General features: G+C 42.9%; 1 protein-coding gene across 1 annotated transcript; it reads right to left on the reverse strand.

Moving 5' to 3' along the window:
• Positions 1-133,361: 133,361 nt before the first annotated feature.
• On the reverse strand, positions 133,362-137,012 carry DSEL (dermatan sulfate epimerase like). Its single transcript, XM_077809074.1, has one exon. The coding sequence runs from the start codon at positions 137,010-137,012 to the stop codon at positions 133,362-133,364; it is 3,651 nt and encodes a 1,216-aa protein (XP_077665200.1).
• Between the last annotated feature and the right edge of the window lie 7,167 nt (positions 137,013-144,179).

The following is a 144,179-nucleotide window of genomic DNA, read 5'->3' on the forward strand; positions in this document are numbered from 1 at the left end:
TCTTCTAGACAACCACTAGATCCTTACACAGGGCTCTGTACACATACATATGAGTTTATTTCCTAGTTCTAGTGGGACAAAAAATAGGACAGGGCAGTGACCTAGAAAGAAAACAAGAAAAGAATGGTTCACTACCTTTCACACTCCTCTGCTACCAAATCCACACCTCACAAAACAGAAAATATACACGAGAATCAGAAGGCAAATGCAATTTAAGGGACAAAAAAAAAAAAAAAGGATCTCCAAATGACAGAATACACCATCACAGGATCTTGACAATATCTTACAGTCAGCAAGCAGATGAAGGATGGTATGCAAATTTCTCAAAATATAAAATGCCAGATGAACATGAAACAGTAACCAAAGGAGACATTAAAGTTCACCAACTTGCTTTTTCACATAGCCAGCTCCAGAGCTGCTGTTTAGATAAAGCCCTGTGCTATTCCATTAAAACAAACAAACAAAAAAACCCTCTCACAGTTCAGTTTCACCTCTTTACTAAGATAGCATAAGTGCCTACCTGTTATTTCTTCCTCTTTCATTAAGATTTTTTGTTGTTTTATGCACTTGTTTTGTGAGGCAGACTGTGTAACTTGATCTTTGCATTTTAGGGTTCATATAATTTTGTCACTGTAAATTTACTGGGAAGTACATAAGAGCTGTTGTAATCTTTCCTTTGAATAGTAGCATAATTTCTGATAATGCAACATATAACTGTTGTGAACACCACAGTATTTTGTTTGGTGTAACCACTTTTTAAGGAAGATGTTTGTGTACATGGTTAAACCCAAGAATATCAAGGAGAAAACTTACTGATCAGTAATATTCACTTTGTGCTGATTTTCTGGTGAGCTGGAGAAATGTGGCATCCCAGACTCCAGGTAGTAAGGTTTTCTTCCCTTCTTTCTTCCTGGAGAGGATACAGTACAGTATTTACCAACTCTTTTCTTTCTCCTTATTTTGCCTTCGGTGGGTGGTGTCTTCTTTCTTCAGCTAGGACTGTTTGAGAAGAGAATCCAAAATGAAGGACAATCCATTTATAGAGGAAGCTCCTCCCACAAGTAGTGTTTTGATAAATGGGGGGCAGGGAAATGCATATGGTAAAATTTACTACCCGGTCAGAGGGTCACCACAAAGTAATTAACATAGAAGCTACAGGACTTGTGCTGCCCCGCAACAGAGTAGTGAAGTTCATCTGGAGTGAAGGAATTCTGTTATTTCTAACAGCAATCAGTTGAGATTACTTCTGAAGGAGAGAGAAACCTGTAATGCTCCAGGTTACTTTTCTTAACCCTGTGGAAATTCATTGTCTCTTGTATTTATATACTCTGTCATTGTCACAGTAATTATTTTTATTCACACTCACATACATGCTGTAATCACATTTTGCAACAAATGTAAGTCACACAGGCACAAGTATGTTCCACCCAGATCTGAATACAGGACTGTACATTACCATCTTTTCATTCTGATATTAAAGAACCTCTTCCTGTCCAAAGTTGGAAGGTTTTCACATCTGTATTTTGGTACCTATACTTCTGTATATACAAACCAAAAATTACCAAATGCAGCATATCCAATTCTCAAACAAATTCCAAAGCTATAGCAATTTATTTTTTTCCTCTAAATTGCAGCATTTCAGTGTGACAGTAGTCAAATAGGGATCCAGCTAACCCTCAGAAGGGTACAACATCTCCAGCACCGTAATGTGAGAATCTGACTCTAAGCAAGACATGTATGAGCAACGATGTAACCACTTGTTCCTATGACTGTTAACATCATCCTTCCTCCTCTATTCAACCCCTGGTCGGTTTAGAATCTTTATAGAAATGTACTACTAACTTCTAGAGGACTTTCTACAAGAGGAAAGTCAAAATTTCTGTTCACATTGGGCTTTCTATAATGTTAGGTCCCATTCCTGCTTACTCTTATGCACATGCTTACCTTTACTACCATGAGATCAGTACTTTATTATTTTACCAACCGAAATTACAGTGTTTGCAGGATCAGGGACAGTTTTACTAAGCAAATCTACAGGGACAAGGAATCTAAACTACTTGATGCTGTCCCTGTAAAACCTACTACACACTCAGAGCAGTTATTTTCTACTGACAACTGTCTTCCTAGTGGCAAAATGTGTACTAGGAAAATAGAGATTTTAATTCCCTATTGCAAAATTATTTTAAAACAAATTATTTTGTTTGCAAACAGTTCAAACTTGTAACATTGTTTTAGATGTGCTAGGGTACAAAAAGCATCATTGTGTTTTAACTAAGAGGAAAGCTGTCATAAATATAAAGGGAAGGGTAAACCCCTTTAAAATCCCTCCTGGCCAGAGGAAAAATCCTCTCACCTGTAAAAGGTTAAGAAGCTAGGATAACCTCGCTGGTACCTGACCAAAATGACCAATGAGGAGACAAGATACATTCAAAAGCTGGGGGGAGGGAAAAAGAAAGAGTCTGTCTGTGTGATGCTGTTGCCAGGGACAGAACAGGAATGGAGTCTTAGAACTTAGTAAGTAATCTAGCTAGATATGTGTTGGATTATGATTTATTTAAATGGCTGAGAAAATAGCTGTGCTGAATAGAATGAATATTCCTGTCTGTGTGTCTTTTTGTAACCTAAGGTTTTGCCTAGAGGGATTCTCTATGTTTTGAATCTAATTACCCTGTAAGGTATTTACCATCCTGATGTTACAGATGTGATTCTTTTTTACTTGTATTAAAAGTCTTCTTGTAAGAAAACTGAATGCTTTTTCATTGTCCTTAAGATCCAAGGGTTTGGGTCTGTTTTCTCCTATGCAAATTAGTGAGGGTTTTTTTTTCCAAACCTTCCCCAGGAAGCGGGGGGCAAGGGTTGGGAGGATTTTGGGGGGAAAGACGTTTCCAAACCACGTTTTCCCAGTAACCCAGATAAACGTTTGGTGGTGGCAGTGGAAGTCCAAGGGCAAAGGGTAAAATAGTTTGTACCTTGGGGAAGTTTTAACCTAAGCTGGTAAAAGTAATCTTGGGGGGTTTTCATACAGGTCCCCACATCTGTACCCTAGAGCTCAGAGTGGGGAAGGAACCTTGACAAAAGCTATAACATTAATAGCCAAGACTTTTACAGGAAAATCCCTGCTTTGCTGGTGCAGATGCCAATGAAGAGATAGAGAGAAAACAATTTTCAACTCTGATATTCAGAGGATTGGGGCCAGAGATCACAAAAAGTACAACAATTAATAAGAACATAAGAATGGCCATACTGGGTCAGACCAAAGCCTAATATCCTGTCTTCCGACACTGGCCAATCCCAGGTGCCCCAGAGGGAATGAACAGAACAGGTAATCAAGTGATCCATCCACTGTCACCCATTACCAGCTTCTGGCAAACAGAGACTTGAGACACCATCCCTGCCCATCCTGGCTACTAGCCATTGATGGACCTATCATCCATGAATTTATCTAGTTCTTTTTTGAACTCTGTTATAGTCTTGGCCTTCACAACATCCTCTGGCAAGAATTTCCACAGGTTGACCGTGTGTTGTGTGAAAAAAATATTTGTGTTTGTTTGTTTTAAACCTGATGCCTATTAATTTCATTTAGTGGCCCCTAGGTCTTATGTTATGAAAAGGAGTAAATAAACTTTCTCCACACCAGTCATGATTTTATAGACCTCTATCATATCACCCCTTAGTCATCTCTTTTCCAAGCTGTGAAGTCCAAGTCTTATTAATGTCTCCTCATATGACAGCCGTTTCATACCCCTAAGCATTTTTGTTGCCATTTTCTGAACCTTTTCCAATCCTGTTCTATCTTTTTCGAGATGGGGTGACCACATCTGCATGCAGTATTCAAGGTGTGGGCATACCATGGATTTATATACAGGCAATATGATATTCCTGTTTTATAATCTATCCCTTTCTTAATGATTCCCAATATTCTGTTCACTTTTATGACTGAGTGGATGTTTTCAGGGAACTATCCGCAGTGACTCCAAGATCTCTTTCTTGAGTGGTAACAGCTAATTTAGACCCCATCATTTTATATGTATAGGTGGGATTATGTTTTCCAATGTATATTACTTTACATTTATCAATATTGAATTTAATCTGCCATTTCATCAGATCCTTTGTCCATATTAAACTAACAGGTCAAAATCAGGTCCTTTGTCCACATGAAACTATAAAGAAAACATTTCCCGCCCCACCCCAGGAAAGTTAAGGCAAAAGCATGAAAGCATGTAATTCCCATTATTAACAGGAATTATAACAACTGTGAAGTTAATCCTGTCAGGAGCTGAGCATTTAGCAGCTCTTATTGAATTCTTACTCAGAAATTGCTTTTAATGGAAGTGAGGCTTCTTCACAGAGGCCATTCAACTCCTTTCACGATCTTCTCCTTTAAGCAATTCTTCATAGAAAGAAAGCATACAGGGGGGGCAAGGGAGGGAGATATTGTTATTCAGACAGGTTTATACTGAATTTTAAAAATAGCACTGAGGGAAGATATCTAGTCTGAATATCTTCCCAGGGGTTCAGATCAAAAACATTTAACTTCAAATAATTGAAATTTTAAGATGCTTTTATAATTTTTCATAAACTGCAGATGAACTGGCCCCTTGGCAATGTCGTTGTCTCAGTAAGAATCTTAAAGCAGCTCCAGAAATAAGCATAATATAGGTATTTCTTTTTTTGCTTTTGTAAAATACGATTTTTTACATTTTCTTTACTTCCTTTTCTCCTTAGAGACAAAGGGAAATATATGGGTATGGTTTATTACCCACCTCTGCCATCGACCGCCCTATAGCAGTTGTATACTAGAGAATTACACTGTTATTTTGTTAGGTCTCATAACACCCTGGTGGAATAAGTAAACATTATTCTTATTTTAGCGATGAGGAAACTAAGGCTTCACAAATTCATGCCAGAACCAGAATTAGTACCCAGAGCCAGGAGTTTAAAAAATAATCAGGCTCAAGTCTATAGACACCTAAGCAGGTGGCCAGATTTCCAGCAGAAAATGATCACCCAGGAGATTGAATTATAGGAGCTGTTGTGTGCTCAGTGCTTTTGAAAATTAGGCTACTTACTCAGGTGCTTCATTATGGAGTTTGAAGTCTATCTTTAGGTGTCACTTTTTGAAAATTGTGTCCGAGGCTTCATATTTTGCAGATGCTTGCCTAATAAGCTGGACTACAACACCAGCTGGAGAAGCACAGCTTCTCTGTGTCTCAATTTGCCCATTCATAAAACCAAGATAATCAGATATACATCATTAAAATGAACAATTCTGAACCTCCAAAAATAGTTTAGGTTTGACTTTATGCTTATTTTAAATAAAGTGATTCACGCCTCCCTAGTTTTTGAAGATATTCTTCTACTGTAGCCGGTGATATATTGACTGCTACATGCTCTCTCAGATCTGAGCAGAATCTTCGATAAGGCTAGGGAAAAAGTAGAATTTATAGATGTAGAAGTTAGTGATTTAAACTATTAGTTCTCTTTAGGAAATCAATATCTCATAAATGCCACTGGGCTTTGAGTGAAATCAATGGGAGCTGAAGGTATTCAGCTCAGGAAACAGGTGCTGAATGCTTTATGGGATCAAACACAGAGGGCTAGATTCACAAGGGGATTTATGTGCCTAACTGCCACTTTAGGTATCTAAGTCTGATATTTAGGTACTCAAAATCCCTGCTCTGCTTCTACCAAACCCTATAGGTGCCTAACATTCCTACGTGCCTAAATTTCCACTGGTAAGCATGCACATAGCCACCTCAGTCCTGACTGCCACGCTACTCAATACCTAAGCCCTGGCAGGATCCGAAAACTAGGCATCCCCTAACCTATCTTGCCAGGAGTGGGGAGGAGGCAGATCTGGTAGACATTCTCATAGAACATCTAAGAGCACACCAGCTGGATCAGACCCTGCACAAGGCACAGCAGACAAGGAGGTAGTGCCCTCCTTGTACCCAATTGCCAAGTGGTTAGAACACTGATTCAGAGCAGGATTTAAGCTCAAGGTTCCTTCTTCTCAACTGAGTGCTCTAATCACTGGTCATTACACTCATTAGGACATGTTAAATTTTCCATATTTTTGGTACATTTAGCTCCACATGTTATATGCTTCTCAGAGACTTTAGGTTTTGGTGATTTGACTAGGATGTCATTTTTCATAGTTCTGATTTATTTACTTGGAAGGTAATCTTGCCATTAGTGACATCATCTTCATTTCAATTTCAGGTTTGAAATCTCCTTAACTAAGTTTTGCCACATTGGTTTAGTTCATGACAAAATCAACTCGACAGTTGAAATTCTACTTACTATGCTGGCATAATTTTATACAGAAATCAGGAAAATTGCACAAATAAGGAAAAACATAGCAAATGTAATCTGCTCCAGCTGCCAAAAACAAATAGAATCACCTTAATTTAATCATTCACAGTGCTAGGGATTTAGTGGCAATTATGTCATCAGAGTAACTAGTTTCGCAGTTAACAATTCTTTTCAGCCTTTGCAATCTTTCCACTGGATAGCACTGATATCTCAGCCTGTGCTAATTAAACTAAAGTTATGGAATTACATTAGGGTCAGAAACAAACATTTACTGAGAGCGAGGTCAGCAAATTAAACATACAAGGCAACAGTAATATGGGAGTAATAGTCAGGCATTAAGTCAAGGGGAGATATGGTAGAATTCTAACACAAGCAACAAATCTTTTAAGACTACAAACCTTGAAAAAGGGTGGGGAAAAAGGGGGAGTCAAGGTAAAAAAAATAACTAAATTATAAGGAGCAACCTTGCACTTATTAAAGGGAAACCAAACATATGTGTCATTGTCGATATAGCTGAAATGATTTTGGCAATAGCCTCCTTTCTAACAAAACAGACTATGTATTATGCACAAAACAAAACCTGTGGGAGGTTTACTCCACTGTGGATATACACAGCCATTTTTCTTAATTATCCCAGTCATTTTGCCCCGAATAAGTCTGCTTCTGCTCCAGTGAAGTTAATGAACACACTCATAGTGACTTCAATGGGCTTTGGATCAGATCCTGGGCTTTGGACTGGGGCAGGGAGACAGAAAGAGAGAGAGAGGGTGAGGTTGATTATTAAGTCATTTTCATCAAACTATCATTGATCATGATGAACCCTTTTCATTTTTAAGGCTGCTGTGATGCATAATTCCAGAAGAATCACACACAGCCTGGCTACTTTCTGAAGTGTTACCTACATACATAGCAATACTGTATGAACCCTGTGGGGTTCAGATATTGCACTGTGCTCTTATAGCACAGGAAGTTTAAGGCTTGATTTTCTAATCTTCATTTTATTTTAGATATGACAACAGAGAAACACAGGACATTTGTGACCTTGAAAATGAAATTCAGGGAAACAGATGTGGTGGAATGTTGCCAGGAAGCCTTAGTATAAGGGTTTTGTCTGAGGGCAAACACTTAGTTTGCAGCAAGGTGGGGTGTGAATTTTCCCCACACTAGTATGTCACACACTAACTGTCTATGGGGACCCTGCTGTCACACAACTGAAAATTTGCTAGTGCACTTTGATCTACTCCCATTTCAAAACAGAGTAGATCAAACTGCACTAGGAAACTTCTAGTGGGCAGCAGCAGGGTCCATACACGCACTTAGTGTGCACTTAGAACTGTGGCAGGCTAGTTCAGGGTAGATTTACACCCAAGCTTATTGCAAACTAAGTGTTTATTTAGACAGATCCTGAGTTTAGAGGATTCCCTTCATGTGATGAGGAAGTAGAAAGCATTTCCAATTATATCTTGACCAGTGCATACATTTTCCTCCACTACTAAACTGCAGTAAAATCAAGATCAGGAGGGTATTACTGGACACCAGCAGAGTATTACCAAGCTCTGTTGTTCAAACCTCAAAAGTCACCTCTCAGAAAAACATTGTAAGATGCTCATCACAATATGCTTAAGATTCAGATAGACAGCATGGGTAGATCTATGCTCCAATAAAAGATCCATAGAACAGCTATACCTGGCCTACACCTTCTGACTGGGGCTAGAAATTGCACTGTCAATGTTCAGGGTCAGACTGGTGTCCAGGCTCTGAGTTCCCATGATGTGGGAGGAGCTGAGAGCCCAGGCTTCAGCCCAACTCTCTACACTGAAATTTTTGGCCCTGCAGCCTGAGCCCAAGTTAATTGACCCGGACTCAGACTTGGTGTTGGGGTTTTATTTATTGCAGTATAGATGTACCCCCTGTTTCCAAGCAATTGGAATTTACTCTTTGGCCTTCAATTCTGTCATCTCTGATGTGATGCAACATGCTTGTGTGTGTTAAATGAAAAATAGTTCTTGCCTTTGGAAACAAATTTTCATAGAATCATAGAATCATAGAATATCAGGGTTGGAAGGGACCCCTGAAGGTCATCTAGTCCAACCCCCTGCTCGAAGCAGGACCAATTCCCAGTTAAATCATCCCAGCCAGGATGATTTTGTCAAGCCTGACCTTAAAAACTTCCAAGGAAGGAGATTCCACCACCTCCCTAGGCAACGCATTCCAGTGTTTCACCACCCTCTTAGTGAAAAAGTTTTTCCTAATATCCAATCTAAACCTCCCCCACTGCAACTTGAGACCATTACTCCTCGTTCTGTCATCTGCTACCATTGAGAACAGTCTAGAGCCATCCTCTTTGGAACCCCCTTTCAGGTAGTTGAAAGCAGCTATCAAATCCCCCCTCATTCTTCTCTTCTGCAGGCTAAACAATCCCAGCTCCCTCAGCCTCTCCTCATAAGTCATGTGTTCTAGACCCCTAATCATTTTTGTTGCCCTTCGCTGGACTCTCTCCAATTTATCCACATCCTTCTTGTAGTGTGGGGCCCAAAACTGGACACAGTACTCCAGATGAGGCCTCACCAATGTCGAATAGAGGGGGACGATCACGTCCCTCGATCTGCTCGCTATGCCCCTACTTAAACATCCCAAAATGCCATTGGCCTTCTTGGCAACAAGGGCACACTGCTGACTCATATCCAGCTTCTCGTCCACTGTCACCCCTGGGTCCTTTTCCGCAGAACTGCTGCCTAGCCATTCGGTCCCTAGTCTGTAGCGGTGCATTGGATTCTTCCGTCCTAAGTGCAGGACCCTGCACTTATCCTTATTGAACCTCATCAGATTTCTTTTGGCCCAATCCTCCAATTTGTCTAGGTCCTTCTGTATCCTATCCCTCCCCTCCAGCGTATCTACCACTCCTCCCAGTTTAGTATCGTCCGCAAATTTGCTGAGAGTGCAATCCACACCATCCTCCAGATCATTTATGAAGATATTGAACAAAACCGGCCCCAGGACCGACCCCTGGGGCACTCCACTTGACACCGGCTGCCAACTAGACATGGAGCCATTGATCACTACCTGTTGAGCCCAACAATCTAGCCAGCTTTCTACCCACCTTATAGTGCATTCATCCAGCCCATACTTCCTTAACTTGCTGACAAGAATACTGTGGGAGACCGTGTCAAAACCTTTGCTAAAGTCAAGAAACAATACATCCACTGCTTTCACATAGAGCCTGATCCAACTGGGCATATTTGGCCCAATTCTGTTAAAGTTTTTTACTGAAAATATACTCAAAACAAAAATTCTAAAATTTATTTAACTTTAAGAGCATGGCTGAGTTGTTGGTGTGCTGTGGCCACTACTAATTATAGTAGTCTCTGTTTCCTTGTCCCTTTAGCAATTTGTGTGTTATATCCAGGTATTTTCTATCATTACGCACTAGATAGTATCTGCCCCAAATCAGTTATATTGTTACATGTTGGTACAGCACCTACCAGAACGGGTATCTTATCTCTGATTAGGATCTCCAGACATTACCATGACAAAAACAATAACAATAGTATTTTTTTCATAACACAAAGAAAAACTCAACCATCGTAATAAACAATGTTTTTGTCCTTAATTAGTTTCAAGGTAAAATTGTTTGTCTTTGATTTGATATGGAGTGGGGAATGTTGCATTTCCTTTTTATTTTTATTTGGAGCACAGATAGAAGATGATCACAGGATCCACTATGTGGAGCAAGTGATTCTGTCTGATATCTGAATGCACAGACCTAGACAAAATTAATAAATCATTGGCTGAATGCAAGCCCTCATTTCTTCTGCTTTGTTTACCACATAACTTGTTCTCTAAATTACAATATTTCACAACGCTCAAACAAGGAGAACAGTTCTGGCTTAGATATCACTTTGTAGCTTCTCTCTCTCTCTCTCTCACACACACACACACACACACACACACACACACACACACACACATATTTCACTTGCTCGTGTGGTGAAAATGTGACTGTGAAGATTGTGAAGACAGTATCCATAATACATTACTCCCAGTAGGTCTCTGTGCATCTGATTAAAATAGTGGTGTTCAACCTCAAGGTATTCAAGCACTCAAAGAAGACAAGGCCATTTCAGAGAAGCTAAATCAATTCTTTGCATCAGTCTTCACTGCGGAAGTTGTAAGGGAGATTCCCACATTTGAGCCATTCTTTTTAGGTGACAAATATGAGGACCTATTCCAGACTGAGGTGTCAAAAAAGGAGTCTTTGGAACAAATTGATAAATTAAACAGTAATAAGTCACCAGGACCAGATGGTATTTATCCAAGGGTTCTGAAGGAATTCAAATATGAAATTGCAGAACTACCAATGGTGGTATATAACTTAACACTTAAATCAGCCTCTGTACCAGATGGCTGACAGATAGCTATTATAATGCCATTTTTTTAAAAAAAAAAAAAAAGCTACAAAAGCAACCAGGGCAATTACAGGCTGGTAAACCTAACTTCAGTACCAGGTATATTGATTAAAACTATAGACAAGAACAGAATTATCTGACACATTGATGAACACAATGTTGGGAAACAGTCAACACATCCTTGGTAAAGGGAAATCATGCCAAGCCAATCTATTTGAATTCTTAAGGGTGTCAACAAACATCTGGACAAGGGTGATCCAGTGGATATAATATACTTGGATTTTCAGAAAGCCTTTGACAAAGTCCCTCACCAAAGGCTCTTAAACAATGTAGGCAGTCATGGGATAAAAGGGAAGGTCCTCTCATGGATCGGTAACTGATTAAAAGATAGGAAACAAAGAGTAGGTGTAACAGGTTAGTTTTCACAGTGGAGAAAGCTAAATAGCAGGGTCCCCCAACAATCTGTACCAGGACCAGTACTGTTCAGCATATTTATAAATGATCTGGAAAAGGGGGTAAACAGTGAGGCGGCAAAGTTTTCAGATGATACAAAATTATTCAAGATGGTTAAGTCCAAAGCAGACTGTGAAGAGTTACAAAAAGATCTCAAAAAACTGGGTGACTGGGCAACAAAATAGCAGATGAAATTCAATGTTGATAAATGAAAGATAATGCACATTGGAAAAGTTAGTCCCAAATATACCTACAAAATGATGAGGGTCTAAATTAAATGTTACCACTCAAGGAAGGGATCTTGGAGTGATGGATAGTTCTCTGAAAACATCTGCTCAATGTGCAGTCAGAAAAGCTAACAGAATGTTAGGAACCATTGGGAAAGAGACCGATAATAAGACAGTAGATGATATAATACCACTATAGAAATCACTAGTACACCCACAACTTGAATACTGCATGCAGTTCTGGTTGCTCCATTTCTAAAAAATATATTAGAATTGGAGAAGGGGAGCAAAAATGATTAGGGGTATGAAATAGCTTCCACATGAGGAGAGATTAAAAAGACTAGGACTGTTCATCTTAGAAACACCACAAGTAAGGAGGGATATGGTAGAAGTCTATAAAATCATGAATGGTATGGCAAAAGTGAATAAGGCAGTGTTATTTATCCCTTTACATAACACAAGAATCAGATGACACCCTATGATATTAACAGGCAGCTGATTTACTTCTTCACAAACTGCAAAGTCAAACTATGGAACTTGCAGCAAAGGGATGTTGTGAAGGCCAAAAGTATAACTGGCTTCAAAAAAGAATTAGATACTTTAATGGAGGATAGGTCCATCAATGGCAATTAGCCAAGATAGTCAGGGATGCAATTCCATGCTGTGAGCATCCCTAAACCTCTGACTGGCAGAAGCTGGGCCTGGGTGACAGAGGAGGGATCTCTTGATGAATTGCCCTGTTCTGTTCATTCCCTCTGAGGCATTTGCCACTGGCCGCTATTGGAAGCGCAGGAAACTGAGCTATTTCAATCATTGGTCTGACCAAGTAGGATCATTATTACATTCTTAACCGAGATGAGCTGGAAAGCCACTTCATCCCTCAATGGAGGCAAAATTGGCCACCAAAAAGGAAGGCATAGCATTCAAATATTACACTCTGATGTGTGCATTGATATATGACAGTGTCATTTCATACACCACCACCTGTGTGTCTTTCCACCTCTTCACCCACAGTGGGTGGGATGGGAGTTTTTATTTCTCTCTCTCCTTGTCCTCTCCTCTGGCTTTTTTCAAGGGAAGGAGTGATCCCATTGGTTTGTCTTCACCCCTCCCCCACCCCCCATCCCACACTCCCTGGGGATGGAAGGCACCCGTTCATTTGCTCAGTGCTTCCTGCACTGCCTCATGCATATGAGACAGCATGTAGACCATTGTTGTGATCAACACAACCTGCCTTTTTCCTGAAACCAGGTAAAGGGCAAGGTGAGCTACCAAGACCTGTGGGCTAAATGAAAGTAGCATATGGAACCCTAGAAAACGGCATGCAGTTCTAGACCCAGAATATCTATTTTTAATTAAGATGCATTTCATTTCCTACGTTTTCATAGTAGCTTTAGTATGATGATCATTGACTGAAAGTTGAATATGAACTTACGAGATAACTTCAGAACTATGGAGAGATATTATTATTATTGGTAGTAAATCGCTGCTCCTGCTGCTGATATTGTCGCAGTTCTCGTATATGGCTACGCATATGACTCCTGTCAAGGTTCCTTCCCCACTCTGAACTCTAGGGTACAGATGTGGGGACCTACATGAAAGACCCCCTAAGCTTATTTTTACCAGCTTAGGTTAAAACTTCCCCAAGGTACAAACTGTTTTACCTTTTGCTGACACCACCAAAATGTCTAACAAAAACAATAGGGGAAGTGCCTACTTGGAAACATCTCCCCTGCAAAATATCCCCCAAAGCACTACACCCCCTTTTCCTGGGGAAGGCTTGATAAAAACCCTCATCAATTTGCATAGGTGAACAGAGACCCAAACCCTTGGATCTTAAGAACAAAGAAAAAGTAATCAGGTTCTTAAAAGAGAATTTTAATTAAAGAAAAAGTAAAAGAAAAACCTCTGTAAAATCGGGAAGGGAAATACCTTACAGAGTAGTCAGATTCAAAACATAGAGAATCCCTCGAGGCAAAACCGTAAGTTACAAAAAGACACAAAAACAGGAATCTATATCCCGTTCAGCACAACTTATTTTATCAGCCATTTAAACAAAACAGAATCTAACACATATCTAACTAGATTGCTTATTAACTCTTTACAGGAGTTCTGACCTGCATTCCTGCTCTGGTCCCAGCAAAAGCATCACACAGACAGAGAGGACCCTTTGTTTTCTCCCCCTCCAGCTTTGAAAGTGTCTTGTCTCCTCATTGGTCATTTTGGTCAGTGCCAGCGAGGTTATTTTAGCTTCTTAACCCTTTACAGGTGAAAGGGTTTTTCCTCTGGCCCGGAGGGATTTAAAGGTGTTTACCCTTCCCTTTATATTTATGACAACTCCACAGTCTGAATCCTGATGCACAGACTAGGTCGCACTGAGGGCATGGGAAGTCCGTATCTATGATGTTTGATGATGCAGCTCTGTGGCACCTTTTATGTGCAGCCTGGAGATAATTTCGTAGATCCCACTCAAACTTGTCATGTGCTGATCTTGTCAGAGGCCACCAGTGAGTCCTGTTCTGAGGTATGGAGAGGTATGTTTACCCTAAATAACAATGGAGGCCATTATATGAAGTATCTGAAAACACTGAGGCTTTAATAGCTATCCAGTTTCTCCCTCACACCTGAAATTAGGGCCTTATTGTAAGAGACAATCCCTGCCCCAGAGATCTTACAATCTAAATAATCAAGACAGAAAGAATTGCCCCCATTTCTATGCAGCTATTGAATCCATCAAGATGGCTGAACAACTGATATTTTACAAATTTTAAAATAAATTACTTACATTAAATAAAGAGCGTGAGTACATTTGGTGTAGATCACCACCCACAGAGAGGAATCCCACTCTTGTTGACCAGGGTATGACACCACGGCTGATCTCTGGATGCCCCTTTACTATGGCAGCTCATGAACTTTTGGACACTAGTGCTACTGGCCTTTACCATGCACAGACTCATAGACTCATAAACTTTAAAGCCAGAAGAGACCATCACAATCATTTAGTCCAGGGGTCCCCAAACTTTTCATGGTCACCACCCCCTATCTCTGTCCATGCCCCCAGGGGGCACTCAGACAGGGGTAAGGGGTCAGAGGCTGGGGCCACAGCTGGGGGTGGGTCTGGGGCTGGGAATGGAAGTGAAGCCAGGGGCTGATGGCTGGGGGCAGGAGTGGGGTTGGGGCCTGGAGCCATCTGGAGGCTGAGCCTGGAGAGGAATTTGGGTGCCAAGGCTGGGGCTGGGAGTGGAGCTGCAGCCGGAGCTGCGGCAGAGGTGGGAGTGGAACGGGGCTGGACAGTGTGGGAGCTGGCTTGGTCCCGAATGTTCTTCCACAACCCCCTTAGGGGGGGCATGCCCCACAATTTGGGGACCACTGATCTAGACTGATCTACTGCACATCATAGGCCCTAGAATTCCACACACCCATTCCAGTAGTAGGCTCATAGTCTCTGGCTGAGTTACTGAAGTCTTCAAATCTTGATTTAAAGACTTCAAGTTACAGACAATCAGGACTTTTAGGAAATGGAAAACTACATCTTACAGAGTGAAAGCATTGGTGGGAAAGACAGTCTAACACACTAAGTAAATTCATGAGTCCACTGCTGCACCTGCTTCCTTGTCTTCTTGATCACAGATTCTGAACTAGGTTCAAGGAAGGTACTCTCTGGCTCATCCAGACTTGCTGCAACTATGCATTGGCTTGGCCTGGTTTCCTCCCGATGCTGACTTGTGGTGGAAGAGTGCCCAACTTGATATCTGGTGGGCAGTTTACAACTCCTAGCCTCCCTTGATCCACAGGCTATCCTCTGGTTATGGAACCTGGACATCAAGCTCTGACTTCTGCATACAAGAGAAGAAAAATAGCTTTGTCTTAAGAGGTTTCTAAGGGAACAATGTAAAGCAATAAGCAGATGTAGACGTTTAGATTTTTGTGTGTGTAAATCTTTGATTTACTCATCCACATGCGCGACTTTAATTTTATCCACTTTTTTTTCCTGATATAGCCAAGGCTTGCCCCTTGACACTCAAAATATTTTTTCATGTCCCTGTCTCTACTGTGTACTTTCTTTCAGATTGAATCTGTCCATCTCATATCTCTCCTGGCAACAGGTCATGCCAATTATCTGTATCTCTGATCTTATACTTTCAATCATTAGTAACTTCCATCTCATTGTCTTTCACTGGTGTAAAGTAGTGTTGCTTCCATTTTTTAAAAAATTCTCTTTAATGACCAGCTCCTCCTACACTATGGGAAAAGGTGACCATCAATAAGTCTGTATAATTCACAAAATGGACTGGGAATATTTTTTTATTCCCTATCAGGGTGATTGCCTCCATACCAGCACAGTAGTGCATCAGTGCTTCTTCCTTTCCCTCTGAATGCATCCTGTTCTACTAAAAATAAGTTAATTGTCTTATCCACATCCATGAACAGAAATGAGGCACCCAGTGGCAAAAACTATTCTCACTCTTGTTTGGATTTTTTTTTCATTTGTCAGAATTTGATTCATTTTCCCCCAAACCTGAAAGGCCATTCAAATCCTCAAGCAATGAGAAAGATTTTAATTATCTGCCCTTCAGATGCATAAAGTATATTCACTGAAACATAATGATATGCCCAATAGTCATTCAAATAGCATTCTGAATACAATTTTGAATGAGGTTTCATTCACAATTCCTTTGAACCAGTTTTACGCCCGTGTATTTTCATATATGTTAATGGACTTACACTGATGTAATACTGAACATAATGAAGTGGAGAATTAGATACTTAATTTTGTTGTTTGAGTTTCTCGTATATATTACAGGTCCCAATTCAGCAAATCACTTAAACATATGCTTAACTTTAAGTCCCACTAAAGTCAGTAGGATTTATGGACATATTTTGCTGAATTAGGACCATGTTGTGACTTTCTGAGCAAGCAACATTTTAAACAAGCTTCTTAGTCTAAGTCTTTGAGCATTTGTATAAGCCATATTTGCAGTGAACGTCTCACACACAAACCTAAAGTTAAGCATGTGCTTGTGTACTTTGCTATACTGGGGTCTTAGTGGGAAGGAACAGTGTGGGCAGGGAGGAGCAGAGATTTTGGGGTCTGATTTTTGGAAGTGCTGAGCTCCCTCAGCTCCTATTGAAGTCAAAGGGAGCTGTAAACGGTCAAAGTAGAGCTGGCCAAAAAACGGCATTTCTGTCCCATAGGAAATTCCAAGATTTCAAAATATCATTTAATCTTAAATCAGTAAGAAACCTTGAACTCTTGGAATTTTTCATGAATTGAAATATTACAAAATGTATAATTTCAACCTTGCTGAAACATTTTGCTTTGACATTATTATTTCAACTATGTCAAAAATCTTAACTAAACATTTCTACCTTAAGACAAGATGTTTTGATGATTTGCCATAGTAACTGTTGACAAAATCGATGTGGTCTCAAAAACTGTTTCAATTTAGTTGAATCAGCATTTCAATGGAAAAAATATTCAGTCAGAAATATTTTGACAAACTAAGTAAATCACTTGAAAACCAGCTGTGACTGGTGCCTAGTATGGGCCACACTGAGAATGCTACATTCATGGCAGACTTCAAGAAACAGGACAGGCAATCCATCAACACTGGTGGTTTATTATATATTGTGACAGGGTCGGGCCAGATGGCTATAGGAGAATAATCCTATTGGGATTCGGGAAGTGCAAAAGGATCCTCCCCCAGCCCAAGAGGGGGATCCACAGGACCTGGACACCAAATAAATACGGGGGACAACTAATGAAACAACAGAGACAGGAGTGTGGTCAAAGGGTCAAACGAAGGGAACCAGATGGGGACACTGAGCAGAGAACACTGGATTGTGCCCACTGCTCCTCAAAGGCGTCAAGGGAGTCAGTGGATGCCGCCCAGAGGAACTCTGCCCGGATACGTGAACGGACCGAGGATCGGAAATAGGCCCCACAGTCCCAGGAGACTCCATCGGCCAACCTCCTCACTCTGGTTTTATAGATGGCCACTTTAGCTAGGGCCAGGAGGAGGTTGACCAGGAGATCCTATCCGCGCCCCACAAAGTCATGGGGAGTGTATAAATAAGAATGTGAGGGGAAAAGTGCAACCAAAAGCATAATAAAATATTCGTGAGGAACTGGAATAGGGGCTGCAGCCTGGCACACTCCAAATATGTGTGCGCCAGGGTTTCCCTCACGCCGCAAAAGGGGCAGGTGTCTAGGATAGAGGTGAACCGCGCCAAGTACATGCCCATGCTCATGGCTCCATGAAGGAGCTGCTAACTGATATCCCCGGCAGGCCTCAGGACCAAGGTGGAATATAGGCTGGCCCACCGGGGCACCTCACTCTCCAAAGGTGGCAGAAGGTCCCACCATTTTGTATCAGGGCAGGACAGGAGGGTGAGGGCATGAAGGGTGTGGAGCACGAGCATGTATAGATGTTTCCTTGGCACGGTCTGGAAGTGGACCGGCCGCAGCTCATGCAGCCAGCTCACAGTGAAGGTGTGGGGGGGACAGTTGGGTCCACGGGGCAGGGCCCAATGAAAAGGTCCGGCAAGCCTGGGGTGGAGGGTGGGCAGGACGTACCCTCATGCAGGACCAGGTTGAGGTAAACCCAAGCAACGGGTGGCAAAGCAGCCCTCACTTCCTAAAGTACGCGTCAGGAAGTACGAGGTCTGGAGAGCCCCAAGCACTGAGCGAGCATCAGGGGATCTAGCCAGTCTCCCCGGTCATAGTCCAGGAGGTCTCCGACTCTTGTGACTTCTGCCAGGACCAACCTCTGGTGCACCGAGGGGGACTCCTCCACCTGCACGTGAAGCTGGGGGTTGTGTAGCAGGGGCTCCACAAGGAGATCTGCCCCCTTGGTGGCCGCCATGGACCTGGTCGTTGAAAGCAGTTTCCAGGTCCGGAGGAGGTCCTGGTAGAAGACCGGCAACCCAGAGAGGTCTCGCGGAAGACCTCTCGGATGAAGATAAAGGAGCTGCCGGTCGTATCGGAGCCCTCAGAAGTGGCACATGAAGGCGTGTGCCAGTATGCTCCACGCCGGACTACTTGCACCATAAAGGAGCCTCTGCAGGGCCTGGAGGTGGAAGACATGGACTTGAGTGTGAAGACATTTCAGGCCTTGCCCTCGCTCCTCCAGTGGTAGATGGAGAACCCCTGCAGGGACCCAGTGCAGTCCTGACCAAAAGAACTCCAGAATCAATGTCCGGAGGTTAGCCAGGAAACCCAGGGCCGGGAACAGGGTGTTGAGCCAGTACCAGAGCATGGACAGGACGAGTTGATTGAGCACCAGCGCTCTCCCTCGAAGGGAGAGGCATCGGAGTAGTCCTGTCCATTTCCAGAGCCTCTCTATCACTCCGCTCTCTAAATTTTGCCAGTTCTCCAGCAGAGAGGGATGCATGGCAAAAAAGGTAAACGCTGAGATAGAGCAACGGACCCGCGCTCCACCAGATGGCCTGAAGCGCGGGTGGGAGGGAGCTTGCCTGCCAGCCGTCCCCGACCACCAGGCCAGAGCTCTTGACCCAGTTGACCCGGGTGGAGGAGGCTGCCAAATAGATGGCCTGGCAAGCCTCCACCCATGACAAGTTGCCCGGGTCCTGGACCACGAGGAGCACGTCATCAGCATACGCCGACAGGACCAGCCACAGCTCCAGCTCCCGCAGCACCAACCCTGTCAACCTCCTTCAGAGGAGACAGAGGAAGGGCTCGATCACCAGAGCGTACAGCTGGCCCGAGAGGGGGCACCCCTGCTGTACTCCTCGCCCGAAGCTGACTGGTTTGGTCAGGGTCCAGTTGAGCCTGACCAGACACTCTGTGGAGGCGTACAGCACCCAGAGAAAACCCACAAACTGGGCTCCGAAGCCAAGTGCCTGCAGAGTGTTCAGGAGATACCCGTGATCCATCCTGTCGAACGCCTTCTCCTGATCCAAGGACAGGAGGACGAATGACAGACCATCCCTACACCTGAGTTCCAAAAGGTCCCGGACCAGATATAGGTTGTCAAAGGTGCTGCGGCCCGGGATGGTGTAGGTCTGGTCTGGGTGGACCACGTCCGCCAGCACGGACCCTAGCCGCAGCAAGATTGCTTTTGCCATGACTTTGTAGTCCGTGCTGAGGAGCAAGATGGGATGCCAATTTCATAAATCGCGGATGTCCCCCTTCTTCGGCAATAAGGCGAGCACGGCTCGCCTGCACAAAAGAGGGAGGACCCCCCTCTGCAAAGACTCGGTGCAGACGGTGACTAGGTCTGGGCCGAGAACGTCCCAGAATATGCAGTAGAACTCCACGGTCAGCCCATCCATGCCCGGAGATTTGTTGGTGGGCATGCGATGGAGGGCTTCCAAGAACTTGGCCAGAGTGAGAGGCAGCTCTAGCTGGTCTCAGTCGCCCGCGCTGACCATAGGGAGCTCCTTCCAGACCACTCTGCAAGCATTAGGATCGGTTGGATCCGGGGAGAAAAGGCTTGCGTAGAAGACTCTCGCCCTCCCACACATCTCCACCGGATCTGTGAGGGGGGTGCCGTCTTCTGCCAGAAGGCAGGTGACGTGTTTCTTGGCCCCCCTCCTTTTCTCCAGGGCATAGAAGAAGGGGGAGCTGTGATCCATCTCCCGAAGGAGACAGATGCGAGATCGAACAAAGGCACCCCGGGCCCGATGGTCCTCGAGGGCTCGGAGCTCCTCCCGGCATGCTCCGCAGAGGGGCGGATTCTCGGGGGTGGCGGCCAGATGCCTCTCCAGCTCTAAGACCGCCCATTCCAACTGCTCTATCGCTGCATCCCTCCATCGGCTGGCTCCCCGGGCATAGTCACGGCAGAAGAGCTGGGTGCACACCTTCCCCAGGTCCCACCACCGCCGTGCTGAGGGAAAGGCACGCTGCTGCCCTCGCCAGGCCAGCCAGAACTCCCGGAAGGACATCATGAAGCCCACATCCTCCAACAGGCAGTTGTTAAAATGCCAATAGGCCGGCCCCGGCCTCTCTGCGCAGAGGGAGGCTGTCACGGTGGCTAAATGATGGTCAGAAAATGGGGCCGGCCGGATGCTGGAGGAGTGGGCTCGTGAAAGGTGGAAACGTGATAAATAAATGCGGTCCAACTGGGAGTGGTGCGACCGATGGATCTCCACCCGGACAAAGGTGAACGTGGAAATGTCATCCGGGTGGTGGTCACGCCAGAAGTCCACCAGGGAGTGGTGTTCGACTATATCCCGGAGGACATCCACTGTGGCTGGGCACTGCTCAGTCCCCGAGTGGTCCCACTCCTCGAGGGTGGTGTTAAAGTCCCCACCCAGGACCAGGCACTCATGAGGATCCAAGGTGCCGAAGAAGGCAGACACCTGTTGATAGAATTGCAGCCGCTCCGAGCCCAATGTTGGGGCATAGATGTTAACGAAGTTGACCACGAGCCCCTCCATATGGACCCGGAGGTGCAGCAGACGGCCTGGCACAGCCTCGGCGACAGCCTCGGGCCGTAGGTCAGGGGGAGAACAGGGTCGCCACTCCAGCCACACAAACAGTGATATGGCTAAAGTAGACCCTGTCCCCCCAGTCCAGCCGCCAGCTGTCTTCAGCTGTCAGATCCATATGGGTCTCCAGCAGGAAAACCACAGAGTACCCCCCTCCCCGAAGGAAGAAGAGCACCTGGGACCTGCGGAGACCCATCCTACAGCCCGGGTGTTCAATGTTGCGATGGTGAGAGATGCCATGAGGAGGACTGGGGGGAATCCTCACTGGCAGAGACGTTCGCGGCTCCCGACGGGCCGCACAACAGTCCGTGACCTACCCCGTAAGTGAGTAAGGAGTCACGGAAGACGCAGACCCACCAGTAGGCCGTGGTGCCTTGCTTCACGGTCCTTTTACCCTCCCCCATGAAGGCCCTCGCGGCCCAGAGGATTTGATGAATGTCCGCCCATCGCTGGAGAGTAAGCTGTACCTTGTTGCGGGAGCCACGGACGTCTTCTAAAAACTCCCGCAACTCCTCTCGCAGCACATGGGGGGGTGGGGTTATGGTCTCCTGCTTATCCCGACGGGGTCCTTGGTACAGCCCCGTGGCCCACCGAGAGGGGCAGACAGGGTGCAGACCCCCTACGGGGCGTCTGATGGGCTGGCGCCACTAGGCCCGCCTCGAATCTTGGGGCAGTAGGGGGTGGCGGAGGGAGGATAGCAGCCCCTAATGGGTCAGGACAGGGGAACACAAAGGCCGCTCCCTGGGGGTCATCTCCTGGAAAATGGAAGGAGACAGCCCCAGGGGCGGCAATAACATCACGGGAGGTGAACGGGATAGGGACAGGGTCAGGGTCAGAGACGAGATTCTGGGCTTTGGGAGCCAAGTAGCTGGATGGTGGCACCTCCCAATCAGGCTCAAGGGTTAAGGGGGTGGGGAGGGGGCTCTCAGCGATGCTGGGTGCAGGCTCTATGGTGGGTTTGGCAGCCACGGCATCAGGAGGTGGACTATCTTCTGTAGGGCCCCCGCCTGGGAAGAAAGTTGATTGCTCCACACCGAGGGGTGCCCCTGGTGGCTTGGGTCCTGGCCGCGTGGCCCTGGCTGTCACCTGAACAGGCTCAGTGGCCGCCAGTGGGGTGCCATCTGCGGCCGGGTTGATGGAGGAGTCCAGGGGCTCCTCGGAGGTGGGAGCGGAAGCAACGGTTAGGGGAAGGGAGCATGGGAAAAGGGGGGCTGGAGTGAGGTTGCCCAGATCGAGGCCCTCTGGCATAGGGTCGTCATCCCCTTGGGTGACCGGGGTCAGATCCAGGGCGTTGATCTCCTCATACATGGCGGGGAGATCGCTTTCTGCTACCCTGGGGTTCTCCCCGCTGGCACCCGACGTGACGGTCGCCTCACGGCTAATAGAGGCTTCAGATGGTACCAGGGCAGAAGGGTCTCCCTCGGGGGTCTCGGAAGGGAGGAACTCCCTTGGAGGGAAAATACTGCCTTCTGGTGCTGCCACGTCTTCCCCAGCCAGCACTGGTGGATGGAATACACCCGGGGACAAACAGAAGGCTCAGCATCAGTGCCCCCCTTCCTGGTCTTCCGGGGTGCCTCCACATCAGATGGGAGGAGCGGAGCTCGAGCCTTCCGCTTGCCCCGCTTCCCCTGCACTAAGGCCCAGCCCTCCATGGCATCATCTGGGGGCTGGCTAGCAGGGGTCATGTCAGGGGGCAGAGGCGATGGCTCAGGGACTCGTGGGGGGTAAAGGTGGGGCAGCATGAGGGAGAGAGGATTCCCCCTGGGGTGGGCCCTCTCCCATGCCTGGCGGTGTCCCTGCCGCACCCTTCTCCACAGGCCCCGCCAGATTGCAAGCAGCGGGGGCGGGGCTCTCCCGCTTGTCTGGGCATAGTAGGGGAGGTACCCCTTGGGCCTGAGCGGGAGCAGTGTAGACTGGGAAGGAGGAGGGGTGGCTTTAGGGGCCGAGCAGCTAAGGGCGCAGGCGATGATGGGGCCGGTGCCCTGCCGGGGCTCAGGGGTCGCGGATGCCCCTCCTTGCTGGGGAAAAGGGCAGCCCCTCCAGACGTGCCCCATCGCCCGGCAGAGGTAGCACCGGTCACCCCCGTAGAGTAATGCACCCGGTAATAGGCCCCCTGGTAGGGAACCAGGAAGGACCCCTCAAACGCCTCTCCGTCACATGCCGCTGGCGGCAGTTGAAGCTGCACTTGCCGGTGGAACGAGAGGACGTGATGGAGGGCGGGGTCTTTGCAGCCCAACAGGAGAGGGCTGATGACAGAGATGGGTTTCCCCAGGGTGGAGAGGGTGGGTAACAGGGCTGCACTGGGAAGAAAGGGAGGGACGGAGGTCAGAACCAGGCGGATACCCAGGTCCTCAGCGGCTTCAGGGGGACAAACACCCCCCCACACTGCCAGGCCCTTCTCCACCGCCTCCTGGGTGGCGGCCTCCGATGCTAAGAAGACGACGACCTTTCCGGACATTTTGGAGGCCACCACAATGGCCGTGGGCCCCACCACCCTTTGCCAATGCCCGCACGTAGGTCTCCACGTGGGGTGAGGCACCCACCAGGAGGCAACGGACACCGTGCTTCCTGGTCATGGTGGGAAAGAGGCCCCGGACACTATAGATGGTAGCAGAGGTGGTGGGCGGGAGAGATGACGTAGCGGCAGGCGGGGGGGCTGCCGCCACCTGGGCGTATGCTCGTGGTCTTCCACCCTCCTGAGTTACCTGGTGGCCTAGAGTGGGGGGGCTTCCTCGACACTCGTGGTCTTCCACCCCCTCAAGTTATCTAGTGCCGCGCCCAGTGTCACCGATCATCCCTCTCCTGAGAGTGCCCGGCAAGATGGGCACGGCTGTGGGGTGGGCGGTTTGGGGGTGGGGGGTAGACACCCATGTATTATAGGACCCCTCCTAGATTACAGTAATGATGGTATCCACAGCGGCAACGGCTGGGGCTGGCGTCTCTTGCTCTTCCCCTCAATCAAAGGGTCAGACAGAGGGAACCGGACGGGGTCACCGAGCAGAGAACCCCGGACAGCGCCCACCGCTCCTCGAAGGCGTCAAGGGAGTCGGTGGACACCGCCCAGAGGAACTCCGCCCGGATACATGAATGTACTGAGGATCGGAAAAAGGCCCTACAATCGCAGGACGCTTCATGGCTCAACCTCCCCTCTCTGGTTTTATAAATGGCTGTTTTAGCCAAGGCTAGGAGGAGGTTAACCAAGAGATCTCGCGATTTTGTGGGGCCAAGGATGGGGAGTGTATAGATAAAAAGGTGAGGGGAAAAATGAAGCCAAAAGCGCAATAGAATATTTGTGAGGAGCCGGAAAAGGGGCTGCAATCTGGCACACTCTAGATATACGTGCGCCAGGGTTTCCCTCACATTACAAAAAAGGGCAAGTATCCGGGATGGGGGTAAACCGTTTCAGAAACACGCCCGTGCTCACAGCTCCGTGAAGGAGCCGCCAACTGATGTCCCCTACGGGCCTCGGGACCAAGGTGGAATACAGGCTGGCCCACCGAGGTTGCTCACCCTCCAAAGGTGGCAGGAGGTCCCGCCACTTTGTATCAGGGCGTGGGTGTGAAGGGTGTGAAGTGTGAGTGTGTATAAATATTTCCGTGGTGCGATTTGAAAACTGACCGGCTGCAGTTCATGCAGCCGGCTTGCAGTGAAAGGGTGAGGGGTTTGTTGGGATCGGCAGGGTAGGGGCCCAATGGAAAGGTCCGGCGGGCCTGGGGTAGAGGATGGGCGGGGTGCGCCCTCGCGCAAGGCTCGGTTGACATAAGCAGCGGGGGTCAAGGTGGCCTTCACCTCCTGAAGTACACCCCAGGGGGTACGAGGGCTGGAGAGCCCCATGCGCCGAGCGAGCGTCAGGGGATCCAGCCAGTCTCTCCAGTCATAGTCCAGAAGTGTAGTCATGGCAGAAGAGCTTGGCGCGCACCTTCCCGAGATCCCACCATCACCGCACCGAGGGAAAGGCACGCCACTGCTCTCGCCAGGCCAGCCAAAACTCCTGGAAGGACGTCACAAAGCTCTCGTCCTCCAACAGGCTGTTGTTAAAGTGCCAATAGGCCGGCCCCGGTCTTTCTGCACGGAGGGAGACAGTTATGGTGACTAAGTGATGGTCGGAGAATGGGGCTGGCCGAATGGTGGAGGAGTGGGCCTGTGAAAGATGGAAACGGGGTAAGTAAATACGGTCCAACCGAGAGTGGTGTGACCGATGGGCCTCCACCCGGACAAAAGTAAACGTGGAAGTGTCATCTGGGTGATGGTCACGCCAGACGTCCACTAGGGAGTGATATTCAACTATCCCTCAGAGAATATTCGCAGCGGCCGGGCTCGGTTCGGCCCCTGAGCGGTCCCGTTCCTCGAGGGTGGTGTTAAAGTCCCCTCCCAGGACCAGGCACTCGTGCGAATCTAGGGTGCCGAGAAAGTCAGACACCCGCTGATAGAATTGTGGGCACCTGGAGCTCATTTGCGGGGCATAGATGTTAACAAGATTGAGCACGAGCCCCTCCATACGGACTCGAAGGTGCAGCAGGTGGCCCAGCACGGCCTCAGTGACCCCTAGCACCTTGGGCCGTAGGTTGGGGGAGAACAGGGTCGCCACTCCAGCTTGCCAGGTCACAAAGTGGCTAAAGTATACCCTGTCCCCCCACTCCAGCCGCCACCTGTCCTCGGCGGCCGGGTCCGTATGGGTCTCCTGCAGGAAAACTACAGAGTGCCCCCCTTCCCGAAGGTAAGAGAGCACCTGGGACCTGCGGAGAGCCATCCTACAGCCCCTGGTATTCAGGGTCGCAATAATAAGAGGCGTCATGCGGAGGGCTGCGGGGGTGGGGGTTTCTTGTTGGCGGGGGTGTTCAGGGCCCCCAGCGGGTTTCGCAGCAACCCGTGACCCATCCTGTGGATGAGTAGATCATGTCGGAAGCCACGGGCTCGCTCGTAGGCCGCAGCACCGCGCCTGCCTTGCCCCCTGCCCTCCTTTATGAGGGCCCTTGTGGCCTGGAGGATTTGGTCAAAGTCCCCCCATAGCTGAAGAGCCAGCTGTACCCTATTGCGGGCACCACGGGTGTGTTCTAGGAACTTCCGTAGCGCATGCCGCAGCTCGTGGGGGGGGTGGGGTCACAATTTCCGAGGTGTTCCCTGGTGGGACTCTTAATACAGCCTCATGGTCCACTAAGGCGGGTAGACACGGTGCGGACCACTGACGGGGCGTCTGACAGGCTGGGGTTATTAAATTCATTTCACGCCTTGGGGTGGAGGGGGATGTCAGGGAAAAAATTGCAACTCCTAATGGGTCGCGGCTAGAAAGTGCAAAGACTGCTCCCTGGGGGGAATCTGCAAAAGGCGGAAAGGAAATAACCCCAGGGGCGGCACTAGCATTGCAGGAGGAGGGGACTTGGGCAGGGACAGGGGTGGGGGCAGGGCAGGGGTAAGGCTCTGGGGTTCAGGAGGCAAGCAGCTAAAGGAAAGTGCCTCCTGAGCAGAGTCAAGGGTTAAGGGGTAAGGGAGGGGGCTCCCAATCATGCTAGGCACTGGCTCCATGGTGGTCTTAGCGGCCATGGCATCAGGTGGTGGACCACCTTCTGCAGGATGCTCGCCCGGGAAGGCAATTAGGGGGAGGGAGCATGGGGAAAGGGGGGCTGGGGTAAGGTTGCCCAGCTCGAGGCCGGCCGGCAGCAGATCATCCTCTCCCTGGGTGACCAGGGTCAAATCTAGGGCCTCAATCTCTGCATACACGGGGGAGAGGCCAGCTCCTGCCACCCTGGGGGCCTCTCCTCTAGGTCCTGCCTCAACGGTCGCCTCGGGGTCCGCTGCGGGTTCGGGTGGTATCCAGGCAGAAGGGGCGTCCTCAGGAATCTCGGAGGGGAGGGTCTCCCGTGGAGGGGGGATTCTGCCCTCCAATGCCAGTCCGTCTTCCCCTCCCGACACCAGCGGATGGATCTCACTCGTGGCCGTGGCGGGAGGCTCGATATCAGTGCCTCCTTTCCTGGTCTTCCGGGGGGCTTCCGCATCAGATGGATGCAGCGGAGCTCGAGCCTTCCACTTGCCTCGCTTCCCCTGGACTAGGGTCCAGCCCTCCATAGCGTCATCTGGGGGTTGGTTAGCAGGGGCCGTGTCAGGGGGCAGAGGCGATGGTTCAGGAGTTCGGGGGGGTAGTGGTGAGGCCGCATGAGGGGCGGGGGTTTCTCCTTGGGGCGGGCTCTCTCCTATACCCGGTAATATCCTTGCCACACCCTCCTCCATAGGCTCTGCTGGATTGGTAATAGCAAGGGTGGAACTCCCTTGCTCACCCGGGCGTTGTAAGGAAGGTATCTCTTGGGCCCAGATGGGAGCAGCGATGGGTCGAGTCAGAGGAGGGTTGGTTTCAGGTGCCGGGCAGCCAGGGGCATCGGCAATGACAGGGCCGATGTCCTGCCGGGTCTCGGGGGTTTCGGGTGCCCCTCCCCCCCGGGCCAAAAGGCAGTCTCTGCGGACATGCCCCGCTGAGCGGCAGAGGTAGCACCGGGCCTCTCCGGTGGAGTAAAAGACCCGATAGCGGGCTCCCTGGTAGGGGACTAGGAAAGACCCCTCGAGCACCTCTCCGTCACGCGCCCCTGCCGGCGGTAGAAGCTGCACTTGCCGGCGGAATGAAAGGACGTGATGGAGGGTGGGGTCCTTGCAGCCCAACAGGAGAGGGCTGATGACAGAGACAAGTTTCCCCAGAGTGGAGAAAGCGGGTAACAGGGCAACACTGGGTAAGAAAGGAGGAACAGAGGTGAGGACGAGGCGAACGCCCAGGTCTTCTAGCAGCTCTAGGGGGACAAACACCCCCCCCCACCGTCAGGCCCCTCTCCACCGCCTCCTGGGCGGCAGCCTCCGAAGCTAAGAAAAAAACGACCTTCCCATACATCTTGGAGGCCGCCACAATAGCCGTGGGTCCTACCACCTTCGCCAATGCCTGCACGTATGTCTGCACGTGGGGCGAGGTGGGCACCAGGAGGCAACGGACGCCGTGCCTCCTGGTCAAGGCGGGGAAAGGGCCCCGGCCCCTGCTGATGGTGGCGGAGGCAGGTGGGAGGCGAGATGACGAGGCGGCAGGCAGGGGGGAGCCCGCTGCCGCTCGGGCATACGTCCTGGGGGCCGGGGAAGGGACAATCGCAGAGCTGGTGGAGGGAAACGCAGGGAGGGGTGCCACGGTTGATGACGAGGCCACAGCGGTGGGGGCAGCCCCTGCCATGGAGGGCTTAGTGGTTTTAGCGGGGCCCTTTCCTTTCATCCCGCCCTGGCCCTTCCGGACAACCGGGGGGGGTTTCCTAGAATCTGGGGGGGCGGTGGGTGCTGCAGCAGCAGCGATCACCCAGGTGCCTCCTGCTGCCGGTGCCCCAGCAGGGGGGTAGCAAGTATCTTGACAATAGTGGTGGGGGGGGGACCTTGGGGGTCGGGCAGGGGTGGTGGTGGGGGAGGGACAACTAGTTTTGTTGAAGCGGCCTCACCCCTCTCATTCCCCGTCATTGTGAGCAGGGAGAGACAGGGAGACACCGGAAGGAGGAGGGGGGAGGGGAGAAGTGGAGTAGCCGCTCCTCCCCACTAGGCTGCAGGCGGGGGAGGGGAGGGAATGCCGAGGGGGTTGGACTGGGGGGGGAACAAAATCGGGGTCCAGTAATAGGGGCAAGCTGTGGGATAAGCAATCCAGGGGGGGTGTGTAGACCCACACACGTTTGTCCACGGAGTCTCGGTTGGTCGGCTGTTATGTCCGGTCCGAAAGGCAAAGTTCAAAGCGAACAGCTGGATTCGAAGGGAGATGGCAGGTTGCCAGCAGGGACGGATGGCGGGGGGGCTGTGACAGTTGTAGTAAGGGTGGGGAGTTAGCGGCACCGATGGATCGGGGGGGGGTCTCCACTCCACACCCCCTGTGCCGCCACAAATGCAAGTAACCACAGTCAAACTCCCCCCACGAGAGTATAATTCAGAAAGTTACTCAGTCTTACGGCCCCCTTCACGATGATTTATAGCTCTCCTGGATTATTTCTCCTGTCTTCTGAAATCTTCTTCTCCAGCTGTGTTGGCTGTGTTCCAAGGCTTCCAGCATGCTGAGAATGTTGCAAAGTCCGAGCTGCTAGCGAAACGGCTGGGTCTGGGGGTTTCCACTCCCCCCTCCGGACAGCAAAATCGGCAATCTTCCCCCCCCTCCTCCGGGGGCTCAGCTGAGGCAAATAGCTGTGCCCGAAAGCAGGCGTGGGGGGGGGCGGGTGCTGGCGGCAAGCTGAGGGCCGACAGCACGTAGACGGAAAAAAAAACAAAAAATCAAAAGAAAACAAAAAAAGCGTCTGGCCCGGTCGGGTGTGACTAAGGCAGGTGCAAAAAGTAAGAAAAATCCGGGCCAGGGGGCTTTAGGAAAGAATAGAAAGCACATAGCTGAGGAGCAAGCAAAGGACGTTCCATTTCCCAACAGGGAAGGGTCCAGAACAATTAGGAACCTTCTGGAGACAATTAAGACAGGCTGATTAGAACACCTGCAGCCAATCAAGAAGCTGCTAGAATCAATTAAGGCAGGCTAATCAGGGCACCTGGGTTTTAAAAAGGAGCTCACTTCAGTTTGTGGTGAGAACTGTTGGAGGACTGAGGTGTATAAGCATTATCAGACACCAGGAGGAAGGTCCTATGGTGAGGATAAAGAAGGTGTTAGGAAGTAGCCCAGGGAGTTGTAGCTGTTGCATAGCTGTTCCAGGAGCACTCTAGATAGCTGCATTCCACAGGGCCCTGGGCTGGAACCCGGAGTAGAGGGCGGGCCCGGGTTCCTCCCAACTCCTGGTCAGACACAGGAGGAGTCGACCTGGACTGTGGGTTCAGAAAAACGGCCAAGCTGAGGGCTGCCGTGAAGCTTCCCGGTGAGCAAATCTGCCAATAAGCACAAGACCCACCAAGATAGAGCAGAAACTTTGTCACAATATGTTAGAGTCTCCAGACCAGTTCAAAGGAGCTTCTGTAATACCACACTGGTTAAAAAGAAGCCAAACACAATCCCCATTTAGGCATTCCAGGCCTTGGCTCCCTGTGACAGGGCGCTAAGCAGAAAAACTGCTTAGCCAACCCTCTGTTGCTCCAGCTCCAATTAAGGGAGGTGAATTGGAACTGGGTAGGCCACCTGGCCCTGACTGGGGAAGCTTGAACAGCTGCTGCCTCAACAGGCTGGGGCTGGATAAGAGCCCCAGGAGCAGGAACCCAGGGGGAGGGGAGCTGGAAAGAGGAAAGCTGTAATAGAGGAAAGGCAGTGAGGGGAAGCAGAGAGAGATAGCTTGGCCCCTCTCTCCTGCTGGTGGACTGCAAGAAGGGGACTACTTGTGTAGTGGAAAGGTGGTGGAAACATGGCCTGTAAATAAAAGCACCAGGTGGGCACTGCACCCAAAGGTCTCTGTGTGACTTTCTCAGCCCAGCAGGTGCAGGAACCAGGAGGGTCCTGCAGGAAGGCTGCTACACTCCCATTCAGACAAACAGATCTAATATAGTGAGAGGTTACTGAAAATCCAGTTCACTGTATGTGAGGTTCTACTAATCCCAAAGGATCAGACACTTACTCCAGGTCAATATGTATCTCAGATCTTACCCAACTATCACGCTGTCACCCAATCCTCAGTAAACTATCTAAACATTTATTAGTAAAAGAAAAGAAAGTTATTGAATGGTTAAAAGATTATGTACATTACAAATGCTTGCAAGGTCCTTCTATTAGATTTGTAGCAGTGATGAATGAGCCTGCTGGCTAAGTCTCTCTGGAATCATCCCAAAAGGTTAGAATCCAAAGGCAGCTTAGATGTAGAGTCTGTTAGAGTCTTTCCATGCATTTTTCAGGGTATTCCAAATAACTACTTGGAAGATTTCAGTCCAACAGCTTAAACTTTCCTTGTTTAAAGTTCTGCAGACTAAAGATGCAGGATTAGGCTGGAAGCTTCACTATGATAACTGCAGCAAGCTGTCAGGTGCTTTGAGCACAGCATGTGACTGAGGATTCTTCTTTGTTGAGCACACACTGACCCAACACTTTGAAGTTAACATTCAATTTCCTCTGCATACACAAGTGATCTACAGGGCAGTGGTTCTCAGCCTGCAGGCCACATGCGGCCCAATTACCACACAGTTGCAGTCCAGCTGTGTGCTAAAGCCTGCAGGGCCCGCGTGGCAGGATCCAGGCTGCGAGGCTGGCCTGCCGGCAGGATCTGACCACACGAGGAGGGCCACCTGCGCCACAGCAGATAACTGGGTGGGGGAAGCGCGCAGGGGAATCGCTCCCCACCCCACCTCCGCCACCTTTGGTCTGAGTGGGAAGCCATCCCTGGCTTCCCTCCAAACAGCTGATTTGCAGGAAGCCGGCAGGGGGGGCGCGGAGAAGCAGAGTGGGGCGGTGCATTCAGGGGAGGAGGCGGAGGCGGAGCGGAGGTGAGCTGAGGCCGGGCGCAGAGTGGGGAGCTGCTGGTGGGTGCTCTGCACCCACCAAATTTTCCCGTGGGTGCTCCAGCTCCGGAGCACCCAGGGAGTCGGCACCTAAGGCACCACTTTTGATGTGATCAGTGGGGGGGAGCGGCCGCTCTCCCTGCTCCCCCCTAGCTACGCTCCCCCACCCCTAGGAGCCAGAGGGACCTGCTGGATGCTTCCTGGGAGCTGCCCCAGGTAAGCACCACCAGGACTCCCCACCTCGCCCCCCAGCAGGTGCCTCTGGCTCTTAGGGGTGGGGTGGGCAACCACTACAGTGGCCCAGGAGACCCTCCTGCCCGCTTCTGGGGGCAGTCAGGGGACAGGTGAGGGGGTGGATGGGGCAGGGAACCTGGGGGGGTGCACCAAGGAATCTGGGGGAGTTGGATGGGGCAGGAGTTCCGGGGGGCGGGGGTGGGCAACGACCCCTTCGTGGGGTGAGGAGGGAACCCGTTAAGATTTTGGCAGCTCATCACTGTCTGTAAGTGTTACGTGGGACACTGCAGAGAGACACCTCTGAGGAACTTGGGAATGGCGGTGTGGAGAGCCACTGATTGTTACCTGCTAGGCAAGGTTTGGATTGGCAGAATCCTGAAGAAGTTTGCTGGCAGGATAGACAAGCTGGCGTGTCAGGCTTAGCATACATAGCTTAGCAGCAGCAACCCTATCACAATTCTGAAAACAAGAGGTGATGTGAGGGAGGGGCATGTGGGGTCACATTCCCCCCTCCCTCCACCCCAATTTGCTGTTTGGCTTGCACTGAGCATGCTCACAAGGACTGAGCATTTTCAGTAACAGCTGCTGAAGCCACTGTCCTGTTCCCTCTCCGCCCACACTATCGACAGGTATGGGTCATCTTTGCTGGGAACCCGAGCAGATTTTAACAGTGAGGAATAGTTCAACACATGAGGCTTTTGAAGTGGAAATATGGATAAGGGCAATAAGACAGGACGATTACAACAATACCTAGGGTATTTGGGGATACTGTTTCATGAAATGGCCAGCATCCCATGTCCTTTGCTACTTCAGAGAAGGAGGAATTCATCCCACTACAGAGTGGGGCACAGTACCTTATCAAGTAACTTGGTCCAAGGGTAAATTTGCAAAGGCTCTTCCGTAGGCAACTGAGAAATAGCCTGTCCAAAAAGCAACAGCAATTGAAACCGTTAGGATTGTGGTAATGTAGTTAACTGAATGTGCGTGGGGATGGGTGGGAAGAGACTCTGCAAATCTCCAAATTCAGATCAACATGGGCATGCAATGGTCCTGACCAGTGACTTCTTTAATGTTCATTCATCAGTCATCACCAAGAGTTCTAACTCATTAATATTTGTCCAAACTTTTTCCCCTTTTCCACAACTTACTTGCTTCATTTCTGATTTAAATCTGTTCATTATAAATGCATAAGGTTTGTGAGCCTGCAGTCACAGACCCTTGTCCAATTCACTTAGCTCTAAGCATTTACATGGGCTGGCCTTTGATACTGTCCAATATTGTTGGCTGTGAAATAATCAGCTACTGAGAGAGCTCTTATTTCATTTTATAAGGATATTTGTGAAACATCTTCAGATAAACTGATTGAAGCTTCACTCATTTATACTAGCTGAGGATCTGGCCCTAAATCCTTCATATTTTTAAGGTGCTCTATAGAACTGGGATATTTTGTGGTCATCACTCTTTAGGAACATGTTTTTTTTTGGTTTTTTTTAGTGTCATTAGGAAGAAGACAAAATGCTTCATCCATTAAGAAGAAATGTCAGGACTTTTCAGGAAATGTATACCTGCTTCTGAGATTATTACGACTTCTAGCAATCTTATATCTACAGTTTTAGTGGCAGTGGTACAAAATGAGAAGTCTCCCCAAGGAACAGAGACTGGAGAGCTTTGAAAAAAATATTAAATTGCTGCCTCACATCATAATATATGAGCATTAGCTCCCCTCTAAAGTACAATATCCCCCACTGCCAAAAAACAAACCCACCACCACCACAAGACTATGAAAGCAAGACACTCCACTGTATGTGCTTCTCCACAGGGGAGAGGAGGTGAAAACAAACAACACGAGGGAAGGTTCTCCCATTGATCCAGTAACTGTTTGAAAGATAGGAAACAAAGGGTACGAATAAACAGTCAATTTTCACAGTAGAGTGAGATAAATAGTGGGAGTCTCCCAACAATCTGTACTGGGACTGTACACTGCTGTTCAACATATTCAGAAATGATCTGGAAAAAGGGGTAAACAGTGAGGTGACAAATTTTGCAGATGATACACAATTACTCAAGATAGTAAAGTCCAAAGCTGATTGTGAAGAGTTACAAAGAAATCCCACAAAACTGGGTGACTGGGCCACAAAATGGCAGATGAAATTCAATGTGGATAAATGCACAACTCAACTATAATCTCAACAATACAGGCAAAACGATGGGGTCTAAATTAATTGTTACCATTCAAGGTACAGATCTTGGGGTCATTGTGGATAGTTCTCTGAAAACATCTTCTCAATGTGCAGTGGCAGCCAAAAAAGCAAACAGAATGTTAGGAACCATTAGGAAAGGGATAGATAAGAAGTCAGTAAACATCTTAATGACACTATAGAAATCCATGGTATGTCCATACCTTGCTGAAATTCTGGTCACCCCGTCTAAAAATATATATATTATGATGGGGAAAAGTACAGAGAAGACCAACAGAAGTTGGTCCAATAAAATATATTACCTCACCCATCTTGTCTCTCTAATATCCTAGTACCAACTCAGCTCCAACACCACTGCATATAACCTCTGTATATGACATTTTTTTGTCTGCTCTACTTTTGTTTGGTTAATGTTCACATGATGAATCTCTAATCCATCCTCAGTTGAGCTAGGAATACCTAAATTAGATTCCAAAACTCATATCTTCCTCATGTCTTGTCATTTATTGGTTACTCAAAAACAACAACAAAATCCCAGTTTAGGCCTATTTCTAGTTTAAATGAATTTGAAGAAGTTACAGACTATTCATGAGAAAAGGTATTGGGTAATTGAGGTAGGGGACTTTAGCCCCCTTTCTCCTTCCCAACCCTCAAAATAGGGATTGTATTAATAAATAAAGAAAACACTGAGTTTGGAACAGTGTTGGATCATATTAAAGAAGTTCTGTATTAAAATCACAAATGAGTTTGATTCCCCATAGTTTAAATTCCAGGGTATTACTAATTAAGAGGTCTCTTGTTTTTTGGTCTCTTATTTTTACTGTTTCTCTCCCTCTCTGTGTGAAACTTGCAAACTGCTACTTGTGTTAGTATGTTCTAAAACAGAGTCTGTTCTCAAAGCAATACTTCGTAACAACAACTACTGACAGAGAGAGAGAGAGACACTCAAAGCGATATTTGGTAACAACAGAAACAGCACACAGAGACTCCCCGCCCTTTTGTTGTATTTATCTCGCTTTGTTAACAATTGTGATTAAAATAGAGATTGTGGATGGATGCTTGGTGTGGATAATAAATGAATAATCAGGGAGGTGCCAGCCTAGGAGTTCAGTATTGATCGGCCGAAGAATGCGCAGAGTGGAGGCAACCAGAGGGCCCCCGGAGGACAGACTGGAATCCACCCAACAGCCTCAAGGATGGGAGCACCGAAGAACAAGATAATAGCTGGCAGCATGGAGGCATCAGGGATGTGCCATCTGCTGATTGATTCAGCAACAGCATGATGAAGCAATTCCCATAGACTGGCATAGGAATAAATTCCTATAAAAATGGACTCTAGAAACTGAGAACTTTGGGGTCTGATTCTGCAAACCAACTTCCAGGAGCATCAGATGAGCATCTGACAAGGCCCTGCTCCCTCCTCGTATCCAGGCCACCTGGCCAGTGGCTTGGCATGAGCAATTTTAAGGCTGGTAACTATAATAACAACCTTGCAGAACCTGTGTGTGTGTGTATGAATGAATGTGTGAATAAATATGAAATTGAATGGAATGTTATAGCTATAACTGACTGCTTACTGTGATTCTTTCTGTATTCACAATAAATGTGGCATTTTGCCTTATTCCCATTAATAAGATCCTGCTGGTTTTTATTTTATTGGTATAATAACAGAAGCTCATTTATCTCATTTTATTAAAAATGGACAAATTCAGTCATGATACAAACTGTTCATTAAAGTGTTATTCAACAGCCATTAGTGTTTTGTTCTAGCCCTTCATATAAAAAAGTTGTGTATTTAAATTTGTGTAGCCAATACTATAACATTTTTAAGGGAATTCTAAGATTTTGATATATTGATCTTCCATATCATAAAGTCACTACTTTGGATTTATAATTCTCCATCCCTCCACCCAACCTTAATTAATATTCAGTGTTCTCACTGTGCTATGCTCATGCTTTTCTGGTGAAGAGGAAGGAAGGGAAGAATGTCCATAAAGCATCTGAAACATCATGTATTTTCAAGTCTAGATTTTTAGAAGTATGCAGGCTCAGAAATCCTCATATGTATAATGTATTAGCATTTGAACTAATGAGTCCTCTTCTTCTGAAAAGTAAACCTTTGATGAGAAACTGAAGATAGGCTAACATGACAAAATCTTTTAATAATGATAAGGGATACTAGAATGATGAAATATTAATTACTGTTGGTTTTCAGTGATTTGCCTGCTATGCTAAAGTCTGATTAGCAAGTCACCAAAGGAAAACTTTGCTATCATAAGAGTTGTCTTACTAACTGTTAGTGGTCTACTGGCATTCATAAATAATAGTTCTGAGTAATTTCTTTTAATTTTAGATATGCACAAATGTTATATTTACAATCATCTTCATTGCCTGCTATAATTGTTATGAAATGGTATAGTACACTTTTAAACCATTATTCTAGTCTACCTGAGCAGACCGGAATGGTTGGGGTTCCAGCCCACTTTGATTATCATACACATTGTAAGGAGAGTGGTCAGTTTGGATGAGCTATTACCAGCAGGAGAATGAGTTTGTGGGGGGTGGGGGGAATGAGAAAACCTGGATTTGTACTGGAAATGGCCCACCTTGATTATCATGCACATTGTAGGGAGAGTGGTCACTTTGGATGAGCTATTACCAGCAGGAGAGTGAGTTTGTGTGTGTATGGGGGTGGGGGTTGAGAAAACCTGGATTTGTGCTGGAAATGGCCCACCTTGATTATCATACACATTGTAAAGAGAGTGGTCACTTTGGATGGGCTATTACCAGCAGGAGAGTGAGTTTGTGTGTGGGGGGGCGGAGGGTGAGAAAACCTGGAATTGTGCTGGAAATGGCCCAACTTGATTATCATACACGTTGTAAGGAGAGTGATCACTTTAGATAAGCTATTACCAGCAGGAGAGTGGGGTGGGAGGAGGTATTGTTTCATGGTCTCTGTGTATATAATGTCTTCTGCATTTTCCACAGTATGCATCCGATGAAGTGAGCTGTAGCTCACGAAAGTTTATGCTCAAATAAATTGGTTAGTCTCTAAGGTGCCACAAGTACTCCTTTTCTTTTTGCGAATACAGACTAACACAGCTGTTACTCTGAAACCAGCTATGGAGAGTGATTCTAATATTTTTTTTTTTATTTTAGATGGAATAAGGGCCAAATTCTGACATCTATCACACCAGTGCAAATCCAGTGGTATAAAGGAGACTTGAATTTGGCCTGGGAATAGAGCAGACAGAACGTTTTTGACCAGATTTTTTTTTCAGTGAAAAATGGCTTTTTCGACAAAATGAACATTTTTCCAAGAGATGTCTCTTTCTGACAAAAATGTTCAAGTTTTCATCAAAAAACTGAAAAACAGTTTTAAACTGTTTTGTGTGGCAATGAAAATTTGAGTGAGTTGGCTGCCAAATGACAAAAATGATTTCCAGGTTTTCAATGTTTTTATGACCTCCCCGCCCTCCAAAAAAAATTCAGAACAATAACTGATGAAAATGAAAGCAAATTCATTTTCATTATTTTTGTTCCTGTGGAAAAAATTTGATTTTGTGACCAGAACTACCCAGTAAATATAAGCACAGGTCAAATTCAAAGATTGTGTGTGGGGGGGGGGGGGGGAAGGGTTATTCGTGTTGGTCCCAGGATATGAGAGAGACCATGTAGGTGAGGTAATATCTTTTTATTGGACCAACTTCTATTGGTGGAAGGGACAACCTTTCAAGCTTCACAGAGCTTTACTTCAGGTCACTGCCCCTGTGCAAGTGAGGACATGAGGAAGATTTCTGTGAAGTTCGAAAGCTTGTCCCTTCCCTCAGCAGAAGTTGGACCCATAAAAGGTATTACCTCACTTACCTTGTCTCTCTCATATATTAAAAATAGAGTTGAAAAATTTAAGTTAATGACAGGTGGTGAATTTATCTTCATAACTTAGTTTAGCAATATTTCTGTAACTGATTCTTCCTTTTCACCGACTCCTGACTAACCAAATACAAATGCTTGTGCAGGACATAAAAATGCATACATACTATGTCTCATTTAATTACTGGGGACCTAATGAGCCCTACCCTTACATGGAGGAAGGCTGGTTTAAGGAATGTTACACAGCCTCTGCAGAGCCAATGTAATCTCTAGGTGGAATTACATGTCCTGCACTCCGAGGAGAGCGGAGAGAGCATGTACCCCAAACTAAGTTGAGGGGATGCCAATATATAGCCCTATTTCCCCTTACAGATTGGCCAGTGCAGTTGCTTCTACTCACAGGGAGTAGTAATGAGCACATAGCTTCTTCATGCTCATGAGCTCCAAGCATCCTGAGGCAGACTGCTTCTCAATGTCTCTTTTAGATGGGGCACCTCCACAGCATCACTTACTATGGGACTGTGCCTAAAGGGTACAATTTAGCTTGAAAGCAGATCTTGAAATATCTTCAGGAAACCTTTAAGAAAGAAGCTGATGTGAAAAATGATGGTGACCCAACCAGCTGCAAGGCAGAGGGAGGATGCTGGAATTCTTACCAGGGTGTTGTTCCCGGACCTAGCTACTGGAAGAAAAGAAAAGCTCTCTCTCTCTCTCTCATAAGATCCTTTTGCTGTTCAAGGTAGGTAGATTCCAGAATGCTGTTTTCCCACTACTTTAAATGCCTGGTGCTGGCAGGGGGTTCTCATATACTCCTCCCTAGTGTAGTCTTGTCAGTTTGCCTGCTACTAAGACTTGTCAACAATTTAAAAAGCAGCAGAAACACTAGTGCTTTCTGTCTGCAGACTCAGAAAGGCAATCCCCCGTAAGGTTAACATTCATCTTGATTTGTAACATTATATTGTAAATCTTAGAAATGGTGGGTGAAATCCTGGCCCCCTGAAGTCACTGACAAAACTCACATTTATTTCCCAGGGGTACAGGATGTCAGCTACTACTTTTAAACAAAAACTTGAATTTTGAAGAAACTGATGGCTTGAGGAAAGGAGAACTTGTGGCACCTTAGAGATTAACCAATTTATTTGAGCATAAGCTTTCGTGAGCTATAGCTCAAGCTGTAGTCAAATACAGACTAACAGGGCTGTTACTCTGAAACCTGTCATATTGGCTTAAGGCCTCCCTGCGAGCCAGGAATGTGTTCTATTCACCACTGAGGAGCAGACTTTTAAGTCTTGTAAATAAGCATTTTAAAGAGATAATTACCAAGTGAAAGACTTATTTAATAGTTGTAAAACACTTTGGAATTGTCAGCCAAAAAGCATAACATTTTTAATAATTATTTCAGCAAGTTCTCATTTCCAGAGATACACTTTATTACATTTTACATATGTCACAAAAATGTATAACTCATTATGAGATCAAAATGTAGCACCCTGGAAATCAACCCCAGAAATCACTAAAGTCAGATATAAGGGGAAAACAAACAAAACAAAACAAATATATATGAAGTTTCCAATTCCTTTTGGCTTTGAGTGGTGGTAAAATAAATCTGAGGTTATCAATAGGCAATGTTTTGGAGGCTATATGAGACATGCTTTTTGCTAACTGGATCCACAGTGTCTGTTGCAAGTCAAGCTGGAAACTGCTGAGTTGTGCTGTGTTATCATAAAAAATGCATCTTTGTTCTTCTGTTTGTGTAGGTATAGAGGGCTTAAATACAATGTTTAATTAATCCTACCCTTGGGAGAATGGTACTTAGAAAATCTATATAAAAGACACTGTAATCTTGTCTGAAATAGATGAAATTCCAAACTTATCAGTTTGGTGCCATCCTTACTTTGCAATCTGAGAAGTAGTAATGGTTCTGGCTGCCTGAAATAAATATTTACCTTTTAGATCACATGGTGTGTCTCCCAATACTGTATAATTATTCATCAACTGCATGGGATTCAGAACTAAATTCTATTTAAAAAGTATTTTCCTGAAATAATGCAGAAGACCAAAGAATATTCATGCTATACTGTACTCATATTTGTAGACATGAGATGTTAATGAATTTCCATCAGTTGTGACCTGAGTATGTGGATAATATATCATTAATCACATTAAGTAGATACCTTGTCAATTTCCAATAGATGAAGCGACATAAGATGTTGTTGCTTAAGTGTTACTCTAATATGAGACACATATGAAATTATATAATATGATGGTCTGTTTTTTTAAAAAGAAATTACAGTTTTCTCAGCATAGTGGTAGCTCATTGCTATACAGAGCTGTCGTGAGGCTTAAATTAGAGTTCGGAAAGTGATTTAAGATCCTCAGATGACCACTGCACTATAAATATAAAGTAGTATTTTAACATTATTTTCTTTATATACCAGAGTTGTTGTTTTTTGTCAAGAACGTGTTCAAACTTGATTTACCTGTATCTGCTTCTGCAAGTGTTGGACACTTAACTTGGGAACTCTAGGAGTCTAATGACAGATGGATAGGAATTTTCTCTCTGACGTTGTTTGACCCCCATGAAACGTCCAGGAGAGCATTATGGAAGATCATTATGTATCATACACATTTGGGAAAACTCATACATGCTCAGCGATCAGAGATGGTACCATCAACCTTGCATAGCTTTCAGCATGTATTTTTAGTAGTTAGATGCAGTTCAGAATTTAGAGCGGTCTCTTTATCTCTGACTGCAATAAGGGTGCAATATTCAGGATTGCTTTTAAGAGAGATTAGTTTTTGTTTTCTACCCCAGTTGCTTGGCAGGGGACAGCATTCACCTGCTCACGTAGCAGCTATTACAATAGCTATAGACTTTCCACCATTTCTATACTGATAAGACACAGCTTTAAAGTTTGAACACAAACAAACAGTCACAGAATTATTAGAACCCCTCCATTAGATTCAAGAATAGAGACTTAATCTCTCCTGTACCAGAAAGAATGAAATAGAGTTGATAAGCTGCTCAAATAAGAAATGTTTTTAACTAAAAGTGGTCCAGAAAGATTATTGTTATATAAATGGCAGGTGACAGTGTTAATTCAGCTTTAACCAGACAGTATCTTGTGGTGTATAGTTAAAGGATTCTTCACTCACTTTGAAACAAAATCAAGCTGTTTACAAAAGTATGATAGACTTATTCTCAAATCCATCTATTATATTAGGCATACAATTTTCTTTCTTCATGCTTCTATGAGGCACTTTTATTCTGAAAAAAAACATGCACTGAGGCAGGGCTGGACTGGGATGCAATCACACCTCTCATCCTTCAAACCTGCCGGTGTGGGAGATAAGCTATCAAAATGTGTGACAAATGACCAAGACAAAGAATATAGAGTTTGGGGGCATGCTGTAATCAACAGAGAACAATCATTCTTAACTATAAACCCTCGTTAAAAAGTTATTTTCTCATTTTGTAAAGTAAACCAAGCAAATTTTTTAAAGAAGGGGGGAAAAAAACCATCATGTAGAATGGTAAGGCCTCCCTACATAAGTCATCAGCATTGTTTGAATCCTGGACCTTCAAATCCTTCATACAGACCTTCAGGACTAGAGAAGCTATTGTTCTAGCTAGGGCCATGTCTACACTAGGAGATAAAAAGCCCACTAGGGCCATGTCTACACGGAGATAAAAAGCCCACAGCTGGCCGGGGTCAACTGACTTGGGCTCACGGGGCTCAGTCTATGGGGCTGAAAAATTACTGTGTAGATGTTCAGGTTCAGGCTCAGGCTTGAGCCCCAGCTCTGGGACCCTCGGAAGGTGAAGGGTCCTACAGCCCAAACATCTACACAGCAATTTTTAGCCCCGTGAGACTGAGTCAGCTGACCCAGGCCAGCTGCAGCCAGTCCACACGGCTTTTATCCCTGTGTAGACCTATTTTAGAGGGATACTTGACACACACGTTTGCTCATGGATATATAAACCTCTGCTAGAAAAAGGTAGAACATTGGAGATCAGGAATCCTGGGTTCTATTCCTGTTAGTGCTTAGACAGGCATGAAAAGTCTACGTTGTAGTGATGGGTGTCTCATGGCTTCCATGTGTACCATGGCTGAGGCAAGCACCTGTCTACATGTGTTTTAGCTGTTCCGTTACTATCGTGCTTGCCTCAGCCATGGTATACCTGGCAGCAGCTAACAGGGACTGTGACAAGATGAGGGCTGGGGCTCATACCTTTGACACATTCATTCTTCCAGGAAGCACAGATGGGCAGATGAAGCTTGGGTCTCCTTCCACTTTTGGGTGCACTTCCTTGAGGCTACATTGTATTATGATAAAGAGTCTCTCTCATTTCTGCAGAACACTGCACAACTTGGCCTACATTCTTTGTTCCTAGATGTATACATTTACATTTAGCTGTAATAAAACACATATTGTTTGCTTGTGCCAACTTACCAAGTGATCCAGGTTGCTCTGTATCAATGACTTGTCCTCTTCATTATTTATCACTCCTTTAATTTTGGTATCATGAGCAAACTTTATCAGTGATTTAGGTTTTCTTCTAGGTCATTGATAAAAATGTTAAAGAGTGTATAGCTAAGAGCCAACCCCTCAAGAACTCACTAGAAAAACACCCATTTTATGATGATTCCCTATTTATAATTACATGTTGTGACCTATCAGCCATCCTTTAATTCATTTAATGTGCACCATATTAATGTTGTATCTTTCCAGTTTTTTAATCAAAATGGTGTGCGGTACCAAATCAAATACTTACAGAAGTCTAAGTGTATTATGTCAACATTATTGCCTTTATCAACCAAACTTGTAATCTGATTAAAAAAAAAAAAAAAGATAAGTTAGTTTGACAGGAACTTCTTTCCATAAACCTATATTAATTTGTATTAATCACATCACGCCCCCCTTTGATTCTTTATTAATTTAGTCCCATACCAGGCATTCCATTACGTTGCCCAGAATCAATGTCAGGCTCACAGGCGTGTAATTAACCCAGTTGTCCCATTTATCCTTTTCAAAAATTGGCACGTTACCTTTCTTCAGTCTTCTGGAACTTCCCCAGTGCTCCAAAACTTGTTGAAAGTCAACAGTAACGGTCCAGTAAGCTCGTCAGCCAGCTCTTGGATGTGAGATATCTGGGCCTACTGATATTTTTTTAAAAAAAGTCTAACTTTAGTAGTTCTGTTTAACATCCTTCTGAGATACTGGTGGAATGGAAAGAGTGTTATCACTATATGTTGAGACTATATCATCTGTTTTTTCACCCCACATACAGAACAGAAATACATATTGAACATTTCTGCATTTTCTGCATTATTATTGATTATTTTATCATTTCTTTCTTGTATTACTATTACTATTACTGTTGTCAGGATTCTTTTTGTTCCTAATATGTTATATTTACAAACTCCTTTAGATTGTCCTTAACTCCGCTGTTCAAAGAATTTTTTCCTTGTGTCCCTTTATTCCCTTAAACATTTTTCACTATTTCTAATTTCTGATTTATATTCACTACTTTTAACTTCCCCTTTCTTCCATTTGTTTTACATATATCATTTTTAGAGATGCCTTCACTTCCCCTCTAAGTCAGGTTGGTTTTTTAACCAGTATGACCTTCTTCCTCAGTTGTGCGATTGTGGCTTTTGGGGCATCTATTAAGGCTTCTTAAATGAATCCCAATTATCATTCATGTTTTTCTAATTATATTCTTCCTCCCAGATGATTTGCCTTGTAATTGTTTTTAGCTTTGTGAAATCAGATCTATTAAAGCATAAAGCACAAAGTATCTAATCTATCTATCTATCTAAAATAACTAGTCTGGACTTTATTCTGTGTTCTCATTATAAATGTGATCAAGTCATGATCACGGTTACCTAAGCTACCAATTTTCAGTTATGTGAGAAATTCCTCTTTATCTGTCATGACGCTGTCTAATACAAAATATCTCCCATCCATAGTGGCTGAAACTCTTTTTGCATTCAGAAATTGTCATCTATAAGGTTTAGAAATTCCAGAACATTAGTACTGGCATATTTCCGAGTAGCATTATTATTGGCATATGTCACTCTGACTGCAGTCCCCCATGATCACACCGCTTTTTTCCCCCTCCATATTATTGATAGGTGCATATCCTGTTCCCTAGTATGATTTGGTGGTCTGTAGCAAACACCAACTAATATCCCATTATGTGTTTTATCTGTTAGAACATTGATCCATAAGCATTGAAAATCATTTTCTTCCAAGTTATAAGACTTGGAAACAGGTAATGTCATTTTTGACGTAACATGCTAATCCCTCCCTCTTTTTGTCCACTTGATCCTTCCTAAATAGGTTATACCTAGGGCTGTCAATTAATCACAGTTAACTCATGCGATTAACTAAAAAAATTAATCATGATTATTTGCAGTTTTAATCACACTGTTAAACAATAGAATACCAATTTAAATGTATTAAATATTTTGGATGTTTTTCTACATTTTCAAATATTTGATTTCAATTTACAACACAGAATACAACGTGTATAATGCTCACTTTATATAATTTTTATTACACATATCTGCACTGTAAAAACTGTGGCAAATTGCCGGCACTACTATGATGGGTCTCACACTTTCTCTTCTTGGGGAGGGGGGGTTTCAGTGCACCGTTTCTTGCCCCTGAACTGGGGTATTAACTGCCCCACTAGTGGCCTAGAGGAGGGGAGTGGAGAGGGAGGGGCCCTAGGGATAGTGGTAAACCACTTGAACTAGCGATTCCTTCCCCTGGGCTACTTTCCTCTCCTGCCCTTCAGCTTGTGGGGTTTCCTGCCCTCCCTCTGCACAAACCAGATGTCCCTTTACCTAGGATCTTGGTTTTCTTAGCCCACCGCAGCACTTCTCCAAACTCTCCTCTGCTTCCCTCCAAATTGCTCTCTGCTCCAAAACTAATCCACTCTGTTTCAACTCCTCCTCTTGTCTGATTGAAGTGTGTGTGGGGGGGGGGAGTTATGATGTGACTGGCTACAGGTGCTCTAATTGGCTTCAGGTGCTTTGATTAATCTATAGCAAATTTTCTTCCCTCTACAGGGAATAAGGCTCCCTTCTAACACTCTCCTGCTGCCCTCTGGCCATGCTGTATCACAAAATGATAAACAAAAGAAATAGTATTTTTCAATTCACCTCATATAAGTGCTGTTGTGCAATCTCTATCATAAAAGAGTAACTTACAAATGTAGACTTTTTTGTTACATAACTGCTCTCAAAAACAAACCAATGTAAAATTTTAGAGCCTACAAGTCCACTCTGTCCTACTTCTTGTTCTGCCAATTGCTAAGAGAAACAAGTTTGTTTATATTTACAGGAGATAATGCTGCCAGTTTCTTATTTACAATGTCACCTGAAATTGAGAACAGGCGTTTGCATGGCACTTTTGTAGCCGGCATTGCAAGGTATTTACGTGTCAGATATGATAAACATCTGTCTGCTCTTTCATGCTTTGGCCATCATTCCAGAGGACATGCTTCCATGCTGATGACACTCATTAAAAAAAAATGTTAATTAAATTTTTGACTGAACTCCTCGGGGGAGAATTGAATTTCTCCTGCTCTGTTTTACCTGCATTCTGCCATATATTTCATGTTATTGCAGTCTCAGATGATGACCCAGCACATGTTGTTTGATTTAAGAAGATTTTCACTGCAGATTTGACAAAACGCAAAGAAGGTGCCAATGTGAGATTTCTAAAGATAGCTACAGCACTTGGCCCAAGGTTTCAGAATCTGAAGTGCCTTCCAAAATCTGAGAGGGACGAGTTGTGGAGCATGTTTTCAGAAGTCTTAAGAGAGCAACACTCTGATGCAGAAACTACAGAACCTGAACCACCAAAAAAGAAAAGCAATCTTCTGCTGGTAGCATCTGACTCAAATGATGAAAATGAACATGCATCGGTCCACACTGCTTTGGATCGTTATCAAGCAGAACCCATCATCAGCATGGACACATGTCCTCTGGAATGGTGGTTGAAGCATGAAGGGATATATGAATCTTTAGCGCATCTGGCATGTAAATATCTTGCAATGCTGGCTACAACAGTGCCATGTAAATGCCTGTTCTCACTTTTAGGTGACACTGTAAATAAGAAGTGGGCAGCATTATCTCCTACAAATGTAAACAAACTTATTTGACTGAGCGATTGGCTGAAGAAGAAATAGGACTGAGTGGACTAGTATGCTCTAAAGTTTTACATTGTTTTATTTTTTAATGCAGTTATTTCTTTTGTACATAATTATACATTTGTAAGTTCAACTTTCATGTAAAGAGATTGCACTACAGTATTTGTATTAGATACATTGAAAAATTCTATTTTTTCTTTTGTACAATGCAAAGATTTGTAATAAAAAAATATAAAGTGAGCACTATACACTTTGTATTCTGTGTTGTAATTGAAATCAATATATTTGAAAATATAGAAAACATACAAAATATTTAAATAAATGATATTCTATTATTGTTTAACAGAGCGATTAATCAAACGATTAATTGTGCTTATATTTTTAATCGCACAATTAATCGCGCTTAATTTTTTAAATTCTCGCAATTAATCACGATTATTTTTTTAAATTGCACAATTAATCACAATTAATTTTAATCACTTGACAGCCCTAGTTATATTCATTTTAATATTTGAATCATGTGATTCATCTCACCAGGTTTCAGTAATACCAGCTAGATTGAATTTATGCTGATAAATAAACAATTCCAGTTTTTTTGTTTGTTACCCAGGTTCCTCGGATTGGTGTATAGGCAATTCAAGAATTTATTTTCTTCATGTCCTTTGGTTTCTTGATTAATGTTGTTTTCAAATCTCTATTTTCTCCTGAGTACTCATATCTTCCCTCTTTTTTTAACCTTCCCCTTTCTCTATCCATTTAACCCAGCAGTGTATTATCACCTAGGCTGACAAGGGGGGGCAAATTTATAATAGCAGCATTTTTGTAATTGTGGCATCAGTGATGCCACGATTCTATCAATCATCATGTGTATTGAATCCACCAATGACGGCATGATGCCATTTAGTAAACATACTTGCAAGAATCCTAAACGTTAATAATATGACCAGAAGGAAGAAATTAAGCGGTTCTCAGTTTAAAAAAAGCTACACAGAAGAAAGAAAGGGAAAATGAAATGATAGCAAAAATGCGCAAAATAGATTCCTTTGTTGTATCAGTTAGTGCCGACAGTGAGACAGAAAAAATAGTTGAAAGTAGTAGTGAAGTAAAAAGTGAAAATATTGGTGTTGATATTGAAAATATTGATGTGATTAAAGTACATATTGAACCTAATGAAGAAATTCTGGCTGTGGTTAGTGTTGAAGAAAATGCTCCAAATATGAGCATATCAGAGACTACCAGGAATCATGTTGATCTGGATATCTTTGACAGTACTGCAGAGATTTGTGAATCACGTCAATCAGAAATTCAATCTGACATTGAAATATCTACCATAAGGGATGACTCGGCCCCATGGATATTGAATGATGCTACAATTGAGTATTTATCAACGCATGGTATTAAACAAAATATTGATAGTGATTATACTAACTGAAAAAGGCAATATACTGATAAAATGCGTATTCTAACAAAAATGTGTTTGAATGACATCTTTTAGAAGGTGAAGTAAAGCCACGGCAATATCTTTTATGTTCGGAGAGCAAAGGAGCCGTGTTTTGTGCCCCATGTTGATTATTCGGAGGGATCTCTAGTCTGACAACGAGTGGATATCATGGCTGGAAAAACATATCATCTCAACTACGTGAACATGAAAATTCGACTGAATATAAAATTTGTGTATTGACAATGGTGAAGAGAGGTGAGATATCCAGAAGAATTGATACAAATTTAAAATTTCAAATGGAAGAAGAAATTATTTATTGGAGAAATGTGTTGAAGAGGATTGTAGCAGTGGTAAAGAAATTTCAGGCAGATGACTTGCATTTAGAGGTAAGGTGGAAAAATTTGGATCACCTTATAATGGCAATTACATAATGGCCCTTGAGTTTGTCAGAGAATTCGATCCATTTTTAGCAAATCACATTGCAAGTTATGGAAATGAAGGTCGAGGTAACGTATCCTATATATGTAATGAATTTATAAAATTGATGGCATCAAATGTGATCTCAAATATTATTAAAGAAGTAAAAGAAGCCAAATATTTCTCGATAAGCATTGACAACTCCCGACATATCTCATGTTGATTAATTCGCTTTTATACTGAGATATATAGATGATGATGGCATACAAGTAGAGAGGTTTCTTTGTTTTTTTACCAAATACTGGCCACAAATCAGAACAATTAGCTGATGCTGTACTTTCAACTTTGAATTGTTATGGATTAGATATCGCAAACTGCCATGGCCAGTCATACGACAATGCCACTAACATGTCTGGTGTATATAGCGGTTTGCAATCAAGAATAAAGAATATAAATCCTTATGCTGTGTATGTGCCTTGCTCTGCGCATTCTTTAGATCTGGTTGGAATATGTGCAGCAGAAAGTTGTCAGGAAGCATGTTCATTTTTCTCAACTGTCCAACATCTTTATTCATTTTTTTCTGCCTATACCTCACCGGTGTGAGATTTTACTATCTAATTTGAAGCCAGGCAGTAAAGTAATAAAAAGACTTTCTGAGACTTTATGGTCATGTTGAGTGGAAGAAGCTTGTCGTAATTTGAGTGAAAACTGGAATGCTATAATTAAAGCCTTAAATACAACAAAGGAAGATGCTACTGAGAAACCTGTTCTATGTAATGAAGCTGCAGGCCTGCAGTGAAAACTCGATCAACTTGAGGCAGCTTTTATGACTTTATTTTGGAGCTCACTCTTGGATCGATTTCATATAACTAGCCAAAAACTGCAAAATGTTAATATTGATATACACACAGTTGTAGAACTCTATAACTCACTAATAGGATACATTAACTCTGTACAGGACTTGTTTGATATGTACGAAGAGAAAGCCAAAGAAAAATCTGAACTTGAAGACTACGAATTTGACACAAGACGAAAAAGAAAGCATAAACTTCAATCTGATGAGACACATGAAGGTGAAGTGGAAATGTGTGGTAGAGATAAATTTAAAGTAGATACCTTTTTAACAATACTAGACCTTGTATGCTCCAAATTAAAATGCAGAAGTAATGTGTATCAAGAAATTTATGGCAGATTTCAGTTTCTTTCTAACATTACCAATACTTCAACAACAGATATAACAGTTCACGCTAAAAAAATTACAGCTATGCTACCAAGGAGATTTAGAAGAATCATTCGTGAATGAGTGTCTACATTTTCAATCGTATTTGGAAGGTGTCAAAATTCCTGAAAATGAAAAGAAGTCAATTTTAAGAGATTGCAGCCTTCTTCGAAATTGAAACATTCATTCAGTATATCTAAATACTGATATTGCCTTCCAAATGTTCATTTGCACACCTGATACAAACTGTTCAGCGGAATGATCATCTTCAGCATTAAAAAGGGTGAAAAACTATTTTGAGGGCTAAACTCAGTGAAGCAAAATTAAACTCCCTTTCTCTCCTGACAATTGAAAAGGATCTAGCAACTTCTATGGATTATACAGAATTAATTAATAAACTTGCCGCTCAAAGGTGTAGGCGTAAACAAATGAAACTACTTACTACTCACATACTTTTATTTCTTTTATTGTATCTACATAAAATAAAAAATAAATATTTGATATATACCAGACCCCCGCTTGAATGCGGGGTTTTGGATCCATGTGCGGTCCCGTGCTATAAGCGAAATTGTGCTATACAGACACGCATTCAAGCTGTACTTGTAATTTTATTTATAATAAAACTTGTAAATGTTCAATTATTTTAATGATATTTAGATTCATTTTAGTTCAAACAGATTTTTAAAAAAAACTAAAATAAGTTCGTATGGGGCAATTATTTCCAGGCCTAGGGGCGGCAAAATCATTAATCCACCATTGATTTAACCCCCTCCTGTCAGGGTTCCTTCTCCACTCTGAACTCTAGAGTACAGATGCGGGGACCCGCATGAAAGACCCCCTAAGCTTATCCTTACCAGCTTAGGTTAAAAACTTCCCCAGGGTACAAACTTTGCCTTGGCCTTGAACAGTATGCTGCCACCACCAAGCGTTTTAAACAAAGAACAGGGAAAAAGCCCACTTGGAGAGGTCTTTTCCCCAAATATCCCCCCAAGCCCTACACCCCCTTTCCTGAGGAAGGCTTGATAATAATCCTCACCAATTTGTACAAGTGAACACAGACCCAAACCCTTGGATCTTAAGAACAATGAAAAATCAATCAGGTTCTTAAAAGAAGAATTTTAATTAAAGAAAAGATAAAAGAATCACCTCTGTAAAATCAGGATGGAAAATACTTTACAGGGTATTCAGATTCAAAACACAAAGGATCCCCCTCTGGGCAAAACCTTGAAGTTACAGAAAACAGGAATAAACCTCCCTCTTAACACAGGGAAAAAATCACATAAAACAAAAGATAAACTAATCCGCCTTGCCTGGCTTACATATACTGGTTGCAATATTGGAGACTTGGATTAGGATGGGTTGGAGAAGATAGATTTCTGTCTGGCCTCTCTCAGTCCCAAGAAAGAACAAACACATAAACAAAGAGCACACACAAAAGCCCCCCAGATTTGATAGTATCTTGTTCCCTTATTGGTCCTTTGGGTCAGGTGCCAGCCAGGTTAGCTGAGCTTCTTAACTCTTAACTGGTAACAGGATGTTGCCTCTGGCCAGGAGGGATTTTATAGCACTGTGTACAGAAAGGTGGTTACCCTTCAAGTTCATATGGGGCCAAGGGAGGCAATTATTTCCGGGCCTAGGGGTGGAAAAATCATTAATCTGCAACTGATTTAACCCCCTCCTGACTTCTCTAGCCAGCCTGTCCCTGAGGAGACTGGTCCATCTTCTGCTGATGTGGAGGCAATCCAAACTATACAGTTCTCCTCTCCCCAAAGAAGATAGACCAATGTTCCACAAAACCAAAATTCCCCAACCTACACCACTTACTCATCCAGAAGTTCACTTTCAGAATCTTCTGTCTTCCTTCACTTCTGAGACAGGAAGGCTCTCAGAGAAGATTGCCTGCACCTTTTTCTTCAGCACACTTCTGAATTCCCTGAAGTCATCTATTATCTGTAAGATATCCCATGATGCAGCATCACTCGTGCCAATATGAATCATCAACAATGGATCCTTGCCCATTGACTTCAGAAGCCCATCCAGTTTTACAGTGACATCTCGTGTCCACCTGTTGTCCATCCTGTTGTCCACCTGTCCCTCACAAAATGTTCTGTCATTTCTTCTGAGTATTGAATCTTCAACAAGGATTGTTGGAGAACTCTTTGTGGGTAAGTTTGATATTCTTACAAATTGGGAAGAGCTTTGACATCCACACGTGATTCACACCTCATTTTTATTTAATGATTGTATTACAAAAGTGTTAAAAGGATCAGGACCCTATTGTGCTAGACTCTGTATAAACATATGTGAAGACAAGATCCTTGCTCTGAAGACCTTAAAATGTCAGAAAACTTTACATTTAAAGATAATCAACGTGAAGGGAATAATTAAGCTGTCTACCACGATTGTCTCTAAGAATCAGTTAATATTTAAAAATATGTAACACCCAAGTGTAGTGAATATGGCTGAATATTGGCAATTCAGCACATTGTTTTTGACCCCTTACTCCGATCATTCTAAAATACGAATTCCAGCCTCTACTTTTAACAGCTTGCTGCCTATTTCTTTAGAAATAAATGTTTCATTAAAATGAAGGTTAGTATCATGGGCTTCTAATGGACTAATCACAACAGTAAGACTAATTTTAACCATCAATCGAAGAAACAAAAGGAACAAACTTTCATGAAAGACACCAAAGAAAGAGAAACATCAATAAAAAGCAAATGGTGTTTTTCATATCCCCTTACACAAAGTTATTTCCTGTTTATAGACTCAGGGAATGGGCCTCTTTCTAAGCCACAGATTGAGCACAAAGGAATCATTTGCCAACATGGAAGTGAAATAAAATCTCACACATCCGGAGTGGTATCCCACTGCTCAACTGCAGCAATCAAATATGCATGAAGCTCTGTGCTCTTTCAAAATGTCAAGAAGTTTAGTACCAGCAGATTAGAAGAATCAATAGTTTTATCTTTCACATTATACTGTTCTCTTTAAAATTCAAACAAACAATGTTAGCAAACAACTAGAAAAACAAAATGAACTACCTGCCTCATAGACAACTAGTGCCTCCCGATAATGTGGGGGGGGCATGATCTAAAGGGGAGGACACATGATCACCCCATGTGTCTCCTCTCTTCAGTGAGCCCCCTGCCCTGTAACCAGCCTGAAGCGTCCATGCACTCCCTTTCCCACCAGAATTACCTGTGGGGTGGGTGGCTCTGTCCTTCTCCCACTGCGCTTCCACCCCCAGCACGTTTGAACCCTGTTCTTGACAGGCGGGCCTCAGCGGGAGGGAGCCACTTCACATGCCAGATGAAGCTGGCTGCTCTGGGTCACTGCTCTGTGCAGTGTAGTAGCTGCCTGAGAGAAAGCCCACTGGGCCTGGTTGCTGGGGACAAGGGTCAAGCAAATTGGAAATGTGCTGGGGAGCAGTGGGGATTCTGGCTCGCTCTGCCCCTGTCCCCATCTGGGCTCTCGCAGGCAGATACCACTCTGCACAAAGCAGTGACCTGGAGTGGCCAGCATGAGAAGTAGCTGGTCCCATACTCTCTGCTCCCCACCTGGGCCTGGCTGCTAGGGGAGGGGCTGAGCATGCTGGCAGGCAGGCATGGTGTGAGAAGGATATAGCCCCTCTCCGTCCCCACCTAGCAAGCCAAGAAGAAATCTGGGAGGGGAACACTTGACCCAACATGTTTCCCCCACATATTACCTATGATCTGTCTTAGGCCAAAAACATATAAGGCTTGAAACAGCAAATGCTGTCGCATGAACAATTTTTACTCCTCTGAACAGTCCCATTGAAGTCAGTGGACCTATTTGTACAAGTAAAGGCATTACTGTTCTATGAAATATCTAAGCAGGATAAGCCCAAGTGGCTTTCTGATCCCCTAATGCCAATATGGAAAGGAGCTTGTTAAAATGAAGCCTACTCTTTATTAGTATCCAAGCAAATGGGTTTTATTACAGCATATACAAAAACTTAAATATAAGACTGAAACTTTACTTCCCTTTTATATTTCTGTTTTTGGGACTGTAGTAGTTTGTGTTCAAAACTTTATGAAATAAAATCTGAATATCTTAGAATGTTTTCCAAGTGGACTAATTTGAACCAAACCATTTCATGTGGTCAAAAATCAAGTTTAAAAAAAAAAAAAAAAAACCAAACCCACAACCAAACAAACAAAATTCAGCCATATAAATGTAATAAATTCATCTTTCTATAGCAAAGAAAAAACATTTTAGTTTTTAAATAGATCAGGGATGTAGAAAACTGTCATGTTTGTAAAGTGTCTTCTGTTTAAATGGTGAAGTTTAATAAGTTACAATTACAGACAATTTACTTCCTCTTCCTACATGGCTCATAAACTTACAAAAGGGGATTCTGTATTTAGTACATGACTGAACATTATAGGTTTATTTTGTTTTTCCCTTCAGGGAAAAGTGTCACAATCAAAGCAAGGCATGAATACAGGGAGAAACATTGGGGTTGGCATAAAATGTCAAGGGATTTAATTTAACACAGTATGGGCTAAATTCAGCCCTTATTTACATGAATGTAATTCCACTTGACGCCAATCAGTAGACACATAGCCAGTGGCAGAATCTGATACAATATATTGTTCTTTTGTTCCTAAACAATAACAATATAGAGGCCCAAATTTACAAAGGTATTCAGGTACCTAACTCCCATTTATTTCAGTGGGAGTTTGGTGCCTAAGTACCTTTATGAATCTGGGCCATAACATTTTCATATCTGCATACTCAACTCCCACTGACTTTAATGAGAGATTAATTTGGGCATCTGACAGCAGAATTTGGTCCTATGGCAATAGGCAACCTGATTGTTACACTCAGTGAGAGTTCACAGACCACTGTACCTTTCTTAGTAGAATTCACACACATGCAAAGTAACCACAAAGCCAGCTTAATTGGTTGGGCTTCACCTTTACAGAGCTTCAAAATTTCTTCTTTCTACATGTGAGGAATCTGCTGGTCAAAGGGCAATTTGTAGAAACAAAGTAAGGACTGCTCTGCCACTCAGTTTTCCTCGTCATGATTCCCAGAGCAGAGGTGTGGCAGGGACATCCCTACGTGAGCTGGGCAAATAGCTATATTTTTGCTTCACTGATTGTTTTTCTGAACTAATACAAACACAAAAACAAACAAACCACCCTTCTGATCAAACTGAAACATTTCAGAAATTTTGGCTTATCAAAGTAGTCAGGAAATTTTTTTTTCAGACTGCTTGAGACTTAATTCGACCTGAAATAAAATATTGTGGTTTGGGTATTTTTAATTAAAGCAAAGGAAATGAAGGGCTAGATTCACAAAACACAGCCAAAGGAGGATAGTGGTGGTACCACTCTCACTTGTACCCACTAACTTAGTGGTTAGAGAACTCATCTGTGATGTGGGAGACCCAAATTTGAATCCCCACTCTAGAGCAGGGATTTGTGCTTAGGCCTCACCCCACCCATGTGAGTACCTTACCACCAAGCTATAGGGTATTCTGGGTTGGATCTCTCCCATTGAAGCTGGTCCTCTTTGTATAAATAATTAAATATTCACTGCAGCAGGTTGTCTCCCCTTCCCGCCCCTGCCACCAGGTGAGTGCCCTAACCACTGGGCTATGAAGTCATCCTTGCTCTCTTTATGCCAATCATATTTTTAAGACAATATGAGTTAACCTTAAAGAAAAAAGTTAGGAAAAAAAATGTTTCCCCAAAGGAAAAATGTAGACAAAAGAAAGCCTGGTAATGGAACACTACAACAGAACTGGCAGCCTGTCCATCATAACTGGCATGAAGGGTCTAGTTAAACTTGTCATACTTTCTAACTAAAAAATAATGCCACTAGAAAAATCAGTGAAGCAATGCAATGGAAAATTCTACCATTTTATTGACTTATTCTAAGAGTTTCCAGACTGCCCATTTTGTAATTACCATTAAACATATATATTTCTATTGCTGTTGGCCTGCCTTTTCTGATGAGCTGTAAAACCAGGCTGGCAGGAGTGACATCTGCTAACACTTTTCCCAGATCAAAGTCTCTTGTTTGTAAGATCTGAGTTCAGCATTTGCACACACACGGAAAGATGATCTCTGAAATCCTGATTCAACCAAATCAAGAAGCACATCTACAAGGAAAACAGGGCTAATTCTGCTTCACTGAAGCAAAGAGGAAAATCCATTTAAGTCAGAATTACACAAATATAAATGAGAGCCAGAAGTTGGGGCATTAGAAAAAAAGATATTTCAGAAAGAAGGGAAAGAGATAAGCAACAGTTGCAGAGAAAGTGAAATCTATTAAGCAAAAGACAATTAAAGAGATGCAACAAGTGGGAAAAACCAGGGCAGAAGCTACTAAAACTTTGTTATCAAAAAGAGAGAGCGTCTTCATTTTAACATCCACATTCAGTGTAAATCACCTACCTAAAGGCTATTTCTGTGTCCAGGACATTTAGTAGAAAGACAAAGTGAGGTCTCAAAATTGTCATGGTGGTTCTTGCCTCACACAGAGTTCAGAGGTAGTTTTCACTGGCCAGATACAGCAGCAATAGTGTAGTACCTTGGAGGATGATCAAGGCTGGAAGCTGTTTCATTAACAGGTTACTTCTAAGCAAACGAAAAAACCTACAGACAAGCACATATGGTACTTCCAGTATGAAACAATGAGGGCCTGTTTAAAAATGTTCAGAAACTGCAGATATATTTTCACAACAAGTGGAACAAAATCACTAGGCTTGAATGCAGGAAGTTCTCTCGGTGAAGTCATTTAAGGGTTAACATATTTTTAAAATAAAATTTGTTAGTCCCAAAATCTGTTTTACTATTATTATTATTACAAATATAATAAAAAGGTAGCCCAGGTGCAAAATTCAAACTAGGAACGGAAAGATTTATTTGTATAAGGTATTGGCTACTGCAAAGAGGCAGGAAGACAGATTAGATGGACCCTCAAACTGTATGACATGTAAATTTAAAATACAGTCAAATGCCTTGGGTATTTTCCCCATTCACTGTAATGGTGATTCAGTTTTGGCTGACTTTGTGAACCCCTGTTGCTTTTGGGATGATTACAAACATGCTCTGTAATTTTTTGCCTTCTGTCTTCCTGAACCCAAGCATTTTTCAGAGATCTAAATCCTCCCTTCCTATGGGGAGGAGGAGGAACAGGGATGGGGACTTCTGATATGAGAATATTCAGCAAAATCAAACTATAAAGTTTGCTTCCAGCTAAAGTGAAGGATTGGAGGTCCCAAGGATCAAACAGAAGGAAAGGACTCCACACCTTGGGGACTATGCAAACCCCATGGAAACCAGAACATATGGAAGTAGGCTTCTTCACAATGTGCCTCAAGCTTCCAGGAATCCTGGCTCATACAGCACCTTTGTGGCTACTACTGGAAACATCAGTGTGAACTGTAATAGTCCCATTGAAGCCCATTCCCTCATTCTTGCCTAGCTAGACCCAGTAACTCTTCCATAAAACCCTTATCTCCTTTGTTAATAAAAGGTGACCTGGAACTGGTTTTCCAGAATGGACTGCAGAATTTTGAGCTCCTAGACCTAGACAAAGGTGTGAGAAACATCTCTTCATTTCTGTAGGAACCTCTGATGTGTAGGTTTCAGAGTAGCAGCCGTGTTAGTCTGTATTCGCAAAAAGAAAAGGAGTACTAGTGGCACCTTAGAGACTAACCAATTTATTTGAGCATAAGCTTTAAGTGAGCTACAGTACTCCTTTCCTGATGTGTAGGGAGCATGTGACGATCCTTAACCCAACTATCCTTAACCTGAAAACACTGATTTGAGGAACAGGCAAAGGGATTCTTATTGTAATTGTACTGGTTAACCCATCTTAGTATTTCTTATAGTCCCACATTTGTTTACTTATTCCACCATCAACAAAGCAGAACTATTAATATTCAAACACAGAAAAGCTTAAATGAAAGTCAAATTGTGCACTGTTAAAACTGGTTAAAAATGACAGAGAAGGAAGTACAGTCAGACACACTAACAACTATGTATTAATTATCTCCATAGGTTTTGGTAGCACTTAATCTTTTTGACATTATTTAAATTAGAGAGCAATGTGTTGCATTACTGTGCCTTCAGGAGGAAGGATCTCTCTACAGAGGAGGATGCCCTGCAGCACAAATAGCAAGACAGCAGGCTACAGGTTTGATTTAACCTTACTTTTGAATATTGCACGTTGCCAGTATTGAACCGCAGTTGCCACCATTAGCCATGATACTACTGTTTCAGCATTCCATGGGTCACATTCTCTGCTGCCGTAATGCCATTCAAGTCAATGGAGAGAACTTGCCCAATAGCTGTGCGCAATGTGCCAGTAGGATGTCCAGTCATCAGACAAGATTCAGAGTGATTGGTATAAAGCCCACCAGGGGAAGAGTGGGGCCACAACATTCCTTACTCCTGGAGCCCAAAGGGGGGCAGCACAATCCACAAAATGCATGGCACTCGAACAGGAAGGGGAATGGCCACCACTGTTGGAAGATACACTGACAGCACACATAATTTCAGCAGCCTCAGTGAGTCAGGCTTCTACAAACCCCTGACAGATCCAAAACTGCTCCCTCCCACCAGAGGGAAGGTAGAAGTATGCTACATCACCCTGTGCTAATTCCACTGATTCCATCCCATCCCATCTCGCTCACATGAAGAATAATTTCAACCCAAAGATTTACACTTTTCTTGGTGTTTTGTTTTGTGTTTCTTGGGGGTTGGGGGGGTATTAGGAGGTAATATTTTATTTTTTCTAGTGGAAGGAAGGGATCTGCTCTTGGCTTACAGTTGGGGTTAGAAAGCTAGATGTTTTGAGGCCATTTACACTGAGTACATTCAAGCTTCTATTGACACCACTGGGGGTCAAGAGTATTCAGCGCCTCCAGGGCTCAACAACTGGGACCTTCATTGGAGCAACTGGTAGTTTTTCCTCTCATGTTTACTGAAAAATACATTAAAAGAGCAAATGCTCAAGGAGATGCATTAGTTTTGCTTTGGAGAGAAAACATTTCCCCCCTGTGGAGTTCTTGGAACAAAAGGTTCAAATTCCCTTGCATATCACAATATACCACTTTAATTTTTCTAAAAGTTAATGCCAAAGATACTATTTCTATAAAGTACATAGTATCCTCAACAAGACTTCTGTAGATTGGCAGGACTAACTCCCTCTCGTGTTGGCTGAGTCCAAAAAGCAAAACATTTCATGTGGATTCCACTGATGTTTCTTGGAAAAGCTGTTTCTGGAAAAAAAAGACCGAAATTGATGAAAGTATGTCAACTTTTTTGTGTGCGTCACAAAATTCCTTTGAGGCAAAGCAAAACAGATCAATTCTCCAAGGGCTTTTTGCACTTGCAGAACCTGAAATTTCATCTTGGCAAAATTATTTTACGATTACACAACAAAAACAACACACACTTTGAATTTTGAGAACATAAGAAAATAGGACAAAACTCAAAAAGTCTAAATGACAGTTTTGGATTCCTATACACCCACACCCACACACTCTGCACTAACATTTTGCTAGAGTATGAATATTTAAATATATCTTTACAGAAAAGAGATAGGTAGGTGCATGTACTCAGTGGTATTGGCATTGGTTAAGACTGAGGGTCCAACTAGTAGGTGTTTTCAGTTTCAGAAAGGGCTACGTACGTTAATGCTTTATTAATTGGACATAGATTCATAGAGCATTTGTGTCCTCAGACCTGCTCAGCTAATAGAAAACTGAATTGCTCAGAGGATTTCCATTGTTCTAACATGTTATGAAGGAGTTCTTGAAGACTGATAAAATGTTAGCATGTCATTTGCTATGATGGAAAATGGAAATGTGTTTACTTCACCCACCAAGCTCAGGATAAATGCAGAAATTGATCTTCATTACATAAGGGTCAAGTCTCATTACTAGGGAGACATCCTGCAGGACTTCTGCCCATTGGGCCAAATAGCACTTCCTCTTCTCCCCATCGGCATTTAAGGCCAGGTACACAGGTACACCTGAATGACAGAGCAGGTGTTGGATGTGCAGAGCCCAGGCAAGGTGGGGAGGGAGGCAGCTTGGCTGGCACATAGCTGTGCTTCACTGGATGCCATCTTCAGCAGCATAAATGAGTGCTTTGATGACAGGACTGGAGCAGAATGAGGGGGTTTGGGGTGGATGGAGCATGACTATGCAGATCCACCAGGAATCCCTGATCTTTTATATGGTGACGATGTCATAGCTGTGAAGGAGGGTATCTGTAGAATAACCCTACATAAGCCCTTTTATGCTGGTTTGGCACATGGGAGAGGACTTGGGTCCTATTCATTTGTTTCCCTGAGTGCTGCAGTACACTTAACACTGCCATTTAGTTGGAGAAATATCCCCTCTAGAAACCAGATTGTCCTTTTTACACATGCCTATTCACTGCTTATTTGAAATGTTACGAAGTCTGAATACATATTCTTTGGTCTGAATCCGCCTCCCATCCCAAATCACACCCAAGTAGCTGAACTTAGTGAAGAGCACCCAAGGGCAAGAAATCCTATTCTCACATCTGCAGAGCTTCTTCACAAGTACTACTAAAGCCTCAAGGCTGCATTGCCTTTTGCTGGAGATCCGCTGCTAGGGAAGTGCTGATCACCTTGCAGATTCAAGTCTTCACTTAAGTTGCTAGGAGCCAAGGTCTCAGTTCTGCTTTCATTGAATCAAAGGGACACAGGTTGGATTCCAAATGAAGTTCAGATAGCTCACAAAAGTAGTCCAACTGAGCCTATCTACAGTACTTACAAGGGTCCCATCACAAGACTATCTGAGTGCCTCACAATCATTAATGTATTTATTCTCACACATGCCTGTGAGGTAGGACACAGCTATTATCCTAATTTTACAGCTGAGAAACTCAGGCACAGAGAGAGAATGCAACTTGTTCTGGATTACACAAGATGTTTGTGGTAGAACAGGAACTGAACCTGAGGGTGCCACAGTCCAACCTAACCACTGCCCCATCCTTCCTCTAAGGTGCTTCCTCTTAGGAAAAACCTAATCCGATAAGGTGCTGAACATCCGCAAAACCCAGTTATGTCACTTGGAGTAGAGGGTGTGATGCTGGCAGACCAGATGTCAGTTCTTCCCAAGGCTGTAGGCATCAGCTGAGCACTGACAAAGTCATACCTGGAACCCAGATCAGCTCACATACATGTTAATATTGTTCAAGATAGGCATTAGACTTATAAGAATGTGTCTTGTGTTTAGACTCTGTAGAATGCTTGGATGTTGCTGCATGTATTTATTTCACTTGTAATGTCTGTATTCCATGATATATAAGTTTTGCTTTATGACTGTAAAAATGCTTGCTCTGAATCTGTGAACCCAGTCAGGAGGAATGGTCCACGGCTCATCAAGAAGGACTATTAAAACTAAGTGGGCAATTGTGGAACATTGTGATACAAAGCCTAATTAATACAGTTAGATACAAAGTTGGTTAATAGACCAGAAAGCCTGTCCCAGCAGCTTGAATGCTAGAAGAAGGGGATAAAACAGGGACACAAGAAAATTCTCTCTCTCTTTGCTGTTTGAATTCTCACAGAAGCAGAGATCCCCCAGGGTCAACCTGGGTTAGCCCTAAAAGACATTCAGGGCTGACCGATTACCTCAACTATGTCATCTTTCAAAATCATGTTTGCCTACTTTAACGTATAAATAACTCTCTAACTTCTTTTTGCTAGTTAATAAATCTTCAGTTAACTATAGGTTGGCTACAAACATTGTCTTTCATGTGAGATCTGAGGTACAAACTGACCTGGGGTAACTGACTGGTCTCTTGGGACCAGGGCCAGCTCTAAGGTTTTTGCTGTCCCAAGCTCCAAAAGCGCAACTGCCTAAGCAAAAAAAAAAAAAAAAGATGGCCGGAATGCTGCCCCTGGTGCCACCCCAAGCACGTGCTTGCTTTGCTAGTGCCTAGAGCCAGTCCTGCTTGGGACTGGAAGAAACCTGAATCTCTGGTGAATAGCAACCCACTATCACTAAGTCCAGCTTGCCTGTGTGGCAACGTAGACTGGAGCGCCCAAGGGAACGGTGTGTGATTCCACGCTAACACTGTTACAGTGATCCAGGCGTTCACATTTATGACTGGGTTGGTGGAATCTACTTCTAGAAATACCCCCCGTGTGAGCTGTCTGCTCCGAGGTTGGCACTGGAGGTCGTGAACTACTCCAGACAGCATGACAGGGGGCATTCAGCATGCTCAAGCAGTGCTCAGAACCTTGCAAGAGTGGGCCCCATTGATATTAGCAAGACTGCTCACCTGGGTAGAACCTGTGGAGGTGGGTAAAAGTTACAGGAGTAGGCCCGAGGATGGCCTGTGTTTATTGTAAATTGCAGTAGGGCACAATCTTTTCAGACTTTTACCAGAAAAGAATGAAATCAAATTTCTTCTTTACTGCATGGTGTTTTTTTAGTTAACTGAGTAGCACAGTACAGCAGCAGCTCAACTAAACTTTCCCTGGCAGCATAGGCTCGGGAAATAGGAGTGTGGGGGTGCTGCAGCACCCACAGGCTTTATGCAGGGCTGCTGGCCCCGTACGTGGGGCTCCACTTCCCAACTTGGGTCCCGGGGGCCAGCCCCCCTGCCCCGCTCCCGTGCATAAAACCTGGGGGTGGTTCCCACACCTATGCCCCGCTCCCGGCCCTCTGCTCACACTCCGCTCCCCAACCCCACACTTGGGTCTCGGCTCTTAGCCACTGGCCCCTTGCCTGGCCCCACCCCACGCTCCCAGGCCTCCACTCCCGGGGCCCCGTACCAGGCCCCCAACTCCCAGGGGTCCACTCCTGGGGCCCTACGCCTTCCCCCAGCTGTGGCCTTAGCCCCCTTACACCCGTTCACATCCCCCCCCTCCCAGAGACACAGCCCTGCTCCCAGCCTCAGTGGTGGGGGGTGGAAGGGGGCATGGAGAGCGATAAAGGGGCTGGCTTTCAGCACCCCTGCTACTAAAAATGTTCCAGCACCACTGCCTGGCAGAGGCTTTTCTCTACCTGTCTAATGGAAAACTTTCCTGCCTCTTCCTCTGTGTACTGTTAGAGAAAGGATATTGGACTGGATGGACCACAGTTCTGATCCAGTGTGTTCCTAAATGTTGGAGAGATGCTATGACTGCTCCTCCATATGATCCTGAGAGCTGAAATGCAGTAGTTATATATAATCTTACCTGGTAATCATTAAAACAAAGAACAATTATTATTCTAATATAGAATATTTTGGAACTGTATATAGCAAGGATAATTTTCAGTTCTGCATTTCCATCAGTAGGTGGTCCTAGAAAATTCTGCTTTCATGACTTTTTATTTCCCCAACTAGGGGGAAGAAGAACCTCAAACACCTTTCACTCTGAAATAACTCCAGACATGGCTGAACTAATATTTTGTTAAACTTCACAAACTCATTCACTTCTGAGAACATATCCAGCATGAGAAAAGGCCTGTCTGCCCTGAGAGATTTTTTCTTTATAATAATATTATCTTCTACCTCAACCTTAAAATTATTTTAGTTTGGCATTGGATGTTAAAAGCTCTCTCTGACTGTCACCTTTTACAGGTTCTTTGCACCTTTGGTGGAAGGCTAAAAATAAACCTGCCAGTTGAACTTGTTGCTGTTTCATGTACTTGAGATAACGGAGACTGATCAATTTTTTTCAGCTTCCTGACTTAAAGATCTAAAATAAACTTTTTTCAAAAGTGCCATATCCTTCCTCTCCAGCTCAGATTATATATCAGATACAGTTTTCCTTTGATATCTCTTTGCAAGTTGCAGGCACAGGTTCCAGTGTAAACAATTCCAAAATATACTGCAGGGACACACATTTCATGTCAGTCAGAGAGGTGAAAAAAAACATCAATGGAATAAACATCATGGCCTCTGTGTTAGAAACACAAGCAATACTTATAGAAAAAAAAATAGAAAGTTGACTGCTTATTATAATCATGCATATGAGAATTTGTGCCAATTAGTATTCTTATAGGTGTAGTATGTGAAAGCGCGCTCAGCTTGGAATAAGGATTGATTCAGGGAGAAGAATGCCACCTTCTGATTCACTGCCTGAGCATCTGTGTTAGTTGTAGAAGCTCCGCATTCAAGCACTGATCTAATCCTGCTATGTTTAATTTATAATATTTCAGTGGTTAACAGAATAAGGTTGATTCTTTTGGAGGAGAAAAAGAGCAGCAGGAAATAAAATAGAAAAACCTGTTCATACAATAGTGAGACTAAAAAAAAAAAATCACAAAATCTGGAAATTCAAATAAGTGAAAATGCCAAAAATAATATTAACATGACCTTGTCATAGATAGCATTGCATTTTCCTGTTTGTCCCCATCCGCCAGCCCCTGCTTAAATGTGTAATAGGAAGCTAGATCTTCATGGCTTTGTCCCCTAATGGGGGCAACAAACCCTTCCGAGGAAATGATTATTAACATTTCAAATTTTGCACACTCCGACTTCAGGAATCACAGAATGAAAGATTAAGGGCATGATTCTGATCTCACCAATACAGATTTTACACTTACATAACTACACTGACAGCCATAGAGTATTTCTGATTTGGGAGATTAATATTTTTAGAGTTTTACTGTTTGGTTGTTTTTTAATGGCCTATTTAGGATGCTTGCCTACTGTTTGGTGCGTGGTTTTTTTTTTTACACACACACACACACACACACACACACAGAGTTGTAATTGTTGCATGGTTAATATTTTTAATTTTAAATGTAGAAATGATACATGCATACAAATTGGATAATTACATTTAGCAAATCTGAACCTTTTAATACCTTACCTGACCCATCTTGCATAAAACATATTTTAGTTATGTCTTATTTATATCATAACATTTTTATGAAGAACATGGGGTGCAGCATCACATAGGTTTGTGTTAGTGACAGGAGAATCAGATCCTTATGAGTCTGTACCAATGTTCACAAAGTAAGAAACTGCTAGAGTTGCTGGGCCTGCTCTCAGCTGTACAAAAGCAATGAACCCAAACATTTGCTCACAGACAGGAAAATAGAAATGGAGTTCGTAAGACCTATTAGATAGTAGCATAAATAGAGAGAAATGGGGTGACTGTGGTGCTGGTCGGGGAAACTTCCTGGAACCTTAAAAATGTTTAGATTTGGACTTAGTTTTGGGAACAGTTTCAGTCCAGTTCTTCCTTTTTCCAGATGAATGCTTATCCCTAATTAAGTGCTTTGCTAGGTCAGGGTCCTAAGCATGTTCTTACTCGTAAGGGGACTACTTGTGTGCTTGAAGTTATGCATGTACTTAAGTACTTTGCCGGACTGGGGCCTATGTTATTCATCAGGAGGCTCTCTTTCATGGCACCACATCACTGAGCAGAGCATCAAAAGCAGCAGCCACCCGGTAGCTCTTTGCTTGGATTTCAGCAATGAATCAGAACAACCTGCAGCGTCTGCAGAGCAGGTGCAGTAAAATGGCCATCTCTCACTTCTGAGGTTTTCCTTGTCCATTATTTAGGGCATGGAAAGCAAGACAGGTGGGGATATGGAGTTTCTTTTACTTGTGTGTCCCAACCTGACAAAGGCACACAAGTAGCACTATGGTGCTGAGATAGAGGGTTGCTTTGCTTTCATCAGAGTCAGGCTTTGAGGATGGCATACTCTTACCCCGTTTTGGGGACACTAAGTATCAAGGCTAGTTTCATGTTTTTAACAAAACAAGTTTCCAGCCCTATTCATTATAGGCTAGCAAGTGAAATAGGGTTGAACTTTGACTATCCCTCCATTTGAAAGGATACAAGTAAGTGATTCCCCTCACCCTTAATATTAGGGGAAACCTCTGTAAAATCCATACTGTGGATCCCTCCATATTAGGGGGCGAGACCAGTTGCATGGATGGGTAACTGCCTAGACTATTAGTAATCGTGTTAGGGCTGACACCAGTTTCCTTCTACACCTGCAACTGGAACACCCCCTCTGCTGAATAAAAGACACTGCAGCTCCTGATCACAAGGAAGAGATCCTTAAAGGACCATAAGGAACAACATGGAGTAGTGTATAAAATGAGGGAACACAGCAAAGTAAAGTACATTAGAGAAGACCTTGCAACGGAACTTACTCTTATTCAGTGTTCAGGGTCAGTAAATCAGCATAATATTTATCAAACAACTCCTAGGCTGAGAGATGAGGAAAGAGACTAAGGTTACAATAAATATATCTTCTAAAAGACCCCATTTAAAATGTTTTTGAATGTATGTTTAGATATACTGATAGATACTGCACAGCTGCTATAAACTATGTACTAGATACTGCTGGTTATTTCTAGAACTGAGTAAGGGATAGTGTTGAGCTGCCCAGCCCCAGGACAAATATGGGGAAACATTCTGCTACACTCTGTTAAGAAGTGCAGATTGCTCCATCTCCACACCAGCCTGGGGAACCGATACCATGTGCATGAGGGAGCAGAGCCGTGACACTTCCTCATCCGCAATCCCTTAGCACACTGTGTGCTCCCCAAGACTAAAGAGATAGCACTGCCTGCATTTCCCTTGACTCCAGAGATGGTAGTTTTCCATTTCATGGGCCATGCACGTGGGAGGGATGGGATAAATTATCGTGGTGCTCTCCTCCCCAAGGAGGAGAGCACAAAGATCATTTAAGATGCATCCATTAAAGGGCCAGGCAGAATCTGGCCCTAATTTTGAATTAATTGAGTAATTAAGCACAAGGATATTTAAATAGAAATAAATCCACAAGATAACAGTTGCATGAGGATAAAAGTACACATTAACACAAATAATATAATTCATTTCCGAGAATAAAATCGGAGTTGTTTTTTGTTACTGCACAAGTGATCAACAGGGAGATTTTCAAAAGGTACAAATGTGAGTTGAGTCCCCAGCTCCCACTGAACTAGCTGCCCAGCTGCCCTTTCACCCTTTGAAGAGCTCCCCCAAAAACTTACCCATAAAAATAGGAGAATACTACACAATACTAGTTCCATTCCATCTGAGCAGAAGATCTACATGCATGATGTGGGAGGAAATGTGTGTGCTCCTCCCACTGCCCTGGATAATCCTGTCAAACACAGATATGTATTGCCAACTATCTTATACATTTATTCCAGTTCAGAGCTCAAGTCCACTCAACTACTACAGTAACTTTGGCTTTTTCACTTATGTTTCAGAAGTCAGTAAAATACACATGTTATAAAGCACTGTTATAAAGGCTTGTTATAAAGCACTGAGCTATAAGAACAAAGATCAGGGCAAAAAAGAAATTGGGTAGCATCTGGGATTTAACTGCGAGTGTATGCTGTTGGCTTTTTCCTTTGTCATTCACTTCTCTTTTCCAGCTTGCTTAGGAAAATTAAGTAGATTTGTGAATCATCAAAAGAGAAAAATCTTCTCAGATTCAACATCAGTGAGCCCAAATCGATAGTTATGTACTGGCATTTTTATCAGATTCAGAGTTGTAGTATTTTTTTTCAGCTAGTGCAAAGCATATTACTCTGTCCCTTTCTACACATGGATGCTGCTGCTTCTCCTCAAGTCTTTCCACCACAGTCATAGGTATTCCCAGTGTTTGGTACATGATATGGCTTCGCTTGTAGCCCTGGTGAGCTCTTCCCTGGTGCATAGTTCCTCCAGGAGCTGGCAGACCAACTGATGTTCCATGATTTGTATTTCATGACAGTCACATGTGTCTGAGCCCAGTCTACACTACGAGTTTAGGTCAAATTTAGCAGCGTGAGGTTGATTTAACTGTGCAACTGTCCACATGACCAAGCCTGTTTTGTCAACTTAAAGGGTTCTTAAAATCAATTTCTGTACTCCTCGCCGGCGAGGGGAGTAGCATTAAAATAGACCTCGCTGGGTCGAATTTGGGGTAGTGTGGATGCAATTCGACGGTGTTGGCCTCCGGGAGCTATCCCAGAGTGCTCCATTGTGACCGCTCTGGACAGCACTCTCAACTCAGATGCACTGGCCAGGTAGACAGGAAAAGCCCCGGGAACTTTTGAATTTCATTTCCTGTTTGGCCAGTGTGGCGAGCTGATCATCACAGGTGACCATGGAGTCCCAGAATTGCAAAAGAGCTCCAGCATGGACTGAACGGGAGACACTGGATCTGATCGCTGTATGGGGAGAAGAATCCATGCAGGCAGAACTCTGTTCCAAAAGACAAAATGCCGATATAGTTGCCAAAATCTCCAAAGGCATGATGGACAAAGGCTACAACAGGGACACACAGCAGTGCCGCGTGAAAGTTAAGGAGCTGAGGCAAGCCTACCAAAAAACAAAGGATGCAAATGGTGGCTCTGCATCAGAGCCCCATACATGTCGCTTCTATGATGAGCTGCATGCAATTCTAAGGAGCACCCCTACTACTACCCCACTGTTAGTGGACACCTGCAAAGGGGGAGTCTCACTCAACAGGGATGAGGATTTTGTGAATGATGAGGAGGAGGAGGTTGAGGATAGCACACAGCAGGCAAGTGGAGAATCCCTTCTCCCCTGCAGCCAGAAACGGTTCAGCACCCTGGAGCCAATACCCTCCCAGGGCGGGCTCCCAGACCATGAAGCCGGAGAAGACACCTCTGGTGAGTGTACCTTTGTAAATATAAGACAGGGTTTAAAAGTGAGCGTGTTTAATGATTAATTTGCCCTGAAGACTTGGGATGCATTCGCAGCCAGAAAAGCTACTAGAAAAGTCTGTTAATGTGTCTGGGGATGGAGCTGGAATCCTCCAGTGACATCTCCAAGAAGCTCTCCTGAGGTACTCTAAAAGCCTTTGCAGAAGGTTTCTGGGGAGGTCAGCCTTATTCCGTCCTCCGTGGTAGGAGGACACTTTTACCACGCCAAGCCAGTAGCAATTAGTCTGGAATCATTGCAGAACAAAGCATTGCAGTGAATTGGTCCAGGCTTTGGTGGCATTCAAGAAACATTCGTTCTCTCTCTCTTTGTGTTAGCATCAGGAGAGTGATATCATTCATGGTCACCTGGTTCAAATATGGGAGATTTGTTTAAGGGGACATTCAGAGGTGCCCGTTCCTGCTGGGCTGTTTGCCTTTGGCTGAAAAGAAATCATCCCCGCTGTTAGCCACGCAGTGGGGGGAGGCCTGTTCACGCTGAGCCGTTTGCGTTTGGCTGACAAGGATCTTCCCTGATACTAGCCATCCGGGGGTGGGGGGGGGAGGGTGAAGCGATCATCCCAGAGAATGGGGGGGTTGGGTTGTGGTGCACATTCACCCTAAAACCGCAGCCCCTCCTTTTAAATGGCCAACCCAATGGGCTTTGCTTGGTATGGGAAAGGAGGGTGCTGCTGTTTGAAACTGTTCCCACATGTTATGAAGGTTGAAGAAGCCAAAACCCTTTGCCTTACCATGGCTGCCTGCAAGCCGAATTCTGTTGCCCAGCCAAGCATGTGTGATGTCTCACACCAAACCGGCAGGCACTCAGTATAAGAGGCAAAATGCGACCTTGTACCAACAGCACATGTGCTATGTAATGTGAATCGCTTGATTCACTGTGAAATAGTCTTCCCCTTTGTTCTCTAAAATGTATCTTTTTAAATACTACTCTCCCTTATTTTCCTCCCGCAGTTGCAAATGTTTCTACGCTTTTCTTATCATCTCCGTCCCAGAGGCTAGCGCAGATTAGAAGGTGAAAAAAAAAACACACTTGTGATGAAATGTTCTCAGAGCTCATGCAGTCCTCCCACACTAAAAGAGCTCAGCAGAATGCGTGGAGGCAAACAATGGCAGAGACTAGGAAAGCGTTAAATGAACGTGATGAGGAGGAAGGGATGCAATGAGAGGAGGGAGGAGTGTGATGAAAAGAGGCAGGATGCAATGCAGAGTCTAATGGAGGAGCAAACTGATATGCTCAGGCGTCTGGTGGAGCTGCAGGAAAGGCAGCAGGAGCACAGACCATCACTGCAGCCCCTGTATAACCTCCTGCCCTCCTCCCCAAGTTCCATATCATCCTCAACCAGATGCCCAAGAACACGGGAGGGAGGCTATGGGCACCCAGCCACTCCACCTCAAAGGATTGCCCAAGCAATAGAAGGATGACATTCATTAAGTTTTGAACTGTCGTGTGGCCTTGTCCTTCCCTCCTCCCCTCATCCACCACCCCACCTGGTGCTTCCCTCCTCACCTACCCCTCCTGGGCTACCTTACAAGTTTTTCCCCTATTTGTCTGATGAATTAATAAATAATGCATGATTTTGAAACAATAATGACTTTATTGCCTCTGAAAGCGGTGATCAAAGCGGGGAGGTCGTTTGGTTTACAGGGAAGTAGAGTCAACCAAGGGGGTGGGTTTTCATCAAGGAGAAATGAACAGAACTGTCATACCGTAGCCTGGCCAGTCATGAAACTGGTTTTCAAAGCTTCCCAGCTGTGCTCTTCTAAATCACCCTGGTGTCCGGCTGCATGTGATTACAGACAATTTGCCTCAACCTCCCACTCCTCCATAAACATCTCTTCCTTACTCTCACAGATACTGTGGAGCACACAGCAAGCAGCAATAACAAGGGAATATTGGTTTTTCTGAGGTCTAACCTAGTCAGTAAACTGCACCAGCGAGCTTTTAAATGTCCAAATGCACATTCTACCACCATTCTGCACTTGCTCAGCCTATAGTTGAATTGCTCCTTACTACCAGGGTACTTGTGTATGGCTTCATGAGCCATGGCATTAAGGGGTAGGCTGCGTCCCCAAGGGTAACTATAGGCATTTCAACATCCCCAATGGTAATTTTCTGATCTGGGAAGCATGTTCCTTCCTGCAGCTGTTCAAACAAACCAGAGTTCCTGAAGATGCGAGTGTCATGAGCCTTTCCTGGCCATCCCACATTGATGTCGGTGAAACATCCCTTGTGATCCACCAGTGCTTGCAGCACCATTGAAAAGTACCCCTTGTGGTTTATGTACTGGCTGCCAAGGTGGTTCGGTCCCAAGATAGGGATATGGGTTCCGTCTATCTCCCCACCACAGTTAGGGAATCCCATTGCAGCAAAGCCATCCACTATCACCTGCCCATTTTCCAGAGTCAATACCCTTGATAGCAGCAGCTCAGTGATTGTGTTGGCTACTTGGATCACAGCAGCCCCCACAGTAAATTTACCCACTCCAAATTGTTTCCCGACTGACCAGTAGCTGTCAGGCACTGCAAGCTTCCACAGGGCTATCACCACTCGCTTCTCAACTATGAGGGCTGTTCTCATCTTGGTATTCTTGTGCTTCAGGGCAGGGGAAAGCAAGTCACAAAGTTCCATGAAAGTGCCCTTACGCATGCGAAAGTTTTGCAACCACTGGGAATCATCCTAGACCTGCAATACTATGCAGTCCCACCAGTCTGTGCTTGTTTTCTGGGCCCAGAATCGGCGTTCCATGGCATGAACCTTCCCCATTACCACCATGATGTCCAAATTGCCAAGGACCGTGCTTTGAGAGAAGTTTGTGTCCATGTCCTCATCACTATCGTCATCATGCTGTTGTCGCCTCCTTGCCTGCTTTTGCAGGTTCTGCACATACTGCAGGATAATGTGTGAGGTGTTTGCAATGCTCACAACAGCAGCAGTGAGCTGAGCGGGCTCCATGCTTGTCGTAGTATAGTGTCTGCAGGAGAGCAGAGTTGCAGCAGAAGCAGTGGAGGACGATGGTTAGCACCGTGCACATTTCCCGAGGAAGAACACATGTACCCGGGAGCACATGACAGACAACATGGAGAAATTTGCTATTGAAACAAGAGCAGCAGAGCAGCGTTGCAGTGGATTACAATGACGGTTAGCAATCCTACTGCACCGTCTGCTGCCAGCAGTATGGCATCTGCATGGAAAAAGGCGCAAAACGATTGTCTGCTGTTGCTTTCACGGAGGGAGGGGCGACTGATGACATGTACCCAAAACCACCCGCGACAATGTTTTTGCCCCATCAGGCACTGGGCGCTCAACCCAGATTTCCAATGGGCAGCAGAGACTGTGAGAACTGTGGGATATCTACGCACAGTGCAATGCTCCAAAAGTCGATGCTAGCCACGGTACTGTGGACGCACTCCGCCAACTTAATGCACTTAGTGTGGACATACACAAATCGACTGTATAAAATCGATTTCTAAAAATCGACTTCTATAAGATCAACCTAATTTTGTAGTGTAGACATACCCTGAGTCATTGGAATAAGCTGACTTCTGCATATTGACTTTTGACCTGCCAGCTCTTCTTTGGAGGCTATTTAAACATCTCCAGGTTGACCAATCTGCTCCGGATGAACAAGAAGGCATTTGGCAATATCGATGTGCATTTTGATGTCCTCACTGAGTATTCTGAGCTACATGCTTTTTTGTTGTAAGATAGCAACCTTCATGTCTGTGATTGCGTGACCTGGGAGATTGAAGTATTCTCCGACTGGTTTATGAATGTTATAATTCTTGACATCTGATTTGTGTCCATTTATTCTTTTACGTAGAGACTGTCCAGTTTGACCAATGTAAATGGCAGAGGGGCATTGCTGGCACATGATGGCATATATCACATTGGTGGATGTGCAGGTGAACGAGCCTCTGATAGTGTGGCTGATGTTTTTAGGCCCTGTGATGGTGTCCCCTGAATAGATAACAGATACGCCACTAGCCGTCACCTTCAGCCCCCAACTAAAACCCCTCCAACGCATTATTAAGGATCTACAACCTATCCTGAAGGATGACCCAACACTCTCACAAATCTTGGGAGACAGGCCAGTCCTTGCCTACAGACAGCCCCCCAACCTGAAGCAAATACTCACCAACAACCACATACCACACAACAGAACCACTAACCCAGGAACCTATCCTTGCAACAAAGCCCGTTGCCAACTGTGCTCACATATCTATTCAGGGGACACCATCACAGGGCCTCATAACATCAACCACACTATCAGAGGCTCGTTCACCTGCACATCCACCAATGTGATATATGCCATCATGTGCCAGCAATGCCCCTCTGCCATGTACATTGGCCAAACCAGACGGTCTCTATGTAAAAGAATAAAGGGACACAAATCAGATATCAAGAATTATAACATTCATAAACCAGTCGGAGCACACTTCAATCTATCTGGTCACGCAATCACAGACACGAAGGTCGCTATCTTACAACAAAAAAACTTCAAATCCAGACTCCAGCGAGAAACTGCTGAATTGGAATTAATTTGCAAATTGGATATTATTAATTTAGGCTTAAATAGAGACTGGGAGTGGCTAAGTCATTATGCAAGGTAGCCTATTTCCCCTTTTTTTTCCTCCCCCCCCCCCCCCCCCCCGAACGCTCTGGTTAAACTTGGATTTAAACTTGGAGAGTGGTCAGTTTGGATGAGCTATTGCCAGCAGGAGAGTGAGTTTGTGTGTGGGGGGTGGGGGGGTGAGAAAACCTGGATTTGTGCTGGAAATGGCCCACCTTGATTATCTTGCACATTGTAGGGAGAGTGGTCACTTTGGATAAGCTATTACCAGCAGGAGAGTGAGTTTGTGTGTGTGGTTTTTGGAGGGGGGTGAGGGAGTGAGAGAACCTGGATTTATGCAGGAAATGGCCCACCTTGATTATCATACACATTGTGAAGAGAGTGGTCACTTTGGATGGGCTATTACCAGCAGGAGACTGAGTTTGTGTGTGTGTGGGGGGGGGGGGCGGAGGGTGAGAAAACCTGGATTTGTGCTGGAAGTGGCCCAACTTGATGATCACTTTAGATAACCTATTACCAGCAGGACAGTGGGGTGAGAGAAGGTATTGTTTCATGGTCTCTGTGTGTATATAATGTCTTCTGCAGTTTCCACGGTATGCATCCGATGAAGTGTTTTATATTGTATTTCACATGCGGTAAACTGAGGCACAGAGTACATTACTTTCCCAAATCAGCAATCCGTGGCAGAGTCAGAGATGGAATAGAGGAGACTAGACCCCAGTATCCCGCTTTTACTATGTGTAGTTGTGTACAAAACTTCTGTAAATAAGTGGTTTCAGCCTATTATAAAACAGATGTCTAAAGATTCACAACATTAACAGGTAGTTGACCAAAGACATTTTTCTCCCTCTCTCCTTGGCTGAGTCATAAAGCTACCTCCTAAAAGTATCCACGCATACTGAAGAATGTTTTTCTCTCTCTGTCATGTGTTTTCACCCAAGTAGAGTCACAATTAAATCCCTATTTTCCATGTACAGAGGCCTTTGTTCATAGAACTCAGTCTTTTATAATGAACTGATCTGCATGTTTTACAGACTTCTGAAATACTACATGCAAAGATCAATGAAAATGCCAAGGCTAGTAGCTGGATTCTGGTAGGTTATCATCATGGGCCTAAGAAGATGGCTTATATCATGAGTGACAGAGTCAGTTATTTTTATCATTGGCCTGCAGATGTAGCCTTCATTAAAAGGGATCACTATTTAATTGATCCATTTGCTCCCAGCAACCTTATTTCTCCCTGCTCTGTGACTAAAAGGCCAAATCAGAGCTCAGCTTCAAATCAAGTAAACCTGTAATACTGCAGTCAGAATAAGAAAGTGTCTCTACGTATTTTAACTACTAGATTTTGCATATGAGAAAATCATGATATAATTAAAGTTATTGATAACCCTTTTTTGGCAATTAGCCAGAATTCAGGGTCTAGCCAATGGCATGTAAAGCATTCTGGGTCAGGAAGCCCCTGACTAGTATAGGAGGTATAAAGATGGCAGCCATGTGAGCATTGCAGAGACCGCAAACTAGAGCTAGAGAATCTATTATGGGACTAGGAAAGAGAGATAAGTAGAGAATGAAGACTCAGAAATTCTGTGAAAGACTCAAAAAATCAAGGGTTTGCTTACATAGACCTTAAAGTATGGGTTCAGCTCAAATGTTCACCTTCTTTTATCTCTAAATACTATACTCCTTGGTGAATGGGGAAAAAAGTCTATGTTTAAGAAGTGGACCCAAAGCAGGAATGGAAACAGTATTTCTTTTACCTGCACCATTTTCATGGCTTCAGAAAACTTTTTTTTTTCCTTTTAAAGGGAGTTTATAGCTTCACAATAGAAATTCACTTTACAGTGAGAGCTGTTATACCCAGCCTCCAGTTTACAGAGAGATGTTGTTTAAAAACATTCAACAAAAATGTGTGCAACTGCTTTGAAATCATTAGTGTGCAAAATCACCCTGGCCAATGGTGCTTTAAAGTTCTCTGTGTGTGTGGCTAGTTGGTTTCTGTGTCTCGCCCTACTCCCCAGCCCCATTACCAATTTAATTTGTTCTTAAATACATTTTAACCTTGGAAGATGGTTTCCAATATTATACAGTCAATTATCTCATGTGGAATTCCCCTGGGTATTATGAAAAAAGTTAATTCATACTGATTCAGTATATTAGTTTATATCATGCCTGTGACGATATTAGCGAGGCACTGATTCATAAAGACAAAAACACAAACCAAATTTGCCATTTTTCAAGGTAAAAGCTAATAACTAAAATAATCAAACACTGAACAAAGTAAATGCAGCTATGTACTCTGCCAAGTACTTGTGACCTGACCTTTGGTCAGGGAGTGTCAAGCTTAGAGAGCCTAACAAGTCCCCTAGCTGATCATACTTATCTGACAGGGTGTTTGGTGGGGGGCAGTTAATCAGAAAAATAGTTACTGCTAAATTTTCTTTAAAAAACATTTTCTTAATGTGTTTGCAATACAGCAGCACTTTCTTTGACTCAGTAGGTCTTAAAAGGTCTTTTGGAGCTATTGTAACCTAATGTTTCAGTGATTTGAAAACTCCAGGACTCTAAGAAGGCCCTGACTCAACAGGATAAATGGATGAGAGTATTTATACAATCGAAACCATGAATTGGTGCCCCCAAGTGACCCTTGAGTACAGTAGTGGCTGCTTTGGAGCCATTGTGGCCATCCAAAATAATCTATGTCCATATATACTAAGGAGTCTCTAAGTAGGCATTAACTCATTTTAACACATGGTCTAAGGCCTTCATTTGAGTATGGGGAGGTTAATTGACTTTCATTTACCATTGGTGTAACTCCACAAGGGGAAGCAATGGTGAAAGCGGTAATGTAGACAGAACACAGACAGGTATTTTTCTCACAGTCTCATCCATTCCCACTTTGACTCAGCACCCTATCTATATTACAGCTTCCACCAGTGAAGAATTATGGTCCCAATATTGACCCTAAGAACACTAGACAGGATTAATATTGTATTGTTTTTTCTTCTTCTTTTTAATTGTGTGTTTCAAGGGAATTATTATAACTGGGCAAAAAAACAGGATAACTTTTCAGTATGCAAATGCTAATCCTTTTTCCAATCAAAAATTTCAGAATTTGAAGGTTTTTGACCAATAGAAATTTATATACAGACACACACAAAGAAGAAAGATGAAAGGTTGAATTTCCGATAGACTATTTTATCCTATACAAAGCCAAGGAAATCTATATTAAAATATTCTGCGGCCCTGATCCAGCAGAGTACACGAACAGTGCTTAACTTTAAGCATGCAAACACTCACACAGGGATTTAAAGTTAAGCTCCTGTTTAACTGATGCATTGGGGCCTGAAACACTTGCTGGAAAACAGTGTTTCCCTAGATGTCGCTAGGTACAACAACTGAACCCAACAACTTGAATACCAGAGGTAAGGCTTACCATCTTCATTTCTTTTCTATTTTTGGCTGAAGAGATATCTGCATCATCAGTGTAATAGATTTTTTCTGTGTGAATAGACATATTGTATTACTGTAGAACACTGTAAAGATTCATTGTTAAAAGCATAATAATCTTTTCTTGATAATCTACTGAAGTCAAGATATAAAAGTACAGAATTATGACTGACCAAGTGTGGTATTGAATAGCACTAGCTGCAAGTTACTGGGATGACATTTTTCTGTTTCAGCAACCTGCCAAGCACATTTCCTCATGCAGAGGCTTTAGAAGTGCATCCTGTTCTTAAGTATTCAATGATGACATTATTAGCTACCTGCCTCTGCAAATCCTTTGCAGAACTAACAGTCAGAAATGTGTCAGAAGAGGGTGGCTATACTTTCTTGCCTAAAAAAATTAATGTGGTTGAAATGAAATCTTCATACACTGATGTTTGTGTATCCAAAGTAAGATGAAGTCAAAATAAAAAAGAAAGGCTAAATGCTGAGCATCAGACACCATAGGATTTAAAAGTAATCCTTATATTTTGGCACACATGTAGACATATTCTATGGTATTATAATTGTTGCATCATTTTATTTGTTTAGTACATTTATATAGCACCTATTAAAAAAGTACCTGAAAACTTGACTATGAAAGTCAGTAAAATACATTAAAATAAAAACCAACAGCTCAAAAACAAGGGATCAGACACATGACAGACTCAAAAGCCATGAAGTAACCCACCACCCAGGAAAAAATCAATTTGGCATCCATTCCCAGATTATGTAAGGCATAGGCAAGAAAATGGCAGAATAAATATAATTTTGGCTTTGATCCTGCAGTCAGTTGCATCTGATTGTATCCTGTACCCAGACACAGTCTCAGTGACTGTCAACTGCAGGATCAGGACCTACAAATAAATAAGCAAACAAGCCTTTCAATGGGAGTTGGATCAGGTCCCAAGAGTAGATCCACCCTGACTGCTGAGTGCTAATTGCTGGAAGCTGACAAAAGGAAAGATATGATCAACCTGGCCTTTGGGACTTAATTTCTGACATAACAATGTGATCAGTTTCTGCTGTTGGCACATCAGCTTTGTTCTGAGTGTGTGCGTGTGCGTTTCCAAAGGCCAATGTGAATAAGATTTCTTTTAAAAAAATCATTACTTTGTAAATTATGGGGAAAAAAAATCTGGTTTCACTGAATATAAACCTTCACATCTACCCTCATTTTATGGTATGGGGCAGAGAGTTCACAGTAAGCTCTGCTCTCAAGCACACAGGAGATGTAAATCCTCTTAATAGAATTCTTGTTTCCTGATCATACCCTTCACAGCAAAACTATAGAGGTTGCACTTTATTTAGGGTTTTGAGGCCCTTTGTGGGCTTGATTTGGCCTTATATAAGCCAGTCAATAATGTTTTATAATCAGTACTTAGAGAAATCAGTGTCAAATAAGGCAAGTATAAAAAAATACTTGAGACATACATCTGATTTCAGCTGTACAGGTGCAATTGTCATTTAAAATCAGTAAATTTTTGCTTGAGTACAGACTTCAACATTGGCTCAGTTGTGTTTGGGAGATCTTAATATATTTGTAATTATGTTTGAAATTATAAAACATTAGTTATATAATCATAATCTTTGTAGCTGTCATTTTTAGTTTATTAACCATAAAAAGCTTCTAGTGAATCAATATAAAAGTCACAGCTGACTGATCTTGCCAATTGTAAGCAACTCATTTCCATATGCTGTTTTTTACTTTGTATATTGGCAATGTGTATTCAAGTGATTGCAAATAGTCATTTTCACACCGAAGGCAATTACTAGCTGTGATGAAATAGTGTGTTAGTTACTTGCTGGAGCCTTGTCATCTAGTGTCAAAACTCTCCCTCTGCAAGAACATGATTAGCTCTTTGGTTAATGTCAATGTTTAAGGAAGTTATAAGACCAAATCAAATTCAGCCCTGGAATAACTCCATTGATTTCAGAAGCCCTATACTAAGTACCTGTTTGGTTTTGTGAATGACATCTGAATCGTCTAGCTCCTCCCACAACACCATTCCCAAAAACAATCAATATATTTTGTTTTCATACTATGTAAGCTAACCACTTCACCATTTCTGAAGGTTTTTTTGCTAGTTTCAAAGTAACAATTCACAGATATCAACACAAATTCATTATGTTTCAGTCAACCTGAATCTGCATTTTCAGGAAAATATTTGAGACAAAGTATTTCACCCACCTCTAATGATGATACAGTTTTCAATCTAAGGATCAATTTATGTACAAAGATAGATATTTGAAAATGGCAGCTTCCAGCATGTTAGCTCATCTCTAGCAACACAGGCACCAAAGAACTGAGAGAAAAGAGTGCTTTGGATCTGACAGCTTCATTACAGTATCCCAAAAGATATCCTGCCTACCTCAAATCCTTACGAAAATTTTACTGAAGAATGGCTGGGGTTGTAAACAGTTTGCAGGGATTTTCTTGTTTTTTAATATGCTCCAAGCAGCTAGTTCAATTTATGGAAAGTCAGATGCATAATATTTACAGTAGAAACCAAAGATAATTTTAAAATCAGAAGAATGCAAAATGGTCTCTGAAGCCAGTAATATTTTTGCCTCACTGATTTACAACTAAGCTAATCTTTCAGACTTCCTTTTTTTTCGTGGTTTGAACACTATCTAATTTTCAGCCTGAAATATTTTTTTTAAATAGTCACCCGATAACCCCTGAAAAGAACAGTTTATAGCTGAAACATTGACAGGCTCCCAAGCACCATAATAAGAGCGCAAACACAATTACACTAATAACTCGGCATCACAATTGTATTAATATACTTAAAGGGCTCAGATGAACCAGGCTGGAGTTTCCAGCAGATTCCTTTTCATATCTGAATCTGCAGCTGTTCTCTTAGAAAGGGCGGTAATTCACCTTGGTGACTAGATAAAATGTCCATGCAATTTCACAGGGTGACATAAAAATGTTCTTTTGAAAATCAATAAAGAAAAGTATTATGCTGCCATTATAAATATTCCTGATAACTCATGAAATATTATTTTCATAAAAGGAGAAGAGAAGGACAGCGCTATATATTTTAACACTACATAGTGATTTTTTTAGAAGTTACAATGGTATTGGGGGGGGGGTGTTAAAACTGAACAATATAAATTTTGTTTATAAACTTTGAATTGAGTTTTCTCCTATACGATGACAAAATAGAAGGCTATTATGGAAAAGTTACCACTTATTTAGCTACTATCCTAATGTGTAGACTTCCTGACAATGAGTGGAGATGTGTGGAGGAACATCATCAGGATTCCACTCCAACAGGCTCTCGTTGATTTTGGAGCAGCCACTAATTTAATGCAGTGGTGGGCAACCTGCAGCCTATGGGCCATGCCGCTTCCTGAACCTCCCATTGCCTGGGAATGGCAAACCACGGCCACTGGGAGCAGCCATGCAAATGTAAACAAACTGTCTGGCAGCCCACCAGTGGATTAGCTTGAAGGGCAACAGGTTGCCCACCACTGATTTAATGGATGCAGCTACAGCTCGGGCTCTATAGCTTCCCTTGCTATGCCTGAGATTATTGTAACTATTGACAGCTTCCTGCTCTCTTTAGGTTCAGTTGTGGAGGAGACTATCCCTCTGGAGGCAGTTATTCAGGGACACAGTGAAATACTACAAATTGGTACGGTCCATTCCCTGGATTTTTCTCTGATCCTTGACATGTCCTGGCTCGCCCTTCATAACCCCCTTCATTCACTGGCAAGAGTAGAAGGTCACTTTGTCAAAATTCTGCTTACAGCATGGCCAGAGACCAGAAAACATTGTACTCAGACCAAAGAAGACTCAAGTAGGTGTAGTTACCCACTGAAACACCCACTGGAAGAACTGTGAACTCCCAAGCTCTCCCCCAAGTACTGCAACTACACGGACATCTTTGAAAAGAATCTGAAAGGCTCCCTGCACATTGGGACTAGAACTGCCCCATAGTATTTCAGCCAGAGGCAAAGATAGCATGGGGTGACTATGCACAATGTCAGAGTCTGAACTGGTGGCATTGCAAGAGTGTCTCCAAGAGAACCTGGCCTAGGGGCTCATACACAAGTCAACTTCACCAGTCGTGTGCCAGTCCTTTTTGTGAAAAAAGGCCAGATGGCAGCATCCATCACTGTATTGATTTCTAAGGCCTAAATCAGATAACAAACTTGAACCATTACCCTGATCCCCAGCTGTTGGGATTTGCCCACATATTCACTAAACTGGATCTCCAGGGAGCTTAAAATCTCATCTGTATTTGAGAGGGCAATGAATCAAAGACCATCTTTCAGACCCACTATGACCACTCTGAAAATGCCATTCAGACTGACTAATGGCCTAGCAATATTCCACCACTTCATTAACTATATTCAATATGACCTACTGGACCAGTTCGTGGTGGTATACTTAGGTAATATATTAATCTTTTCAAATGATCTGCACAGTCCTGGAGAAACAACAACGTAGACTTTACACTAAGCTTGGAAATGCACATTTGATCAGACCTCAGCTTAGTTACTGGGTTTCATCCTATCCCTGGAAAGGATCAAGATATATCTGTGCAAGGTTCAGGCTGTGTGCAACTGGGCACACCCCTCCAATTGCCTACAATATGCATGACCTACAAGCATTTTTTAAGCTTTGTGAACTTCTGCCGGAGGTTCATTTAAAAAAAAAATCAAATCAATCCAAGCCCTGTACTGCCCTACTCTGGAAACACCCAGTGCCATGGGTCACCTGAGGCCCAACATGCATTTAAGCAGCTGAAGCTTGCCTTCATAACTGCTCCAGTACTAGTCCAATCAGACACTGTATAAGCTTCAGTTGTGGAAGGCACCACTTCTAGTACAATGATTGGGGCAGTACTATCCCAAAGGCATAGACCCATGCAAATACTGCACCCCAGCGCTTGCTACTCGAGGAAGCTTACCCCTTCTGAACAGAACTTATATCTTGGTCAAGGAGCTCCTGGCAATTAAGACTGCCTTCAAATAGTGGTGATGCTACAGCAAGGGACCCACTATCCAGTCCAAGCATTTACCAATCATCCAAACCTATAGAACCCATGCAAGGCCAAGGCCCTAGATCAGTGACAACTCTGGCAAGTTTATTCTTCTCCCAATCCAACTTTAGATAGATCTACCACCCTGGAACTAGAAACAGCAAGGCTGATGCCTTTTCCTGAAGATATGGCTCTGACCCACAAGGCCACAAGTCCAGAGCCAGCACAAATTCTCAAGTACCATAATTTCCTGAATGCCACTTTTCACCAGGACCTGCTTGCACTCATTCATTCTGCCTTGGTCTCCGGAATGCCATACAAGTTAGCCATTATCAAATTGAAAACCACAAGATGCCCAGGAGGCGATCATGTTCATAAGGGACCACATCTATGTTGCCAGGACCTGAGCGTGGCTATTCTTCAGTGGTGCCATGACTCCACCCCGGCAGGACACTTGGGGGATCTAAAACCCAACGATTAATGTCCCATTTCTTCTGGTGGCCCCAAATGTGCTGCACAACAGAGATCTTTGTAGCTTCCTGCCATCTGTATGCCCACGCCAAGATGCTACATCAGAAGCCTTGGGTTCTCCTCGAACCTCTGGACATTCCACCTCAGGCCATTTCCTTGGACTCTATGGTGGAGTTACCAGAATCCAGTGATTTTACAAACATCCTGATAATGGTAAACCACTTTTTAAGATGTCTCACTTCTTTGTCTGTACAGGTTTACATTCCTCAAAGAAAACTGTGCGACTCTGGATAAACAACACAGTATGCCTTTATGGCCTCCCAGATCATCTCACCTCTGACCAGGGGCCACAGTTACTGCCTACTAGGAGCCACCCTGAAAAACCTGGAGCAATGTAGCCTTAAGGGGGCTCTTAGGGGATGGGATAATGTCATGACCCATGGGTCTTCAACCCAGACCCACACGATTCATGGAAGCAGCTATGCTCCAACCTTCACCTGGCAGCCTGCTGGCAACAGTTTATCTGGGACCCATGAAGCCAAGTCCTAGTGTAAGGCTTTGTCCTTGAGGTCTGATGTATGGAGTCCCAGAGCGGCTGATTGGCCTGCTGACTCGACTTAAACCATCAACAGGAAGTAGTCTGAACAACTGGGAATCACCCTACTCTGGACTATGTGCCATGTGCTTCCTGTTCCTGCCTCTGAACCCATGGTATCCTGATCCAGTCTGACTCTGGTTCCAATCTCCAGTTTGGCTCCTAATTCTGACCTCCCTGACCCAGTGAACTCTTGACTCTTGTCTCATACTGCAGATTCTGTCTCTGACTAGGTCTGACCACCCATAACAGAACATTAATAAGACCGATTATGGTGGGTCCGTCTCCCTCAGTTATCATAATGGATATTACAGGCTTAGAAAACTGAAAGAATTTAAATTCCTAGGATTGCCGGTTGCCCTCTTGAGTAATGCCCAGCATCATATTACAACTGTTTGGTGCAGGTGGCAGGAACTGATCCCAGTTCCCTGAGAGAAAAAAAATGCTAATAAAATTGTGTATAAAACTGTAATTCAACCCATCCTAATGTACAGAAGAGAGACTTTGCAAGCCACAAGAAGAGAAATGAGTATGCTCTCTATGATGGCAATAAAGATGTTGGTCAAATGGTTGGACACTCCATTATAGGAAACAGAATGAAACTGTGACGGGCATAAAGCAGGTTGCCCCAATTAAGACAAGTTGAGGGAAGTTATTCTACACTTATATGGACATATCCATCTGAGCCTAAGAGTTATATTTAAGATGACCTTTAATGGTCAGGGATGGAAGACGACCAAGGGCAAGCCCAGAGATACATGGCAGACATCAATGGACATGAGAGAACAATTTGCATGACAGGTAGGCATACAATCATGAGTTCTGGAAGAAGACTATAAAAGTTGCTGACTCCAGGAAGAGAGGTGGCAAGAAAGAAATTAAAATCCTTGTCTTCTTCTATTTGTTCCTACCGAGTCTGCTGTTTACCCCACTTCAGGTGCTGGCTACAGTGACATGACTACCTGCCCCACACCTGATTCCCAGCTACTACACAGGGCTTGACTTGTAACACTTACTAGACCTCTTGGCTTCCAACCTCTCCACCATAAATAATACTTTCCAATAATACACTTTGTTTTTGAAGGTGCTAATGCAGGAATGTGTCCGTCCGTCCCCGCCCTCCAAATTCTCTTACTTCTAGCATTACAGAACTTTTGGGTGGGAGGCAGCATTATCTAGTGGCTAGGGCACTGACCTAGGAGGCAGGAGACCTGGGTTCTATTCCCAGCTCTGCTGTTTGATCTTGAGCAGGTAATTTTTCCTCTATGTGCCTGTTTTCCCTCACATTCTCTAGATGTGAGATCTATTTAGATTGTAAACTAAAGCAGGAATAATTGTATGTGCATGTACATCACTGACTACAATGAGACCGAGATTTCAGTTAGAGCCTCCAGGTGCTAATGTAATACAACCACCACCACCATTAACCTTTGTTCCAAGAAACAATCCATGGATTGGCCTTCAGAATCCATGGATTCCCCAAATTCTTAACAGATCTTTGAGCAGCTACAGGACCCCAGATCTTGCCTTCATTGGAACTGCACCATTTAACATCAGATGAGGCCCTGCCCAAATCTATAAATGCTTCTATGTGCATGCAAAATATTTTCAACAAAAAGTAGCAGTTATACAGTATTCTTTATCAGGATTTCACATATTATAAAACATGACAGATTATTAGTAACTATTGATCCATATACTAAACAGTAGGGGGTGCAGTTCTACATTCTATTTCTTGGGTGTAACTTCTACTTACATCCAGGTAACTGGGGGCAGATTATTTTTAAGGAAAAGAAATGGAGTTTTAATACAAAGGTGGAGGTTTGCCAGTCCCATAAATTCATAGCCTGAACATTTGCACATGAAGCATGGACATTGTTTCCTAGCAATATCAAGAACAATAATGGCAAGGTGAAATAGTAAAATAAAATTATTTGTTTTCTTTCAAAGTATATAAATCAACTATCCAAAATGTCTTGACAACCTGTAAAGTCACAGCCCATATTAGTAACCACCACCATAGATTCATTGTTTGGATTGTTATGCAATATGCCTAAAAATAGTTTGGACATTCAGTTTTAGGGGTTACTTTCATATGCACAAAAATAAATACATAGTTCTGAGCAGCTTGACCTGACTTTCCAACTGTAAAAATTACAGTATAGAGTCATAGGCAGAGCTATTGAATAATCTGCAGTAAGTTTCCATTGATGAATTCTCCATTGACAGCATAGTTTCCCTATTTATTCATTGTTTGTAATTATTTACAAAGAAATTCTACAAATAATTTTTGGTTCTTCGATGGTACATGGGCAGGTTTGCTATTAGTTTTAATTGGTTACATAGGTCCTAGAAACATCACATGTCTGTTCACCAAGCCTCTTTCAGAACCTGTTTTTTTTGGTGTGAAAACACAAGTGTATGCTTTCCAGTAATATACTCCAATAAACACTTACAATTCACTTTGAAATTTCAGAGAACATTCCTGCTGATTAAAGAATGTGCTAGAATATTCATGAAAAACTAACACAAAGGGAACATAGTCAAAATAAATTAGTTTGAAAATTCAAAAAAAGGAGTATTCTCAGGAACTTTTGTTTTGTTTTTTTTTTAAATAAAGTATATACCCTTATTGAGCCAAAAATCTCCATTCAGATCCCAGAGGATAAAATGATGGTTTTGAAAGTAGACTGGTAAAATGACATTTTAGTATACCATATTTATTTTTCCCCGAGTGCCATATAAAATAGGCTCAGCTTATAAATCAAGACAGGCTTTTTGTAAACTGCAGGCACCTCCAGGATCAACCTGGTTTCTGAAAAGTCATGGTGTGTGCTTTCTGTTTCATGCAACACTAAGGATAAAGATCCTGAAATCAGAATTCAGCTGACAATTTTACTGATGCTCATTTGAATTGTAAATACAGTAAAATCTCTTAACAGTTCTTATCTTTTTGGGAAAGATTTCTAAAATGCTTTACACACATCAATTTTTTAAACAAAGTCATTCCCCATTTTTTTCCCCGTCATTAGAAGTCAGGAGACTGTTTCTTGTCCTTAACATATAACAACAAATTATGTATCATTGTTCTAAAAATCAAGACAGAAAGCTATATGAAAAATAGAAATGATATTGTCTCAAGAGAGGCAAGATAGGTAAGGCAATATCTTTTATCGGGCCAACTTCTGTTGGTGGAAAGAACAAGCTTTTGAGCTTTCCAGAGCTCTTCTTCGGGTCTCAAGGCAGATAGTGTGAATTAATCTGTCAAGATTCCATATGCAGGCTTTCATACAACCTGACCTTCCAGGGAGGGGACACGATCAGAGATGCACAGACTGGTACAAATTATTAAGGCAGAATGGAAAGTTAGGCTGAGTAACACAAAGTATATAAATCAGCTATCCAAAATGTCTTGAGAACCTGTGAAGTCACAGCCCATATTAGTAACCACCACCATAGAATGATTGTTTGGATTGTTATGCAATGTGCCTAAAAATAGTTGGGGCATTCAGTTTTAGAGGTCACTTTGCATATGCACAGAAATAAATACATAGTTCTGAGCAGCTTGACCTGACTTTCCGACTGTAAAAATTGGAAGGTAGGAGAAAAGCGGTTTAATCCTTTCCATCATGTATATTTAGTTATCCCTGTTCAATTAATCCGATGATTGTGGGTCTGTTTGTGCTGACTTACATTTATAAAAATATCAAGTGCAACCCTACTGAACTCACTCATGTTACATCTGTGCAAGAAGGATGCAAGCCGAGAATCTGATCAACAATTCCTTGGACATGAGTATGTGTGTAATTAAATCTTTCAAAAGCAAGATGCTGTGTATGTTCTGATAGCATTCAGGATTGCTCAGGAAAATGCTTCCTGCTGTGGACATCAATTCAGAAAATACACTTGTAGATCATAGAATATCAGGGTTGGAAGGAACCTCAGGAGATCATCTAGTCCAACCCCCTGCTCAACGCAGGACCAATCCCCAACTAAATCATCCCAGCCAGGGCTTTGTCAAGCCTGACCTTAAAAACCTCTAAGGAAGGAGATTCCACCACCTCCCTAGGTAACCTGTTACAGTGCTTCACCACCCTCCTAGTGAAAAAGTTTTTCCTAATATCCAACCTAAACCTCCCCCACTGCAACTTGAGACCATTACTCCTTGTTCTGTCATCTGCTACCACTGAGAACAGTCTAGATCCATCCTCTTTGGACCCCCCTTTCAGGTAGTTGAAAGCAGTGATCAAATCCCCCCTCATTCTTCTCTTCTGCAGACTAAACAATCCCAGTTCCTTCAGCATCTCCTCATAAGTCATGTGCTCCAGCCCCCTAATCATTGTTGTTGCCCTCTGCTGGACTCTTTCCAATTTTTCCACATTCTTCTTGTAGTATGAGGCCCAAAACTGGACACAGTATTCTAGATGAGACCACACCAATGCCAAATAGAGGGGAATGATCACGTCCCTCGATCTGCTGGCAATGCTCCTACTTATACATCCCAAAATGCCATTAGCCTTCTTGGCAACATGGGCACACTGTTGATTCATATCCAGGTTTTCGTTCACTGTAACCCCTAGGTCCTTTTCTGCAGAACTGCTGCCTAGCTGTTCGGTTCCTAGTCTGTAGCAGTGCATGGGATTCTTCCATCCGAAGTGCAGGACTCTGCACTTGTCCTTGTTGAACTTCATCAGATTTCATTTGGCCCAATCCTCTAATAGATGGGTAATTTAGCGATTCAAAAGTGAAACCATCAAGCTTGGACCACTATGATTTCTCTCTCTCTCTCCAGCATTCACATATAATATGCTTAAGAGCCCAAGTGTACTACAGAAGGTCTATGCGCTTGCACAGTTCTCTGTTGTAGGCAAGAGTAAGGATAAAAAGTTCTAACATTTATAGAACTACATTTTCCCATTCACACAAGGTGCAGGAGGAAGCTAAAAGCACAGATTTTCTTAACTGTGTTTAACTGTTGATTTCAGAGCAATTCTCCAAATTATCAAAATCATTTTGAATTCTTATCCTGGCCTCCAAAGTGCTTGCAATTCCTCCTAGCATGCTGTCATCCACACCACACCATGGCGTCATTAATGCAAGTTTTGACTAGGTACAGACCCTTGTGGGACCTCATTAAATATGTCCTCCTAGTTTCACAATTACTTTTGTTGACTCAATGAGTAATTTGTTTCTTCAACCAGGTTTGCACCTGCCTAATAGTAATTTAAGCTACACCTCATTTCCCTAATTTGCTTATGAAAATGCAATGTGGAGACACTGGATTCTGGGGCTGATCTGAATCCCTGGTGCACATTAGAGCCCCCTGAGGGGAACTCATGGGGGTGGCTTTTCATGTGACATGTTTAGCTCATTATCTCAGTCATGGGTTTCTGTAAAAAGAAGGTGGAGGCAATTAGTTTTTTCGGGCAACAGCTATTCCGGAAGAACAATGACAGTGACTAGTCACAGTTAAGAAAATATGTGCTCATACCTGAAGAAGCTCTGTGTAAGCTGGAAAGCTTGTCTCTCTCACCAACAGAAGTCGATCCAATAAAAGATAGTGCCTCACCCACCTTGTCTCTCTAGTAGCCGTATTGGTCCCAGGTCCAAGAACACTGGCTAGGCAGTAACACTTCAGAAAAAGATCTGGGGCTTATAGTGGATCATACATTGAATTTGAGCCTATATGATGCAGTTGTGAAAAAGGCTAATATTCTGGTGTGTATCATCAGAAGTGCCACATATAAGACATGGGAGGTAACTGTTTCACTCTACTCAGAGCTGGTAAGGTTTGTGGAGTACTGTGTCCAGTTTTGGGTGCCGCACTTAGAGATGTGAACAAATTGGAGATAGCCCAGAGGAGAGCATCAAAAATTATAAAAAGTTTTAGAAACCTGACCTATGAGGAAAGACTAAGAAAACCAGGCATTTTTAGTCCTAAGAAACAGGGCTGCAGGGGGACGTGGTAACAGCCTACAAATATGTTCAGTGCTGTTATAATAAGGACAGTGATCTCTAGGTCCACTAAACATAGGCCAAGAAGTAATGGACTTAATCTGCAACAAGGGAGATTTAAGTTAGATATTGGAAAATAAATCTTTAATCATAAGGATAGTTAAATACTGGAATAGGCTTCCAAGGGAAGTTGTAGAATCACTGTCACTGGAGGTTTCTAAGAACAGGTTAGACAAACATCTGTCAGGGATGATCCAGCTATACTGGATTCTGCCTCAGCAGGGCATGGACTACATGACTTCTTGAAGTCCCTCCCTGCCCTACATTTCTATGATTGTATGTGGATTAGTCATGTTCCAACAGGCAATATAATCAGTGGATTATTGTGGCTGTGTTATTGGCATCATGCATTTACACTGTCCTCAGTCTGTTGCAATGCTTGTTCTGAAGGCTGGAAGGTTGTGGTGAATGCTGGTTTCTATAGATTTCAGAGTAACAGCCGTGTTAGTCTGTATTCGCAAAAAGAAAAGGAGGACTTGTGACTTGATTGTCAGAGTTGCTGAGCACACACAGCTACCAGCGACTGCAGTGGAAGCCACTGCTGCTCAACAACTATGAAAATTTTAAAGTGAAGAAGACCTTGTGTGTTTAGTATAAAGACCACAGTAGTAGAACTAGCTTTTATTTTATAAGAACATCTGCCCAGATGTACTCTCTTTGTCATGAGCGACAGCAAATACTATGTCTCCCACTTGGCTTTTTCCAGAACAAGGCAGATTGCTGGTATAACAACTAGATTCTGCATTAATGCTATTGATCTCATTGTCAACGGCAGTAGCACCCTCTCCCCAGGCACTATCTTAGACCGTTTCTCCCCTACAAGCTCTACATGCAGTCGCAGATGCTGTCACCTGCAGCATTTTCTGTTTCTCTTTTTCCAATAATTGTATGAGTGACTTTTTGGTAACCCTGCTCTATGTAGTACCAGATGGTGCCAGAACCTTCTCAAGCAGCACAGGACTTGTTATTTCTTCTCTGTCAACCACATCTTTGTGTTCTGATTTTTGCTGGCCTGTTGAGCCCATGGGCTTTCACGTGGGGGTTACCATTCCGACCAACACCGTTACTTTCTAACCCCATCCCTACTAGGAGTAATATCAACAGTTTGGAATGTATGATTGCTATAGTTAGCACATGACAATGAACCACCACCACCAAGCACCATACTTGGCAAGGTCTATCTTAATAGATCATAGCAGAGACACCTCCAGAAGCAGAGATAAGGCATCCTTAAGATGTACAGAGCAAGCATATCTATTGGCAGCAGATGTGTTAACAATGCAGGGCAGCAACTGGTCCATCAAAAAAAAAAGTGTCAAAAGATTATATTAATTTTGTTTAAGGAAGGGATGGAGGGACTCCATCACACTGACCTACCCACCCACCCACAAGCAGTGGTGGCACTAAAATAAGTATTCAGGCCACAGAGCAAATGCATTGAGCATTAGCTACTCTATTCAGATTGAACCCATCATGATGGATGCAAAGGTAGCAAACCAAAGGTAACATTTGTCCAAAGGAGAGCTGCCAGATAGGCACAGTCCCACTGAGTCACGCATTCATAGGAAATGTGACAGAAATTAGCCAGACAACTGTATTGATATTGCACATTTCTTAGCTGAAAGCAGATGTGTAAAGTATGCATAACAGCAACTACAAGTACAGAAATGGAGGTTTCAAAGAACATGTGTGTAGCTCTTAGGGAAATGAAAGAATTCTCTCCTTTGAGGACCTGACTGGAAAATATTCAGAGTTGGAGACTGTGTTTGAAATAACTATCACAGCAGACTTAAAATAAAAGTCAAGTAGGGGGGCTGACTGAAATTTTTCTATCCAACTTTTTTAAGGATAATTGGGTTTTTGATTAAGTTAGTTATATTTTAGCTGTTTTACTTAAAAAGTATAGAGATTTTTCATTAGAAAACCTGAAACCATCATTTCCTCCCTCCCCCCCCTATTTTTGGGCAATATTTTAATAGTTCTCAGCACTTTTTGGCAAAAAAAAGTAATTTTTCCACAAGAAAACTAATCTTTTCCCAACTAGCCCTAATACATATATCACAAACACACTTTTGTTTGAAAAGACATTCCCCATTCTATATATATATATATATATATGCACACACATATATACATACACACACACAGGCCAGTGCTAACAGTGCAGAGAAGTTCAACAGAGAACTTGATATTTTGTGGAGAGGGGAAGATGGACAGACAGAGGATTAAAAGACAATGGCAAAGCAGGAAGATGTGACAGGGATACCTACTGTGCCCTGTGGATGACCACAAACAGGCTGGATGCTTTGCAGGTTTATAAGTGCTAGTGTGTTGTTTATTAGGTTCTCCCCACCAGTTCATCAGTATAGCAAACAACGAGGGGCATCAACTTCCCCCTTAGCCCACTCTCTGGGAAGGGAGAGGGAAAGATTTCCTCATCCTGCATCTCCTGCCCCCTGCCAGCCTCTTTCCCTTGCACTTCCTTCCTCTCTTAACTGTTCCCAGATGATGGGTCGATTGTTCTCATTAGCTTGTCAGCCTCCTGCCTAATTATGTATTTGAGCCCCCATCTCCCAATTCAGTCCACTCCAGAGGTGCAAATAGCTAGTACCTTAGTGATCAGCATGCTGTGTCAGCACTAGGCTCGTGGCATTTTGTCACAGAAGGTAAGACTAAGAGAAACAGCTTTGTTGGGTGAACTCATCTTTTCCTCCCCCCGTAACGCAGTAACATCTAACAGGTTGTAAAAACTAAAGAACGCAAATTAGTTCTCTGACTGATATCACTTAGCATTGCTGTCAATCCAGGTTCACATTTCAGAGGTGAACTAACTTATCAGAGCTCAAGCAATGAATGTTTGCCTTGGACAATTAAAAACAAAAGAAAAAAGAAGAAATTCATAGGCTAGCAGTGTGTGATTTATATCATTCCTTCTTATGCTGGCCAAGCACACCATATACAATATTTTATGAGCAAGTGTCAAATCATAAACTATATGGCAGACATCGTTGAGGGACTGAGCCGCAGGGTGGCTGCACAGATGTCATTCTCCAACACCACACCTGCAAGAAGTATAAATTGATGTGTTTAATTTTAGAATGAGGAATTGGTATGTGAACAAATATGCTTGTGACAGCAATAGGAAAAGCAGGGATCTGGGTAGTAAATGTCACCAAAATTCATGTGGTGTGTTGAGATTTACCAACATCTAAACAGCATCACTACTGTGTCAGCAAAAATGATGTTCTGCAAGGGTTTGCAGGTCACATGGTAAAGGTTCCCTTGAAACATTCAGGCACAGGAGATTTGCTCTTTGCCACTTTCAATTTGATATTTTACAGGGGTTAGGAACATAAATCAGATAGGAAAACATTATATGTTGTTTTTGACCTTGTAGCTGACTACTAGTAATCTTAAAAGTCAACAAATGTCAGGTTTCAATTTTTAGTTTACTGAATTACTGCATTGTGGAGCACAAAAATACCAATCTCCACGGGTTTTGCGGTTCTAATTCTTTCACATGCAATTACTAGGAAAAAGAGTTTTACTGTACCTGCCTGACAGTTGCTTAATATCACTGACTTTTGTACATATTGCCTTGCACATCTGATTGAAGTAATCAGGAACAGCTTTCACCCAAGCACACCTGTCATAAATATAAAGGGAAGGGTAAACCCCTTTGAAATCCCTCCTGGCCAGGGGAAAGCTCCTCTCACCTGTAAAGGGTTAAGAAGCTAAAGGTAACCTCGCTGGCACCTGACCAAAATGACCAATGAGGAGACAAGATACTTTCAAAAGCTGGGAGGAGGGAGAGAAACAAAGGGTCTGTCTGTCTATCTGTCTGTCGTCTGTCTTTTGTCGGGGATAGACCAGGAATGGAGTCTTAGAACTTTTAGTAAGTAATCTAGCTAGGTATGTGTTAGATTATGATTTCTTTAAATGGCTGAGAAAAGAATTGTGCTGAATAGAATAACTATTTCTGTCTGTGTATCTTTTTTGTAACTTAAGGTTTTGCCTAGAGGGGTTCTCTATGTTTTTGAATCTAATTACCCTGTAAGATATCTACCATCCTGATTTTACAGGGGGGATTTCTTCATTTCTATTTACTTCTATTTTTATTAAAAGTCTTCTTGTAAGAAACTGAATGCTTTTTCATTGTTCTCAGATCCAAGGGTCTGGGTCTGTAGTCACCTAGGCAAATTGGTGAGGCTTTTTACCAAACCTTGTCCAGGAAGTGGGGTGCAAGGTTTTGGGAAGTATTTTGGGGGGAAGGACGTGTCCAAACAGCTCTTCCCCAGTAACCAGTATTAGTTTGGTGGTGGTAGCGGCCAGTCCAAGGACAACGGGTGGAATATTTTGTACCTTGGGGAAGTTTTGACCTAAGCTGGTAAAGATAAGTTTAGGAGGTTTTTCATGCAGGTCCCCACATCTGTACCCTAGAGTTCAGAGTGGGGGAGGAACCTTGACAACACCTGTCACAGTTTCAGGAGTACATTCTGCTCTTGATGGGGGTGCCTTCATGACTTCCAACCCTAGTTCTCTGTAGAATAGATAAGTGCTCCACAAACCAATGAAAATTGAATAGACATCATTTGGAGAAATGAAAATGATTTCACTGCAATAAATGATTACAAATCTTTTTACAGACTAATAGGATTACAAATAAAAGCCTAAGACATAAGTATATATGATTTTATTGTTATGAAAACTATTTTGCAGAAAAATCCTAGCCATCTTACAAATTAGTGTTTTGTCCTAGAATTATAGTTTTAAACAGTCATCAATTCCATGACAAAGATATAGCTATTGAATAGAAATAAAAATGATTCTGATTTAAATTAAGGACATCACAATTAGATATGTACTTTAAGTGTCAAGATGCTCTCGCAGCCAACCCAACCAATAAATTGCTACGTAATGGTGTGAGGAGGTAATTTAAAAAAAGTAATGACCCAGGAGTTTCCTAAAAAATGCAAAGGTTGAGTATGCTTGCTATGGTCCCTATAGAATGTGGGGAAAGTTATTATTTGTATAGCCCTATGCAAAGCCCACTGAAGGCCCCATTGTATTCAGGGGCTCTGAATCAGGTCTCATCTCTCTTAAAATAATGTTTCTCAGTTACATCCATGTAACCCCACAGTTTGCACTGGAGTAATAGAATGTGTCTCACAATCCCAAACACAAACGCCCCTTTTTTTAAAATCTTAATATGTAGATAGACAAACCTGAAGCAGTTTGCTGTGATGCCAGTTTTGAAAACTTATAAGCCTCATTTGAGTTCAGTTCACACACACAAGCTTTATGCATAAATACATGGTGGAACCTTGTAAAGGGACACCCAAACCGTGAAGACCCCCTTGAGCACAGTGTGGTGCTGCAGGTGGGCTCCACCTTTATTGTCACCCCAGGTATGGGAAACTGAATCACTTAAAAGCCCAAGGGAAAGGAGAAGCTAACACACATAACAAAATACCACATCCTCTTTTAAGAAGGCTTCAGGGAAGGAGTAATTAAAATGAACCGTTCATAGGGTCTTCACCTCAGAACCCTAGTTCAGCTTCCAAACTTAAAGCCTACATAACAAAGCCTTTGGTTAGGCTGGTCTGCTAGGGTAAGTCTACACTGTAGCTGGTAAACAGACTCATGCTAGCAGGCCTCCTAGCAAAGGAAGACAGACTCAGGCTAATGGGTTCAAACTAGTAGTGTGAATGTTGTGGCTCATCCCGCACCTTGGACTCTCAACCCCACCTGACCACCTAGGCTCAAGAGCCCAAGCTGCAGCCTTAGAAGTGCTATTGTCTTTAACATACAAGCTTGAGCCCTGCTATTGCAAGTCTGTCTATCTAGGCTGGGAAGCTCGCTCCCTAGAGCCTGAGCGAAGCATGGCTTCTCTTCTCACCCCCTCTCTCACTCAGTTTCTTCTTGATTACATATTCTATCTCTAGGGCAAGACAAGCAATCCTTGATTACATCCCAGTTGTAGCCTCCAGCCTGTACCTTAAATAGATAGTGCACTCTTTTTCACAAACCTGCAGCCAAAGATTTGCAATACCAATATATTTACTGTGCAGGTAGCCATGCAAGTAGGTTAACCATAGAGTTTTTAGGATATAAATCTTTAGGAGATTGTTAGGTTCACTCTTGGTCTTGTTTAATATGCAATTTGCATCACCAGAATGTTGTATAACAGTTCTAGGGTTTAGTCCAAGTGTTTAGAAGACCATGTAATAGAGTTTCACACAGCAGATCAATATCTACTTACCCTTTTGAAACTGACTCCAGTGGTCCTCACTGGATAATGAAATTGGATTAGGACACTGAGGGGAGCTTCCAAAGTCAATTAACATAAAAAGAAGAGGAACTAAGAAAATATCCTGAATGGAAGAAAAAAGCAGTTAAAAGCTCCAGCAGAGCTGAAACCTCTTTGTATACATGGAAGACTACTGGAGAAAATTCGAACACTGCTTCAATCAACATGTGCCAGTAAAAAAGGAAGACATTCAGAAGGTATTTTTTTTCTTATTTTTGACAGTGGTTGGTTCTGATTCACATGATGTTTTCAACAGTTTTCAGGTAGAAAAAGCTAACTATGAAACTGTAGTACACTGTGAAGAGCACTGCACTCCATGTAAAAAAAAAAACAAAACAAAACATGAAAGTTGTTTTTAAAATCAGAGAACAAAAGGAAGGTGAAACTATAGAAGAGTTTGTGACTGATCCCAGGCTGCAGACCAAACCTTGAAATTTTGGGAGCTAACAGAGTCTCTGATAAGAGATCCGATCATGACTGGAATCTGGAAAAAATAATACCTCAGAGACTCTACTGGAAGACCCAAGATTAACCCTTGATAAAGCATTTAAAATTTGCCAAGCAATGGAAGTTACCTGTCCTGAATAAAGCTTATGAAGTTTATGCTACTCTGACATGTTTATGCTACTGTAGACATGACTGAAAATCTAAGATACTGCAAGAAAAAAAAAAAACACTACCTGAGGCAGAAAGGTATGTGAAGCTCAAATCCAGACTCTTGCAAGAACAGCACATGGAGCCAGACATGCTGTGGCATCCAACAGAATGTCCAGCATATTGGAAAAGATACCAGAATTGCAATGGATTACATTACTCTGCAAGAGTTCACAAGCAGCAGCAGAGCATGTGCATAGCATGCAGAAACAGTGTGACAATGGTACCACTAATTCAGATGAATTCTTCATAGGAGCAACGCATAATGTTGCAGCAGAAGATAACTGCACTATCTATCTGAAAGCAAACGAGTTGATTACTTTTTTAGAATTGCCAGAGAAAGCCTTATAACACATTGGCTTGTGTGTCAGTGTCCAACTTAAAAATAAATAGGCAAAATTCAGGGCTTACACAGGTGAGCTTATTTCCACTAAAGGAATATGTGAATTAAATATATGCGTAAATAATTTGGAAGATATACTACTACTAAATAGTAGTAGAAATAACAGGGAAACTACCACCTACTATTGGGTTAAAAGAAGATCAATCTTTTGTCTCATCAAGAGGGTGCTGTCTTTGGAGGGCCTGGGGAACAACAATTGAGGAAGACTTTGAGGGAATAAAGAAGCTCTCAGAGTAGAGAATAGAGCTGAAAGAGCCCAGCTGTCTCCAGTTCACACCCCTAGGAAAGTTCCCTCACCCTAAAACAAAGGTTCAAAGAGGAGCTGGAGGTATTTATCACTCTGGGAATCAGAGTGAGCAGAAGAATCAAGAGAGTGGGTACATTCAGTCTTCTTCCCCGCTCTCCCCGCAGAGCCCAAAAAGAATTACATACATATGAAGGGAACATTTTCCAATATTAAGGTTTTAGGAAGAGAGCCAATGCCAAATATTTTTTCTTACTGGATGTATCAGCAGGGTCACGGCAGGTGTCTCAGGAAAAAAACAGAGCACAAATTTATGTACATTCAACCCCTCCTTTGGGAGACACTGTTTCTGCAGACTGTCATTTAAGTTGCATTCAGTATGACAGATATTGCAAGGGCATGTGCGTCATTTGTGTGAAGTTTATGAATCATCTGTGAATCATTGTGCGCCAGGGAGTATATGCAATTCCCAGGGTTGTCCAGGCGAGTGGGAAGGGGGAGAAGGTTACCACAGCTTCTCTGGGAACTAAAAGTAGTGGTGGGTGCTAGTAACTGAAATAGTAAACACCTACAGCAAGGTACCACCCCTGGGGTGGCTTGCAGATACTGGCTCAAACTGGATTTTCCACAGACCAACAAACAAAGAAGGGCTTTTTTATATAAAAAGGCTGAGTTTCAACTGACAGAGCCTTCTTTTGATTCAGACCTTCTGTCCAAGGGGGAGGAGGGGTGACAACCTTTGTAGAGGGTTGGAAAGATTTTTGGCTTACTAGAGCCTCATAAGATTGATAGGTGACCTCTGGTAAGCTTTTAGCATGTGGACAGGAACTTGTTTGTTTTCTCTGGAATGCTTTTATTATAAGAAAAAGTGTCTTTTGCTTTGTGAAGACTAGCTGGAAACTGACAGACGCTGTTGTAACCTCTGGAGAAAGTTGCTGGACCCTGCTCAGACCAGCTTGGGGGAAATCACCATGAAGAGGACTGCAAACCTAAACTACTGGTTTGGTGGGAGAGAGATGGGGGTTCCTTTCCAAGATAGGTGACAACTAAGAAACCTGAGACCTTTAAGTGGGTGTTGTTGGGAAGACTAGGAAAAGGGAGAAAAAGGTGCAGTTAAATCTAAAACTGTGACATTCAGCATGCGAGGTGTTTCACAGGAAATTTTGCCATCAAAGTTTTGTTGTAGGGTTAACATACATGATGACATTTTGTTTTGGGGAAAAATAGGACTTAAATGAGCATGACTTAAGAACATAAGAACGGCTATATTGAGTCAGACCAAAGGTCAGTCTAGCCCAGTATCCTGTCTTGTGACAGTGGCCAGTGCCAGGTGCCCCAGAGGGAATGAAAAGAACAGGTAATCATCAAGTGATCCATCCCCTGTTGCCCATTCCCAGCTTCTGGCAAACAAAGGCTACGGACACCATACCTGCCCATCCCAGCTAATAGCCATTAATGGACCTATCCTCCATGAATTTATCTAGTTCTTTTTTGAACCCCGTTATAGTCTTGGCCTTCACAACATCCTCTGGCAAGGAGTTCCACAGGTTGACTGTGCATTGTAGAAAAATGAATGCAACCCCACAAGGGAAAAAAAGGTGGCAATTACAAAAGTGGCAAATATATATATATAGCTCTACTCTTGACACTACCTTTCACAACCATACTCTCTGCCATGGCTGTTACTTCAAACAATTAGACACCAAATTACATTTATTTCCCATAAGGGACTGTTCTCTCAGAGATGCAGGCTTGGAAAACAGGCCAAAAAAAATCAGTTTCCATGTGCTCTACAATTTATTTTCAGACTTTGTTTGCTCAATTGTAGTCTAAACAGTTAAACTCCCCCAAGAACTGCTAATGCTTTCTATCATTTTCTTGTCTCTCTCCCTGGATTTTACATAATTTAACGAACATCTGAGGCTTAGGCAGCTATGAACCTGAATTGTAGGATCTCCAGAATGGAAGAGACTGGGATCGCTGCCAGCTGTCTAAAGAGCAGCAGAGAGTACACACTGACAGCAAAGTCAGCCATGTGCCAATCTGCTTGGTTCAAAAGAAGTCTGGTTGCAGACAGAGTGAAGGAGCCACACTTTAGTTAAGCCAAGCATTAAGATGATTAGACTGCTTGTATAGCAAATAAAGAGACGAAGAGCATATCAGTCAATAGTCAACTCACCTGACAACTTAGTCGCTTTGGGACAAATTTTAATCATGCTTCAGGGATTGACATGAGGCTAAATGTATTTATGTTTGTGAAGTGCTCTGGCACAGTGGGGATGAGTGCCACAGAAAAGCCTTTAAATAATAAAATAAATCCTGAAGTTGTTACTCAGAGACAAGGTTGGCAGACAACTCTATTGTTCACTCAAGCAAAACCCCCATTCAAGTAACAAAACCTAAGTACTCCAGATTTATCTACTATTGATTTATACTATTTAACTCCTCAAAAATGGAGGAAACCCAGGTGTACTTTAATTTGCAAGTTGTCCGCAACCCAATGGAAGGCAATAGGACAACTTGCAAATTAAAGTACAGTACTACTCAGTGCAAGTTAGAGTGACAGAATCTTGCCCGTGAAATAGAGCAGATCGCTGCCATTACGTCTTTAATAGGGAGGTGAAGCCCACACAGACTGCACGTCTCAGCACGCAATACTCTGATTTGATTTAAGTGGCCCCGAACAGCCATGGCTGCACACACCATCACTCCCTACTAAAGTGGAGGGTAGTGCTGAGCCTCATTAAGAGCTCAGTAGGCTGTATTTGACTTGCAGTCTGCACTTTGACCACCACTGTGCTTGGATGTTGCTTGGCTTCCCATTTAAGTTGTTCAGATTTATGGAAATCTCACTGCATTATGTTGTGCAGCGTGAGGTGACTGATGTCCTTCTGCATCATAGTCGCTGGACAAAAAACCCAGAAAAGTGGTTTGCCGAAAACTGTTCAACAGAAACAAATGCATTATAAAAACATGGTATTAAAAAAAAAAAAATAGTAAAAGCTTCCTGTTGACACATTCAGCATCTTGTCTTTAATGTCATGGGTATTCTAATATTTCTGCATGTCGGTCAGCAAGTCTTGATTAGAAATTCTGCCCAAACTTTCTTGACCCACTGCAGTCCTATTGGTTCTTTAAGGTTAAGTTCATTTTTGTGACCTGTATGCAAAATAATTGAATTGGATGGAGAACTACCCCCACACTAAAAACGGCCTGGCTATTAAAAACCACAGAGCATTTTCCTCCTGATTTTCTGGGCTGATTACTGTTAAACTGGCAATTTTCAGCAATAGATACCTGTTTACTGTAGAGTTAGCAGTATGTTTATCTATTCTTTCCAAATAAAGAAAATTGCCTCTTCATGAAGTCAAAGATAAACTGTTTATACAGTCTCCTCAGGCTTCCCACAGCGTCTCCTGCTGGTGGGGGAAATGATGCAGCAATTGATGCTACCTTCTGTTCAGTGGGGGCGCTATAGGGAAAGGAACAGGAGAAGAAGGGAGTGCATTTGGACTTTGTTTTCAGAGGAGTAGTGATGTAGCAAGCCAGAAAAGGCACCAAAGTCACTAAAGCACTATGAGGAAGTTTTATTGCGGCTGCAACTACTCTCCATATTCTTATATGGTGCCTAGTCTCTGTGCTAGTGTTTCATGAATCAGAGAAAGCCTTCTAAGATGCTGCCTTGTGCAAGATACGTCTTAAACTAAACTAAAGCCAGCACTGGGGCAGCATAAGATACTATCCTACTTCATGAGCAACCTGAAGCCAGGAGTCCACCAGTGATGACAGAGTGAAGGGGAGCTTAAACTTTTTAGATAGTCTTAAATTCATTTTCATTTAAAATGCCAGTTTAGATTATTTAAAAAAACAAAACCAAACCAAGAGGATTCTGGAAGTTAACAATGGAATTATATTTAATTTAGTTATTCATATGGGAACCTTTTTGTAATTTGGCTCTTAGCTGCTATCACAGCTGTTCTATCTTTATATTTCTTGCCTTGTGTTTCAAAAGGGTAATTTACAGGTGGGCATCTCTTTTGAAATATGGTATATTTGTATATATACACACCAAGAGTCTGGTTTGTAGTATCAACACAGCTAAGTGATTGGGTCCCTTTTAGTTAAGGCATTGGACTTTGACTTAAGATACATGGGTTCAATTCCTGGTTCTGCAGCAACTTCCTGTGTGACCTTGGGCACAGTCACACAACCTCTGTGGACCTCAGTTCCCCATATGTAAAGTGTAGATAGGAAAAAGAATGGTCTCCCATCCTCTCGGTCTTGTCTATTTAGATTGGAAGCTCTTTAGAGTAAAGATGGTTTGTTAATAAGGGTATGTACAAACCCAAACAAAATGGTTTCACCCTGATTACATTTGGGGCATTTATGCAATACTGTAATATAAAAATATAAATTAATAGCTGTGCACAGACACCCAGATGCCTGCTCAAATCTCCTACAGTACATATGCATAGTTAGATATGCACACACCTGTAGTGGTGTTCAGTAAATCACTCTGTTCCCAAAGTGCTTGATAGAGATTCTCTTTGTTCAGGGATGCACTTCCAATTGTTTTGATATACCAGAAGTTGGGCTTCTGCATCACCCCTCCCCCAGACTTCCTGTCCAGGAAGGTAATCAGCTTAGACACCAATATCCGCTATTGTGCGTGTAACCTGGGGATTTTCACATGCGGTAGTAAAAGAACAAAGTAGCACCACACACATGTAGAAATGTGAACCTAAGTATTTGGCCTAAATATTCCTAATCAAATGAGCTAAATCAAAGATGACATTTAACTTCAGTGTTCAGTAGAGTATGTAGGATTTGTAAATAAGGTTTAGGAAATTAAAACCTACACACCATAGTGCATCCCAAGCTTTTGCTAACTGCTGCTGCCAGTAATTATAGACCTCTTTTAGCCTGGATGCACAACAGCATAACAAATTGAAAACAAAAACAAAACGAGTCTACTGTATTCTGACTAGCCACCAGAGAGATTTGGATACATAAATTATTTTTAAGTGTTATTACAGCAAGAAAGGGGAGAGTTACCTATTGTAATTAATTTCTAAACGACAGTGTGTTATTTGATTCTCTCCACCTCCCCACACCTTCTCTTTGCTAACCTGTGCATTTTTAGGCATAGAAATGACACTTTGTCTCAAGTAATACTGTATCACAGTTTACTTTGATGCACACAGTAGCTCATTAATGTTCCTTTGCATACACGACCATGACATCACCAAGACAAAAGTCAGAGACACTAACCTGTAACTCATAAAAGGTTCAGCACTTACTATAATCTGCATGAGAACTTCCTGTAAGTAGAACTCATGCAATGTAGATTTTTAATGAAGGGTTTCCCAGCATTTTGCTGTGACAGAAAATGAAGTAGTGTAACCTCCTGTATAATTCTTAGCTCCTATGTAATTGCTTATTCATAAACAGACACACTGATGTATGAAAATGATTTTATATGCCCAGCTTCTATGTTTTTCATAGCATTCCAACTAAGCCTCTGCATTAATTTCCCATTTCAACATTTTATTTCTGTCTTGAGCCATAAAAATATAATTGTTACAGCTTCAGCTCTTCTATTTCCCAAAGGCCCATTCTTTTTACACAGCCACATACACCATCCTGCTTATTGGCCTTCATTTTCTATCATCAAATGTTACTGCTACTTGAAGAAAACTTCAAGTTAGGTTATTGCCAATGAATAATGAAGATGTCTCCTAGAAGATTTGGCTGACTAGAATAACAAAATTGATTTTTTATTGGACTCCATGTCGCACAGTTGAGCTATTGGTTTGCCAACTATTCAAAGAGTAGATTATATTCTCACACCTGCATTGGTTTATTTGTGTTAATTTCTACAATTACTTAATAAGAGAAGTTGAAGTAGACAGTAACTAATGTGAATTATTCTTAGGACAGCAAGTCATCCTAGTTCAGATATATCCAAAATGTTTCAGCACCCTGATCCATGACAACAAGCAGCCAGATAAAGATAACTCCTTTATTTAAATAATAACTTTGTAAAAGCAATCACAGGTTAAATAAGTTAGTGCTAACATGTGGCTATGCAGCACTACAATAGCTAGTCATTCTGATTTCAAGTAGAAACCTGGGGTGAAATTCTGACAGCCGAAGACAGTGGGAATTTTGCCCATTGACTTCAACAGGGTCAGGACTTCACCTGAGATTTTGTAATAGACATAAGGTTAGATCTTCAGCTGGTATAAATCTGCATAACTCTGTTGACTTCAATAGCCCTCGAGAGCCTCAGATTATCCCTGGGATTCTGTGTATACTGCATGTCTTGTGAAGAGGAGACATCAGAGCTATGGGGAAGAAAAGAAAGGTATTTGATAGATCTTTCATAAAATACTTCATGATTTCAAAGTCACGATGACATATTCTTCTAAAGAAACAGAGCTATGAGGTCTTATGTTCATGTTAAGCAATGGCCTCCATATATTTCAAGATGATCAAAATCCTTTTACCAAATCAAAGAGAAATAAAGGGACAGATAAAAAACACAGAAAAGGACAACTGAGAAAGGAAGGGAATGTATTCACAAAAGGAATAGATGTGGGTTTTTGATCCCACTTGACAAATGGTGTATAAAGTTTTTTGAGTGACTTTAAATGATGGGGAGCAACTCTGAGATAAAGTTGTAAAATGTATGGTCTATGTTGTAATATCAACTTGACTGACTGATGCAAGGTCTGAAAATGATTGTCAATTCAGGGGAAGTTTGGATAAAAAGTACAGCAAAGTTAATGATCTGTGAAAGTGATTGATGATGTAAGATTTTTTTTTAAAAAAGAGGTACAGGAAACAATCAATACCCTACCAAATTCAGTTTACTAGGCTTATGCCTCAATTAGATAAAGGCACCAACAGCTGCGTTCAGACCTAATAAAAAATAAGGGTGGCGCTTTTGTCAGAATGATTTGTTACAGTACAGCTGTATAAAAAAAATGATTAAAGCTCTTTAAGTTGGTTAACAATGATTTTGAAAGCTTTTCATTTTTATTTGCGTGCTTGCTGAAATCCCATGGTGCACTTCCTGGAATTGCCGACTATATTTGCATATTGACTAATAAAAGCAAAGCCTATAAAAACAGTTATATCTGGATTTCTTTTGTTTTAACCCCATTATGTTTCTGTAATAGGCAGTTCTTGCGCTACCAATGCATCTATAATTACTAGAAAATTGGATAATTTGTCTAACTAAGAGTCATACACTAACTTCATAACTGGATGTAGCTTCAGTAAATACTGTGGAATTACACCAAGGACAAATCTGGCACTCTCTCTGTATTAGGGTGCACAATTTTCATTTATTTAACTGATAAAACAAGTAGAAAAGCAGTGCCTTCAGTTAATATTGTCCCCCACCCTTCAGCCCCTTCCTTCTGAACTGCCTGGAATGCTCAGATTTCCTTTTATGTAACTATTATCCTCATATGGTACATATTAATGAAATATACATCTAAAAAGGTTTGTTTCAGATAAGATTAAAAGTATTTTGATACTTAAAAAAATCTATTAGCCTTCCTTGTCCTCTCATCCACAAACCTTATCCTCCACATGCCATTTTCTCCTTCACACCCTCTCACCCACTATCTCAGCTAGATCCTTCTACCTTCCCTGGCCTATCTTGCTATGTCTTTGTCATTCAATTACCACTCCCTCACCCTTGAGTCACCCTAATCCCAAAGATGCTCTCTACCCCATCTCATTCTCTGCATTGTGATATCCCAGAAGGCATTAGGAGTCCAAGCTTGAGCACTCACTCTCCTAGGCTCTGGCCAATTTATCCAGTTGACTTTCACATGATCCAGGTCTTCTCTAGACCAAATGGTGCCACAAACAGTATTCTTTTCTTCTGACCCCAAAGAAAGGTTTACAGCACATAAGGTTTGAAGAGAGTAGCTGGCCCAATAAAGGTTGCTGAAATTTTTAGATGGAGTTCAGTAAAGACATGAAATTTCGTAGGGAAATGGAGGATACTTATATCAGCTATGTCATATTTAGGAACATGGTAACTGCACTAATGGATCTGAACAGTGATCTATTTAGTCCAGCATCTGCCATACATAGAGGCTAGTAACAGGCGTTTAGAAGAAAGTGCAGGAAACACTGATGTAAGCAGTTATGGGATAACTTGCTCCAAGGGTGTGTTTCTTCTTAATCCCTAATAGATAGACTTGTGTATGCCCTGAAACATGAGGGTTTATATTCCTTCTAAATTCTTGGTTATATTGCCTATTTAGTATTCTAAATAATTTAGAAGTTCAGGCTCAGTTTGGTTTTGCATTTGGAATTTGAGAATTTTTCCTCAAATTGGTTCACTCGTTGTCAGTAGATTTCCATAATAGGCATCTCCCTAGCATTCTGAATAAATCCAGTTACATCCCACATAATAGTCATAATCTGAGCCATTTATACATAAACACCTGATCTATTATCCTTGTCCTTTTGTTGCAAAATTGTTGACCAATCAGAATCAAGTCATCACTATTTTCCACTTCTAAACCCTGCTATGATGTCTATATTGGATGTGCATCACTCCAGGGCACATCTGTTCTCTAAAATATGAGCCCTGGGCCCAAATTTAGCCCTGCAGTGAACGGGCACAAATCCATAGAAGTAATTGCTATCCATTAGACAATGCTGTTAGAGACAAGTCAATGGAGTTTCAACAACTTCCCCAATAGTGAATTTTGCCACCTTTATAGCCTATTTTTTTTTTTAAACTATCAGCCACTTTTAACTTCCTCTTCGGTTTTTAGCTCTCTGGGATTCCACCACCCTTTCCTCACAATTTCTTTACAAATCCTCTCTTCTTTTTCCATCTAACATTGAATAATAATCACCTTTAGACACTTTACTTCTCCCCGCCCCTTGTAAAAATTGTTACATTCAATTTACAAGTCCTTAATGTTATAAATATCCTTCTCTTTCAACTGTTCATTACTTAAGTAAGATACACACAACTCCTTTTCCTGCTGAATTTTAGGACCTTTATGTTTATTTTAAACCAACCCAATAGGATGAACAAATACAAAAAGTAAATCTTTTGCTTAGCAAGGCTATGAAAAAGCCAGAAAAGCACAGAAAGACTAAACACAATGAAAACACAGTTCATTACAAATGCAGTCTAGGGATGAAGATTGAACTAATTATAATCCCAACTCAATTAAGGAAAGCTAATCAGCAGATGTATTTTCCTTGTTAAGAATAAACAAGACATCTCTCCCAGCATAGCAGTTTTCCTTCCGAACCTCTTTCCCCTACACTCCCTGTCTGTGGATATGAAATAAACCATACATGGACTCTGTCAGTAGCAAAATTAGTGCTTCCAGAAAGAATGGACCTTAACTTGTTTTTCCTTCTCTCTTTGAAACTACTTGGTCACAAACAGGTATCCGAGGATCATGACAACACTACCCTTCCCATGTTAGTAAACAGGAGGTGGGATCCAGCTAAATCAATGGGTGTTCTGAGTGTGGAGTGGATGAGAACCACTAATCTAAGTATATGTATAGAAATACTCTGAATTGCTATATTGCTCACTTCATCGGATGCATTCAGTGGAAAATACAGTGGGGAGATTTATATACATAGAGAACATGAAACAATTGGTGTTCTCTATGTATATAAATCTCCCCACTGTATTTTCCACTGAATGCATCTGATGAAGTGAGCTATAGCTCACAAAAGCTTATGCTCAAATAAATTTGTTAGTCTCTAAGGTGCCACAAATACTCCTTTTCTTTTTGCTTTATTTGTAGTTGTCAGCTTCACTTTCAGGTTGCAGGTTCTGCAGTGTTTGGGTTCAAACACTACAGGGAGGTGTTTACTCCTTTGAAAATTAAATGTAAATAGATATTGGAAACATTTCTATTGGGATTAGATTGGTCTTAGATTTTATTAATGTTTCTTTTTACAAAATGCATATTTAACATTTTAACTTGACGATGTCTCTTTAAAGGAGAAGTGTGCTAGTTCTTTTTCAGACCAGCACTCTGAATTTATGTAAGACAGAAAGTGCTGTTCAGCGTGAATATCATGCTAAGTCGATACTAAAAATCAGTGGAGGGTGAGGAAAAGGGTATTCTCCCCCCCCCCAAACTTTTAATCTGAATCAGTGACAGGACAAGTACTGGGAAAGTGGGGGCGGGGAGTTAATATACATTTGCCCTTTTTCTCCCCTAAAATTTCATTTCAGCTCCCTTAACTCTTTTGAACGAGCCCAAGATTAGTAAATCACCTATTATTTATTACAGAGGCCCCAACTGACATCACAGCACTAGTGTGCTAAGTGCTCCAGACAGATCATATGAAGAGCTTACAATATACAGAGGCAAGACAATACCTGGAAAGAGGAAATATTGGTATTCCATTTTTAGACAGGGAACTGAAATACAGAAAGGAGGTAACTAACCCAGGGTCATGTGGTAAGTCTGGGCCCAAGCTGGAAGTTGAGCCAGATGTCCCAAGTCTTGGACCCGTGCCTTTGCCACAAGACCATCCTTCCTCTCTTTTTAAGGTTATGCATTTTGATAAGGTAATAGAGGATACACTCTTCACACTTTCTCAATTAAACACTGAGGAGCAAACAAGGGGATGGGGATAACACTACCGCAGGCTCCCTGCTACCCTCCCGCCCCCAACACACATTCTACGGTAGCCTCTCTACTCCATGGTTGTGGAAGGGATGTGCAAAACTGGTTTTCAGGTGGTAAGGGTGGGAAAACAGCCTCTATGGCTCAGATTTTTAAAGGATTGGAAAGTGAATGGGACTGACGCTACGAAGGGCCAAAGTCACTTTTGAAAGCGAGACAGACTTAGGCCCATATTTTTAAGAGGTATTTAGGCATTTTCCACACAATGTTGCAAAACCTATCTCTACAGCAGGGGTGGGCAAACTACAGCCAGCCAGCTGTTTTAAGCCAGCCCTCGAGCTCCCGGTGGGAAGCGGGGTCTGGGGCTTGCCCTGTTCCGGTGCTCCAGCCAGGGAGCAGGGTCAGGGGCTGCTCCTGGAAGCCGCGGCTGCTTCTGGAAGCAGCGGCATGGCCCCGCTCCGGCTCCTATGCGCTCCAATGACCCCCTCCGGTGCTCCAATGGGAGCTGCAGGGGCAGTGCCTGCAGATGGGGCAGTGTGCAGAGCCACCTGGCCGCGCCTACGCGTAGGAGCTGGAGAAGAGATATGCTGCTGCTTCCAGGAGCTGCTTGAGGTAAGCGCTGCCTGGAGCCTGCACCCCTGAGCCTCTCCCCACGCCCCAACCCCTTGCCCCAGCCCTGATCCCCCTCCGAACCTCTCAGTCCCAGCTCAGAGCACCCTTGTGGATGAGGATGAGCACTCCTCATCCCCAGCTCCACCCCAGAGCCCGCACCCCCAGCCAGAGCCCTCTCCCTCCCCACCCCACTCCCCCACCCCAACCCAGAGCCCCATCCCGCACCCTGAACTCCTCATTTCTGGCTGTACCACAGAGCTCTCACCCCCAACCAGAGCCCTTACCCCCTCCCACACCCCAACCCCAATTTTGTGAGCATTCATGGCCCAACATACAATTTCTAGCCCCCAACAGGAACTTCATGGCAACCTTCTGTATATTTTATTAACTTCCTCTTTACTTCCTAGTTCTAGGCAGATTAATATAACTGCGTCTGGTAATATATGAGATGGTAGTGGCAGTTCAAGCACAATATTCTAAGCAGCCTTCTCCATAGGGAGCAGAGTGCTCAGAGAAAGACATACTTACAGATTCAGGTATTTTCAAACTCAGATATGTGATTCCATCTGCAAAAATTAAAAAGAAAGATCTCCATTTCGCAGAGTGGCAGACAGATCAGATGTCTGCAGTGAAGAGCTTTTTCTACCACTCACAGTCAAGTTACAAAGCCCTCAATTCTTACGTAGGTTATCTTAGCTCCTGCAGTTCTCTAAACCTTACTTAGCAAGGGGCCCTGCAAACCTAGAGCTGGTTCTACTTTTAAGGTTAAGCAAGTGATTCGTTTTACACTTAACACACTGGGTAAAGTTTTCAGAAGCACCTAGGTAACCAATTAACTTTCAATATTCAGAAAGATTGCTCTGTTGGTGTTTGTACCAGCTTTGTTAAATAGCTTATTCTAAGAGTTCATAGTTCCTCCTTATCATTAAAAAGGTTAAAACTGCTAGCAACTTCAATTCTAAGAAAAAAATAAATGTACTGTAATATTTCTGGGTGCTTGCTCTGAGCAGTAGCCACTTTCCAGGCTAATGAACTCTCATTAACATTTCCTTGTTTGCAAATGAAGGCCTCACTTTGCAAGGAAGCGCTGCAGCATTTTGCTAAGACTTGCAAACATTCCACCTAACGGTCATAATTTATTTATATCAGTGCTTAATATATAGGATTTGACATCTCTTTAGCTGAGAATAAGAAAGAACTAGTGGAAAGAGGGTGTACAATAACAGCAAAAATCTTGGAGTCTATGAAAGTGTAAATAGGAAACTACAGGCCCCTGCAGCAAAGGCACCTCCTGTTCCGCCAAACCAAGGTTACTGGACAGAAGAACTCAAATTTAGGGTCTGCTCCTTCTCCCTTTGAATTCAGTGGTAAAACACTTGCACTCTTGTGATACAAAATAGTATCAGATTTTGGGGTTTGCAGGAGAAATCAGTGACAGGGAGTCAGATGTTTTCTTGCTGTAATTATTTTATTTATGAAATATATACACGTCCAGGTTCCACAAATAGAGGTGGTAACAAACAGCACTCGGGCACCTCTCATTTGCTCCTTATTCCACCTTTAAGGAAGTGGAGCTATAATTGTTCCCTCTTCCTTCTTTGAGCATCAGCATCCTTAGAGTGAGGGGAGACCCAAGGATCCTTCCCTCATCAGGGAGCAGCCCAGGAACTAGGATCCCTGACATCCTCTGACCCTAGTAGCAGCAAGGGGAGCCTAGATACCTTTACCTTGAGGTCACCCCCTGTAATTGCCCCAAACCCTTCTAAGATAGGGTAAAGGAAGGTGTAGGGGGCAGTAACAGAGCTCCTTTCTGGAGTTGGACAGAGAAAGAATTCCATTTTGCAGAGGACTTTGAAATTTGATTGTATTCTGATTTGGAATGAAAGCCAACTGTGACAAAGGAAACGGAGCCCTGGCTTCAGGGCAGTGCACCTGGCAGGCTGTCCCAGAATCACACACCCTGGAAATCCAGGCTGCTGAGGCGCCAAGAGGCTCCCAGACTCTCACCCACCAAATGGGCTTCTGAGGAGGTAGGCAGGTGAGCTGGCAGAAAATCAAACAGGTTTCTGACAAGAATCGACCTGGCAGCCAGGGCTCTGTTGGAACTTTGTCCAAATCTAAGCATTGAAGCAGAATTTCTCAGTTTCAATTAATCAGCCAATTCCAACTGGGAAATGTTTTGTTGTAATTTTTCAAATCAGCTTCATTCCTTTCCTGCCGCAACAGTCCTGGCTCAGGGGATCAGAGCACCCCAGCTACTAGGGTAGGTTTAGAGAAGAGGTTCTGCACTACTTCTTTCCCACTGCTTATAAGGGGACAAGGGAACCTGTCCCCAAAGTTGTCCCAGGACCTACGATACCAGCCCAGCTCCTCAGACAGCTGAAGCTGCAGCAGCAACAGGAATGCAGCTCCTATCCCTGCTTCTGAGGTTGCAGCCAAAGTAAGCTTGAGAGTTGCACTCCCCACAGTTGCCAGATCCCCCGTTCCCCTCCCCGCTTCCACGGCCATTGGATGTTTTAGGGCAGACAGGTGGCAGTTGAGGTGCTGGTAACCACATTCCTGACAGCTCTGTAGCCCTCATTTCTGCTCTCTTCCTGTCCCTAAATTCATTCCTCCTGCTGACTGCCATCTCTTGTCCTCTCTTAGGTATGAGGGGTCAGGGAGAGGAGCAATCTGATAGTTGAAGGGATGTGAGGACGTCAGGCCGTCCTCTGCTACAGTAGGCACAAGCTATGTGTTTGGGCTCGATCAGCACAATCGTCTGAATCCCAAGTGGGCGCAAGAAACAGGACAGGAAATTTTTATGGAGATGACCTATTTCCCTGGGTCCTGTATCTCTTTAACAAATGACTCCAAATTTGTACCACTATCCCTAATCTGGACCCTGTTCAGGCACACCAGTTTGCAAGATACCGTTTCAGGGGAACTGTACCTGTAGCCCCCCACTCTGTGGTCCACTCCAGGAGTGCCCAATCAGGTCCCAGGAGTCTAGCTCTCACCAATCTCAAGGTTAATGAACATAATGTTAAACAAGATTTAGCACACAGTGTTGGCAAGTTTGGTAGTGTGCTTTAATCTACTCCCATTTCAGACTGGGATAGAGCAAAGTGCACTAATGAACTATTAGCATATCAGCAGGGTCCACATGGACAGTTAATGCATGTCATGACAGGCTAATGAAGAGTAGGTTCACACCCCAGCAAGCTGCAAGCTAAATGTTTGTGTAGACAAGCCCTTAGGTATCATGTGTTCTGTCACAATAAACCAAGCAATTTTTCAGTGTAGGTAAAGCCTCTGCCTCGCTTGATTTCCACCCAAAAACCATAAGTTTGCCCTCCATAACCTAGGATCATCAAAACTTGGACTGGGTTTCCTGAGATAGTTACACGCTGCAGTAAACTTCTCAAGAAACCTGGCTTAACTTTCAAGTTTGTGCTCTGTGATAAACAACCTCTTGGTGACAGAATATATCACTCTTGTCTGTCCGTAGGGAACACAGAAGTCATTCTTTGGCACAGCTTATAGGTAGAAACCCAATAGACCTGTGACCAGCACAAAAGTTATCACAAATCCCCTGATTTATTCTCCTCCTTGTAAGAGAATAGAGATAGTGTGTCCTTCAAAAGTGCCAGCCAATATTTTCTCTATTATACTTCTAATTGTGTGCAGATTAGATAAAGCCAATAAGGTGGGTTGTTGTTTTTTTTTTTTTAAGTGTACAAACAGAAAATGGAAGAAGCTAGATCTTTAAAGAGATCACTTTTCCCTGTGGAACCGGGCTGCTGGCTGTTTTCTTCTTTAGTTACAGAAAGGGAAAAAAGAAATTAAGGTATTGTCCAGGAAGAGATCTACTGTAGTTCTATTTCTGGCCCACCTCCCAGACATTACACTAGTCCATTTTTAAGCTAAACGCTGTTCCATGCTGACATTTCTCTTGCAAGCTATGGGCCAGATCTTTACTATTGAATATCTGCATAGCTCCCTTGTCTTCAATGACACTCTGCTAATTCACAGAAGCAAAGAGTCAGGCTCTCAATAAATGTGTCATCTTCCTATTTCTTGAGTGAGTCCTTTTGGGTGGCTGGGTGGGTGTGGGAGGCAACTTACTGCTTTTCTAGAAGAAAAGCCTCCTTTCTGCTATATTCCATGCATCCTCTCATCCTACCTTTAAATTCCTCCTCAAAACTCTTTCTACAGCTAATTGTCATTTGGATATTTTCTTAAAACTCCTTTCAGAAAAATCCACAGACTTGAATCACTAAAAATACATTTCCTGGCCTCAAAACAATGGCAAACCCTGTGCTCATTGACTTAATTTGTGTCTAGGCTTCATGATGGTTCTCAGCACAGGGGTCAATTTGAATCCATTGGGAAAGAAGTCTGTGACACCAGATAGCATGTCACAAATCTACTTGTAATTTATGCTGTGCCACAAGCTAGCAGTAGCATAAAACCTCTGGAAAGCCAATACATGATATGCCTCATAGTCTACTTCCATACATACCACAAAATGCCTTTTTCTCCTTCCTTTTGGAACTGACACAAGGTAGGGCTCCCTCACCCTGCACTCCTTGTTGCAGAGTCTTCACACACCCCCATGGCAAATTCAACACTATGTGCTTCAATTACAACATGCTATACAATTGTTTGCTCCCCCGCATAAAGCTTTTACCTTTTCCCCAGATGCTTGGGAGATTTCCCCTCTGTGAGATCCCAGGCTTCTCCAGCCTTTCCTTCCAGCTCTTCCCTCCTGCTGAATCACTTGTTAATAGGTTAATTACCTGGTGCTTAATCAATTCTATGGTCAATTTGACCCATGTGGAGACACTTAGGAAGTGCCTAGAGTGATGAGACAGCAGCTACAGCAGTGTCACTGTAAGGTACACAGTGTAGCCACTCTCTCTCTGTTGGCAGAAGAGAGCTTTTCTGACCACAAAATAAAACCACCTCCAAAGAGGGCTGGTAGCTTTGTTGGCGGGAGAGCGTCTCCCACTGACAAGGCGCTGTCCACACTGGCACTTTTCATTGGTAAAACTTTTGTCGGTCAGGGGTGTGTTTTTGTGTGTGACCAACAAAAGTTTTACTGGCAAAAGTGCAGTGCAGACGTAGCCTTAAGTGACTCACATTCTGTCACAGGAACATGTGGCCATACCCCAGAATTGGCAACCACAAACATTCAAGCCCCCCCAAAATTTGAGACTTGCTTAAAAATCATAAGATTAACATTACATTTTTTTTTCCATTTGCCTTCTGGTTTTTGAGCCTTTAGGATGCGGTTGGGTCAGATTTTCATGATTGTCTCCCCAACCGTGAGGTCTAGAAAACGTACTGTACTTGTTTTCCAAGCTGGGGTTTTATGTAAAACATGAGATATCGCAAGACGTAATAAAATTATGAGAGTTGGAAACAGAGATATCCTGGAGTGCAATTGCAATAGGGCAGGTCAGAAGATGCGTGAAAGGTGCTCACCCTCATGCTGCCCTGACCCTATTGCCGTTCTGCGAGGGGCTGGTGCCTGGTGGTGTGCTACAGCAACCTGAGGAGATTGCAGATGACCCCAGGAGTTGAAAACACATTTAACAATCAGCATGTGTGACTGCAGCAGGCTGTTGCGGGTAGATTCACTCCCTAGATTGTTGTGAGCTAACTGTTCATGAAGAAAATCTAAGGCCTTGCCTATCTATGGGACCTTACCTACAAGTTCTCTGAGTTTATTAAAGTCTAATTTGTGGAAGTCCATTGTCCTTATTCTGTTGTTCTCACTCCTTCCTTTCCTTAGGATCAGAATATCTATCACTTTTACCCACAGTGCTTTCTATGTTCAGATTTATAACCAATTCTTCCCTGTTAGTCAGAATTAAGTCTTAGGGCATGTCTACACATAGAGCGCTGCAGTGTATCTGGCAAAAATGCTCTATGGAGACAGGAGAGACCTCTCCAAGGAAGCCTGGGGGATACGGGTCGATAGCAGGACTGGGACTACTGCTGGCAGACCTGATCAGAAGAAGCGCTTGTGAGAGGTGGGGGCCTCACCATTACACTGTCTCTGAGGAGAAAAGTAAAACAGTCCTCTTTAGGCAGTCTGACTTTTCTGGGAAGTTCCCAATGTAGGCAGGTGAACTGTACAGTCGGGAAATACCCCAGTCAGGAGGGAGAGAGATGTGGGCATCTGCCAAAGAGAAGTGATGGCTGTGGAGCTGGGCGCATAAATTGATTTCCCTTGCTGGGCCATGAGGGGCAATGCAGTTGCAGTTGCCCTGCACTGTGACAAGTGAAAACCCACAATTTATACATTTCAGGGGATTCCACTGTGTTGTGGCCACACCACTTGAACATTTATTTGTGAGACAACTGTTTCAGCAATCAGCCTTTTTTGTTCAGACAGAGGGACAATCAGTCTGAAGGAAATAAAGATTCTACCCTTTAAAAGTTAATCAATTGATTATTTCTTCATTAGAGATGTCACGGCTTTTCCCCCCCACCGGCGTAGTCCAGGGATGTGCAAAATAATTATGTTCAGTAGGCAGAGCTGTAGCCATATCTGAATACTACTGTAAAATTGCACGGAGTGGTATCTGTCTAGTTAGGGATTAAGTATACCTCAACAGTTCCACGGTATAAAGCAGGCCATGGTTTGAAAGGCAAAGCACATGCAAACCACTGTTTTTTTCCCCCCTCTCTACTCCTCTGGTAATGTAGGCAAAACAAAAAGTGCAACTGAAACTAAAAGTGAATGAAAGTCTTTATTGTGGCAGTCAGAGTACATAATGCAGAGAAACACTAAAATATACATATTCTTCTGATTTTTTTTTTTTCATAGATTCATAGATATTTAGGTCAGAAGGGACCATTATGATCATCTAGTCTGACCTCCTGCACAACGCAGGCCACAGAATTTCACCCACCACTCTTACAAAAAAAAACCTCACACCTATATCTGTGCTATTGAAGTCCTCAAATTGTAGTTTAAAGACCTCAAGGAGCAGAGAATCCTCCAGCAAGTGACCCGTGCCCCATGCTACAGAGGAAGGCGAAAAACCTCCAGGGCCTCTTCCAATCTGCCCTGGAGGAAAATTCCTTCCCGACCCCAAATATGGCGATCAGCTAAACCCTGAGCATATGGGCAAGATTCATCAGCCAGATACTACAGAAAATTCTTTCCCAGGTAACTTGGACCTTACCCCATCTAAAACCCATCACAGGCCATTGGGCCTATTTACCATGAATATTTAATTACCAAAACCATGTTATCCCATCATACCATCTCCTCCATAAACTTATCGAGTTTAATCTTAAAGCAAGATAGATCTTTTGCCCCCACTACTTCCCTCGGAAGGCTATTCCAAAACTTCACTCCTCTGATGGTTAGAAACCTTCGTCTAATTTCTAATCTAAATTTCCTAGTGGCCAGTTTATATCCATTTGTTCTTGTGTCCACATTGGTACTGAGTTTAAATAATTCCTCTCCCTCTCTGGTATTTATCCCTCTGATATATTTATAGAGAGCAATCATATCTCCCCTCAGCCTTCTTTTAGTTAGGCTAAACAAGCCAAGCTCCCTGAGTCTCCTTTCATAAGACAAGTTTTCCATTCCTCGGATCATCCTAGTAGCCCTTCTCTGTACCTGTTCCAGTTTGAATTCATCCTTCTTAAACATGGGAGACCAGAACTGCACACAGTACTCCAGGTGAGGTCTCACCAGTGCCTTATATAACGGTACTAAAACCTCCTTATCCCTACTGGAAATACCTCTCCTGATGCATCCCAAGACGACATTAGCTTTTTTCACAGCCATATCACATTGGCAGCTCATAGTCATCCTATGATCAACCAATACTCCAAGGTCCTTTTCCTCCTCCGTTACTTCTAGTTGATGCGTCCCTAGCTTATAACTAAAATTCTTGTTATTAATCCCTAAATGCATGACCTTACACTTCTCACTATTAAATTTCATCCTATTCCTATTACTCCAGTTTACAAGGTCATCCAGATCCTCCTGTAGGGTATCCCTGTCCTTCTCTAAATTAGCAATACCTCCCAGCTTTGTATCATCTGCAAACTTTATTAGCACACTCCCACTTTTTGTGCCCAGGTCAGTAATAAAAAGATTAAATAAGATTGGTCCCAAAACCGATCCCTGAGGAACTCCACTGGTAACCTCCCTCCAACTTGACAGTTCACCTTTCAGTAGGACCCGTTGTAGTCTCCCCTTTAACCAATTCCCTATCCACCTTTCAATATTCCTATTGATGCCCATCTTATCCAATTTAACTAATAATTCCCCATGTGGCACCGTATCAAACGCCTTACTAAAATCTAAGTAAATTAGATCCACTGCGTTTCCTTTATCTAAAAAATCTGTTACTTTCTCAAAGAAGGAGATCAGGTTGGTTTGGCACGATCTACCTTTTGTAAAACCATGTTGTATTTTGTCCCAATTACCATTGACTTCAATGTCCTTAACTACCTTCTCCTTCAAAATTTTTTCCAAGACCTTGCATACTACAGATGTCAAACTAACAGGCCTATAATTACTTGGATCACTTTTTTTCCCTTTCTTAAAAATAGGAACTATGTTAGCAATCCTCCAATCATACGGTACAACCCCTGAGTTTACAGATTCATTAAAAATTCTTGCTAATGGGCTTGCAATTTCTTGTGCCAATTCTTTTAATATTCTTGGATGAAGATTATCTGGGCCCCCCGATTTAGTCCCATTAAGCTGTTTGAGTTTCGCTTCTACCTCAGATATGGTGATGTCTACCTCCATATCCTCATTCCCATTTATCATGCTACCATTATCCCTAAGATCCTCTTTAGTCTTATTAAAGACTGAGGCAAAGTATTTGTTTAGATATTGGGCCATGCCTAGATTATCCTTGACCTCCACTCCATCCTCAGTTTTTAGTGGTCCCACTTCTTCTTTCTTTGTTTTCTTCCTATTTATATGACTATAGAACCTTTTACTATTGGTTTTAATTCCCTTTGCAAGGTCCAACTCTACTTGACTTTTAGCCTGTCTCACTTTATCCCTACATATTCTGACCTCAATAAGGTAGCTTGCCTTACTGATCCCTCCCTTCTTCCACTCCCTATATGCTTTCTGCTTTTTCTTAATTACCTCTCTAAGATGCTTGCTCATCCAGCTTGGTCTACAACTCCTGCCTATGAATTTTTTCCCCTTTCTTGGGATGCAGGCTTCCGATAGCTTCTGCAGCTTTAATTTAAAATAATCCCAGGCCTCCTCTACCTTTAAACCCATAAATTCTTCAGTCCAATCCACTTCCCTAACTAATTTCCTTAATTTTTGAAAGTCAGCCCTTTTGAAATCAAAAACCTTAGTTGCAGATTTATTTTTGTTAATCCTTCCATTCAGTTTGAACTGAATTAGCTCATGATCACTTGAGCCAAGATTATCCCCTACAACCATTTCCTCTATGAGGTCCTCATTACTCACCAAGACCAAATCTAAAATAGCATCCCCTCTAGTCGGTTCAGCAACTACTTGCTGAAGGAATCCATCAGCTATCGCATCTAGGAAAATCTGAGCCCTATTATTATTACTAGCACTCGTCCTCCAGTCTATATCTGGGAAGTTAAAGTCTCCCATGATCACACAGTTTCCATTAGTATTTACTTTATTAAAAACATTAAAAAGGGCTCTATCCATATCCAAATTAGATCCCGGCGGTCTATAGCACACCCCAAGCACTATCCCAGGGGAGGCTCTAATAGTTTTCTTCCCCAATTTAATTTTTGCCCAGACAGACTCAGTCATATCCATTTCATCGCTTCTTATTTCTTTACATTCTATCTCATCATTGATATACAGTGCTACTCCACCACCTTTACCTTTATTTCGGTCTTTCCTAAACAGCACATACCCTTCAATACCTGTAGCCCAGTCATGACTACTATTCCACCAGGTCTCTGTTATACCTATAATATCTGGTTTCACTTCCTGCACCAGTAACTCTAGTTCCTCCATTTTGTTACCTAGGCTCCTTGCATTAGTGTACAAACATCTTAATTTTTGCTGTTTAGCCTCACTCACATTCTGTACCCTACTAGGCACGGTTATTTTACTACCAGTATAACCTATTAGACTTGTATCTACACTGCCCTTCCTCCTACCTACAGCTGTATCCACTCTTACTTCATTTTCTTTCCACTCTATGCTTAATTCTGGCGTGGAGATTACCTGGACATCTCCCAACCATCTCCCCCAAATTCCTAGTTTAAAGCTCTCTTAATCAGTTGTGCCAGCCTCCATCCTAGAAGTCTATTTCCTTCCCTACTCAGATGAAGTCCATCCCGAGAGAACTGTCCCCTATCCATGAATGCCTCCCAATGGCCATACATCCCAAAGCCCTCCTTATAGCACCACTGCCTAAGCCATCTATTGATAGTCATAATCTTGTCACACCTTTGTTGCCCTTCTCTAGGAACAGGCAGAATCCCACTAAAGATCACCTGAGCCTCAATTTCCTTAAGCGTCCTCCCCAGCCTAGCATAGTCTCCCTTAATACTTTCCAGCGAGAATCTAGCCGTATCATTTGTTCCCACATGAAGGATAATTAGGGGATTCTTTCCCGCTCCCTTTAGAATTCTTTTCAACCTCAGGTCTACATCCCGTATCTTAGCACCCGGAAGACAGCACACCCTCCTATTTTCTGGATCAGCTCTGGTTACAGGCCTATCTATTCTTCTCAGTAAAGAGTCCCCAATCACATAGACCTGCCTTTTCCTAGTGACTGTGCTATTCTCCAGTCTATCCCCTGTTCCCTCTGGCTGCAAGTTCTTTCCATTCCCATTCTCCCTTGTAATCCTTTTTAACCCATCCTGTATCCTCCTGGGGCTCATATTTGGTGTAATCTCCATTAACTCCTCCCCTTTTCCTATAGGACTAACCTCTCTTCCTTCTTCCTTGCCCTGTCACCTTCAGTGACTACCTGCTGAGCCCCTTCCTCATTTTCCAACTCTGCAAACCTATTCTTAAGCTCCATTTCTCCTTCACTAGCCCGTCTTTTCCTCTGCCTAGTTCTTTTAGTCACATGCTTCCACTGACCACTTTCCTCACCCAGTCTCCCCTCAGAATTCCCTAGTCCTGCTTCCATCTGCAAGTCTGAGCTTTTCCCTTCAGATACCTCATGTCATGCCTTCTGATTTGAAGAAGAGCTCTGTGTAGCTCACAAACTTGTCTTTCATCAACAGAAATTGACCCAATAAAAGAGGTTACTTCACCCACCTTGTGTCTCTACTGTACTAACATACTCTTTTTAAGCATTTTGATGTTGCAGCTACAGCCTTTTGTACAGTCAACTTGTTCTCTTCAATGCTGTTGACATCTTGTTCCCCCTCTTTTTTTTATTTCAGTCATCTGTGTATGTATCACAATCCCTGTCCACAACCCTACTGCTGGGATTGAGACTATGTACACTTCTCAATAAGCCAACCTGAAACACAAGTGAAATTTGGACACAAGGGAACAAAATGGAAATTTCAAACTAAGATTGAAACAAAAGGGGATAACTTTACCTCTAGGCAGGTTCATAGGATGGAAATACACATACAGCCAAAAAGAGCAAGTGCCTCCTCCTTCAGAAAGGCAGTTGAAAGTTGTGACACTAATGCCTCTTCCATTTGTTAGTGACATGAAAATTTTCATTATCCTTGGCAGTTCTGTATTTTTCAACTGAGTTTAGCGTTAGTTTCCTTTTAACCTTAATACTCAGTGTAAAGTGTAAAAAGAAAAGGAGTACTTGTGGCACCTTAGAGACTAACCAATTTATCTGAGCATAAGCTTTTGTGAGCTACAGCTCACTTCGTTGGATGCAACGTGTAAAGTGTGTTAGATGAAATCTACTTTAAAGACTTTTCACAAACAAGAGAAAAAGGCAAGAGGCTACCCAAGAATATGTAACAGACAAGGAAATTATTTTGTATCCGGTCCAGAAGAATAAATGTAGTCTGTCTAGCAGACATTTTTCATGTACCTCCAGAGAAAAAGATACATTTTAGGTTAAAGCTCTAGCCGGCAAGACAAGATAGTGTGTGAGGGTAGGATGATGAAACAGTATGCATACACATCTGACAAATGTGTGACAGAGGATCCTACTTTTGGTTAAAATCTCGACAACAGAGAACTGGGGGAAAATATGGCCAATAGTCCACACAACCATTACACCTATTGTAGAAGAAAATCTTGCCAAGGCCTAAAAAAAAATAACCACTAGAAGGTATTATGTCATCTTTTGATTCAAATAGAATGTGTTTAAGTTGAAAAGGGAATTGGAACAATTTCTTACATGTGTATTTCCTCGTTAAAAAGCTCAATCTCTGTGAAGACATGTACCAAACATTTTTTGGCAAAAATTGGATAAGTGGAACAGAAACAGAATTTCCACTTACTAAAATGGATTATACACAATTAGATATGGCACAGAATGTTCTGTGCCAAGATATAGGCTGACACTACAGTAAAAAAAAATGCTGCAGACTTAGTTGTCTGTAAAGAATCATCAGTGTTTTTTCAGTCGGACATTGGATAAGTTGCATCATTATGCAACCAGAAATCAACTGCATAAGGCTATCTATATATAAATATAGTAATCTGGATATGGCTAATAAGATATCTGAATACTTCCTTGGACATCAGCTAAAGAAGAAAGATGCCATAATAGTATCAGCTTCCTTTCTCTTTATTGTAATTGTCTATGAAAATCTTTATGTAAAAATAATTTACTTTTCCCATGATTTGGGGGATACCAGAGATGTACTTTGTATCATTTCTTTCCTCTAATAAATATGGGGTTAATGGTAATTAAGGGTATGTCTACACTGGCAGAGTTACAGTGCCGGCAGATATGGCGCTGCTCAGAGAGCGCTGAAGGGAAACCGCTGTTGTGTGTTCACATTGTCAGCTGCCTGCGCAATAGCATGTTCACACTTACAGCACTTGCAGTGGTATTCAGAGCGGTGCACTCTCGGCAGGTATCCCACAGAACACCTCTTCCTCTTCTGCTGCGAAGACTTGTGGGAAGGTAGAGGGGGTCATGGGGCATCCTGGGTCCTGTCCCAATGCCCCATGATGCATTGCTTCGCATCCCAGCAATACTTGTGCTTCCATCCACATTTGGCACCATCTTTCAATGGTTTGCGTACTGCGTGCTCTGCCTTTTTGGTCTGCAGGAATGGATCCTGAACTGCTGACCAGTATGCTGCTCGCTCTGACTAACACACCACAAGTGAAAGTGGAGTTATTCCTTACGCTACAAAGGCAAGAAGAGTGTGACATTGATCTCACCATGCATACTAGCTAGCTACTACACGAGATTGCTTGTGGCATTCACAGAGGTGCTGACCACAGCGGAACGCCGCTTTTGGGCTTGGAAAACAAGCACTGAGTGCAGTGAAACAAGCCTGGGGAAACAAGCCTGTGTGCATGCATCATGAAATCTGGTCTATAGGTATCATAATTCCTACAGCTGGAGCAGAGCTGGGACTGGACAGCCTCCTTTCCCCAAATGCTGATGAGGTCTAGCAACTCGGCATTGCTCTAAGGGGGGATCATCTGGTGCGTGGAGCACGCATGGCCACCTGGAAAGATGCTCTGAGACCACTGCATACATCACTGAGCAAACAGGAAGGGGACTTTCAAAATTCTAAAGGTATTTATGGGGTGGGGATGATGGTTGGTCACCTGGGGGCAGGGCAGTAAAGTTCAAACCGATGACCAGAGAGGTAAGAACAGGCATTGTTGGACACCTCCTGGAGGCCAATCGCAGTGCTGTAATCAACCAGGGTGTCTACACCGGCACCGCAGCGCTGCACCCCCCAGTGCAAAAAGCTATACACCTCTCTTTGGAGTGGGTTTTTCTACAGCACTGCAAGTAAGCCATTTCTGCGCACTAAGTGGCTTGGCAGTGTGTACACCTCAGGAGTTACACTGCAGAAAGCCGCTTTACTGCACAGAAACGTGCCAGTGTAGACAGGGCCTAAAATGTCTGCATGCAAATAAACTGACGGTGTCTATTGGCTAGGAAGGCTTGGGATCTATCTGAAAGTAATATAGTGTTCCCATTGCTGCTTACCACCTTCTGTATTTGTGTGTGCCTGAAGAACTGCCCCCCCCCCCAAAAATGTTGGTCTTTGTTCTATAGATTAGAGCTCAAGCATCAAATCTTTTTTTTTTTTTTCCATTTAATAAAAGGTCGTCCTCTCTGTTCATGGACTCAAGCTGGGAATTTTGTGATCCTTCAGTACACAGCAGTATAAACTTGGGAACAAATTCTGACCTCAGATATGTGCCAAAGGCTATTGTTGATGTAAAATGCACCATATGTATCTGAGGGCAGAATTCCCCTCACCAAGCTTCCCCCAATTAGTTACATATGCAAACAAAAGTAGCAATAACTTTAAATTTAATAAAGCCAAAAAGAGTGAATGTCATTATTTTTAACTGCTTGGAAGACTCATTGCAAATCATAAGATTTTATGAAATCCTATGATCAAGCAATTTTAAAAAGGATAATTACTTTGGAAAATATTGTTAAATAACTATAACTTTAATTATTGTCCAATGCTTCATAATATACTACTATGCATGCTACAGCTGCTCCACATGGGGGTCTACTTGGTCGCAAGTGTCCGCTTAAACAGACCCTTACAGGGTTGGTGCCTACACTGTAAAATCTTCAGGATGAAGGGGGGCTAAATTCGGGGTGGGGGGCATTTACATCAGTGTAAATCAAGATTAATGCCATTGCAAATTTACTCTTGGTTTAGATTGGTTTAAATGAGATCAGAATCTGACTCGGTCTGGTTTTCCATGTCTCATAACACCAGGCACATTTTTGGCCTTTAGCAAAATTCCGATAGTATGTTTCACTTAAAACGATTATATTTTAATAATGTGAAACAACACTGCTGTGCTCCATTATTAAACATTTGCTGAGACAGTGGGGGATACACCATTCTTAGTGTGAATTATAAAGCATACACATAGGATGTCCCACTCTGGTGTGGAAGGGGTTAAAGCAAGCCAGAGAGGCTGTGCAGAGCCCCAGCCAATCCTGGAAGGGCTTATTAGGAGCCAATCAAGTGGAAGCTTGAAAACAGCCAATCAGGGCCAGGCTGGGCCCTATAAGAAGGCTTCCAGGCAGTGAGGAGGGCAGCGTCTCCCTGGAGGGCAAAGGGAGAAGAACTGGCTTTTAGAGAAGCGCCCAAAATGGAGCAAGGATTGGCAGGGTCAGCAGAGGCTGGGGGCGGTCTAGGTTGACCACTGCCAGACTGGGGTCCTGACACAAAGGGGCAGAGAAGGTGCTGGGGCTATGGGGAAGTGGCCGAGGGAAGCAGACCCAGTAGAGGAGAGTTGGAGGAGGGCAGTAAGTGGCTTCTGCTACAGGGTCCCTGGGTCGGGGCCCAGAGTAGCGGGCAGGCCTGGGCCTCCCATTTTTCCCCCCACTTGCCAGTGATGAGAGTAGCTAAAACAGACTACAGTTTGCTCTTGGAGGAAGGGGCAAGACTGAGGACTGCAGTGAGCCACTGAAGGGGGGTGATGGAAACAGAAGCTGCTGGTCCCCCAGAAGGGGCAGGAGAGCCAGCGAAGCGGGCACAGCTGGAGGGCAATGTCCAGAAGCGGACGCCGCAGTCCGAGAGTGATGTGGGTCCAACTGTGGAGACTGAGAGAGTAGCGGTAGGTGAGACACCGCTAGTGAAGTTGCACTGCTGAAAGAGCTAATTCCCAAACCAACCAGCAGGAGGCGCTGCTGTAGAGGCTCTGCGCCCCATTGCACTGTCTAATGAAAATGAAGGACTTCACATTTATTTGAAAGTGTGCTGCCTGTATTGTTGTAGCATTTAACTTCAAAAACTACCCCAAAATGAGGAAGCTAATGAAATGGAAATTAAAAGGAACTGTCAAAAGGGTGAAGTGCCTGCAAGTTGCAGGGAAACTATATAAAAACACCACAATATAGGGTCAAACTAAATATATACCCCAACTAAAAACAAACAAACAAAAATAGCAAGACAAAAAATGCCACTGTTGCTTAACAGCTGAGTAAAAGAAGCAGTTAGAGGCAAAAAAGCATCATTTAAAATTGGAAGTCAAATCTTACTGAGAAATATAGAAAGCAGCATAAAATCCTGGCAAGTCAAATGTAAAAGTATAATTAGATACACCAAAAAAGAATTTGAAGAGCAACTAGCAAAACACACAAAAAAACTAAACAACCTTTTTTTAAAAAAAAGTACATCAGAAGCAGGAACTTTGTCAAACAGTCGTCGTGGCCACTGGATGATCAAGATGCTAAAGGAGCGTTCAAGGAAGACAAAGCCGTTGCAGAGAAGCTAGTTGAATTCTTTGCATCAGTATTCAATGCAGAGGCTGTGAGGGAGATTCTCACACCTGAACCATTCTCTTTAGGTGACAAGTTGGAGGAACTGTCCCAGATTGAGGAGTCTACAGAGGAGGTGTCAAGGCTGAATCCCCACTCTGTCACTCTGAGTGTAGAAAGTGGGGCCCCGCAAGGATTCTAAAAATTAATACTTGCCACTCCAGGCTTGTATTAAACTCCCAAGGTTACAGCTTTTCTCTGACTTTGGCATGGTAAATGCTGCGACCACCCAAATGCAAAAAAAAACCCCTTGGACCCAGGAAGAAGCACTTGGGAATTCCTCCCTGTGGGGTACCCTTAAGCCCTTAAGAGCTGAGAAAGAAAACAAAGGAAATTAGTTGTGGCCACCAGCTAATCAAACAGCATATGCACAAACCTCGTAGGACACAAAAATCCAAATCCTTCTTCAAAAAGGTAAATGTTATTAAAACAAAAAGAAAGAAAATACATCTGGAACTTAGGCTTTTGCTTGATTTTAAAAGAGCAGTTTCCAAAAATTAAGCACAAAAAATAGCTTTCTTGGGGGTTCAGCTTAAAGGTTACAAGCAAACAAAAGCATATGGGGTTAGAGAGGAGATCTACAAGCCAAAATAAAGAATAAACTTGATCACATTTATCTAAATGTTCCCTATTGAAATGATTCCTTCTAGGTATGGAAAATAATTTTTCATACCTCGTTCAAACTTTACACAGCATTCCTGCTTATAGCACTGCTGCTGTCTCCCTGCTTCTCCGGAGAACAACAGACACAGGGAAAGTTTCTTTCCCCATTTTAAAAAGTTCTAGCCTTCCCATTGGCTCTTTTGGTCAGGTGCCCACTTTTTTTTTCTTTACCTGGGGGACTTGTTAACCCTTTACAGATAAAGCACGCAGCAAACAGAGACCAAGAGGGATTTTACAGCTCACTGGCTGGCTGGGTGTTCATAAATGGGGGCTATCCCCCCACTTTATTTATCACAGGAGGTTTAGAAATAAATTGATAAATTAAATAGTAATAAGTCACCAGCACTAGATGGTATTGATGCAAGGGTTCTGAAGGAACTCAAATACGAAAATACTGAACTACTAGCTGTGGTATGTAACCTATCACTTAAATCAGCCTGTACAAGATGATTGGAGGATAGTAACACAAGACCAATTTTTAAAAAGGGTTGAGGCAATCCTGGCAATTACAGGTCCATAAGCCTAACTTCTGTACCACACAAATTGGTTGAAACTATGGTAAAGAACTGAATTATCAGACACATAAATAAATATGCGGGGCAAGAGTCAACATGGCTTTTGTAAAGGGAAAGCATGTGCTGCCAATCTGTTAGAATTGTTTGAGGGAGGGTAACAGACATGTGAAGACACGTGATCCAGTGGATATTGTGAACTTTCAGAAGGCCTTTGACAAGATCCCTCATCAAAGTCTCCTAAACAAAGTAAGCAGTCATGGGATAAGAAGAATGGTCCTCTCATGAGTCAGTAATTGGATAAAAGACAGGAAATAAAGGGTAGGAATAAATGGGCAGTTTTCAGAATGGAGACAGGTAAATGGTGGTGCCCCCAAAGGATCTGTATTAGGACCTATGCTGTTCAACATATTTATAAATGATATGGTAAAGGGAGGAACATTGAGTTGGCAAAGTTTGCAGATTATACAAAAATTACTCAAGAGAGTTAAGTCCAGAGCAGATTGTGAAGAGTTACAAAGGGATCTCACAAAAACTGGGTGATTGGGCAAGAAAATGGCAGATGAAATTAAATGTTGATAAATGCAAAGTAATGGACAATGGGGAAATTAAATGTTGATAAATGCAAAGTAATGGACAATGGGGAAATTAAATGTTGATAAATGCAAAGTAATGGACAATGGGAAACAATCTCAACAATACCTACAAAATGATGAGTTCTAAATTAGCTGTTAATACTCAAGAAAGGTATCTTGGAGTCACCTTGGAGTTTCTGAAAACACTGTCACAATGTGCAGCAGCAGTCAAAAAAGCTAACAGAATATTATGAACCATTAGGAAAGGGATAAATAATAAGACAGAAAATATCATGTCACTATATAAATCCATTGTACGCCCACATCTTGAATACTGCATGTTGTTCAGCTAAGAAAAGAGATGATGAAGGGGAGGCTATGATTGATATCTCTAAAATCATGAATGGTGTGAAGAAAGTGAATAGGGAAGTATGCAGAGCTCTGTGTGGCTTGAAAGCTTGTCTCTCTCTCCCACTTAAGTTGGCCCAATAAAAGATAATACCTCACCTACCTTGTCTCTCTGAAGTGTTACTTTTCTCCCTCACGTATGTCGTACACCCCATCACCCTAGAGGTGGGGTAAGGGTGTGTGGTAGCCCCGCGGTTAAGTCTATATGGCTGCCCTCAGCCTCAGGGCTGCATGGTCAAATAGCCAGCACCAATAGGACTCCCTTGCCTTCGTGGAAGTTTGGCTGAATGGCCAGAGTCAGCAGGACTACCCTTGGCTGCCGGGAAGCATGGCCGAATGGCCAGAGTCAGTAGGTGGGTGTGTGGCCAGGTAGGAGGACCTGGGCCCTCCCTGGTAGTGGCGAATATGTTCACCACTAAGTTGGTGGGGAATACGCCAGCACCATGCCGACTGCTGCAGGGACACTGACTAGTCCTTCCCTAAGCTACTTCCTACCGTGACTCCTTCAATTGAAGTTGGAGTATCTTCAGAGTCGGAGGGCTCTTCGGGTGATGACTGCAATCTCCCTGGGGCATCCCCAGGTCCCTGGCTGCCTGCTTGGGCCTCGGTGTCCTACTCCTGTGGTTCGGGATCCTGGCTCCTTGGTTCCTGCTCCTTGGCTGGAGATGGCGAGGTGCATCCTTCCTCCTCGGCGGTCAGCCCAGACTGAGCTAGGCTGTTCCCTTTTATACTGCAGCAGCAGTTGGAACATGCCTAGCAGGGTCGAGGGGGCATGGCTTCCACTGCTAAGAGCGCTGTCTTAATCCCTTCCACTACAGTGCAGGGCAAGTACACCTCATCACAACATAACACGAGAACCAGGGGTAACCCAATGAAATTAATAGGTAAGTTTAAAACGAACATAAGGAAGTAATTCCTCATACAACACACAATCAAGCTGTGGAACTTGTTGCCAAGGGATGTTGTGAAGGTCAAATGTATAACGGGGTCCAAAAAAAGAATTAGCTAAGTTCATGGAGGATAGATACCATCTTGGCTAACAGCCATTGATGAGGGGGACACAACTTTTGTTACTGGTCTCCCTAAACCTCAGACTGCCAGAAGCTGGGACTGGATGACAGGGGATAGATTACTTGATAATTGCCCTGTTCTGTTCATTCCCTCTGAACCACCTAGCTTTGTCAACTGTCAGAAGACAGATTACTTGGCTAGATGGACCATTCGGTCTGACCCAGAATGGTCGTTCTTATGTTCTTAAGTGGGTGGAGTCCTTTCTTTTGTGGTCTATAAATGTATCAGATAATCTTAACCTGTAGCTTTGATTCAGGCTAAAAAGTGATTCATATATTAAACCCTACAAAACATTACTTTTCATTTTCTGCAATGTATCATACACCAAGACTAATAATCTTGTATGATATACAGAGGCTTTTGGTTCCTGTAATTTCAGGTCTTTTGGAAATATTAAGAAATAAATATACAATATTTCCCGGTGATCTAAATATTTCTTTAAATATTAAAGAGCAAAATACAACTCTAGATAACTTTTAAAGCCAGACAGTGTTGTCACAGATTGTCCCCAAAGCACTTATTCTTTATCATTTATTTAAGGGAGGCAGTGCTGTCTAATGGATAGAGTGATGGACTGGGACTTAGGAGACCTGAGCTCTATTACCAGCACAGCCACTGACCTGCTGGGTGACCTTTGGCAAGTCACTTCACTTCCTGAGCCTCAGTTTCCCCCTTCTGTAGGATAAGAAAGCTTACCTTTTTTGTGTAGCACTTTGAAATCTACCAATGAAATACATTATATAAGAGCTAGGTATTATTATTAGTACCATCATTTTGCATGGCCCTTTCCAGACAGAAAACACTTTATGAAATTTTGGCCCCATTGAGTTCAATAAGCCAGGATTTCAACTCACAGTCCATGCTCCAAACACTTTACAATATAAGGCCCTGATCCTCCACTTATGAACATCTGCAATTTTACACCTGTAAGTGGAATGAGGTTGAATTCATTGAGACTATGCCTAGGCCTACACAGACCCCGATTCAGGAAAGCATCCTGATTAATGGTGTACTTAAACACATGTTTAAGTGGTGTTCTGAATTGGGGCCAAAACAAACTCGGGAGAAAGGGAAGGCCAGGGCTATGATGGTAAGATAATGTGCTTGTTTTGGTTAGTTATGTATGCTTCTTGGTGAAGGTATTTTTAAAAACTAATTTCAGTGAGTTCTTTCTTAAAAATAAGTGTCACAAATTCAACTACAAAAATATTTTAAGTTTATTTCCAAATATAACAACAAACAGGTCACTCACACCAGTGCTCTTTACTTGTTTGCCAAATATATCGGGACCATACTTTTACCCTTGATCATGAATTGCCTAAGGCAAATGTTTTGAGTACAGATACTGCAGAATTTCAAAAGGTTATTACACCTGGTCATATTAACCAAGAAAATCACAGTAACAAGACCATAATATTAGAAATAACTTATAGTCCCCTAAGGATCCAGCTGTCTCCTGGATGTCATTTGTCACATCATCTCAAGGCAATAAATAGTGAAATATTAAAATTTTCTGTTTAAAATGAAAATTCAATCTGATCCATGAATAGAACCATGGAAATAAGTTATCATTACAGTAGGTGAAATCTCATGTCTGCATCAATGTCATTTTGACAAAAGCTTTCACCTTACTCTTTTTTTTTTTTTTTTGGCTGTCTGTGCATGAGTGAAAGTAAAAGACTGTTTATAATGAGTAAAATTTATTTCTGTGGAAAAAGTCTGTGTCTTTATGGAAGCTGAATACATTTATACATGGAAATATTGAAATTTGACCCAGGTTAATTTTCTGGAAAAGTGGCATCTTAAAGGACTGAGGTTGGTTTGGATGAGCATTTGAATGTTAGTACTAGTGAAAGGTGCCAGAATGATAGCAGGGTACTGAAGTCCTGTATCCATGATCTGCCAGTGGAAAAATATTGAGGCTATTAATAAGGATGCCAATTGCGATGGTGGTTTTCGTAATGTGATCACAAACTGTCAGTAACAATACTGAGTCCACCATTTAACTACGTAAGAACGGCCATACTGGGTCAGACCACAGGTCCTTCTAGCCCAGTATCCTGTCTTCCAACAGTGGCGAATGCCAGAATGGGACTGAACAGAACAGGTGATCAAGTGATCCCCCCTGTTGCCCATTCCCAGCTTCTGGCAAACAGAGGCTAGGGACACCATCCCTGCCCATCCTGGCTCATAGCCACTGATGGACCTCTCCTCCATGAATTTATCCACTTTTTTTTTTAACCCTGTTATAGTCTTGGCATTGAATCCTGATACAGTCTGTGTAAATCCCACTCACCTTCCTCATCCATGTACTTCCACTGAAGTCAATGGCACTATTTGTATGGGTAAGTCAACAGGATTTGGTCAATATGGTAATGACCATAGGTCTGTAATGACCTATAGCTAGACTCAAACCAGTGACATACCAAAGAAAGGTTCCTACCCATTACCAATCCCCTGGATTATCGAGTCCTACTTCCCCTAATACCTCCTTCTATTTAATTCCTAAATGAAACATACACACAGGTCTCAGATATGGGTTTGCAGTGGGTATTCTCCTAACTAGTGTACATATTTTTCCCAGCTCTCTGCTTGCCCTGCCTGTTAACTTAGATTTTTATACATTGAGGGTTCTGGCCTAGAATTTCAGTACAAAAGTATTCAACGTTCACTTGATTGAGAGACCCGCTTGGTATGTCTACACTGCGGCTGAGAGAATGCCTCCCAGCCGAGATAAACAAATACATGCTAACTCAGCTTGAGCTAGCATGCTAAAAATAACAGCGTGGATATTGCAGTAAGGGTGGCAGCTTGGGCTAGTCACCTGAGCTTGCATCCAGGGGGTCAGCCAGGCTTGGATGTGGGTGGCTAGTTCATGCCGCAATGTTCATACTCCTATTTTTAGCATACTAGCTGGAGGTAAGCTAATGTGTCTCTTCCTATCTGGGCTGGGAGGCACACTCCCAGCAACAGCATAGACATATCCTCTGAGAAGTACTTATTGTGGTCATGGCGTCATGTAATTAACTAAGAAATCATTTAAAATTTAACAGCAGATCTATTTTAAATTAAAAGTAGCTGGAGAGTTGCCATACTATCAGATTTCAGGCCTCCCATAGCTTATTTTACTTATAAATAGCTGTTAATTAAAAGATAATTTTCAAAGTATTGATTTCTTCAACCTAAAACAATAGATTGATGTACCTTATTATTTTTCCATCTTCTCATCTGTCCCTGGGCATAACAGAATGATTAAAAGATAGGGCAGCTTTCAAAGCCTGGAAGCCTAATTTTGGAACACTTGGTCAAACAGTGGGCCAAGTTTTGCTTTCACTTACACCAATGCAACTTGGCTATGTTTCAGCAGAGTTATACAGAGGCAACAGAACAGAGTCTGAGAGCCAACTGAATGCACATTTGAATTGTAGGGAGAGCTGACTGGAATTTTTCTCCTGATTTTTGTCCACATTTAGACAAAAATGGAGGGAGGGGGGAGTTATCAACTTTGTTCAAAACAATTTGTCATGTTTTTGTCAAACCAGTATTTTGTTTTCAGTTTAAGGTTTTCTGATTAAAAACTCATTTATCTCATGAAAACAGGTATTTTTGAATGAACGTTTCCACTGCATTGAAAAGCTATTTTCTGTTAAAACAAAAAACTGACTTTTTTTTTCCAAACCAGCTCTAATTATAGTGTGCAGTTTCTAAAATGCTACCAAAATCCATAAACTGTTATGCAGGTGACTTCACATAAATTTAGACACATTTGATTACACTTTGATCCTGCACTCTTTTCATTCACAGGTCACACAATTTGAAGTCAATGGATATTTTTTGTATGACTGGACTGAAAAATTGGTGAACCCACTGGACTATGGAGGCATGATACATGCAAAAGCAGGTTTGAATGGGATCTGTATGAAGCTCTGGGACCCTGCATTTTTAGTAATATTTTAATTGTAGACAGACTAAAAAATAAAAATTCAAATCTGCTGTCCTGGGATTTCTGGATTTTTGTTTGTGTTAAGTGTACTATAGAAATTAGGCCCCCACAACACTACAGAGCCTCAATTGCTCTGATATTCTTTCCTTTTGTGAGATTAATCCAGTCCCATAAGCTACTTTTATACATAGTCCTCTGTGGTGTTGTTGACATATGCTCTTTCCTTCCCAGCAAGTAGAAATGTTCTCTATCATAGGGTTCTTTGTTAGCAGTTTTGAAGCAAAAGCACCAGGTGCTCAGTTTCCTTAGACTATATGATATTGTTTTATCTTAAGCTCCCATAATGCATGAAATTAGAATTTTGAAACTTTAGGACTATGGCTTTCAGTCATTACTTTCTCTAGATTCATTCTTTTTCGTTTTTCTTTTAATTTTTGTGCTTTTGATATAATTCTCTTTCCAAAAAAGATCTGGGAACAAAGAATCTAATTCTCCCCAGTCGTGCATCTAGTGGAGTCAATTACATCTGTACAAAGGGGTATAAAACGTTACCAAACCTGAACGGGAGCACATTATAGTTGCTTTAATTTCAGAAGATGCAAGATAGTGGTTAACTAGGTCCTAAATCTTGTGTATGCCAGAATAAATTATAGTAGTCACATGTACTATCGGCCAAAAGGCATGAGATAACCCCATATGCTGAAAGCCTCAGGGACAATCTATTGATACATGAGTGTCCCCCTTTTCACCTCAGCCCCTCAAAAAGAGCTGGTTTAAAAATCTATTTGTAGCCTTTCATGCAGCACTATCAAGAAGAGATTTTTATATAAAGAAGAGATTCTTTCCTACTTCCCCCAAAACGCAGTCAATCCTGAGTCTTACTTTGAGCAGTCCTAAAACAGATGACAGAGGAAAGCCCTTCTATTTGTTCTGATTCAAGATCATAAATCCTGGGAAGAAAAGCAAATGTTCTGACTTAGTCTGTCAAATAAAAGCAATGGTGTTGGCAACAATTTTACATATGACTGATAACAGAGAGAGAGAGAAAAAAACTAATTTGAGAAAATGATAGTCGGGATCCAAAATTTCACTGACATGTTAGTGTACATTAACAAACTTTAATATTTCTTTTAACATGACATTCTACCTAGCCAGAGGTAAGTCCCAGGAAAGAAGGGAAAAAGCAACTCCGAGATCCTATTATAATCAAAGGAAAGTGACAGCCAAATTATGGTTAGTGAGACTGCAACATATCAACAGCTTTATCACACTAGAGGCACATTTTGACATAATAATGAATGGCTGAGAAACAGTCACTTTTATCTAGGTCAGAAGAAGAGATCACAAAATGATGCAGAGGGTGCAAAAATCTGTGTGGGTGTGTGTGTGGGGGGAGGGACAGAAAGAAAAAGGGGAGAACATCAGCAAGATGTTAATATTAAACATCAGCAAGAGGATTGCAATCTGTAGAGAGAAACTCATTACATCTTGACATTGCCTAACGCTTGTCACCCAAATCTATGGTAATTACTCTACCGTTATATTTCAATATAATAGCACAAAACTCTGATTCCAGCTCCTACAAATAAAACTAAGCACATTTCATGACAACTTCATTTGTAATGGGGGAAAAAAAACCCCAAACATTTGGTAAAGGAAGCAGATGTCTCCGACATAATCTATAGTTTGATTTACACATCTACAGACATTTACAGTATGTGTGCATTTCAAAAGAACGCTGAGTAAGATAAATTAGGAGACTTTCAACATTGTCTTTTTTTTTAAAAAGAACATTGTGAAAAGAAAAAAAAATATGGCTCAAGGAACAACCACAAGAGCAGCATGACAAAGATATTACCAAAAGCAAATATTCACCCAACAAAGGGTGTTTATTTCCCAATCAATGTGACATTTCAGTGCAGATTTAAAGAAATCAGGATCATATCTTAAAATAATCAGATGTTGGAAAAAAATTACTGAGATTGTCATCCAAGCTTGGAGTAGGTGAGAGAAACCTCTTTGAAGTGACTCAACACAAAGAGCAACCTTGACCAGCCATAAAATGTTGCTGGCAGATCCAATATACAGAAAAGCTAATCATCTCTCAATGAAACACAGGTCTGGAGATTTATTTGGGCTCTAATCACTACATTCCCACCTGATCCAGATATTAATATATTACCACTGAAGATGACAACATCAAATGTTTGCATTGACAGGAACTCCTACACCTTTGCCACTGGATTAAGTGAGAGTTATGCACAATGGTCAGTTAAAAAGAGAAGAGACTCCATAATGTGTTACAACAAATGAAGAAACATGGAGGAGTCTTATTGAGAAAGAGGAAGTTCCTTCAGCTTCTCTTAGCCAAGAGGAGCTGCACAGAGCAGTAGCATCAGTAGCAAGGGCATTAGCAGCTTTGAAAATCCAGGGGCAGTTTAGTATGGTGGAACAGTGTCGGAGTTTCACAGGATCCTTTAGGAACCTCCCAGCTAATATTTAACTGATAGATTTATGGGGTTTTGTGGATTTCTTGTGATGGTTCCCCTCTCCCCCCATCCCCAAAGTTCATTTAGTGCTCACAGAAGGTGCCAGATTGATGGAACTGGAGACTGAAGTCTTCTCTTTATCTACAGAATGGTTACAGCAAGAACACATTCTCATAAAACCCTACCAAAGTGCCTCAGTTCTGACGTGGAGGAACCATATCACATGTCATTCAGTTGCTATGCCTCGTCAGTCCTTGGCCTGTCTGCTGAGACGGCTAATAAGGAGCCAGATTTTCCAGTACGCCAACTCAAGTGATGAACAACAGATTTAGACCCCAGTTTTACTGAGTGTATGGCTACTTTGCACCATTGGAGTAGCAAGTGGCCAGAACATACCTGCAAATCTGATCCCAAGGGCACTACCATTACGAACTGGGCTGAGACCACCAACTCATTTCATGTAGGTTACTAAACAGTCTTCAGATGGTAACTACTTTGGGCAACTACCCACCTGAGCTGGAGTCAAATTGTTCACCTGGAAGTGCAAGGCTCCATAGTTTATTACCAATCCCTTGACCTATCCATTCCCCAGCTGGCAGATTTGTAAAGGTTCACACAGCTTTATTTTAAAGGCAGCAAAAGTAGTTATAAGTTTTTGTTTTTTTAAAATCCGGCTAGAACAAATATCTGTTTTTTTAAATAAATCTTTCTGCATGTAACAGACTGTACACACATTTTACAAGAATAAACAAACTTCTCTAATTCTTATTCACACAATGAGGAGTTGGGGATCATTAGTGCAAACTACTGCTGACCTGCAGCACTTAAACTGTAAACTTTGGGTATCCTAAGCGGTCCATCAAGGTACAGCAGATGTCCTCAATCAGTCTAACTTCTTCAATAGGCATATTTTGTTCCCAGGCATGAATACTAGTTGGTGATATTTCACCTTCATAAGGAAGGTAGAAAAGATTGGTGGAGGTGGCAAACAATATTTGGTTTAAGCTAGCAGGAGACAGAGGAATACCAAGGAAAGCATAAATTGCTTCAGCTGTCTTCTGAGGAGAGCTCACAATATCTTCAAACTTGACCAGCTGATAATTTGCCTGCAGCAGATCCCCGTTTACTCGCAGCGCTGCTGCTGTGTTTGCTAGCCACAAATGGGACAGCACAGAAACTGCATTTGACCTAGAATCCAAGAGTTCTTCCCTCAGTGATTCATATTCAAAGGCATAGCCTGAATTTAAACCACACTTCTCTTTCCCGCCTTCCACTTTAAACAGCATAGCTAAGTGCTGTGGAACATTTTTCAAGGAGTAAAGGCTTGGTTTACTTTTATACAACATTGAGTAGATCCATGACCGAGGGTCCCTTACTACATACAATGCCCTCATTGAGGGACCTATGATTTCTTGAAAGAAAGGAAGCTTTAATGTCCAGCTCCCACTACTTAAACTAAGCACAGGACGTGCATTTGGATAATAGGCAAGGTGTCTCCTCAGTTCCCTAATGTATTCAGCATCTTTGTCTAATCTTCCTCTTGTTGTGCTTCTTTGTTCTGACAGAGACTCTTTCTTTCTGGATCTTCTCTTTTTATCCTTACCTAAGGGAGGATGCTGAGCTAATTTACTTCTGCTGGCTTCATGTAAATGAATATTTTGTAAATGAAGTTTTGTATCTTGGACTAGGGATTGGAGCCAGCCTCGGAGTAGACGGAAACGGCCACTTTGGATATCAGATGCCTTCCATTCACATGCATCTACGAATGAGTCCATTTCAAATTCAGTTTCAGGGATATCAAGGTAAGTTGTAGGGATCCTGATGTATATGAAATCACTGCTGTTAAAAAAAAGTTGCTTTAAAATGTCTGCCCCGGAACTGGGAAGTGAGGTAATTACAACATCTGGCAAAACAACAGGGTTTCCTTCTAACTGTTTGGCTGTATTGCCTGTATCGGGGTCTACATTTATGATGTCACTGCTCCATTTTGCACAAATAGGCTGAGTGCAAGTGCTCCATACATCCACCAGTTCAATGAACCACAGTGTGATAACCAGTATTAGTATCCAGCGCAACAGTTTGCTGAAGGAAATGTAAAACCGCCACTGAAAAGCCAGTATTACCAAACTAATGCCTAAAACTAATCCTGCTATTATATTTATTTTGAATCCAAACGGGAAAATTGCTCTATTATTTGTTATCTGCTCTCGTACAGCTTCAGTGCCTAGACCAAATTTGATAACTTTGTTTTGATCAGCTACTTTGGCAAAGCCACCAAATCCCAAATAATTGAACCTTGTCCTCAGACTGTGATATTCAGTCACAATGGAGACAATATTTTCACTGTTGTTGACGTTTAGAAAAATTTGAACTCCATATTTGGAATCATCTATGAATCTGCAGTTAGAAACATTAACATATGGTCCATAGAACACATATGCGATTCTTGTAACAGTGGTTTTCATAGGAAAGGTGACGTTTATGAACTGAGTCCACCGCTTTTTGAACTCTGCTGCTTGCTCTGCCTCTTGTATCCTGGCAACAGGACTACTCCCATGATGATCAAACCAAAACATCTTGTAGTGAGCATCCCACACATCCATCATGGCTCCACTATATTTGTTCATAAACTTATAGGGTATATATTTAAAATCAATGTCAAGATTATGAAAGAAGGCACTGACAGAGCTGAGGGGAGAGTCTTTCTCCTTCTCAATATGGTCTACTACTAGCAATGTCTGAGCATTTAGGAGTAGCAAAGTACGATACACGCTTTTCAGTTTCATTGCAGAAGAGTAGGCAGATGCTGCCTCACCACTCACAAACATCATCTCCCCATACTGAGAGGCTGTTATAATCTCCCCAGCTGAGTCTCCAACCTCATCACCAATCCACTTAAGCCACTGTGCACACTCCCCAAGTTGTCCCTCCCAAGGTTGATTACACTGACTTGTAGGAGATGGAGCAAACACCAGTACATTATTCAAGTGGCTGAACTTGGGTCCATACAGGGCCTCAGATACAAACACCTGTCCATTGGGGGCAAAAGTAAAGGAGTTCTGATCTGGATGTTCATGCCCTGGATTAAAACTCCTCCACCCATCAATCCAGGAATATGGCTGAAAGTGAACTATGTCATAGACTGCACGGCCACCAAGCTTTCCAGATTTAAAAGACACAAAGGTGTTGGTCTGAGTATTTGGCAACCCAGCCCCATAAGTAACAACCCCCCAGTTAGGAAACACATGCATCTTAGCAGTGCCATAGTCAGGGGGAGGTTGGGGAGTTAGTTCCGCAGCATACCAGATGTATTCAGTGTGAAGTGTGCTCCACCTTTGTGCAGTGGATGGCACCATTGGGCCATCCTTGGGCCTGTGCTTTCTAATCTGTTGTGCCAGCCAATTGCCAGCTCCATTCTTCATTACAAATTTATCCAGGAAAACCAACTGGCTTTCAGGGCCATAAAACCAGTTATAATTAGAATCTGCTATGCCCACAGTCCTCCGATAACCTGGTAACAATGTGGAATAATAAAACCAAAAGTGCATTTTCAGCCAATTGTTTTCTAGGTTATTAATACCAAAATGGCGCTGGGCCAGGAAAACATATTGGGTTACTGACTTAGCTGTGTAACTGCCATAAGCTACTCCTTCATCCAAAGAGCCATCTACAATGTGATTGAGCAGAAACATGGTTTTTTCCATCACATCAACCACAGCATGTTTCCAAATATTTGTCTGAGACTTTTTGTCCACCCCAGTAACCAGGGCGCCTGTGAGCAGTGCTAGCATATTAGTGGCTTGGTGGTTATGGAGAAGTTGCTTTCCCCATGAGCGGACTTTTGAATATTCATACATTTCCTCACTCACAACCCATATCTTCTTTTGATATGTTTGTCTTCTGATGTTATCCAGTGAGCTATATAAGAAGTCAAAAGCAGTGGCAAAACCTGTTAAGGAGTGGCCAAGTGGCACTTCATCTCCTGGAGCATTCTCAACCAGCCAGTCTTTGTAGCCAGCCATTCTGTCCATGTATTCTAGAACAAAATCAAAGGCAGCTTTATCTTCCGGGCATAGCAAACAATAAAAAGCTAAGGGAGGCAGATTGTTACCATAAATCTCATTCCACTTTGCAGCAAAATCAGCATGCTTGGGTGGAGGTAGGTAGTATGATGGGTTGGACAGCATAACCATTACTGCACCTCTGATAGCTCTGAACAGATGTAAGTGGCTTGTATGAGACTTTTGCCTCAGTGCTTGGATATCTTCAGCATCAAAATATAAGCTTGGATGAAGAACAGCTTTTTTCAGCTTCTCGTCAGCACTGAAATCTTGCAGTTTCTGTTTCTCATACTGATCCATATTTTCTGTGAAAGTCACCCAGTCAGAGTAATTGCTCACAGAGTCTTCAAAAGTGGAGAGAGCAAACATCGCTAACCCTAGGAATAAAATATGTACTGTAAACATAAGAGCCATGATCCATTAGACAGTTCCTTCCCTTCAAGCAAACATCTTTACAAAACACAGTGTTCAGATGTTAAATGTTGATCCAGCTAATATAACAGTGTGCATTTAAGGCATTTCTGCTTAAAAAGAAAAGAATAAGATAGACTCGCTGCTCAGCCTATTTGCAATCTGAAGTACAGTACGGAAAACAAAACAAAGGATTTCTGAAAAGTTGAACCACAGGTGCCTTGTCTGTCTGTCCTTTGCACAGCTACAATGGTAAAGCATAACACATAAAACTAAAGGGAAGGTAAAGTCGCTACATTTTTCATGTGAAACACAGTCTGATTACACAACTCAAGGGACTAAAAAACGTAGTATCTTTTTTGCTGAAAAGCAAAAGACCCCAAAACTTGAATTTAAAATAACTGAATTCACACAAAAATCTTTCCCTCTCACACTCTGATAAAATGCCATTCCCAGAGTAGGAAAAAACTGCACTGATGATGAAATCATAACAGCTATTCAGAACAATGTTTTGTTTTTGCTGAAGTAGAAATGCTCAGTACTTTCTACAATAGACTCAGATGTTAAATTTAATCTCCTTAGCCTTCCTGTTCTCTCATTTGTATACAACATTTTCTTCTTCATAGGCTTGAGAGGGTGAAAATGGGGGAGGAAAAGAACAAAATTTCTCCATTAGCCTCTCTCTCTCTCTCTCTGGAAAAATATACATTTCTAATTCCTGTTCATGTCTATTTGTGGAAGGTTTGTTTGGATGAATACTCATAAAATACACAATATGCTCTCATGTCATTTTCTATTTATCTTCATTTCATCTTCAACTAGTGAAATCCACCCTATGTCTCAATGGTTCTGATGATTCTACTCTTCCCATCATGAAGTAAAAGTAAAACACTTGGACGGGGCACAAAGCCAGTGTTTTTCCACCAAAAGAGCTGTTTCCGTTTTCTGTTGGCTTTGCATATTTGATCCTTTCTGTGGAAACAAAAAAAAAAAAAAAGTTCTCTGATGTAGTATAGATCTAAAAATATATTCTACAAATATTTAAAATGCATCACAAAGAATTTCCAGGTTCTCATCTACAGTAAATGCTAAGGCTATAAAGGAGCAATAAAAGAACAAGCTTGTCAAAGTCTGCTCACTAAATTAGCTTCAGGATCAAAGCAGAATTAACTCATTACCTGAGTTTCTATTTTATTTTTACTTTTTCCAAGTTGTCTGAAACTGCAAGGCCTGAGAAATTATTTTATCTTTTTACATTAGCAGAGTTCACGTGAACTAATGCAATTGTAATACTCCATTAGAAAGAAAGAACAGGCTTCCCTTCCAAACAATCGTTCTAGTATGTGTCTGTATATTCTCCTTATCACTTAAAAAAAGTCAAGATATTAACATTTTCCCAAGTTTCTCAACCCTTTATTTTTACAGAACCTAAATCATACAAGCACATATACTAGATGCCCTGCTTCTAAGGGTGAAGCCTGTTTTTCCTAGGGCTCTTCTCCTTAAGGGAACATATATCAAAAGTTGGTTATTACTCCATGTGCACTGTATACTCCTTACCAGTGCGGCCACATAGTGTATATTTGACTGAAGCCATCAGAGGGCGCTATGAACCAATTAGTGCACAGCAGAATTTCTCCTTTTGCTTATGTTTGGTTTGGACAACTTAACAAGTTTCGGTTGCAAACTGTACATATGTTAAACGCATCAGGGATAGTCTCAGCTGACCTCTCACGCTACTTCTGCGACCAAATCCTCCCCAGCTCTCCTCTTTTTGCACTTATGCAAGTTTTAAAATACAAGGCCATCAGCTTACCTTAGCAGTCTCTCTCGTCAGTCTCCCGCTCCATGCGGACAGAGCACCGGGGCTTGGGGCAGAAGAGCGGAGAAAAGTGCTGAAAAGAAAACAGCAGGCTGCAGCGCCGTCCTCCCGGGCGCCCTCGGCTCTTCTCCGTGTGCTTTGCTCTGAGATCTCAACTTCAGACAGGACCGCGTGAACTTCAGCTACTTGTCAGACAGCTCGGCCGCGCAACGGGGCCAGGGGGCCCGCCCCCTTCACCAACGCGGGGACTGACTTCTGGGGGTGGTTCATAAAGATCATTACAAGTGCCGGCAGATCGCGTCTCGCTCGCTCTCTCCAATAGTTTCAAACTGCTCCCCAGAGCCAGCAAGCGGACCGGGGCGGGGGGCAGCCGGTGCTATAAAATAATCGCCGGACGCGGGGAGAGAGGGCGCGGGTCCGGCAGGGAGAAAGCACAGCAATGCTCCCCAGAGGAGTTAGCTACCCCTGCGGCGGGCTGCAATGCCCTTTTGCCTGGGGGAGCGGCTCTAGCTGCTGCTGCTGCTGCTGCGGGCGAGCCCGCGGCTGTCTCCAGAGCGGAGCCTCCTCTCCTGCCTCCCAAGCCGCTGGGCACGGCCGCCTCTGCGCCTCGCTGTGCAGCCCAGCCGCTGGGGCTGGGAGTCGAGAGGCAGCTGCGGAGAGGAGTGAGCGGGAGGCAGCGCGGCTGCAGCGTTGCCAAGGCGGGCGGGGCTAAGCCGGCTCCCAGCCCGTCCTGCTCTTGCTCGGCTTCTGCTCCAGCTCCCCCGGCGGCCCGAAGGAGCACGTGCGAAGGGTGCGTGCGGAGCCCCTGCCTTTACCTTGCCCCGAGAGCGCCGGTCCAGCGGGAGGGAGGGGGCGTGGGGAAGGAGGGACAGGGATGCTGGGGGGATAAGGAGCTGAGTGGGTGGAGGGGCAGCTTGTGGGTGGAGGGAAGGGCAAAGAAGATGGGTGGATGGGGAGGGGGTCTGGAGGAGGGAGGGAAGTTGGGGGTATGAATTGGGGACACTGAGGGACTTAGGAGCAAATCAGATGGTCAAGTTAGTAGACAGAGAGATAAACAGCTGTTAGCTCCTGCTTGGAAGGAGCCTGAGATATGCAACCTCCTGGTTACCTGTCATAAGATCATCATTTTCAGGATAGATACATAAAAAGAAAAGGAGGACTTGTGGCACCTTAGAGACTAACAGATTTATTTGAGCATAAGCTTTCGTGAGCTACAGCTCACTTCATCGGATGCATGCAGTAGAAGATACAGTGGGGAGATTTTATACACACAGAGAACATGAAACAATGGGTGTTACCATACACACTGTAAGGAGAGTGATCAGGTAAGGTGAGCTATTACCAGCAGGAGAGAAAAAAAAACCTTTTGTAACAAACCTTTTGTAGTGATAATCAAGGTGGGCCATTTCCAGCAGTTGATAAGAACATGTGAGGAACAGTGGGGTGGGGGGAGGAAAATAAACATGGGGAAATAGTTTTACTTTGTGTAATGACACATCCACTCCCAGTCTTTATTCAAGCCTAATGTAATGGTGTCCAGTTTGCACATTAATTCAAATTCAGCAGTCTCTCATTGGAGTCTGTTTCTGAAGTTTTTTTGTTGAAAAATTGCGACTTTTAGGTCTGTAATCGAGTGACCAGAGAGATTGAAGTGTTCTCCAACTGGTTTTTGAATGTTATAATTCTTGACATCTGATTTGTGTCTGTTTATTCTTTTATGTAGAGACTGTCGGTTTGGCCAATGTACATGGCAGAGGGGCATTGCTGGCACATGATGGCATATATCACATTGGTAGATGTGCAGGTGAATGAGCCTCTGATATTGTGGCTGATGTGATTAGGCCCTATGATGGTGTCCCCTGAATAGATACGTGGAAACAGTTGGAAATGGGCTTAGCTGCAAGGATAGTTTCCTGGGTTTGTGTTTTTGTTGTGTGGTATGTGGTTGCTGGTGAGTATTTGCTTCAGGTTGGGGGGCTGTCTGTAAGCAAGGACTGGCCTGTCTCCCAAAGATCTGTGAGAGTGATGGGTCATCCTTCAGGATAGGTTGTAAATCCTTGATGATGCACTGGAGAGGTTTTAGTTGGGGGCTGAAGGTGATGGCTAGTGGCGTTCTTTTATTTTCTTTGTTGGGCCTGTCCTGTAGTAGGTAACTTCTGGGTACATAACTCCTTAAGTCAATGGCTAAACTTTCATTGTCTGCAGTGAAGCTAGGATTTAACTCTGTGACCTAGGGACCTGTTGATGCCAAGCTGGCAAAGGGCACAGGAGGTGCATAGAGTTTTACATGACCCACTGAGTCAGATACATTCATAATAATACCCTAACTTGTGACATCTGAGGTCTCTACTGGTCATCGTAACCACTGTGAGAGGCATGTATGCATAATAGTAAAGGAGTTATGTATCTATATCAGTGGTACACAGAGGTCTTCCAAGGAATATATCAACTCATCTAGATATTTGTCTAGTTTTATAACAGGCTACATAAAAAGCACCAGTGAAGTCAGTACAAACTACAATTTCATACAAACAAAGTGTCACACATTCACAGTCTCAAACTCCTCCTACAAGCCCAGAGCAGCTGCTTGCCTGCCATAAAATAAGGAACAGTGAAATAGTTAACAATAGGGATAATTGCATAGACTTTACACGTCAGACTCAACACTCAAAGGAGATGATGGGGGAATACTGTACCTCTTTAATCCATTGTCTCTATCTTGTTTGCACCTCAGGCAGATCAGGTTCCATCAGTTCAGGTTAGTATTATTATTTGTATTACTATAGCACATAGGAGCCCTAGGCATAGGCCAGGACCTTATTGTGCTCGGTGCTACACAAACAGAAAAATAGGGTGATCCTTGCCATAAAGAGTTTACATTCTAAGTACGGTACAAGACAAGAAACAACCATTGTATACAGACAGGCAGAGGCTACAATGAAACTATAGAACAAGTCTACTCTTTATATTTATCAGAGAATATGCACCAATATAAGCAAAAAGAAAAGGAGTCCTTGTGGCACCTTAGAGACTAACCAATTTATCTGAGCATGAGCTTTCGTGAGCTACAGCTCACTTCATCAGATGCATACCGTGGAAACTGCAGCAGACTTTATATATACACAGAGAATATGAAACAATACCTCCTCCCACCCCACTGTCCTGCTGGTAATAGCTTATCTAAAGTGAGCATCAGGTTAGGCCATTTCCAGCACAAATTCAGGTTTTCTCACCCTCCACCCCCCCACACAAATTCACTCTCCTGCTGGTGATAGCCCATCCAAAGTGACAACTCTTTACACAATGTGCATGATAATGAAGTTAGGCCATTTCCTGCACAAATCCAGGTTCTCTCACTCCCTCACCCCCCTCCAAAAACCCACCCCCATACACACACAGACTCACTCTCCTGCTGGTAATAGCTCATCCAAACTGACCACTCTCCAAGTTTAAAACCAAGTTAAACCAGAACATCTCGGGGGGGGGGGGTAGGAAAAAACAAGAGGAAATAGGCTACCTTGCATAATGACTTAGCCACTCCCAGTCTCTATTTAAGCCTAAATTAATAGTATCCAATTTGCAAATGAATTCCAATTCAGCAGTTTCTCGCTGGAGTCTGGATTTGAAGTTTCTTTGTTTTAAGATAGCGACCTTCATGTCTGTGATTGCGTGACCAGAGAGACTGAAGTGTTCTCCGACTGGTTTATGAATGTTATAATTCTTGACATCTGATTTGTGTCCATTTATTCTTTTACGTAGAGACTGTCCAGTTTGACCAATGTACATGGCAGAGGGGCATTGCTGGCACATGATGGCATAAATCACATTGGTGGATGTGCAGGTGAACGAGCCTCTGATAGTGTGGCTGATGTTATTAGGCCCTGTGATGGTGTCCCCTGAATAGATATGTGGGCACAATTGGCAACGGGCTTTGTTGCAAGGATAAGTTCCTGGGTTAGTGGTTCTGTTGTGTGGTATGTGGTTGTTGGTGAGTATTTGCTTCAGGTTGCGGGGCTGTCTGTAGGCAAGGACTGGCCTGTCTCCCAAGATTTGTGAGAGTGTTGGGTCATCCTTTAGGATAGGTTGTAGATCCTTAATAATGCGTTGGAGGGGTTTTAGTTGGGGGCTGAAGGTGACGGCTAGTGGAGTTCTGTTATTTTCTTTGTTAGGCCTGTCCTGTAGTAGGTAACTTCTGGGAACTCTTCTGGCTCTATCAATCTGTTTCTTTACTTCCGCAGGTGGGTATTGTAGTTGTAAGAAAGCTTGACAGAGATCTTGTGGAAGCCCTCTACACCAACATTCCACACAAAGATGGACTACAAGCCGTCAGGAACACTATCCCCGATAATGTCACGGCTAACCTGGTGGCTGAACTTTGTGACTTTGTCCTTACCCATAACTATTTCACATTTGGGGACAATGTATACCTTCAGATCAGCGGCACTGCTATGGGTACCCGCATGGCCCCACAGTATGCCAACATTTTTATGGCTGATTTAGAACAACGCTTCCTCAGCTCTCGTCCCCTAAAGCCCCTACTCTACTTGCGCTATATTGATGACATCTTCATCATCTGGACCCATGGAAAAGAAGCCCTTGAAGAATTCCACCATGATTTCAACAATTTCCATCCCACCACCAACCTCAGCCTGGTCCAGTCCACACAAGAGATCCACTTCCTGGACACTACAGTGCTAATAAACAATGGTCACATAAACACCACCCTATACCGGAAACCTACTGACCGCTATTCCTACCTGCATGCCTCCAGCTTTCACCCTGACCACACCACACGATCCATCGTCTACAGCCAAGCTCTGCGATACAACCGCATTTGCTCCAACCCCTCAGACAGGACAAACACCTACAAGATCTCTGTCAAGCTTTCTTACAACTACAATACCCACCTGCGGAAGTAAAGAAACGGATTGATAGAGCCAGAAGAGTTCCCAGAAGTTACCTACTACAGGACAGGCCTAACAAAGAAAATAACAGAACTCCACTAGCCGTCACCTTCAGCCCCCAACTAAAACCCCTCCAACGCATTATTAAGGATCTACAACCTATCCTAAAGGATGACCCAACACTCTCACAAATCTTGGGAGACAGGCCAGTCCTTGCCTACAGACAGCCCCGCAACCTGAAGCAAATACTCACCAACAACCACATACCACACAACAGAACCACTAACCCAGGAACTTATCCTTGCAACAAAGCCCGTTGCCAATTGTGCCCACATATCTATTCAGGGGACACCATCACAGGGCCTAATAACATCAGCCACACTATCAGAGGCTCGTTCACCTGCACATCCACCAATGTGATTTATGCCATCATGTGCCAGCAAT

The sequence above is a fragment of the Eretmochelys imbricata genome, chromosome 2 (genome assembly GCF_965152235.1).
Source record: "Eretmochelys imbricata isolate rEreImb1 chromosome 2, rEreImb1.hap1, whole genome shotgun sequence".
In the NCBI taxonomy this organism is placed as follows: Eukaryota; Metazoa; Chordata; order Testudines; family Cheloniidae; genus Eretmochelys; species Eretmochelys imbricata.

What these genes read in the sequence shown, in the direction of transcription:
- DSEL (XM_077809074.1), bottom strand. Translation starts at nt 137,012, where the DNA reads ATGGCTCTTATGTTTACAGTACATATTTTATTCCTAGGGTTAGCGATG.